We start from the raw sequence: 144,179 nt of genomic DNA on the forward strand, positions 1-144,179 counted from the left end.
GCAGCAGGAGAAAGCTAATGCAGGAGTAAGGGCATGAACAATAATCAATAAATTACTGCAAAATTTTAGTGAGAAGTGTTGATGGCATGGTCCAGGCAACTGCATGGAAGTGATTGATGAGAAGTGCTCAGATTTTGTAGATATTTCGAAAGCAGAGCCTACACAGTGTGCTGATGTGGTGTGTGGTTGGGCGGAGTCAAGGCTCGTTCCTAGGTTTTTGGTCTAAGCAATGAAAAGAATGGAGTTTGAACAATGGAGTGGGGATTGCCTGAGGGAGTTGGTGGGGGGCAAAGAGGGGGAAACTGGGACAACTGTAATAGCGTAATTAATACATTTAATTTTAAAAGAGAATGGCGCTTCCACTGAAACAGGACTACAGGAGGAGCAAGTTGCAAAGAGGAGTTCAGAGACACAAGTAGGGAACAAAGTACACAGAACATTCTACATTGCAGTGGGAATTGTGAACCTTATCTCAGAAATAAAGAATAACTACTGAAGACTTTTAAGCAGGCAAAGGTTAGAACCAGATTTGTATTTTTAAAAAGCACTCGGGAGCCCTCACAGAGGTGAAAGGGATGCAGGAAGGTGCATACGACCGGCCTAAGCAGGTGAGTGACACGTTCAGGAAGGCCAGCGAAGGCAGGGTCCCCCAGAGTGAGACCAGGGAGAGGCTCCTGGTTTGTTACCACAGAATTTCTCAAATGTAAGTATTAAGATGAGAGACTATTTCAAAAGAAAAAATCCTCATAGACACCTAGGATTTATGAAACTTATTTTAATGACAATATTACTTATATATGTAATAAACTAGGCATAAACAATGTATAATTATAGTTCTTATACTACTACTACAAAGACAAATCAATTTACAAATTAAACACTAGGAAAATATAACTCAAATTAGGATATTAATATATACTATTATAGGAGATGTTCTTTTGCAAAAACTAAATTGCCAAAGCTTGATTTAGTAGCTAATAGATGCAATCTCTTTCTATGTATTTATTTTTCCATTAACAATATAAATGCAAATGCCTGTTCTCAAATGTGTTGTAAAAAGTGATGTCATTAACACCAAAGCTTTAGTTCCTAGTTCAACATAATCGGATATCATATTAGTCAAATTTTGCCAACAGACAATCTTCAAATGGAATTTTCAATGAGGCACAGTTTGATAGTTCTGTAAAGTTTACTTACTGGCATCAAGCTGATACAGTATTGCAGCATTTAGAAATCTTCATTAACATGACATTTAATAGTTTTAATGAATGTTCTTCATTACACAGTTACTGCTTCACTCACTACCAATGAACTATTGCAAACAGATACAAATAACTGTGGAATTCGGTTGTGTGATACATTACTTGTAACAACACTGTTTCTTTTGAAGCATGGCTATATATGCAAAAAAGACAAGGAGAAAAAAGTAAAACTATAAGAATTAGAAGAAAGAAAACAAAATTATTTGCAAATGATGCTTTTATGCACAGACACTCTAAAAGAAGCTTCAGAAAATTAGTAGAAATAAGAATTTAACAAAATTGCTGGAAAAAAAAACAATCAAATATGCTGGCAGAGCCTGGCATCTGCCAGGAGGGGGCACCTTTTTTCTTTTTCACACAAAGGCCTCAACAGGCTTGAGTGGACAATTTGATACAGGGTGACAGATCTAGAAAATGCCCCTACCACACCAGAGGGTTGGCCTCAGGAGGCCATCACTGCACCGCCCTGAGCACAGCAACCTGCAGGGTGACAGCAAGGATGGGCTCTGCCCACGCCACGGGCATTCCTGTCACTGCTGCCAGAGAGAGACAGAGCATCCTCCAGGTCCCTGGATGGAGTGTGCTGGCCATACTTGGGTTACTTTTGGCTCTCCCTTCAAAGGAGTGGGGAAAACAAGTCCCCGACATACTCCTCTTTAACAATGAGCAGTGTCTGAGCTACCACTGTCCCCCACCTTCTGCCCCCAAGACTCAGAAGGTGAGGAATTCCCCAAGCACTGGAAGGGGGTCTGGAGGCTGGGCTGCTGAGGAGACTACCACACACTTACTTGTTGTTGCTGTTTCCGGTATTTGTTTCTTTATTGACCTTTCTGGCATTCTAAAGAACAGACAAATGAGATGCCTGAATGGGACAAATGACTATGGGAAATCAGTTGAAAGAGGTCAGCCCATGTACAAGTGAGGATCTTAACTGAAAATTTTTTTTTCTAATAATTGAACTGTCCTTCAGGCTACTGAGATTCATTCCATTTAAATGGATCATTATGTAACACGAGCAGATGCAGTAATTTAGGTGTCAGTTTAAAATGAAAGAGCTAGATGTGATTAAGTTTAACTTGATGTCTCATTTATTGAAGTTTGACCCTGTAATGTTATTTCTGTACACACTCACACAAGGATGGAGCGTGCTACATTATACATAGAGACGTAGGTGTAGCAGTGTGTGTGTGTGTGTGTAATAGTGTACGTGTAACATAAAACATAATACATAACATATATATGTATCCGTCTCTATGCTTGTGATCATTCTTGTAACTTCACTTCTATTTTCTCACTTCATCTTGTGTTTTACCTCTTCCTTCTCTCTTTCCCCAGCACTACTGATTCAACCTGACACCAAAGCATCATGTTTCTCAACCATCAGCCACATGTTTTTGATCCTGCTTCAGTGAATTCAATTGAATAAATATTTGTCTACAATGTGCAACATATACAGATGTTATTCAAAATTCAGCATGTGTCTCTTCTCTCTTTGTCTCCCTCCTCACAGCTCATAACAGAGCAAGCTGCCCCAGACAGATCCCCAATAAAAGCGAATGAGATGAATGGAGGGAGTATAGAAAAGAGACACAGAAAACTAATGAGTCCGTTATCCATGAAATATCAGTATATCAGTAAAATACTTCTCTTGGTCACCACTTTTCTGTTGTTATTCTTTAATATCTGAAAACACCTGATTTTAGCACAATCTTTGAAAAGCAAACTAAATACACTTAGAAGTTCACTATATAGAAGATAAAAACCTGTGATGGGTATACATTAGAGTAAGCTATTTTATGGTACTCCATACAAGAGAAAAACATCCAAGATGTCTATCTTATTTTCAGTTCTCTTTTCCAGTATTCAGTAAGTACATTCTTACAAATTAGTAAATGATATTATGAAATGCACATTTAAGATTAGGAAAAAATGTTCTGAGGCACTTGTACAAGAACTTAATTAGATGCAATTGTTACATACGCTGCCTCCAGCGGGAGCCCATCGACTGGTGACACTTGTGGAAGCCAGGTCCGGCTGCAATGCCTGTGCTCCGGGAAGGGAGGGCCCCCCCACCCCCCACCCCCCCACCCCCCGCAAACCTGGGGTGGGGGGCGGGGCAAGACTGAGTGACCCTGCAAAGCAGTGTGTGAGAAATCTATTTAAGAACCTAATAAGGACTCAGACAATTGTACTGCTTTTGATCTAAACATCTATCTTGCCCTTAACAGTCCCAAAGACATGGATTATCTATTACTACTACAATCACTGTGAACTGAAGGTCCTTCTACAGAAGGAGATGGTAGTTGGCGATGCTAAAAAGACAGCACAAACTAACGGATTCTGAAAGGAAAAGCGTTTGCTTTTTAGAAGCAAATATGTGACACGCCGGCCTCAGCTTAAAACCGAGGGCTGGGACTCGGATGTAGAGAGATGCGAGCCAAGAGTGGGACAGAGCTCTGCTCTTGATTGTGTGCTCCTGGTCCGTCCTTTTCCTCTTCCCCACAACTCCTGTTCCTAATCTTCCCCCTTCCTCTCAAGCTCCCTGCTCAATTCCACCCCCTTTTCTCAGCAAGTGACCTTGTCTTCCACCTTCCAGCGAGAACAGGAGGTCGAACCCTCCCAGAGTCCCAACTTCTGTGCTGATGCGGGTAGGCGTGTGATTGTTTGCTGAGTGTCCGCACACGTCCCCTGCTCAGTAGAAGCCCCGAGAGATCAGGGTCGGCACCTGTTCCCCAGTGTCCCTCCCCAGCACCCAGCACAGGGTCTACCAGGGGCTCCAGAGGACCTGTCCCATAAATGAATAAACATACTTCCTCCTCCTCATTTATACATTTTTGTTTTAAAAACAGGAGTTTTGTTTTTAATGTAATATATTATTATGGTAAAAACCCAAAACAGTACTGAATTACACTGAAGGAAATGTTCAAGTGGCCTTCCCCGGCCAATCCCACGCGTCCCCTCCTCACCTCTGCCTCGCCAGCCCCAGCTGGAAAGCAGCCTTTCCCAGAGGCCCAGGTTTCATTCTCTTGTGGTCTCTTCTAGGAGCCACTTTCCCTCCACGTGGACAACAAGTCAGGGAGAGGGGCTCGCTGGGGTGGTTACTTAGCGTGGCCAAGAGTTGCAACAGCTGAGGGTGAGGGCAGTAGCATGGCCGAGAACGGTGGCCGGGCGCCAGAGAGGCCACATGAGTCATCAGACCTGAAGGGCGAGAGCAGGCTGAAGAAACTAAGGGGCAAGTAAAAGGTGGCGGGAAGGCAGCAGGAGGTCAGCCATGGGCGTGCAGTGCAAGGCCCAGTGAGGGGTCCAGGGCCAAATGGATATAAAGCACTAACGGGACAGTCACTTAACAGGAAACATTTTCTGGAGAAATGTATACACTCCTTAAAATCTCTGTTAACAATATTTTAAAATATTGACATCAATAATAAAAGATTTTTAAAAAACCCTGCACTTCTCTAATCTCAAATAAATTTGTAATGTTTTACTATTTTTTAAAAATTCCAAAGCATACGAGATATTGGCATTTGTTTAAGTCGAGGGCCAGATACATGGGTGCTGACTATATGTCTCTGTATTTTTTGTGTGAATGCAGTATGTCATAATGAAACAACAAAAGCAGCAATGAAATATTCCAGGAAATAAAGCCTAAGTCAATAAAAAGTCAGGTCAGAAAATTAAATATCAGAAGTGGTTAAGGGAAAAAAAAAAGAATCAGAGGCATCGCTGAGGAGCCCCCTGGCCCCAGTGGGAAAAGTTTTAGGCTCAACCTAATAAGATGCACCCTGAAGGCAAGAAGTTGGCCAATATTGTTTGCCTTGGCTGCACATAAAAGTCACTAGTCTGGTTTAATGAATAGATATTATTCTTGTGAGATAGCATAAACAGAAGCTGTATTTAAAGTCTGGAAGCAGACTATGTATGTCTGAAACAAGAGTCGTGATCTACACGTGATCTCTAATCAGAAATCTCTTTGAAAAAGGGTGGTAATGAAACCATTGGCTCCTGCTACAACAACCTTCATCATCCCTTCCTGCCCACGAAGGGGAAGGGTGATTTTGGCAGGCTGCTTTAGCAAACCACTGACTGTAGCCCTTATATTAAGGGATGTATGGCTCAGTAATGAACCCATTTTCTCAAAGTACCTAAAGGGACACAAACTCCATTGCTTTGAGAAATCATCCTTGTATGGAGACATGGATGCAATTAGCACAAGAAAGGGGCATAGCTATAACTCACAACGGTGGTGCCATTTCAAAAGGGCATGGAGTGCTTCACCTAACCCTGATTTTTCTACTGTGCTGGGGGTCCCCAAGCCCACCTTGAGCCATCCTTTTGGACTCGTCCTTGTCCTGTTGCTCTAATGGTAAACAACCAGGTTCAGGGAAATGGCTAATGATATCCACCTCTCACAGGCTACCTGGTGTGGTGAAGAGGCAGTTGCTCTGTGAAGTGGTGAAGAAAGTGGTTCCCCCTCAGGGCTCATGGGCTTGGAGGAGAGAAGTTCTGTCATGAGGTGGTGGCTATGAAAGGTTTAATTTCTCCAAGTGTTTTTTATCTGGAGCAAGAACATATGCAAGCATCTAGCTGTTTTTCCCTTATTTGCTGTAGTTCCATTTTATTTTCACCAAGCTTTCCGTGAAGTCTGATTAACCCACGTAATTTGGTGTGGTGACTTGCAGAGGGAAAAGGATGGGCCAAACACGGGAGTGTTCATCCACCTCTTACAGTGGGTTGAACAGCGTCCTCCAGTAATTCATATCCACCTCAAACCTCAGACCGTGATCCCATTTGGAATAAGTCTCTGTAGATGTAATCTCCAGACGAGATTACCCCGACCCTGGGAGTGCCCCAAATTGAAAGACTAGTGTCCTTTATGAGGCAGAAGAGGGAGCACGCAGAGATGAAGAGGAAAGGCCAGGCAGAGACAGAGGTAGAGATCAGAGAGACCAGCAAGCCAAGGACCCAGGAGGATTGCCAGCAGCTACCAGGAGCTCGGACAGCAGCGCTGAAGGGACTCCATGCCCCCAGGAGGAGCCCTGCTGACTCCTGGATGTCGAACTTCCAGCCTCCGGAACTATGAGAGAATAAATATCTGTTGTTTTAATAAACAAACCTGGTTTGTTTGAATTTGCTACAGTAGCCATACAAACACTACCTCACCTCCGTGAAGGCCCTTGTGAAAGTGGCAGGGCTCCTGTGAGAGTTGCGGGAATCTGTGAATTAGGGGCTGTCAAGACCAGTGGCCAGGAGGAGTGGAGCGGAGGAGAGCAAAACAGGAAACCTGGAGGACCTGGAGCCCAGGAGACAGAAACCAACACCTCTCCGCTTTGCAACCATGCTCCAAGGAGGAAACCCAAAGGCAGGGGAGAAGCCTGAGGCACGGGGCCCACGAGACTGCAGCAGTGCCCCGGTAACCTGCCCCTTTCCCTCCTGTTCTAGGGCTGTCAGAATTCCACGTTCTGCAGAGCTGGACGTCTCGCCTGTGCCCTCATCCATCACGGTCTGAAGATTATAAGCAATTTGAGATAAAGCAAGCTTAAATTTGAATTAATGTCATAAAAAATTTCTTGAGTATTGTCAGAGAATGAGCTATCAAGTAAAGCAGTTTTTTTTACTTAAAAAATAGCTTTATCGAGATATAGTTCACATACCATACAATTCACTTATAGTGTATAATCTGATGGTTTTTAGTATACTCACGCACTTGTGAACAATCAGTTCTTTCCAGTTTTACTGATAAATCACCGACATGCATCACTGTGTGAGTTTAAGGGGTACAGCGTGGTGGTTTGATTTACATGTTGTGAAATGATTCCCAAATTAAGTTAAGCAGACATCCATCATCTCTTGGATACAATAAAAAGGAAAAGAAGAAGAGAAAGAAGAAATAAATATTCTCTTTGTGATGAGAACTCTTAGGATTTATTGTCAACAAGTTCCCTATGTTCCACACAGCAGTGCCAGCTGCAGTCCTCACACTGCATGTCTCACACTGCATGTTGCATCCTTAGTACTATGGATCACCCTCAGTACCATGTATCACCCTCAGTACTATGCATCTTATAGCCACAAGGTTGCAGCTTTTGACGAACCAGCTTCTTCCAATTCCCCCTCCCATCACCTTTTGTCTCTGGCCTGACCTCTTTCTATAAGTTTAAGCTTTCTTTTTAGATTCCACATATAAGTGAGATTGTAGAATATTTATCTTTTTCTGTCTGGCTTATTCCACTAAGAGTAATCCATCCATCCATCCATCATGGACACTTAGATTGTTTCCATGTCTTGGCTATTGCAAATAATGCTGTTATGAACATAAGGAGACAGATATCTTTCAAAGTTTCTTGTTTCCTTTGGACAGTTTCCCAGAAGCGGTATTGCTGGATTACATGGTAGTTCTTATTTTTAAGTTTTGAGGATCCTCCATGCTATTTTCCTATAGTGGTGCACCAATGTACAATCCCACCAACAACACATGAGGGTTCCCTTTCTCCACGTCCTCACTAGCATTTGCCTCTTGTCTTTTTGAGGATGGCCATTCTACCATGTGTGAAATTTTATCTTTGTGAACCCCTCAGTGTAGAGAACCATGAACATTCTTGGAGACGCATTGCATGAGCGCCTGTCCCTGATCATTCCAGAGGCCCAGAGACTGAGGTCTCAGGTGGTGCAAGGCTGCGGAGACCTCGCTGCACCCAGTGTGAGGCCAGGGAAGCAGAGCCAGCTCCTCCCATCTTCCCTTCCCTCTCCTACGTCTCTCCCTATATCCCCACTGTGCCCTGAGGGAGGGGAGGGCAACTTCTGTCCTGGAAGCAGGCTGGGGCCCTCAGCTTTCCCAAGTGAACATCTGAAGCCAGCTGATGACTTTCTGTCCAGCCCTCTCTCAACATTAAACAGATCTCAATTATTTTTTCGGAGTTGGGTCACTAACTACAGTTCTCACCTGTGAGGTAATAATGTGCATGCAGTGTTAACACAGTCCCTGTGACACTGAGATGGTAATATCAGATTCTGTATGTGTCTGTGTTTCCCAGAACAATAAAACAGTTTGCCAGAGAAGCACAATTTAATACTAAATATTAGCATTCTAAACACTTCTAATACACTTACCTTCTTTACTATCACATATAGAGGTAAAACATTTGCCTAACAGCAATGTTTGGCTCCAAGGTGGTCAGAGTGGTAGGTGTGTCCTTGGTAGCTGTCCTAAGCCTTATAGAAAACATGATTATTCTTTCTGAGAGAATAGCTCAGGCATGGGTTCAGCAGTTGGGAAACTCACCCTTCGGATTTATTGACTGCTAGTCCAGGAGCTGCCATGCCCCATCTCCTTTCTCTCCCCCCACCCCCAATTCATTTCCTGCACTATCGTGGCAGGAAAGGCTCTCAGGGCTGAGCCTAGAGGAGGAGGAGGAGGATGCAGAAGCCAGTGTGGTTTCTGCCTGCTGCCCAGAGACCCAGGATCAGAGGGGCCCCTTTGCCTCCCCATTGCCCCAGCCAATCCTGGCCCTGGTGGATGCCTGGGTACTCTGGAGACCATACTTTGTGTGTGGACTGGAACGTCCCTCTCTGAATTTTACGGAGAGGCTCCTTCGGCAACTGTGGTGGAGTAGGTACTGGAACAGGGGAGGAGGAGCAGGGTGGTGACTGCAGCTGACCATAGTGACTGGTGTGTGGGCATGTGTGAGGCGCCCCCTTCGGATGTACTGGGAAATGACTAGGAGCACTCTGCCAGGAAGAACCAGACCCCAGACCTCACATAACTTTGATGGGAGCTCGTGCGTGCGTGTGTGTGTGTGTGTGTGTGTGTGTGTGTGTGTAAATAACATAAATTTAATACTATGGGATGTTATATTATATGATGTCACACATTTTGTCAGATCATACGGTATTGTATTACCTTCCATTAGATTTAGGCTTACATAGGAATAGAACTTTGTATCTTAGAATAAACAGGCAATAAGTATTTATGACTGAAACAATATATACATTTTAGGACATTAAAGTTCTGTATAATGCCTTTATATACACAGACCTGCAGAGATAGCAGATGAATTTACCCTTTTGCCTAATTTCACATTTTAAAAATTTATTTGTCCCAACTCACATAACACAAATTAGTGGTACAATACCGTTGTTTTTTTTTTTTGAAAAAGCACCTCCATAATGGGATTGTTTTAACAAAAGTCTATTTCTGTCCTTCTTTTAGTTATGTACTCTCCTTTACATTCTTTTATTTCATTTCCTTTTGTTATTAAAATGGGCAAAAGTTACAAAATTAATTTTATCAACTATATAAAATGGTGCTTTTTGTAAGTGAAATAGGAATGAATGATTTTTTTGCAACTACTCAGGGTTCTATTTTCTAATAATCTTTTGCTTGTGGGACTGACACATCACGAGGAAATGAAAGAACAGAATGACTGCCCAGAGCCCAGTTGCAGGACCTTGCTCTATCCCAGCTGCTAGGAGGCCAGCCAGCCCCCTCTGCGCCTTAGTGTTAACGCAGCAGTGTCAGACACGCCCTTCCTCACCTTGAACTGCCCTTCCCTCAGAGTGGCCACTGCACTGCCACCTGCAGGGTCCATTTCAGCCCAGCTCAGAGAAGTCTTATGTTCAGGGACTCCATTTCTTGTCACTGGTGTACCCAGAGCCGACAGTGTGACCCTACATTGTTTCTTCCATCTCGATTCTTCCTTGGGGACCTTCCTTGGACTCCAGTGTCCTTGAAGAGACTGATGTCCTGCCTTCACTTCCCAGTGCCATAACCAAGGTCCCTCTGAGGCTCAGAAAACCCCACGACCCAAGTGCTTCCCGAATCTCCTACATGAGGGCCTCTCTTTGCCCTCCCTGCACCCCTCTCTAGCATTTCCTCAGCAGCCACTCCCCTCGCCTGGCCCCCTTGCACCTTCATATACGCTGAGTTATCACCGGGTCCTTTCGGTGCTGTATTTGGCCTGCTGGACCTGCCGCCCTCCCCACACACCCCTCAAATCTGTCTCCTCCATCAGGGAGCCTGGTATAGATGATTTCAGTCTTAGTGGGAGCAAGAGCCTCTTAAGGAATCTGTTCATGTGAATTCCTGCTCATTCCAGAGATTCTGAGCAGCACGCTGGAGTCGGCTTAGGGAGTTTTTCACAAGGACTCTGAGGAATTCTCAGTCAGGTGGCCATCCAGAGACCTTGCTTTGCAAAACATTGATTTGGTCCCAGGCCCAATGTCATTTCCCCCAACCCCCCACTGCCCCCTGTTGAAGTTCATGGACCAGGATTGTGGAGCAAGCAGCATCTATGCCATAAGTATGGACACTGAAATTCAAAGAACCCCATCTTTTTAGGGACCTAAGTCGTACTCTGGCATTAAGTGACGGTCCCAGGAAAGGGCGAGAGCTGGCCTTCCAAGCAGACGTGTCCCAACTTGGTGCGACTTCAGGCATTTTGAGAGACAGCACCGTAGTTTCCAAACTTGCTCACACATTAAAATGGCCTTGGGTATGTTGTTAAATACAGATTCAAAGTCACAGCCCAACATTACTGAGTCAGTTTCCCCAGAATGGAGTCTGGGTGTCTCTATTTTACTCCATGCTCCAGAGGAATCTGGTACAAACTGGTGTGTGGACCTGTTAGGGAGGAGGGGCTCTACGGGACACCATGGCGTATTTCTTCCTGGCACCCAAAATTCCACAATGAGAGATGCATCACTTTGGCCTAAAGGTTGTTTTATTATTCTGCTAATATTAAACATCTCTAGGAAAAAGGACTCCTTAAAATGTTAAAGAACAGCAATAATTAACATTAAACACTACTGAGTTCCTTTGAGGAGAATATTGAGATATGTTTCAACAATGTCCTAGCTGGAACCATGAGGCTGCTTATTCTACATATTTTCTTTCTTTTTTAAAGGTTTTATTTATTTATTTTTAGAGGGGAAAGGAGAGAGAAAGAGGGAGAGAAGCATCAACTGGTTGCCTCTTGCATACCCCCAACCGGGGACCTGGCCTGCAACCCAGGCATATGCCCTGACTGGGAATTGAACCAGCGACCTCTTGGTCCACAGGCTGGTGCTCAAGCCACTGAACCACACCAGCCAGGGTCATATTTTCGCACTTCGTGCTTCTCAGCACTGCCTTCTACCCCATCCCAACATTTACTCTCATTTAGAATAATTATTATTTACACATATACTCCCCACCACTAAACTCTAAATGGTTAAGAACAGAGAACGCCTGGTTTATCTCTGTATTTTAGACATTATCCAGCATGTGAATGTTCAATAAATTGTTGCTTAATGAACACAAGATAATACCTTCAATCCTTACACCTCAATGCCAGTGAGTTTATCAGGACTTTTCCTCTGAGTAGGTGTTGACATGGAGAACGGTGAGAATATGAGGACACTGGGACAGCACTGCCCCCCCATCCCCCACAAGTTCCCATGGGGCAGGAGAAAGCTGAAGACATGCTTGATGCATCAAATGGTTGTGCCTTGTGCTGAGGTCAGTTCTAGAAAGGGAGCCTCTCCTGTATCAGCTCACCGTGTACTGAGGCTGCCACAGCGGAGCTCTTTTAGGGCTCGTCTGCAAGCAGGAAGAGGGCGTACCTCTGTGGGCTTGGGTTTACATTGTACCTAAAGGCTTGCTCGCCCTAAATATTCAGTCTGCTGATATGTAAATAAAAACAAGCCTCTGGTAAAATGGAAAAAAGAAAAGACATTAAGCATGATAGGGTGTCCAGAGATTGGAACACTACAGCAGGGAGCAAAGCAGGAAGTTTGCCTTCCTGTATGGACAGAATGCTCTTTCTGGCCCTGTGCCAAAAAAAAAAAAGGAATAGTAAACATGCATGCTTTCCAGAGGACATTCAAAGGAGAAATAGGCCAGTGTGCCAAAGTCACATTCCATCCAATTTACTCTTCCACCTAACACTAACTTAAAATGCCTATGACATGGGATGATTTTAAAGTGAGAGCAAGCAAAATGCTAGGTTTATGAGCAGGAGGCTCTGTTTGACAAGGATATTTGCAAATCAAATGTTGTGATCATCTTAACAAACCTGTGCACTACCTTGTACCTTTGAATCAGGATAACCAAGTTTATCTGGTGGGATTTTCCCTTTATGCTATAAGTTAAACTGCTAGCATGAAAACTGGTTACGTTAAATAAAAAAAGAAGGAACAACCCAGAACCTGGGATTGAGGTGTGACTTTGTCCTTCGCACATTAAATATTGCAGAATATTGCGACACACGTTTCCTAACATACGACATGCTGCAATATGTCAACACAAGTTTAAGAAGAAATGAGGGGACTGACTGTAAATCCCAGTTTCAAATCGACTTTCCCACTTTTTTGTTTGTTTGTTTAAGGTTTAAAGGAACCTCTCTGGGTTTCATGTACCAGACACTCCTCAAAATGATGGTACTCATTGTCCCTGCACGAGAGACTCACTCTTCCCTGACTCACTCAGAGACTATTTCCAGTTAACAGTCTGGTTTATTATGAGAACCGGGCCCCTTTCCTTCTGAACTCTGTGTCAAATGAACCAGCAGATTCCTCCCTCCCCGGCCTTGCTTATCAGCAGAAGATCTGGTATCAAAAAAATTCTGTCAAACTAGATCATTCCTTCCAGACAGCAAAGGGAACAAACCTGACAACATTTTTAACGTTTTCCCTTTTTCCTCCCCACCCTCTTCTTTTCTCTTTCTACCCTCTCTGTTTACTTTTCCTCCCTCTGTTGCCCCCGCCCTCCCCTCCAGGGTGCACCTTTCAGAGAGGATGAGGGGACAGTAGGTGAAGACTGGGCACTCGAGCCAGTGCCCCTGAGATCACCTTGCTTACCTCAGCCCTGCAGGAGTCCACGAACTCGAAGTACAAGCGGAGCTTGGGTCCAAGGTGAACTCCAGGTCCTGGTCCAGTGCCGACGATGAGCTGAAACTGCCCAGGGACATGCTGTCAAAGTTTGAGCTGAGGTTCAAGTTGAGCACATCATCCCTGAACTCGTGATGGAGGCTAAGGAGCCCGCAGAAGAGGAGGCAGAGGAGGGGGAGGGGGTGCGTGTGGGGGGGTTCTATGGATGACGCTCAGTGCGATGTGACTGGCCTAAGGCAGGGCAGAAAAGGTCAAAAGCACTGTACTGGGGGTGGGATGGGATCCTCACTTATTCTTAAAAGATATGACAAAAGTGCGGGGGGCGGGGGGGCAGGTAACTCTGGTTGCGCCTAGACGAGTAGAGCCTACCTCTGCATGCCTATGGATTGACAGGGGACTGCGGAACACAAACCCGCCAGCCCATGGGTGCCACTCATGGGGATGGGGAAACAGAACTGGAGTCAGGTTCTGGTGTTTATCCCATCTGGAGAGAATGAGTAGAGAACACTGAGCAGGGTAGAGGCCTTGCTACCAAAGCAACCACTGCACCTGAGATGGACCCGCCCCTCCTACCATCTCAGGAACAACAGCCATGTCCTGACTCAGCTGCAGGCCTGGCCTCTCCATAGGCCTATAAATATGTTGAAGTCACTACTGTCTTGAGAAACAAAACTTTCCTCTCACTCAGTTTGAGAGCTTGTTTGGAGGTTCTAGCAGCGGAGCACAGCTACTCATATACCCTTGACCGAAGACTGGTCTTCTGGTGAGAAGGTCATCCTCTTTGACCGAGCTCGCAGCTTTGTCGGGGGACACACATGGGTCAGTGAGGGAGGAAGGGGACTCTGCCTAGCCAGCCAGATCTGCTGAATCAACCCTCGGTGATCACTGGGGTGACAGATGTCACAGCCAGATCACCCTCACATCCTCCTCTCCCTCATCTTCGAGAGTCATTTTCCAGGGAAGTCTTGGCCCAGGCCCAGTGCACAGTTCCTTCCCTGCAGTCTTTGTCATTTCCTGTTTATTAGCATCACTCTTTGATTAAAATATTTCCTTCTACCAAATTATAAGCTCCACAAGGATCATGTCTAGCCTTGCTGATGATTCTGTCGCTAGCACCTAGGCCTTGGGAGGTGGCCCCCAAATGTCTGTTAAACTAGAGGATGCACAAATGTGGACAGAACCGGGTTTTCTGGGGGAGGAGAGGGACTCATTAGATTTGAATAGGGGGCTGCCTGTGGCATTCAGAGTGTGGAAGGGAGAGATGTCTCAAATGAAGCAGCATCCACAAGGTGTCAGAGCCTTTCCTTGTGCAGTTAAATTGTCAGAATTTCAACTCTGAAGCTTCCACCTTGGATACCCTTCTGAGATGTGCCTCACTCTTTAGAACTTGGCAGATCTATATAATCTTGTATCTGTGGGTTTTTGAAGGCCGACCAAGCAGGATGGCATGAAAGAGAAGGGCCTGGATGCCCCTCTTTGCTGAGAGCCTCATTAATGAAGAGGCTGGAAGAGTCCTGGCCTTCCAGGTAGAGCAGAAGGGGGTGCTTCCCCTCGGTCAGTGCAGTTGCATAGAGTGGCACAGAAGACCCCAGGAAGACTCAGCTTCTCCAATGTCCCACTCAGGTTAAGAGGATGCCTCTCCAGACTGAAGTACAATTGGGCTTCCCATAAAACCAGTATCTTCTTCACAGTAGCATTTCGATCTGAAATGCTATTGTTTGATTAAATTCCATCCTTATCTTTAAGAAAATTTTTACTCAAGTTTTTCAACTTCTTGGAAACAGAAACATCAGAGAATGAATGAATGGGAAACTGATTTACCCATTCATTTATTCAGAAAATATATTTTGAAAAAACATCTACAGAACTTACAGTCTCAAGAGGAGCCATGCAAATAAGCTATTATACAGTGAGGGGGAAAGAAACAGCACCGCAGCTGTGGAACAGGAGATGCTTGGGGTGGATGGGGAGACAAGCACATAAGTCTGACCTCTCGCGCACACTGCCCATCTCCTAAAAGTTAAAAGTTTTCATGGAACTTGGCAAGTTTTGTTTTATTTTAGATTCACTCTTGAGAAAATTAGGGAATAGATTAATAATAGTTTCCTGTTTTCCACCTTTTCAGAATGCAAACAATAGGAAAATGGGGTTTGGGTGCAGTGACCAGGGAATAAAAGAAGCAAAAACTCAGAGGCTGTGGGACTGTAGGCGATCAGCCTCACACAGGACGCAGGATCCGATCACCTTCCCTCCTGCACAGAGTGAGGAAACAGACCCAGGGGAGTAGAATAAAGTTTGGGGGAGGGGTAATTACAAGAATTTATCACTGACAAGTAACGTGTTTCTAATCAGCAAACTCCATTTGGAAGAGGACACATGGTTTCAGTGCCTTAAGTTATTCATTTAATTTTTTAACAGCTCCATAAATAGGTGCAGTTGATATCCCAAATTACAGATGAGGAGACTGGGCATTGAGAGGTAATAATTTGCCTAATTACTGTATTACTAATGACCAGTTCTGAGCTAGTCACTGTCAGAGGTAGAATTCAAACCCAGGGAGACTGGTTCCGGAAGTCAGAAATGAAGTGTTTAACTTCACACACTACACCTGGACTATATACACAAATATATATATATTTAATGTGGTAATTCTCATTTAACTTGTCTAGTTTTGGTGATGCCCCCCAATTTTTTATTTTTCTAGATAAGGAAAATATGAAGTTAATATTAACAAGAATAAGTTTCTTACTCTCAGAGGAATGTCACAAAGGACACAATTTGCCTTTAGAGTATTCGGGTATTTTCTGAGCTGCCACGCTGTTGCATTACCTGGCAATCAGGCATCAATGTCAGTCTCTGTTCAAACACCAGTTGTGCAAAGCACATTGGAGGCTGCAGCCTGGCTGGCTCCACTGTGGATTGTCTCCCTGGGCACCAAAATGAGAACTAGCCACGCATGGTGCCTCTTAACCTTAGAGAAAAAACAATAGAGAGAAGATACAAAACATAAGAGATAAATCACAAGTAACTTTATTTAAGAAATATCTTAGGCAGAGAGGATTTGTTACAATATGCAAATCATAGGGGTATTCTTTCATTCATTCACTCACTCATTCAAAAAATGTCAGCAGAGTACCTAGGTGCCAAATGTTATGGCAAGTGCCAGGAATGCAGATAATAACTCAGAGAACTGGCTACTGAAGGGATGGCAGTCAAATGGGAACCAAAATACTGTAATATGATGTGCTCTGGAGCCCAAACCAGGGCGAGTCTAACAATGAGACAGAATGGAGAGAGCTTTGGAATCAAAGACACCTCAGTCCGGATTCTGATTCTGCCTCTTGCAAGTCACTTAACTCATCCCTGTTTGTTTTCTCATCTGCAAAGCAAGGATAAAAATACCCGCCTCACAGGGTAGTTGTAAGCACTGAATTCCACGCCCAATACCTGCTAGTTCTCTTTTTCACCCTTCTTCACATTTCTCCACCACTCCATGTCCCCAGCCTACCAAGAAAAAAAAAATAGCCGGAGCAGTTGGGGAAGGTTTCATTCACTTAAGTGGTGACATGTGAGCTGGGGCTTGAAAGATGAGCAAAAGGTGAGCTGACAGGCAGGGCTTCCAGGAATTGGGGACAGTGTGTTCAAAAGCAGTAAGGCATGGAAGATGGTGGCGTTGGGGAGCTGGAAATGGTGAGTGGTTTTAATTATGGGGTGTCTGAGGGGTGCAGCTGACTGATACTGCGAGCATCAAGATGGAAAGGAAAGGTGGATATGGCTGGTCAGCTGTCTGCATGTAGTGCCCTTTCCAGACCAGAGGAACAAAAGCTGACTTCTCTGCCCGGCTAGTGTGGCTCGGTTGGTTGGAGTGTCGTCTGGTAAACAAAGGGTAGTGGGTTCAATTCCCAGTCAGGGCACATACCTAGGTTGCGGGTTGGGTCTGTGGTCCAAATGCGTAAGATCCCTGGTACAGGCATGCATGGGAGGCAACCAGTCCACGCTTCTCTCTTGCATGAATGTTTCTGTCTCTCCCTTCCTCTGTCCTTTCTTCTCTGTCTAAAATGCAATGAAAAAATGCCTCAGGTGAGGATTTAAAACAAAATCTTAAAATAAATAAAATAAAATAAAATAAAACAAAACAAAAGAAAAAAGAAAAAGAAAAAGAAAAAGAAAAAGGAAAAGAAAAAGAAAACGGACCTCCCCAAGGCCAGGCGTTGCTTGGCGTTGTACAAGAGCCACATTCTCCTCTCTGGGCTGTAACTACATGCAGTGTGGGCCCTGCTCTCCCTTTTCACCTCCTGGAAGGGGCCTCGGAGTCTGAGCCCTGACATCTCAATCTTGGACACTACTGTTGGATCTTCTAAGATTGTAAATCTTGTTTGACATTTTTGTTTTGAGATCTGGTATCTGGTTATTACATCATGTGTGAAACTGAGATGGTGAGCGATCTATCCAAGTATCTCTTTGCTAGTGCCAGGACGAAATGGTAGTCCATTTAGAGCACATACGATAAAGAAACTCAATCATAATTATGTCATGCTGTTACTCAGTTTCTCACATAAATCAAGTTCAACTTCACAGAAAAGAAAATCGTTATACAGACATTGGAAGTGTATAGAGACTTATATAATTATGATAAATAATTACTTTTACAGTAATTCTCTTAAAAATCATAATCTTATAGCTAAGTATGTTATTTAAGGTTGGCTACATTGTAGGCAGAAAAAAAGTCATCAATCTTAGTAAAGAAAATGCTCAGAAGAAAAAAGAGTTATAGAAGGGCAGACACTGAGTTTGAAGTCAGGAGCCTGCCTCGTGCTCCAGTCCGCCCTTTATCGGCTCTTTGTCTTTGGAGACGTCACTTAACTGATCTGAACTTCACTTTCTTCTCCCACTGAAGAAAGAAAATAATAATACCTACGTGGTTACTGATTTTAGTATCAAGCAAAATAGTATTATGTTAAGAGTATCAAGCATAGTATTATGTTAAGATGCTCCATAACCTAAAGTTGTTTTACTAATTATAATAATTAATTGGAAAAATAACTCACGTTAAATGTCTATTATCAAAGAAAAAGTATTATACAAATGCCTTCGGAAATCACTACTGTCAAACTTTGCAATGATAACCCATAAACAAGGAACTTCACACACATGGTGTTGGAGTAATAATTGGTTCTGTTTCCTTTCTAAGGTGTTTGTTTACACTAAAATTAGTGATGGCTCCACATCATTAGACCTTAGAGATATTCCTTGAAAAGGGGCAGGATCACAGGGAGATACTGCATACTCTAACTCAACTTAGGCGGGTTAAAACCTCCAACGAATCCACAGTAACTTTTACTACAACATTTTCAAAACTTCTTGTTTTGCATTCTTTCAAGCCCCAGGTTAAAACAAACCCTTGGGGATTGTTGGGTAGATTCTGCATAGTCATTAATGGCTCAAGTTTTTTATTGTACCACTGAAGATAACAGATTCTCAGTTTTCTCATATCACCTAGACACTGCGTTGAGCTCTTCTAAAACTCGACTGATGTAGCTTCAAAAGGTGATGAATTTGAACTTTGCTCAGCACTCCATTGCTTTATGGATGAATGCAATTCATTTCACCTCACCCCAGAACCTGTTAATAATTAAAAAGAGCATATATAGACAAGTAACCCATAGTCCTCTGACAAATTAGGCAATAAACCCCTGTTTTTTATCTTTTTTGTGCCAGCTGAGATAGAGAGACCAAGAACTGATTAAATCAGCAATGCTTTTAAAATGCTCAACAGTTGCATAGTAAACTAGTATCTGTCTCAGAATTGCATTGATTCTATCTTCACTTGTGTTTTCTCTGGAAGGGCTTTTAGAAATCTTGGTTTTACTTTCACTGAATCTCAGGTTAGGCAGAGAGAAATATGTATCTGTCTTGATCTCCCATTGACCCTCTCCCAAGCCTACCAATTTTAACATTTTAGTAGCTTTATAAAAGGTGCTTATATTTATTAAATAAGATTCAATGGAGAAGTGTGATAGTGTAAAGATAATCTAGTTTCAATAAGTTTAAAGGACTTTCAAAATTGTTCTGATGTATTCTAATTCTATGAAATGGAAACATTAAGACAAACTGAAAAGTAGAGAAGGATACCATGTTTGGTCAGATGGGGGATAACCAGCTTTCATAAAACAAATATTTCTTATATATCCTTTTAAGAATTACTTGTTTTTAGGTTTCACAATGGTTACTCCAGTGAAAATATTTATTGCATCATCCTTCTGTTAAATTTACATTGTTGAATGGATTTAGCACAACTTGTATTTGTGTGTACTAGTCATTTTTTGTTGTTTTTTGATGAGAGAGAGAGAGAAAAAGAAAGAATATTGATTTATTGTTCCACTTATGTATGCAGTCATTGACTGATTCTTGTATGTGCCCTGACTAGGGATTGAACCCACAATCCTGAGTATTCGGATGATGCTCTAAACAACTGAGCTACCCAGCCAGGGCTCACTAGTAGGTGTTTAATGTTCCTTACTGTTATGCATTATCTGGATGGATTTTTGTTGTTATTACCCTGTTTCTTAAAATGCTAAGGTGCTGCTGGAATTTTAGTTAATGGGAATTGTAAAATGAGAGAGTGATAGGTATTCATTTTATGAACAAAAAATGAGACGCTTCTGAATAAAGTTAAATTCGACACGTGAGAATCCGGAAAATAATTTGGGTTGCCCAGTGAGTTTGCTAAACTGTGGGATTAGGCCTCCAGAGGAGAATATTTTTCCCCTAAAGAATGACAAATGAGTACTAAACAAACAGGAGATTGTGAACATATTTGTTAGGTATGGGCTTTCTCTGAACTACGAATTTTGCTTTACATCAGAAAATGGTTTTAATATAAACATTTTTTTCCTTGAAATGGTAGGTAGTGCCTTTAATAAACAGAATTCAAGTTGAAATGTCCTTTATTATATCCTAATTTCTTTTTCATATACATTGAGCATTATGCTTCCACTGGACTCCCAGGGGAAAGGAAACCACTCCTAGGAAAGCCTCCTATCCATGGTTAACCACTTCCCTCTTGCATAAGGTGACTTGAACTGTGAACGACAGGTTTTTCATTTGTACCCCTTCCCCATTTGTGTGTTTATTTGTTTTCTTTATGTTAAGTTCAGGTGTAACTCCCCCAAACCCAGAGGCATTTCGGTCACCTACCAGAAAGACTCTTGCACAGACTTCGAAATGAAGATCAACATGTATTTCCGCATAAAGGGCAGATCCGATAAATGCAACCCTCGCTAATAAACTTAATCGTCCAAACAAACAAACAAACAAAAACCCGGGTCACACAAAAACCTGTGTTTTGGGGAACCCAGCACAGGGAGCAGGGGGATTCGCAGCTCCGGGGCTTTGCTCCCGGGGAACGACGGACAGTTCTGCCCCACCTGGGAGGATGCTTTTGTTTATATCTCAGGTTGCTGCCCGACGATTGGTGGCCGGGCTGGAAGGGAGGGTCCACAGGAAACGCGACACTGGGGATGCTGCCCCCTATCACATGATGGAAATTTCCACTCTTAGGCGAAAAGAAAAGGAAGAAGGTTCTCTCATTCCACCCTTTCCCGATACTCCCCCTGGATCCCGACCCCACGAGGGCAGAAAAAAAGGCAGGTGAGTGGAAGTTTTTATAATTTCTGTTAGAGACTTGTCAATATGCAAACTCGTGGCTGGATCCTAGCTGGGGTGTGTGTGCGCGCGAGCGCGCGAGTGAAAACACGCGCGCGTGGAAACACGAACACGTGTACAGCCTATCTCTCAACCGTCTGGGGTTTAGGTTAGGCGTTCCGGCTCTTCATAACTTGTTGATAATCCCAAATTCTCCTTACTATTTTCTAAAGGGCCGCACTCTGGGTGGGTCGTTGCGGCTGATGACCGGACTGAATAGAAACGAAGTAACGAAGTAACGCGGAGGTGAAGGAGTCTCCCTGGGAAGGCTCCGGTAGCTCCCCTCCCTGCAAGGAGAGGCGGCAGCTCCACCGCAGCCTGTCCCCGGGGCGGGAAACGGGTGGCTGAAAGTCGGGTCGCCCCGGCTCCGGGATTCCCTTAGCGCTGGGATTTTGAGTCCCGTGGACCGTGGCGGTGCAGCCTGCCTATCGGGTGCTGGCTCCACATCAGCTCAGGATGGAGCTGGCAAGGTGCTACCCGAGCCGCGGGACCAGTGCCCGTGCCCTCAGCGCGAGGGCGCTGGGCGCAGGACTTTAAATAGACCCGACGTCCCTGAGAGCTGGGCCACCCGAAAGGCCAGCGGGGTTCCTCAGGCGGGGCGTCTCCGACCCCAGCAGTCCCGGGGGAGACTCCTTCAAGGGAGGAGGAAAGCCAGATCAGTGCTAGGTCGAGGGTCCTTGCCTGCGGCCGTGGGTGGGTGGTGTGGGGGGTGCAGTAGACTGAGCCCGCGTGCGCCGTGCGCCATCGGTTGGAAGCAGGGTGCGGTAGCGGTCGTGCTGGAAAGAAGGCAGGGGCGCAGAAACGCAAGCGATCGTGTAAAGTGAAGTCTTTGGAACCGAGAGAGGACGTCGGGGAAGAGTGGGGCAGTCCAGGGAGGAGGGGAGGAGGGGAGAAGGCAATAAGATAAGAGTCCAGATCCTAAGAGGGGGGAGTGGGAAGGAAAATGGAGAAAAAAGAATGAATGAAGAAAAGAGAGAAAGGACTTAGGGAGCTCCTGGAAGGATGAATTGGGAGCATCTCCAAGTCCGGGGACTAGAGAGGTGGGGACAGGGACCAGCCAGCTGTTCGCGGGGGACAGAGGGTGGGAGGGGCTGGCTCTTCACCGTCGTGTTTAGGCGGAGGTACAGGTGGGCTCTGTGACCTGCGTGAACGCCATACAGGGAGGGAGGCGCTGAGTGTGGTTGGGGGGCGGCGGCCCGCGAGTCCCCATGTTCTCTGTGCGTGCAGGGACCAGCCCAGGAGATGCACAGCGAGTTGCTGATTTGGTTAGAGGAAAGGGGACGAACTAAACTGGGGAAACCCAGGCCAGGGACACCTTGTCCCTGCCGTGCCAGGGCGTGTTCGGGGAAGTAATGGCGCAGTAGTTGGGGACCTTGAGATTCCTGGCGAGGACCCGGCGATCTCCAGCCGCAGTTCTCCCGGGAGGTTTTAGAAGCCTGAGGCTGGTTTTACCGGAAGGGGAAAGGTTGACTGCTGCTGTTTGTTCCTGAGTGAAAAGGTGCATCTCTACCTGTCTCAGGGGCATCTTGGATTCCGAGAATAGAGGTGAAGCGGCAGCTGCTGCCCTGGGGCTGTAAGCTGAACAGGCCTGGGCGCTTCCCAGGTCTGCATTCTTGGTTATCCACTTGGGAGAAGTGCAGCTTCTCACCTTAACTAAGGGAAGGGGAGAGTGGCCAGGCCTTCGCTGTAGAAGGCCTGTTTCCCAGGTTTCTGGTTTTTAAATTCATGTTTGGCTGCTTTCCTGCAGCACAATCATTGCGACTAAAATGGCTTATGTTGTAAAGAGAGCATCCTACACCTGGATCACAATCTCCAAGGTCACAATTTCCAAGGCCTGGTGGCCAGGGCTGTTGCTTGGGCCTGTTTCAGTTTTAGTTACAGCGTTTTGTAGACCTTAACTTTGGGGGCGAGGGGGTTGGAGTGGGGAAATAAGCCCATGGGGGTCCCCCTCCCCCCGCCCCTGCAAACAAATGTCTACAAGAGTCAGTGAGATTGATGGACTGTCTCACAAGGCACATGAGAGTGTGTGTGTGTGTGTGTGTGTGTGTGTGTGTGTGTGTGATGTCGCCTCTCAAATTCAAACAAATGAAGTTACAGAAAAATCTCTGATTTTGGTAGAAGTTTGTAAGGACAGAGACACTGAAGAAAACATCTGATCTTCCCAAGTTACTGAGTGCCATGTGTCAGACACAGGAAGCTTTTATTAAGCTGATTTTATCACAGACATCAAAAAGCAGGAAGACTGGCATCAGGGGATAAATAACCTTCCTGGCTGCAGGGGTAGGAAGCGAGCTGAGTGTGCAGCTCTCAGTGCTCTGGGGAGGCTGGGCTGTGCTAGATTAACGATCACAGGGATGTACACAGAGATACATATTTCCTTTGTATTACCAGGTGCTTCTTTTACGTTAACATTTACTCTCATAACCTTATGAGATACATTCCATTATTATATCTATTTTAAAGCTCAGGAAAGGGAGATACACAGTGTGGGAGCATAGAACATCTTTGGAAGTTCTGTTTGGACATGAATTTTTTATAACTATAAAGGAACAATTCTCTTATGCTTTGAATTGTACTTTATCATGGGCAGAACTAGATAGGTGACTTTTTAGGGACCCAAAGCTGACCTTTTGGTTCATTTTGGGCTAACCCTATCTTAAGAAAGTCAATGGCATAGTCATGCAGCTAAAGACTAAATCTTTGCAGCCCCAGGATTGTTGTTGTTTTTTTTTTAAACAGGTGATGTCTGAGAAATGCCTGGTATAACTATGGCTATCTATCAGCATAGCAAATGCTGAAACCAAGCATAATGAGCACAGCAGCTTGTGGACTCTGTTGTAAATCTTTTCCTTCATTTATGTTGTTGCCTTTGTTCATCTTCATCAGTGTTTTTCAGGCATCTATTCTTCTTTCCCCCTAACCTTCATACTGACTGACTGGTATTTTCTAACTGTTTTTAAAAACCTAAACCCCACTTAATCCACTTTTTATATATCCAATGCAATGATTTCTATAAAAATCAAAGATTTAATAAGGTTTAATGAGGGTTAATATATTTACTATATAATTATATTCAATATTTAATAAGGGTTAATATATTCTCATGTATATCAAAGTGATAATTTTAAAAAATGTGCTCCCATGTATTACCCGAAATGACCTCACATGCCACTACTGCCCTGATGACCTCTTGGAGGAAGGGTAAGGGACGGGCATGGGGAGGAGCAAAAGAAAGGAAAGGAGGGTTCTCTCCGTCAGCCTTTGAGCTAAGTCCTTCACATATGCGGATCATACTCAGTCCTCACACAGTCCTCCATGCTGTAGGTGCTGGTTATCGCCATGTAACGGAGGAGGATATTGACGTTCAGAGAAATTGAAGAGCCAAGGGTCACATAGCTAGCAAGTGACAGTGCTGGCATCAGAGCTATGTCTCTTTTATGTCAAAGTTCCTGCCTCCAGCAAAGGCAGCAGTAAGAGAAAGACGACCAGGAGAAGAGACACTTGAGGAAAGAAGAGGCTCAGAAAGGTGCTGCATGACAGAGCAGGATGTGAGACATGGGAGAATGGAAAAAGCAAATCACTGTCATATGGCTGCAAATCTTCCTCGGGTCTCCCTTCCACTATTTTTGTAAATGACCTAATTCCATTTATGTATTCCACAAATAAGCACTGAGTATCACTGTCTCTCAGAAACCGTATTAGGGAGTTTCCTTTATCCCTGTCTCCCTGATACCTACCACAGTCCTGGGCAGACACTAGGTGTGCAAGAAATGTTTGTTAACTAAATGAATCAGTCTGGAAGCGGGGGAAGCATAAATAAACAGTTACACTAACAGCAATGTTGAAGGCCAGGGAAAAATCAGATTTGAATGCACTGCCACTGAACCTGGCTTAGAAAAGGGGTCAGAGAACATTTCAAGACTAGGTGATGCTTGAGCTAGGTTTTGAAGCAGAAATAAAAGTTAGCTAGGCAAGGGAAGTAGGAGAGGATTCTCAACAGGAAGAGCAGTCTGCACAGAGAAAGGAGAAGGTGGGAGCCCCTCTGGGAACATGGCCGTTCAGTACCGAAAAGTGCAGGATGCGAGGGCGGCTGAAAGAAAGGTGCGATCTAGGAGGCCTTTGCACTCTGTCTCTGCAAGCATCCGTGCCCCTCCTCGAAGTTCTGAAGCGACTATGCTCCAGGGAACAAAATGACTGAATACAGTAGGTCCTCACTTAACATGGTGGACAGGTTCTGCAACTTTAAACAGAAGGACATATAACAAAATCGGTTTTACCACAGACTAACTGACATCAATAAGAGTTCAACTCCTCCAAAATGACATTGAATGAAAGGACATTATTTGAGGAATTAGTAATACATTTTATTATTTTATCACTTTTATGGCTCTGTAATAGAGAACTATAGTTATTTAGACTCCTTATAATGTCAGTGTTTTAAAACACATACACAAATGGAAAAACTAGACTTTGTTGCCCTCTGCTTGGAAAAAACAAGTTATTTCTCTGGTTCTTAAGGGGCTATTCTATTTTAGCATAGATATAATCCTCACAATCACAAAAAAAACCTCCAAACAGATGCTCTGTGTTTTTCTCGAGGGGTCACTGTGGGGAGACAAGGATTTCTCTCTTTATTTTAGTTTTTAGGGGCTTTATTTTTTATATCAGTGTATTATAGAGGAGTTGAGAAGTAAAAATGTATTTACAACATAAAGGGAGACAGGGGATGGAATAGCAGTAGGGAATAACAGTTAGATGTTTATGCCATTCGAGAGTCTGGCTTTTGATAACAGATTTTGAAAACTTAACTCCCAATGTCCTTTTTTTTTCCTTCAGGAATCTTTTATACCAATTTTTCATTCCAGGCTCAGCGGCCTGCTTGTCTTTCCACCTTTTCAAACTTTTAAAATACTGCTAGTCATATTCTTATTAGGAAGGATACTCAAAGGGTGAATGAAATCTACAAACAACCTAATTTCCATTAATAGATTAAAGCCTTCATTCTTTAGCATTATATCCTGGCTGTTATAGCCTAGTCGCTTAATCTTTCTGAGCTACAATCTCTTTATCTATAAAATTAAGATCATAATGGCATTTACCTCATAAAATGTGTGATAAGAATTCAATCAGTTGACATGTGTAAAAATGCTTAGAATAATGTCTGCTGTATAGTAAGCACTCAATATGTGATAGCTGTTACTACTTCTGTCACCCACAGCATTATTTTGAAATGTTAACATATGTCCATACTAGATGTTCTTTGATAATGTGTTTTCCTCTTACTATCATAACAAAAATGAAGGAAACAGAAGAGAGGAAATGAAAAAAGGGCTGCCCTGGCTGGTGTGGCTCAGTGGGTTGAGAGCTGACCTGAGAACTGAAAGGTTGCTGGTTCGATTCCTGGTCAGGGCACATGCACAGGCTGTTGGCCCCGTCCCCAGTTGGGGGCATGTGGGAGGCAACAGATGGATGTTTCTCTCCCTCTCTTTCTCCCTCCCTTCCCCTCTCTCTGAAAGTAAGTAAATAAAATCTTTAAAAAAAAAAGAAAAAAGGGCTACATAATGCATACATAGAGCAGTCCAACCCAGAATAATGGCATTTCCTATATAATAAGATGGAAATGTTCCCTTATTTCCTGTTGGCTATTTGCCCCTATTGCTCCTGATAAATCTAATGTATATCCATCATTAAAGTAAACATCATCTCCAATTTCCTTGTTTTCTTTTATTTTTGTCACTTTTGGCCACAGCTGTCACCCTGATGCCTCTCATAGTACCTGGCATAAACAGACCCTCAGACATTTGCTGAATGAATGAAGGAATGAAAATCTGCTTCATTTTTTCCCCTGACAGTATTTATTCTTTAACTAAACACTTTTTCCATTGGAATGTTTAAGGCCTTTGCAAAGTTGTGCCTCACAATGAATTTGTGCCCCGTTGATAGGCAATATACATATTTTTAAGTTAAATTCTTTATTCGGTGTACATTGTTGCACAGGATTAAGTGTGTAGTTTGGGAGTCCAGGTGTGTGGATATGAATCTGAGTGTCATTATAGAATTGGGCTTCCTGGATTCAGGAACCAGGAAGCTTCTTGGCTCTGGAACTTGGACTTCCTGTCATCACATTGTGGCTCTCCCACATTCTCTCTGAGTGACCCCCAGGCAAGTCACTTAACCTGACTGCTTCATTTTCTTCATTTGTAAAATGAGGATGAGAGAAGGGGAAGGGATTGGCCAAAGAACGTACATGCACGGACACAGACAACAGTGTGGTGACAACCAGAGGAAAGGGGGAGCAGGGGCTGGGGGGAGGGGGGAAAAGGGAGGGAAATAGGAACATCTGCAATGTGTCAACAATAAAAATAAAGAAAAAAATGAGGGGACTACTTTTTATTTCATAAACATTTTATAAGGATTAAGTGAGATATATAAAGCATTCAGATTAGTATTTGGCACTTTGTGAACATTAGAGGTATTTGCTAAATGAAAGTTTTTTTTAAAACTCTGGTTTTCAATTAGATGTAATAGTACCTGCCCTACAGAACTGGTTTGCTGATACTGCACGGCACAAAATAAACACTCCTATAATATTACCATTACTATTGCTATTATTATAAATTTTATTTGTATTTGCTGCTATGAGGAGTTGGGCCCCTGACCTGGCTATTCCATTTTTGGGTCCATTGAAAGTCTTATTGATTCTATCTTACCTTTCACACTTACTTTTGTCTACTTAGCTTGTGTTTGTCCTGCCATTTCGCCTTGCGTCATTGCCCCTTTTACATTGCATACTCCTCAGGACAAGGACTTTGCTCTTTGTTTTGGCGTACTTTTATAACATTGGGTACACTCACGGTACTATAAAAATGTTAAAGAAGGAAAAGGAAAAAGATGTAACTGACCAAGAGGCCAGGTTGGCCGACAGCTGGTCGGGCCTCTGCTCTGTTTGCAGTGTCGGTGCTCCTGCCCAGCAGCATCTCCGAGGTGGCTGGTGGCTCCTGGCTCTCCAGTGACACCTGTGTCCTGCATGGCCACTGGGCCACCCCAGTTGTGCTCAGGGCTCAGGGCTCAGGGAGCATGAGCTGGGTCGCGGTGGGAGCATGAGCTGGGTCATGGTGGGAGAGCCAGGAGGAACTCGGGAGGCCAGTGCCTGCAGGAACACAGCACTGCTCACAGGTTTGTCTGCTTTTGCTTGACTTTGCTGGAGAGACTAGGCGAGCGATTGAGAGGAGCCCAGAAGGAGAAGGAGCAGAGAACTGAAAAATGAGGGAAGAGGGAGAGATTCATTAGGGACTGTGTGGTCCTTTCTGTTTTAAGAAATGTTTCCTGCATGGTTACACAGGCTGTGGTCTTATCTTCTGGAATTTCTCCCTGTGGGAGGAATGTGATATATGGATGTGAATGTTCTTGTGAATTCTGTGATCAAACTGACCTTGATCGTTAGAGTGATGTAACTAAAAGAGCTTGTGTTTCAAGCCTTTGTGAATGCCTGAAATGCAATCAGATGGCTCAGAGCACTACATAAATGGGGCGATCATAGTCCTGAGAGCATGTTTCATCACTGTTTTATTCTTTTTTGTCTTTTGAAGCAGTTTTTTAGTAACAGTACACTTAAAAAATATATCAGACACTTTTTTGGCCAGTGATGCTATGGTATATTTATACTTGCTATACAGAGGTGTCTATACTATTGGTTGATATATGTATAATGTGTATGAGTGTATACACACACACACACACACACACATATATATATATATATATATATATATATATATATATATATATGGCCTTCTTATTTCGAAGTAATTATAGATTCATAGGAAGTTGCAAAGGTCACTCAAGGAGGCTCCAAATACCTTTCACCCAGTTTGTTCTAATGATTGCTTAGATATAATTTTCTTGCAATAACAAAACCAGGAAATTGGCTTTGGAACAATATGCATGTCTAGTTTTTATGTCATGTTATCACATACAGAGATCTGTGTAGCCACCAGCACACCTGAGACACAGAACTCCCAGTGCCAGGAAGACCTCCCCCCACCACTCCTCCCGTCACACCGCCTCCCTCTCCCAGGCCCCGGCACCCAGGTGTTCCCCTTCTCTACATTTTTAAATCATTTTGAGAATGTTACATAAAATGAATCACACTGTGCATGATCTTTTTGAGATTTTTTTTCCATTAAGCATAATGTTTTTGAAATCCATGCAAGTTGGATCAATAGCTGGGTCCTTTTTCTTGCTGAGTAGTATTCTGGTTGCTTGACTACACTTAATGGTATGATTTTTCTCTCAGCTGGTATACTTATTTAGAGCTTCATTTGAATTCTGCACTTCAATGAATTCACTTCATTTGGCGTGCAGAAGCTACCTGGCAATGAATTCACTTCATTTGAAGTGCAGAAGCTACCTGGCAAGGTAAAAAAGTGTGAGGACAAAGTTTGAATAACAAAAGTTTTTCTCTTCAAATAGAGTGTGATAGGGCAAAGGATGTATAAACTACACCTTCATCTAAAACAGATGCCACTGGAGGACTGGAAGGAAGAAGCAGGGTAGGACAGAGAAAAGTATGTATTTAACAATAAGGTATAAAATCTGGCACATTTAAAAATGTTCACACCCATATAATCTGTTCTGTGATTTTATCTTCAGATAACTCAGATTTCTTGAGGCTAATAAAAACAATGCCTCTGCTATAGGAAATTCCCTGCCTGTCTATGTTTGGTCACATAGATGGTAAGTCAGGGACCGAGGTGTGGCTGGAAGCGACAGCAAGTGGCTGTTCAGTTTGACACAGGTCATAGGGAGTCAAAGCAGCATCTTTAGCCCCAGAGCAACTATCAAGGGCCCAGAGATGGTCGGTGTTATGCTTTACTGTCCTTTCAGCCCACCTGCCAGTGGGAGAAGCTTTTCCCAGAGGTGGGTTTTAAAATGAGAATGTTAGTCTTTACCTGAATTCTCATAAGCATGGGGAACCTGGACACTGGTGGCTGGAACCAGCTACAGGAAGGGCATCACTTCTGAGCAGTACCTAGAACAATAAAGTGCAACCCCTCCCCTCAGCCAGCCCCCATTGGACAGCTCTCCCCACCACCACCCTGCCTTCCCAGCCGAGGAGAGAACAAAATATCTACTGCTATCTGGGAGTGTGAACCCCCTTTGAGTTTTTAAATTTCTCATTTTGGGCTCTCAGAGACAAGTTGTTAATTCATAGAATAACACAAGCTATCAGTCTGGAGCCCCGGTTGGACCCAAATCTAACTGAAGGCACTGCCCTAAGTCTTCACTATTAGTGATTTCTATTATTTGAAAAACAGCCCGTATCCCACCCGCTACCGGAGGATGGAGGGCAGGTAGGGGATGCTGGTTCCAAAGCTAAACACGTAAAAGACTGACACAACTCAAATAATTCAGAACTCGTTTCACTGGCAGATTTGCTCTTCTGAATCTTCTGAAATGGACTACGGTCGCATGTGCTGTCTTTACAATTTATTTCATGTTGTGTAGACATTAGGGACTTCCCATAACAAGTGCAGGCTGTTCTGGGTCCTACCCCCTGTGTGTGCACTGTAAGGTCCCACAGCATGTGGGAGGGGGGACGAATCAGCTGGGGAATCTTGAGGGAATGAACCCTTCGCTCTAAGCCAGAGACCAAACAAAAGCCCCACTGAGTTCGGTTCACCTCTCTGATGGGACGTGGTTTACCTGCTGGACTAACGGTGACAGTCAATGGGGGTGTGATAGGAAGTGTAAACACACAGACTGTGGTGCCCAGCACGGCAGACATTGTTTTTTTAAGGGGTGATGGAAAGGCTTGTTGGCTTTTTGAACTTTTTCTTTAAAGAGAAGAAATTGAGTTTTTGTGAAAGTAAAATAGAAATGCCTCATGTACTGTATCAAGGTAGACAAAAATGAAGTACTAACTTCACTTTCAAACAATTGTGTCATAGTATAGCAGTATCAACACTTGGAAGAATGAAACCAAACACAATGCTCTGCATTATTTTTTATACCAGAATTCCATAAAGTTTAAACTCCTTAACCTGGCAGTCAAGGTCAGCCTCAGCCAGACTCTCCACAAACATTCCATCCGAGCTAAAGTAAACTCTAGTTGTTTTGGGGCCAAACTTCTGATCCCATTTCTCCCGCCTGGAACCCTCTGCTCTCTTGCATCATTCTTTCTCCATAATACCTGCTGTATGTGCCCTAGCTCTCATGCTGAGCTCTCCAGTTCACTTCCATATGTCCTGAAGATGGTGATCCTGTTAGGAATAACACCCCACGCAAAGTGCGTTCCCAGTGGTAACGGAATGTCATGAGAAGCCGGACTCTGCAGTCAGACTTGGGGATGTGAGTTCCGACTCAGCCGTTCGTTCACCAGCTTGGGTCTTCCAATGAGTTACTCAATCTTTTTTAGTGTTAGTTGCCTCCCTTGTAACATGGGGATAATAATAATACCTACCCCAAAGCTGAGATATTACTGATTTGATACATGTGATATTGTTTGGCACAGTGCTGGGCTATCGTGAATATGATTATTACTAACAAGAACTTTAAAAACTGAGATTTCAGACTTTACAACATTCACAGAATTATGGTCTGAGTGGGGGATGCAGACCATAAATCTTAATGATTTAGGCTTCTCTGTGTCTCTCAACCCTAACTGCTGCCATAAGAAGGGGCATGGCACCTATCAGCAGTGAAGAGGGAATCTCCAGTTGCCCTCCTACTGAGATTGGACACAAACAGATTGAAACAGAATGATCCTTTCCTTCTTAGATCTAATAGAAATATGTGTATGGCTTGGCTGAGATTTTCTTGTGGCATGAGGTAATCAAATGATGAATGAATTTCTATAAAGAAGGGAACAGATGCTAGATAGTAGTTTCAAAGAGTAATTAAAATAGCCTCATGATGAGTCACCTGTCTTTGAAGTATTTACAAATACAACCTGTGGCCTGAGAAAAGTGAAAATTTCAACAAATGAACTGGTTGTTTGATCTACACATTCAAAATCTTTATGTTTTCTGATATTTCCCTATAAATTGGTGGATGTTGCACTGAAGCCTGGCTTCAGTCCAGTCAAGGACGTGACCATTCACGCTTGTTTTGGTCACACTGATGTCTAAACAAACCCCTTTTGTGTTTTGAATTACAGATCTAACAATGGTTGTTTAGACCACAGCATGCAATTATTGTTATTACGAACAGAACAATACTTTGAGTTAGCCGCAAGGTAGATTGGGCTTGGGACAAGGGATGGAGTCCCACGTGGATTCTGATTTCCTTCTGTCCAGAGGCCACACCTTAAATAACTATTCTTTGTTAGGTGGTTGGAGCTTTGTGTATGCAAGTGTTTCATAATTTCTGAAGATGTCATCAAAAGTTAGGTGTGGTACATGTGTGCACATGGACATGCATAAATTTCACAGCCACAGAAGAGGGAAATTTCTGCACAAAAGTCTCACTTGTCTAAGGGTATACTAAAACACTTTCTAACCTAATTAGGGAATGAATGTAGTATTCTGGTTAGGAAGAAATCATACCAGCCATAGACTGTTGATTTTCAAAGAATTAGAATATAGCCAGAGTGCTCAGCATTGTTAACTTCAACTATAATGGCAAAACTCATAATTGCTAGTTAATAGAAATTTCTGGCTGGTTGAAGTAATTTATAATATCTTTGATCTGCTTTCAAACTTTTGGAAGGAATATCAAGACATACATTGTAGTAGTTCCAAACTAAGAAGTTCAAACTTTTTTAATATGAGAAATTTCTAACATATTCCAAAGTAGAGAACAGTATAATGAAATTCCATCTTCACCCAGCTTCCACAATGTTCAATACTTGTCTGTCATTTTCATCTGTTCCCACATCTCTCTTCCCTCTATGCCTACCGCAATCATAACTAAATTATTTCTAAGCAAATCCAAGATTCAATATAATTTGATCCACATATAATTCAGTATGTATCTCAAAAAGATAAAGAAGTCTTTAAGAATAATTAAAATATTATAACACCTTAAATAAACCAACACTTCCTCAATGTTATTATGTTTCCACAGTTTTCAAATATCTCTGATCTTCTCTCACTTTTTGTTTCACCCTTAGTTTCTTTGAATCAGAACCTAAACAGGGTTCATACACTCATCAGTTGATATGTCTGTCTCTTAAGTCTGTCTTAATTTGTAGGTTCAACCACCCTCAATCTCTCTTTTTTTTCCTTTTACAATTTATTTGATGATGCAACCACATCATACGTCCTATAGAATTTCCCACATTCTGAATTTTGTTGATTTATACAACGTTTAAAATGTAATTTTGAAACATCAGTATTCTGCTTCTTCAATCTCATAAAATTGCTCTTTGTTAAAAAACAAGTTGCAACTTGTTGTCATTTCTTTGCCTGTGTCCTTGAGGATCTTCTGGCCTATGTTTTGCCCAAGTTTGCCCAAATATCCTTTTTTTCTAAGTAAATCTTCCATGATTTACCTAACACTTCTTCCTAATAGAACCTGACTGACCTGGAGTGGCCATTCAATCAGGTTTCAAAACATGTGCTTGTCTAATCACTGGGAGCTACCCCAGCTTTCTCAAGGATTACAAGATATCGCCAGCCATCAGTAGGGGATGTTTTGATTTTAACAGTTGTGACACATGACTACTTTTTAAAACATACTTTTCTGTTTTTGATATATACAAATATATTTACTAGAAAATTATATATTTGAGATTTGATTTAAAATAATGGGTGGGAGGGGTGGTAGTTTAAATATAATAAGGTTGGCCATGGTTGATAATTTTGAAGCTAGATAATGCACATGTGAGGTTTCACTATGTTATCCTATTTACATTTGTATGAATTTGAAATTTTCCATAATAAGAAATAAAAATGAAATTTACTATTCTATCTAAGCTATGTAATAAAACATTTCATTTGGAGGGTTTATATTGTAACACTTTTGCCAAGGATCATGAGAAAATCATGTCTAAGGTGGTGAACACACAATACAATATACAGATGATGTATTATAGAAATATATACCTGAAACCTATATAATTTTATTAACCATCACCCCAATAAATTCAATAAAAAAGAAAAAATAATGTCTAAGGAACAAAAAAGCACTTGCTTTTCTCATTCTACAAGTCTGGTTTGCCTTAAAAAAAAGTACCTAGGAATAAATTCAACCAAGGATGTAAAAGACCTGTACTGGGAAAACTATATAACACTGAAGAAAGAAATTGAGGAAGATACAAATAAATGGAAGCATATACCATGTTCATGGATTGGAAGAATTAATGTCATTAAAATTTGCATACTACACTAAGCAATCTGTAGATTCAACACAATCCCTATTAAAATACCAATGGCATACTTCACAGATCTTGAACAATATTCCAAAAATTTATATGGAACAAAAAAGACCTTGAGTAGCCACAGCAATCCTGAGAAAGAAGAACAAAGTTGGAGGTATCACAATACCTGATATCAAACTGTAATCAAGACAGTCTGGTGCTGTCATAAGAACAGACACCTGGATCCATGGAACAGAATAGAGAGCCCAGAAATAAACACATGCCTTTATGTTCAATTAATACTCGACAAAGGGGGCATGAATATACAATGGAGTAAAAACAGTCTCTTCAATAAATGGTGTTGGGAGAACTGGACTGGTACATGCAAAGAAAAAAGGAACTAGACCACCAACTTATACCATACACAAGAATAAACTCAAAATGAATAAAGAACTTAAATATAAGTCATGATGTCATAAAAGCTCTAGCAGAAAACACAGGCAGTAAAATTTCAGACATCCCACACAGCAATAATTTTGCCAATGTATCTCCCAGGGAAAGAGAAACAAAGGGAAAAAAAACCAAATGGGACTACATTAAATTAAAAAGTTTCCGCACAGCTAAAGAAACCATCATCAAAATGAAAAGGGAACTGACTGTGGAGAACATATTTGCCTCTGATACATCGGACAAGGTTTTAATCTCCAAAATATATAAAGAACTCAAACAACTCAACACCAGGAAGACAAGCAGCCTAATTAAAAAATGGGCAAAGGACCTGAATAGACACTTCTCCAAAGTTGACATACAGAGGGCCCAGAGACATATGAAACAATGCTCAGCATCACTAGCCATCAGAGAGATGCACCCCACACCTGTAAGAATGGCCATCATTAATAAATCAACAAGTGCTTGTGAGGATGTGGGGAAAGGCAAACCCTAATGCACTGTTGGTGGGAATGCACACTGGTGCAGCCACAGTGGAAAACAGTATGGAATTTTCTGAAAAAATTAAAAATGGAACTGCTTTATAACCCAGTGATTCCACTGCTGGGAATATACCCTAAGAATCCCAACACACCAATTCAAAAGAACTTTTGCACCCCTATGTTCACAGCAGCACTATTTACAATAGCTAAGTGTTGAAAACAGCCCAAGTGCTCATCAGTAAATGAGTGGATTGAAAAACTGTGGTACATTTACATAATGGAATACTGTGCAAGAGAAAGAAGGAATGCCTACCTTTTGTGACAGCATGGATGGAACCAAAGACTATTTTGTTAAGTGAAATAGGCCAGTTGGCGAAAGACAAATACCATATTACCTCACTTAGAGCTGGAATCTAATGAACAAAACAAACTAACAAGCATAAGAGAACCAGAGGCATGGAAACATAGAACAGGCTGACAGCTGTAGGAGGGGAGGAAAGGGGAGGGAAATGGTGGAAGGCTGGGGAAGGGACTAGTCAAAGAACATGTATGAATGACCCATGGACACAGACAATGGAGAAGGGATTGACTGTGTGGGAGAGGTGTGGGCTGGGTGGAGGGGAGCAAAAGGGGAAAAATATTGGGACAACTGTAATAGAATAAATAATAAAAATAAAGTAAAAATTCAGCATATCAATAATATTTTATATTAAGTATTTTTATTTTCATTATTTTATATTATTTTATTATATATTGAATATTTAACATTTGGGTAAATGGTTTGGAATGATGAAAAAATATGAGTCATGGAGAAGTGTGTCATTACTTTTGTGATTTATCTAAGCAGCATTTAAGGCTGTGGTGTGGCAAAGCTCATCGACAGGCCCCTGTAAGACATCTACTGATAGCTGACAAAAGCCTCCTAGAAGAGGAATGAACCCACACCATTTGTTTATCCCATAAGAAAAGACATTAGGAGGGGTTATGAAGGTCACACAAGCATTCCCTGGTACTATGCCAGATGAACATGCAGGCTCTATTTTCCAAGGTGAAGGACAATAGCAAACCTTTCCCAAAGCCTACCACCTTTTAACTGCAGTCTGAGTTCTCTTTATTCTGTTCAACTGTTGAAAAGATAGGAGAATTTAATGACTTATGCTTACACTAGATATATATACTGGAAAATTCTTTTTAAAGGGCCTTTAGCTTTATTAATACTTTTCTATTATTTTATTAGTATTATATTTAAGTAACTTATTTAATAAAATTAATTTTTAAGTGTAATTTGCTATGCACCAGCAAAATGTAAGACTCTGGGAACATTTTAATAAAAGGTGAAAAATTAAAATTTAGTTGTATTAATATGTAGCAATATGATTGGTAATATTTTTATTTCTTTGAGTGTACAAATATTTTACCAATCCACACAATCTCAGCCCCAACCATATAACCATATCATCCCCATAAGCTGTTAAATTACTCATCCTGTAATTCTCTTGTCATGGACTTTTCAGAAATTTAATGCTCTCATCTGGTGAGAGGTTATTCTGTGTCTTCAAATCCCTCTGAGCTGTCATTTCCTTCACAGTCGCTTTTTAAAAACTTTGATCAGAATTAAAATAAAAGGCTAATTGGTGCCTCTTTTTAATTTTTTCAATAAAACTAATATTCTATATGTATGTATTTTTTAATATCTAAATTTGTAAATATTTTAAGTTTTGCAAAAACTTTAGAGAAACAATGTGAAAAACCATGTGAGTACCTTTTTTTACTGCCTTATTCTCCACCAAAATTAAGTGAGGAAAATAAATTAAGGCAACAAATCTTTGAGTAGAGAAAGTAAGGAAATAGTCAAGTCAAGGAAATAGTCAAGGAAATAGTCAATTTGACGGATTTCAAATTTCGTGGGATTTAAGCCACCAAATATACCAAATATTGAGACCGAAAGAAGACCCAGTCATCAGCCCACCTGACAATAAAGCACAAACCATTTTCTCACTAAAAAGAAGAAATGTCTCATACTTGTTCTTTGAAATAGGTGTCTAGAGTGGTTTTGTTTCAGTTTCCTCAAAGTTCACTTTTAACGAACGTATTCAGAAAATATTAAGTAAAATAAAAATAAGGCATTATATTTACATATCATGTTTTTTATAAAATGATGGCCATTAACCCAAATTCTTACATTACTGTCTATGGTGGTGTATTCTTTGCCAGCATCACTATTACGCATACAAACACATCACACCTGTAAGACTCCTATTGTAAATAACCATAAGTACTTAGAAATGTTATTACCATATACATTTCTATTTGCAGAAACTCTAACTGTATTTTTACAACTGACATATTTCTGTACATTTGTTTTTAAAAAAAAAAGTCCTCCTTATCTTAGAAACATGTATATGCTTCACAGTGCAGTGGTTGCTAAGGCAAGTCTGTATGTTTTACTGAAGACCAGACCAGAGTAAACAGACGTCGCATCAGACTGAGGTCGTGCTGGAGGCATCAGACCTGTGTTGTTATTTCTGCTATAAATATGTATATTTTCAGGGTTCCCTATACATGAAACTTTAACTTCCTAACAAGTTAACACGAGGCAACAAATGCTAATGTTCGTGTGGATGAATATTTTAAGGGGCCGATAAAGAAAGCTGTATCTCCTGAGGATCTGTGAATACCACAAACAACAGAAGTTTGAGGACCATTCCTGGAATGTGTTTGCCCAGTAGGCCAAGGAATTAAATTTGCCATCTGGTTTTTGGCCAAGAATATGGAATTAAATTTTTGAATTGGGGTTTAGTTAATATATGATAATTGTTCTCCTGGATAAAAACTAATATACTGCTTAAGAGTAGATTATCATAAAAACAGTAAGTACCTGGGCTATTTTATGTGGTTCACTGATTTAAAAACATATGTACAACCAACGACAACAATTAATATTATTTAGTTCTTACTGTATCACAGGTCCTGTTCTAAGCTCTTTACATGTATTATCTGACTTGCAGAAAAGGAAATAAAGAATACACATGCCTCCTTTAACATGGTACTTTTCTGTACAAAATTAAGGAAAAAATGAAGGGAATGAGGGAGAAAAGAATAATGGAGTAAAAAATAAAAGGTCTTAATTTTTCAGTATAGTCAAGATACAAAATAAAATGCCCAAGATAGGTACCTTCTAACTACTTAGAATTCTTGAAAAATCATCTGCCCCCTACTGCCCATCCAAATCTGCTCAATATAGGCATGCTGTCATGTACATCTTGTGTCAGTTATTCCCAAGAAATCTCAGCGGTCACACAGAGAATGCCCAAGTGTGATTAGATAATGCAAAGCTTTGAAAGAAAGTTGTTTCTTAAATATTTTAGAGGAAAACTCATGTGCTACAAAGCCATGTGACCTCATCTATTTCTTCACATTGAAAATCAATCAATCAATCAATATATAAATACATACCTAATATTTCTTATGGGTATATCTAAACATTTGTGATAATGCACATGAGTACTTTTACTTGCTCAAATCCTAGGGGTAAAAAGAATAAACAGAGCCTCAAAATTTTCACTGTAGCTGGGGTGATTTAGTTTATTGAGGTAATCAGAAAGAGATTACTCTGTTGAGGTGACATCTAAAAATGTGTTTCATCTTTACTGCAACATATTTCTAAATCCTTATATTAGTGTGATACAAATAAGTTATAGTGTTAAATAAATATTTAAGGAATCTTTTCTGTGACCAAACCATGACCAGAAAACACTGAGTAAAATCCTCGGGGGACTTCGAACAGTTTGCTGAAGCTCATTTTCTCTACTTCTTACTGTAGTTCTTGCTCCTGTTGGTTCTCTTCATAACTGAGCATGGGAGTGATAAAAATCTTGTTTACTTCACAATTGCCCCTGGAAAACTAGTCTAGGTGATTGCACACTGGACAAGTAAAAGTTTATCAGACTAGTTATTACTGTCCTACCACAAAATAGTGCTACTGATTTTTTTAAACTACATTTGCCTTACAAAAATTAAACTGAGTTGTTGAGGCCATGAATCTTCCTACTCTGGGTAGGTACTAAGCCTTAAGACATCTATATTTATATAATAAATGTACTTCAATAGTATTCTGTTTAGGAGGAAACAGGCACTTACTCATGTCAGTATATTTACACTCACGTGAGAACAAGTCATTATGTCAGCAGTAGAAGACCAGCTGTGTGAAAGGGAAAGAGGTGGAAAGGATGTAAAATACTGGAGTGCACATCACCAGTTTCTATCAGCATTTTATTTATTTCCATTTGTAACTATACCACCCAGTAAGTAAATAAACTGGTATAGTTCTCAAATGGAATAAGATTATTTTAGAAGAACACTAAAGGTTTTTAATTAATGTTATTTTTAATATCAGTAAAGCTGCCTATTGGAAAACGCCTGCACATGTGTTTCCACATTTCTAAATTTTAAAGAGTGAATTGGGCTGGATCTAATAAAGGATTTAACACTGCAGACTTTCAGACACAAATTTTAAGCAAGCGTATCCAGGTTAACCTCAAATGAGTGAGAAGTAGCCCATATTCATGCCTGTGAGACTTCCTTGTATTTAAGAGATGTGAAAATGGAAGGTGCCCATTAATCATGCAGTCCTATTTGATCAACAAGCTACCTCAAAGAGAGCCAGTCTTTCATTTATATTTCCAGTTTATCCATGGACTAACTCATGATGATTAAAAGGGTCTTACATTTGAATCAATTATGATTAGATCAAAATTACGTGGCTGGCCAATTTAAAAAGGAGTACTAAAATGTTCAGCAGTATGAAATCCTAGAATGTAAGCATAATGTAGGTCACTTACTTTGGCATTTAGAAAATGTGCTTGGGTACACCTCTGACTCTTCATGTTTTGTCAATTTGACTGAAAAGAAAAATAACCCATAGAAAGTCGAACCAAATCCTCCCAAATCTACCAGTACATTTGCATGTTTAAACACTGGCTCTGAGGACAAGTTCAGGGGTAAATATGTACCATGGTGCTGCTCAACTTCACAGTTTGGTTAATGTTAAACAAACACATATTGCACTCAATGTCTCATTACGTAGTTGTTTTCTGAGATTCCATGGGTCAGGGTCAAAGTCTGTCGTTCTTCTAGCTTTCCTGCAGCACTAATCAATAGTTTAACAAGTGAAATAATGGTTTAATGAACAGTGACAATATACTTCCAAAGCAAAAGGCATTGAGACTAATTTAATCCTATGACCAATTTTGCTAATGTCATATTGCCCTTATGAATGAATGGTAATAAAAATACCTTTTATGTTTATCATGCTTACATACCCCTTATCTCTTTTAAACCTCAAAGTAATTTTGTATAATGGTTTATATTAGATCCAATTTGAAAGAGAAAACTGAGTTTCAGAATATTTACTTTACTTTACTGTCTCAACAAAGACTTACTGAATCTCTACCATAATTAGGTTTTGACATTAGAGACAATTCCCTAAATATACACGTCTAACAAATACTTACATCATGTTTACTATGTGCTAGACATTCTTCTAAGTGCTCTACAAATATTAGCTTAGTTAATCCTCATAATAGCAGTGTGAGGTGGGAACTATTATTATCTTCTTTTTACAGATGAGGAAACTGAGGCATGGAGATGGAAACAACTTGCCCCAAAACAGATAATAAGTGACCGGAATCAGGCTTAAGTAAGTCTAGGCACTTGAGCTCCAGGATCTATTACCAGTTGACCCTGTGCTATACTGAATAAGGCATGGTGTCTTTAGAATAATTGGGGAGATGAAACCAGTCAGATGAAGCAGAGCCAGGTATTTGGAGTAGAAGGGAAGTCTACAGACATGGAAACACTCGTGGCCATCCTTCTGGACACACAGTAGGTGTTCAGTGGTTGCTTGCTTAGTTGACCGAAACAGGAAAGGGAAAGAAAAAAAGACCAATGACATTTCAGTCCATTCACCTTTTAACTTTGGTGAACATTTCTATGAGGAAAATTAGTGAAATTGAAATATTTAGAATCATAATTTTATGACAACATATTAGAATTGTATGTCTAATGAGTCTCTATTGGACACTTTGCTGTTTCTTTGATTGCTATTAAGTTTAGATACCAATGATTTACATTTCTAGGTTTTATAGTCCAAACAGTGGCAAAAGAAGCTCCACCTGAAGAAGGAAATAACTATTTTGCCAGTTTGAACTCTATGGTGTTTATAGTGTATTTTTGGCACATTGTAGATACTGAATAAATGAATGAGTAAATTTCATTTCCTCCTCCCAATGGTCTTGTTATAGCCCAGGAATTGTGTGCTCTCTATACATGAGAAAATGAAGGCCCAGGGAGTTCACCCAGTTATTGAACTAAAGCAGTTTTTATTGCCTTTCTTGCCTTAACCCTTAACCATAAAGCCTGGCACATAGGGGTTCAATAATATTTACTGAATGAATAAATGAGGATGACTCCTTATTATGCTATACTAAAAATTGACTGTCTCACAACATTATGAAAAAATATTGAGGCTCTAAGTATACTTTAAAATCTCCATTTTCCTCAACCATATTTTGAGATCTATTAGAGTACCTCTTGCTGATGAGGAAAAAACAACGCATCCTTCCAGAACAAACTGGACATACACAATTTTATGTAGACTCTAAGTAGCTCATAAGTGCTCATTTAGAACTGAAGACGTTTTAAGAGAGTTGACTGTTCTGGTCCAGAGGCCCACAGCATTCTCACTAAAAATAGAGATGTAGCTAGTGGCTAACATCTTAGATTGATTAACAACTGTTATAAAACCTAAGAGAGGAACTCTTTGGTTTTATTGTTCTTGTTTTTTAATAACATTTATTGCTTTTCTCAGAAGGAAAGTAATTCATGCTTTTTAAAGCTTATTTGGCAAATATAGGTGAGAAAACATAAAAATTATCTGCATTTCCACAATCTGGAAATAACCACTATTCATATTTTGAGTTTTTCAGTTATTTTTCCTTTGCAAATGTTTTTATATATCATATGCATAATTAAAAAAACATGGGGATCATATTACTATTAGATTTTGTATCTTGTTTTGAAAACCTTACTATAATTATAATTTTGCCATGTCCTTATTATTCTTTGACTATTCTTTAAATACATGGTTGCTAATTACTGCTTAGTATCCCGGGAAGGCAGCCCTCTACAAAGGGACTGATGGCTCCTGCATGCACCACGAGCATTTACTTCACCATCTCACACTTGTCTCTGGGCATGAGAAAGAACTACTGCGTTGTAACATAAGGCAGGATCTACCAATCAGAATATTTATTAGAATGTTACTTGTTGCAACCCTTACATAAGTCCTAAAGAATTGTTTTGGAGGCACAGTACCTTTAATAAAAACTTTCATTTATTCAGAATTTATAGGGTACCTCCAATGAGCCAGTCATGGCCTACTGTTTAACCAGGGTAAACAGACAAAAGAGATTGTTCACCACTAATCTAAATTGGCTGTCTGGAATACTTGAGTCCACCCCAAACCTACTAAATATACCTTCTGCCTGAATGTGCCCCCTGCTCTTGTCCTCCTGAATGAGGTCAAGACATTTACTTTTTCTGAGTCAGTTTTCCTACCTTTAAAGAGAGAGTGGTGCTACCACCTTTTTACCCAGCCCTCCAGGAATTATAATTCCTAACTCATGCAACCCATAAAGAACAAGAAAAACTCAGTTAATCTAGTCATGCTGGCGATGCTAACTCTCGTAGCAAAGTGCCCTGTGGGAGCCCAGCCCTGGAGCTGCTCACAGCTCAGCTGGAGAGGGAAGTACCCCACACATTCACTGAGGAGACCTGACTCGGGAAATCCTTCTTTGCAGTCACCACAAAGTCCATTAGGAAATGTTAATGTCCATTTTATGTATATGAACTTTCTGTTACATATCTTGCTCTGCTCAAATTCCTTGAATTTAACCACACGCATTCCTTATTTCAACATGCTGAATAGGATACTGCACAGGCAGCCTAGCACATCCCCCATTACGAGGGACACGATTCTTTTGCAGCACAGATTTGCGTTATTGCCTTTTAGGAGAGCCCTCCCCATTACAGAGCCTGCTGGGTACCCTTCTCTCTCTCTTGTGCCCTGTCTCATCCCAGCCTAGCCACTCAGCCTGTTGGGTCACAGTTCAAGATACTGTGGGAGTCCGAATTCAAGGAAGATGACAGATTTACGAAGTGCAATCACTGATGAACTTACAAAAATCAAAATGCATAGACATTGTTCTGGAAGGGAATTTGTTTTTGAAGGAAAGGAATGGGTAGTACTATGAAAGAAAGCAGTGGAAATTAATGTGCTGTGGTCCCAAAAGAATGTAATTTTTTAAAAAATCATCAGTTGCTATTATGAATTAGAAAGGCAGTCAGCTCAACTTAGCACTGTATTAATATTGCATTTTATACAAAGAACTTAAATTAACGAGGTGAGTTAGCTGTTTAGGAATTGTTGTTATAGTAATCATTATAATCATGCATTTCCTAGCGGTGCTGTTTTCTCAAGTAGGCATTTTAAATGGTAGGAATCACTCTTTCGGTCAAACTTCTAAAAGCTCTAATTTATCATTTAGAGGAGTATGTTAGTTACTTTAGTGGCACTCAGTCATAAGCCTTACGGACTTTGGTTTCCTTCTTTACCATGACCTATCCGCTTAGCCAGGAATGAACTAGAGGTACTCTTTCCTCTGCATCCTTTCAATGTGGGATCAAGAAATGAAACTGACCACAAGGCTTTGAGTTGCTTGAAAAGGGAAAGGCAGAGAACAAACCTTCATCGACAACATGAGCTGTCCCCTGTTTTGTTTTGTTGTGTTTTCAGCTGAGGCTAAAAGGAATTTTCTATTTAGGTCTGTGGCAAAGTCAGTGGGTTTGTCAACTAGCACCAAACTTGTTTGCTAATTTTGCAACATAGTAATTGACTATTCAAACATTTCTCAAATGTACCATTGTATAACTGTAAAAGTGGTGTGGGCTGGGCTAAGGAGAGGGGGTTGCCATCCACTGAGGGCTCTGTCCTCAGCCCACCTGGGTCACTGCCTTTCTCTTAGGGAAGTTTTTAGAACAGAAAAACAGGGCCTCTCCCAGGGGCCTGGACAAGGAAGCCCTTTGGGGCCTCACATTTAGGAGGGTCCCAAATATAGACTTTTTGAAGTTATTATCCAATGAGGTTATTCATAAAGTCATTTATGTTGCGTGTGTGTTAAGGTGTTGTTTTGTTAAATGGAATCATTACAAATGTACTACAATGTAATAATCCTGTTTGGGATTTTTGATTATGTAAATGGAGGTTAATAATTAATAATCATGAAAAGAGATACCTGTCAGCATAGTTAAGCTTTCACCACTCGGTAGGTGATGTAGTAACACGAGTATGTAAGCACTCAATTCACTTTCAGAATAACATGGGATTCTGCTTTTTGAATGATTTATGAAGATTTCTGTAATATTTCTGTATGGATCTTCTCCTCCTCCTCCCCTTCTTCTCTTCCACTTCCTTCTCCTTTTTTGGGGGGGGGGCATGTATCCATATTAAGAGAGATAAAATAAAGGATTTGGAGTGCCAGAGCATGACGTCAAAAATGGTCACAAATTCTCTTCATCACTGGAAGCCTGAAGCCCAAAAGCCAAAGGGCAAACCCTACATTAAAAAGAAATAATTAAAATCTTGTTCTTCACTGCAGTTGTGCCAGTGTCTCTCGTCTTTAGGAATGGCTTGATAAGCCAGACAGGTGTTTACCTCCAGTACCATAAAAAAGAGTTGGATCAATGTAAATGCTTTTTATATTTGGAGGCGGTAATATCGACTGTAGGATGATGATAGGTATATAACCTTGGGACTTTGTTTACCTTATTAGATTCTGAGTTTACAACTCTGAGGCTGGAAATGATTAGGGCTAACTAACTCTTCTTGGGAAATAAGGCATCATAAAAACAGTGTAGTACAGAAAGGTTAAAAAGAAATAGAAAAAAGAAAAAATGTAGGTGACCAAAAGGGAATTTAAAGTGGGAGAGAGAGAGAGAAAAGCAAGTCAATGCAGGTACAAAAGCAATGTAAAATTATTAAAAATAAGATAATCTGGTTTCTCAGTTACCACTGTTTTCTTCTAATTTGGCTATAACCAGATTTCATTTCCAAGTATTATTTTGTCCTATGACTAAAATTAGAAATTTGGGGGCAGTCTTGATTAGAACAAGAGGTTATCGTTCCCAGTGTCCTTGCAAAAGGCCACAACGGTCTGGCTAAGGGATTTTTTTTTAAATTGTTGACCAATTTTGACTTGAATCCAGCTGGCACTTTCTCTTTGAGGACATCACTGAGGGTAGACATTTTAAACAAGACGATCAGTGATTTTTAAATATGGACATAAGTATGATCTGAATCACTTAATTTCTTTTGAGCCAACAATCTTGTGCATTCAGTAGGTAATATACTGGAACACACATTCTAGGACCTTCTCTGTACTATTGGAAAATGATAGCCACAGGTTGCTGAAAGGGGTGCTGGAGGGCATGAATTACCTACCACCATACATTCTTTCTATGTAAATAAAAATGAAGATTTTATTGCAAGTTTTGTTTCTCATTGAATGGAGCATATAACATTTTTTTAAAACTTTAAAAAAATTTTTAAAGATTTTTAAAAAGAGTTTATTTATTTATTTTTAGAGAGGGAAGGGAGGGAGAAAGAGAGAGAGAGAGAAACATCAATGTGTGGTTGCTGGGGGCTGTGGCCTGCAACCCAGGCATGTGCCCTGACCGGGAATCAAACCTACGATGCCTTGGTTTGCAGCCCACACTCAATCCACTGAGCTACGCCAGCCAGGAGCATATAACATTTTTTAATAGAATGTATTATTAGCTAGTGAAAGTGATAAATAGAAACAGTAGTACAAGAAAGAGTCAAACTATCACTGACCCCGAATCAAATCCTTTCCTTTGGCCTTTTCTTCTGCCATCTATTCTCAGACAGACAAATACCGCCAAAGCCAAACTATCAGAAAACCTCCTCGCTGTCCTTGTCCCGACCTCCATCTCTACCCCAGGATCCCAATTGTATTCCTTACCTACTGATGTTCTGATTTCCTTTAGAAGCTTTCCAGAGTTCCCCATCAGTAAAAATCTGGGTTTCCTAGTCTGAATGCCTTTTACAGTCTGGACGATTCCACTCTGCTCTATTTTGCCCCAGAAAGTCTCCACAGCAGCCAGGATGCTTCTCTGTGCTGCCAGAATATGTTTTTAGCATGTTTACATTTTCCCTCCAGGATTTCTCTCCATTTCCTCTCAACCTATTGGAATCTCACCTGGACTTCGAGGCTCTCCTCAAGGTACATGGGCTCCCTGAAGGCTTCCCGGATGGCCTCAGCTCCCTGGCACTCTTTTGAAGTCTTGGGGCACATTGTGCCATTCTGCTAACATTAATCATGTGGCAGTCTGAAAAGCTAGGTGTCCCTTCACATGGACCTCTCCTACGCTGGCCACCCCTCTGTGCCCTCCGTAGACCAAGTCTTATGTACCCCTTCTCAGTGGCACTTACAGGAATTCCTTATGTGAAGGATCAGTTAAAGGGTCACCTCATCACTCAGACTTCCTTACTCACTGCCCACGTATTTTTCATTTTGTGAAGTCAATACATATTCTGGTCCATTACCTTTCTATAGTGATACTTGAACCAAATCAGAGCCCCACTAAATATGTGGCATTTGCCATGTTTTAAACATCAAAAGAGTGTGTACCTATTACCAACAGTCTATGAAATCACATTCTGGTATGATTTTAAGAAACATTCTGAACACTAAACTATAATGTTTAAGTCCGTGCTTTCCTCATTCGAGGAAAGTTACTATGAGTGTTGTCAAGACCAGACCACACATTTCTTCATTAGTTTCGGCATGTCCGTACATGTCAAATATCTAGGGAAGACAGTCAAACAAAAGCAAGTTCCTAAACTATTTTAATTCAGCTGACTTTTGTCAAATTAGTTTTCATATGTGTATATCTGATTTTGGGGTCAACGTTAGGAAACTTGTATGGTAAGAATTTTGCAACTAGGGCAGGTTCAAAAGAAATATAAGACCCTTCATAGAAGTCTCTTATGTATGCTTCTTATTTTAATCCAACGTGTGAATTTACTGTGATTTTTAGTACACTTAAAGAATATCAGAATTATAAGGAATACAAAACTGTAAAATTTTAAAGAGGTAAAACTTTAGGTATTTATATGTTTATTATCTCTACCCTATTTTATATGAAGATATCATATTACAAAATTCATGTTTTGCAGTAGATTCATTCTTTTTCAGTTGACCCACTATCAGGTGGGATTTTATTAGGATACAGGTATTTAATTCTCTAACAATTATTTCAGGGTTTTGCTTGCTTAATCTTATACTCATCTGGTAACTCTGCAAACAGAACGAAATTGTAAATTGAAAAGATCACAATTAAATGACAAAAAAAATTTGTAAAGATATATTATTCAAGTTTCCCTGAAATTAAAATAGTATATTTATTGTTATTTTTCCTTAGACAATAATAATTTTCATTTGATAAAGGGAAAAAAAACACAGGCTAACTCTGAAAAACAAAGGACAAGTCTCTAAAATACAAATAAAAAAATGTATCATATTAAAGTTAATAGACCAAATGGGCACATTTGATAAGGAAAGGAAAAATGAGTAACTGAACATCTTATTTAATGTTTAATGTTTTTCATGAACTTAAGAATTTTTACTCCAAGAACAATGTTTAATTGGTTTTTCTAGAACCAGGGAATTAACACACTGCTATGATCTAGCATTTCTGCTGATAGCTTCCCATATTGCTCATTCATGTTAAAAAAGCTGATTTTCAGTATTTAAATTTTCAATTTTAAAAACTGAAAATGTATAGAAGATTTTAAAAATTTTTAATCTTTACCTGAGGATATGGTTTTTAAAAAATTGATTTGAGGGAGAGAGAGAAAGAGGAAAACACTGGTGTGAGAGAAACATTAACTGATTTCCCCCCCCACACACACCCCCAACTAAGGATCAAATCTGCAACCTAGGTAGGTGCCCCCACCGGGATTGAACCCACAACCTACTGGTGTATAGAACGATGCTCCACCCAACTGAGCCACCTGGCCAGGCGAAATATATAAAGGTTTTCCATAAAGAAAGATATACACATTTTAATTCTTTCTCTGATATGTGGAAAGCCAAGTAGATTTTTTTTTTTGAAAGGGGGAAAATATCTGTTTAAAAATTCCTTAAAACCTCCAAAAAGAGTTTTGCTTACTCAGCACACTTGCTCTCGCATGGCAGCCGTGTGACTGGGCTTATGACTTTGACCTCACAGCACCTGGAGCAACTTGGTACCATTTGGAAGTGCCTGTCCTTCTACAACATTTTCTCTAAATAAGTCAACAAGTCAAAAGAAAATAAATCTTCTGCTGTATAATTAATATTTTCTATGCATCCTGATTGTAATATTTCACTTAACAGTCTAACTCCATAGCTATTATTAGTGTGTTCTTTTACCCTGACTTCAGTTCATAAACCTGTGGGAATGTGTAGAGCCTTGATACAGAATGACACTGATCAAGGCAGAATGTTCAGTGAGTATTTTATTGAATAAAAGCCAAAATCCTAAGAGCAAATAGAAATTGGTGTAACTGATGTTTAATCCAAGTGAAAAACAGTCAACTGACTTAGCTTTTCTTTTTTCTGAAAGCTGACGCAAGTTGGACCAAGGGCGGTGTTGGGGCGAGGTGGTGGTGGTGATTGGCCTATCTCCTTCACGCCCACTGGCCTTTAAATCAATGTCTAGATGCCCAAAGGTTCACAGAAGTCAGCTCTGTTTCAGGGTTCTGTCATTCTAAACAATTCTGGAAAGACTCCCAGGACTGGATGAATAGTTAAGGTAAAGCTGTTTTTCCATGAATATGTGCAGTGTTAAAATAGCGTTTTTTTCTTGTTTTTATGGTGTTAATTGTTTATTTTTTATAAGTTAAAAAGTTTGAAAATAGTATCTGGGTAATTTTTTCTCATTAAAAAAAGGATCAGTTTAATATAATGTCAGACATTGAAATTGTTTACCCAGATCCTGATTGCAGTTTTCTTTCACTGATGATGTTAGGTTTGAGCCTAAAATCAGAACAGTGGATAACGGGAATGGAAATTACATTTTAAAACCAGCAGGTAACAAGGGTTCAGTTCTTTGTATCTCTCAGTTAATTGTTGAATAGAGTGAAGGGTTGATATAATTGGTCTTAGGGAAAAATATATAAAGTTTTAGAAGTACATTCTCAATTTATAACTTTGAAGATTTTCTTTAGCTTGAAAACAAAAAAAGTCGCCAAAGAAGGGACATCACAGGCAGCAGATGGGAAAGGCTAAGGGTTTGGGCGGTGTCACCGTCAGATAAAAAAGAGACAGTTGTGTCTCACCTTGTCTTCATGTGTGCCCGTGTTCGTGGGGCATTTTTAGAGCAAATTTACTTGAAGAAACTGATACATTGAATCGAATATAAGCATAGCTTTTGATTTTGAAGAACTGAAGGGAATTGTCTAAAATTAGAACTATACTCAAATGTATTCATTAAAAAGGGGGAGAACTGTCCGTGGATTTAGGTAGCCGTACATTGGGGGCATCTTCTGGAGCGTACACTGACAGTTTTAACTAAATGTCCAGGTGATAAAGCTGAGACTGTTCTCTAACTCAGCAGGAAAATATTTTAACTGATGATGTAGGTCATGCTCATGGATGGTTGGCTGAAAGTTTTGCTTTTGACAAACTAAAGAAATTTAGGTGTGTGTTCTAGAAAACACTGCTATTTTATGGGCCAACTTCTACCAGTTGTTCAGACTTATATTTGGTAATGTTTTGGTTATTTTCTTGAGAGTCTTTATACTCCTAAGAAGTATATCAGTAACATTTAAGTACTGAGATGTAATTTTGAGGGCTAAACTCTTGAGTTTTCTTTAACCACATTGTTTAATTTGTTTTCATAAAAATAAAAAAGATACCTCCAGTGACGGTTTGCTATTGATTATATAGAATGCAGACATTTTAGAATCTACTGTATCCACAGCTCATTCTAGCTTATTAAATACCATGCATTAACATGGGCAGCATAAAGAGTTCACTGTGTTAATATCACACATGTTACATATCCCTGTACGTTTTTGGAAACTACTGTTTGGGGAAATAGGAACTAAAATTTAAGCAGGAATTTCAGATGTTTCTTGATGTTTAAGATGACTAGAGAATCCTTGTCTTCTAAGAGCAGAGGTGGAAAGTCTGTAAGCAAAATAGCATATTCAGATTTTATGAATAGTTCTTTATACCTCCTCAGGTGTTTGCTTTAATTCTTATATGAACAAGTATGTAATCTTCTTAGCAAAGGGAAAAGACCTCACTATGGGGTGCCCCTCAACTGACTGTGGTGAGTGCTTTTATGAAAATCAGTATCTGTGAGAAATCATGTCGGAGACTAACAAACCATCCGACTATCAATGTGCTACTAGGATGACACTGTTTGGGAAATAGTTTAAGAGAATTTAATATAAAAATAATATGAGGTTGATTTCATCGTCAAAGCTATGTTTATTTATCTCAGATATGTTTTGTGTGTGAGTTTAAATCTCTTCCTTGGATCCAAGGTAGTTTGCCTGTTAGGAGTTGCATGACCAGCTACTTGCTGCTTGCTCAACCAAAAGATAATGGACACATGAAGCTATCTGCTACCCTCACCCAGGTTGCAGAGTGGATGTGCCGGAACTGGGTTGGTGTGAAAGAAAAACAGATAGGGATGGCAGGAAGCGCTCTGACGTGTTAGCTCCCTGTCTACCTCCACCTGTCACATATACCAAGTGTGGCAGTAGCTAACTAGGGAAGGTCACAGCTAACTAGGGAAGGTCATGACTTTTGCCTCTTGGCTCAAGGGCAGGTTTGCTTTCCAGATTTGATGTTCTTCTTTGAACATCCTAAGTAAGAAATTGAGAAATTTGCTTTTTTTCAGAGTCTTCTATCCCGAATTTCTTAGGTACTTATTCAAAGAACAAGGCATTCTAGTGTTTAAAAAACTAGAATTTGGGTGTTAGAAATCAGCCAGGTATGTTATTTAGGCATCTCTTAATAAATGTGATGAAACAAAGTCTCGTACTGCTAATAATATTCTAAGTACTTTTGTTTCACGTTTTGATTTTGTATCTTCATGAATGAGTGAATTCGAGCAACAGTGCAAAAGACAGCCGCACTGAGGCACCCAGTTTGTTTCTGCGAAACGCCTCCCTATCACAGAGCAGTTTAACTCCATGGGAAAGAAAGGCTAGACCACACGAAGTTCTGTCAAATCAAATCTGATTTTTATGTTAGGATAATTTTGAACATTCATTGTGCAACAAAACTGCTGTTTCTCTGGTAATAAGAAGAAAACTTTACATTTCATTTTGCAATGTTAACCTATCAGTGAATAACAAGGATGCATACTGGCATCTATAAAGAAAATCACATAAAGATGCATTGGGTTTAGTGGAATATAACACCAGGCACTGCGCTAGTCGCTGAGATTACATACGAGCCTACAAACTGGCCATCCGCTTCCACTTGCATGCAGCTTTCTGCCTAGTGGAAGAGACACTTCTTTATCAAATAAGCACAACTAAAAGTCTAAGTGCGAAGCGTGACAAGTACTGTGAGGCAGGGGAGAACAGGCTGTGAGAACGTGTAACGGGGGCGTCAGTTTTCAGGGTGGGGCCTCTCTGACCATGTGACATTTAAAAATGTTTAGGTTCTTTTGGTTGACTTTGGGGGACCCCCGAGTTGAGAATGTGAGGCAGAGCACTCCAGGCAGAGCGGACAGCGTGGTCCAAGGCCCTGACGGGGCCATGGGGAAATGAGAGGGGGCCAGCTACCCAGTGAGTGAGGGCAGGTGCGGCTCAGCCTGGGCCTCAGGGCTGTGTCTGGGTTAAAGCACGTGCAGCCTCACAGCATGTCAGGGGATTTGACTACACTGAAAAAAGTTGTGAGAAAATTATTTTAGGGCCTTGAGCAGGTGGTCATTTGGCAGAACAATAATGGTCATGGAGAAAGAAGTAAATGAATTTTAAATAAATACTGAAAAAGGACTGACAGGATTCAGAGACAGACTGGATCTGGGAAGAGGGGTTCCGGGTAGAGGGCGAGCGGCGTCAGCACTGGCAGCCAGGCTCCTCTCGTGAGCGGTGGGTGAGTGGACGTCTGTGCACTGAGACACAGGGAGCTGCAGAGGGATCTGTGCCTGTGGAAACCACGTTGTGCAATATGCTATACACAGTATCCTATTCTGTTATTGTGTTTTTCATTCTCAGTGTTTGCCAGCATCATTCTTTTCTCACCTCCCCATGCAGTGAATCATTGATTAGTTCAATAAGTATCTATTCAGAGAAAAAAGTCAAAGTGTAAATTATGTTGTAAAAGTTTGTTCAAAAATCCGTTTTCTCTACTAAACAGAGTTCATCCGGTGCAAGGATTCTGTCTTATTCATGCTTTATCTTTCATAGTGTCTGGTTCATGTTTCATTATCAATATGTATTGAATGAATGAATAGATACCACCTGTAAAATACTTCTCCACTGGAGAAGAATTCCGTGACTAATCATGAGATTAAGTTTTAGCAGTTATGATACAGTATAAATTCTTCAAAGTATGTGTTTTGAGCTGCAGGCAAATGGTTCAGAATATCTAGCTTCTCCTAATGTTCTATTATTTTAAATTGTGTTTTTAACTGTTGTTCCCTTAAAACAGATCAGTAATAGAATGTTACGAGATAAAAATATGAGCTCTGAAAATGTGTTCCAACTTTGTTGTCTCTTGACTGAGGCCAAAATTAGGATTAGGGGCCGAGGTCTTAAACCACTACATTTGGGCATATTGTTCTATTACACCACCTTAAAAGAGAGTGGAATAAATATTTTACAAATGACAAAGTAGCATAAGTTCAGGTCTCAATTTCCTTATTTGCAAAGAGGGTACCTACCTTTTTTCCCTATGTTTGTGTGGGGTTTGAGAACTGTGTAACTAATTGCCTCAGGTAAACTCTATGCATGCCTGCATATGCATGTAAAATGCTGGTTATTGGGAGAGCAAAAGGTATTTAAATTTATTAAGGGCCTACTACACGCCAAACTTTGACACACATAATATCTTCTAAACCCTCACAGCACTGCTTTGTGGTAAATGATATTTTCCTCATTTTTACATCTGGAAAGACAAATCAGTGTGAAGTTAGTTAATTTGGTCAGGATTTACCCCCGCTTTTACTCATCATCAAAGCCAGACTTCTGCTTCCCGCCTGGGCTTAGTTCCCTGCAGCAGAGACAGCAAGCCGTGCAGAGAGGGCATAGCACGGAGGCTACTTACCCTCTCCATGCCTCCACTTCCTCACCTGTGAGTCGAGGGCGGCTGGGTTGACATGATGCTCTTACCACAGTGTCTGGTGTGGAATACAGGCCACATGAGTGTTTGATATTCTTTTTTTCTAAAAAAAATTCTGGGATTAGCATGGTTTTAACACAAATGCAGTCAGTGAGTTTCCTATGAGTAAGTACAAAGTGAGAGAGGCTCCATTTGAAGTCCCCAGGACTGCCCACATGTACAGTGTGTAACTGCCTCAGGGGCTGGCTGAGTCATGTGGGGGAGGTGCAGGGGTAGCTCCAGGAAACAGGGCTGGAATGTGCAGATGGCCTGAGGTGGTATGGGACAAGGTGAGTTCCTGAAGGCTAGGCAGCTAGAACAATGAGGCAGGGAGGAGTGGAAGGAGATAAGACCAGAGAAGTAGGTGGACCACATAGAACCTTGCAGGCATGTTGAGAATTTTAGACTTTATCCTAAGAGTAAAGGGAAGACATTAAAGGGTTTTAAGCAAATGAGTGATCTAATTTTTGTTTAAAACACCACTCTGGCTGTTGTGTGAGAACTGAATAGGTGGGCAAGAGAGGATTCAAGGACATCAGTTAGGACTGTTACAGGTGATAATGTAAGAAATGATGGCAGCTTGGACAACAGTGATGGTGGAAGAAATGGAAGGAGACTAATCTAAGAGATACTTTAGTTACTTGTAAAACCAGCCAGACTTTGCAAAGGACTGGATGCTAGGGTCAAGAAAGAAAACATTGTAGCAGAAGATGGTACTTCAGGTTTGAGTAGCTGGATCAAGGGTGACAACATTCTTTGGATAGGAAACATTGGGAGAGGAAAGACCTGTCACAGTTAGATTCTGGACACATTTAATTTCAAGTGCCTTTGAGATGTGCACAGATGTGCATCCATTGGGCCACGGGACACATGGAACTGGACACCAGAGTAGAGGTCTGGGCTACAAATGAGCTTGGGGAGTCCTCGGTATATAAAGTCTTGGAAGTAGATTGGAAGAAAGGGGGCTTAGGACCTAGCCTGGAGGAATTCAGGCAATGAAACTTCAAACAAAATCACACTTTTTAAAAGAAAAGCAATTCTGAAAAATAAGAAACAGAAGTTGTAAATACTTCTGAGGAGCCAAAAAGCAGATAAAGCTGGAAAATCTGTGAAAGGGAGAAAGAACCAGGGTAAACCAGGTTATGTAGAGGGCGGACCCAGAGGGAGCCTGGGAGCAGCAGGTCAGTTTGGGCTGCCGCTTCTGCCCCTAGGATAAGGCTGTGACCTACTCTGTGAAGAAATTCTGAGAATAGATTCTAGAATGGGCATAAGGGCCTTCACAGCAGGCAAAGTGGGGTAACAAGCAGGACTAGAAGCTCTACCAAGAAGACAATGCATCACAGTGTTTTGCTGCCAGAGGAGCCTCTCTTTCCCAGAGTGCCAGCTGTGCCCAAAGAGTGGGCTCCCCGAAGGGTGCCCCACACAGAGACAATTGCAGAGAAGCCACTTCTACAGGACCTGCGAGGGAGCAACCCATCAGTGACATGAGCCTGTAAGTCTTCAGGGAAACCCTGAGCACTAGCTGTCTAAGTTAACCAATACACTCTTCATTCATAAATATGAATAGACAACCAAGGATCACTGAGAATTTAAGGAAAATCAGCAGCATGGAAGAGAAGGGCCAGAATGAACAAATAGAATAACTAACTCCATAAAAAATTACATAATTTGAGGAACAAAGGAACTCTTGAAAACTTCCAATCAATATTCTGAGAAAGAGTTGAGAAAATATTGCATCTGAAAAGAAAAGAAAACAAAACATAGGTAATATGAAAAAATAGGAAGTGGATAGGAACAAACTATTAGAAATTAAAAACCTGATTGTGAAAAATAATCAGTGAACTAGTTGAAAAATAAAATGGATACAGTTTAAACAATGTTTATCTACTCTACTCTCAATACTTCCTTCCAATGCCAAACGTGTGTGTTCTGTCCCACTCACCCATTTTCTGACACCAGCTGGGTGCCCTACGATTCAATTCAATTCTGACACTGTCTACCAGGAGTCAGTGTCAGACCCACAGGATAAGGGCTCTGTCCCACAAGACTTGCCCCACTTCAGATGCAACTGTAAGTCCTGACATCCTGTACTTTTGACCACCCAGCTATAAATCGAATTCAGAAATTTGCTAGAATTGTTCACAGAATGCCAGAAAAACAGTTTACTTATTAGATTACCAGTTTATTATAAAAAGACATAACTCAGGAACAGCCAGATGGCGGAGATGCACAGGGCAAGCTCTGAGGGAAGGGAGACAGAGCTTCCAGGCCTTCTCTGTGCTCCCTCCCAACAACTCCAGGCCTAACCCATCTGCTAGGATTTGTACAGAGGCTCCATTACTGAGGCGTGATTGATGGAATCATTGACCATTAGTGATTAACTCAACCTCCAGCCCCTTCCCTCGCCCAGGATGTTGTGGGGCATGGTGCTGACAGTTCCAACCCTCTAATCACATGGTTGATTTCCTGGGCAACCAGCCCCCATCCATAGGGGCTTTCCAAAAGTCACCTCATTAACTTGAAGTCAATAGGTTCAAAGGGGCTTGTTATGAATAACAAAAGACACTCCTTTCACCTTTGTTATTTCAGAATTATTTCAGGAACCAGGGAGAATAAGTAAATGTTAATGTATTGTATTGCATTAGGAGCTCTGTGCCTGGGAACCTGGGAAGAAGACCAAATACATATTTCTTACTATATCATGCAGCAGAAGATCAACTGCATTATTTTGTACATGGCATCATGGATATATCCCTGAACACTGAGTAGGAAGAGTAAGAGATAGAAAATAAAGAGGAGAATTTAGCTATATAGATCAAGAGGCTAATGTTAACTAATAAAGTTTTAGAAGGAGCAAATACAGAGGAAGAAAGTTTTAAAATAATAGAATGTTTTTCTCATTAGAAGAAAGATACAAGCCTCTGAATTGAATGGGCTCTCCATGTCCAGAATAAGATGAATTTTTAAAAATATTCACATCTAGTCGCACACTGGAGAAATTTAGGATAATAATGAGGAAAATTCTAAGGTCACACACATGGGAAAACCAAACACAGAAGAACCTGATGCATGGGTGGAAGCTAGAAGTCAAGAGACTGATGTCTTCAACATTAAGAAGGAAAATGATTTTGAATCTAGAATTCACTCGACCAAGTTTGAGGGCAAAGTAGAGACATTTTCCAACATGAAAAAGAAGTTTTGTTTACAAACATGGATATGTTGTGAGAAAAAAAAATGTTAAAGGTGGTATTTCACCACAATGCAAAATCAGCTGAAGAAAGAAGGTAGGATGGCAGTCAGGAAACACTGGCAGCTGAAGGAGACCCAAAGGGTGAAGGGGAAACCACTCAGAAAGTAAAAAATATGGCAAATTCACTTTCAAAATTTGAGTAATAACAGACTATATTTCATTTATTACGAGTCAAATATCCCACTCGGGGCTTTGGGGCATACTGTTCACGCAGTCACAGTGCCGCGAGTCCCGAGGACTGGTTTTTAGTGTGTAGAAACAATGTACAGAAAATCACGAGAGATTTGTTTTGCAGAATAGCATGAAAAGATGAATCTCAACTTTGTGAAAGGATTTCATTAACTAAAACAGAAATATGTGATAAGGAGAGATAGAAAGAAGTATGTAATTTCCTTATCTTTCATAGGTACCAGTCCAGAGTTGGTAAGCCAAGTCAGAGAGGTTTTAGTGAATAATTTAAACTTAGAATGACTAAATTTAAGTGAAGAACTAAAAACAGAAACTGCCATTAGTGGTTGCTGCTGAGACGTGAAGCTGGTCTGTGTGACTGGTGAGAGAAATCTTTGTACTCACTTAATGCAAGATTCTGTTGTTGTTGTTTTAAAATTTTAATTGTTCAAGTACAGTTTTCCACCTTTTACTCCCATCCCAGCCCACCCCCTCAGTGCTCCCCACCTCTCTCCCGTTTCCACCTCCCCCTAGCTTTTGTCCATGTGGCCTTTATACTTGTTCCTGCAAACCCTTCCCCTTTTCCCCTGAAATTCACTCCCCTCGCCCCTCTGTCAGCCTGTTCTCAATTTCAGGGTCTTGGGTTATATTTTTCAAGTGTAGTGTCTGTTCTCATCAGTTTAAGGTTCTGTTTTTATTCTTAACCATGTACATGTCTGACTACTATTCTTTCTGGTGGTTTTTAAGACTTTTCTCTTTATCTTTGATGTCTTACACTACCTCTAATGAATACCACTAATGAATATATTCATTTTTATTCCTCTTGCTTGAAGCACTGTGTACTTTTTTTTAAGCCCTAAAAGCCATCATCTTTTACTCAGTCCCAGACAATTCTTTGCCATTACGTCTTTCTATTTTGTCCCTCCCTAGTCTCACAATTCTCTCATATTAGAATAACGATTAGGGTATATTTAAACTTCTTATTCTTGTTTTCCCCCATGTCTCTTAACTTTATATTTTCCTTTATCTCCTTGTGATATAATTTGAGTGATTCCCACAGATCTATCTTCCAGTTCCATTATTCTCCCTTCAGCTGAGTTTTCTTTATGTCATGACTCTATTTTCTATTCTTAGTATTTGTTTTCTGTCTCTTTTTTAAAACCAGTCTGATCTTCTTTTATAATGTTCTTATTCTATAGATGCTATTTCTTATTTTAAATATGTTATTTTTATTATATTAATTTTAAAGTCACTTTTTAATTGTGTTGCTATCTGTAATTACTCAGGTGTGAGTCTTGCCATTTCTCATGCCTGTGGACACTCACGAAGATGAGTTCCCATAGGTGTTTCGTAACTTTTGTAATTTAGGTCATGAGTTGCCTTCCACAGACATGCTGCAGCAGCGTGGGATTGTGTAAGCATTTCCATGTACATGTGCTGGGGGATTTGTGGATATCACGAGTTCTAAAGCAATTTTTATGTTAGTTTCTCTGCTCAGGATTTCCTAACCAAATGGGCAGCACACATTCTAGAGTCACACGTTGCAAGAGTGATAGTATCTTCCCCAATATAATGGTTTAACATGAATCAAATGATTCTAATAGTAAAAATATCAGAAGAAATGATATCAACAACATGATAGGTTTGTAGTTTTTTTGTTCCCCACAATGCCCATCTGCCACTTTTCATTACAATCGAGGAAGTAAATAAGGGGCAAATAGTTAAATAGCTTGTGCTGAGATCGACTGAATTAAAGATAGAAGAGAATCTAAAAGCTGAATCCCTTTGTTGTTAAAATGTATTTTAATTTTATGTGGATGGTGACTGATGCTGACTCAAAGATAAACCTGTACCTTTTGTTGCTATTCTTAACTTTGGCTTTATGATCTAAGGCCCTGGAAGGTGGCTGCCTGAGCCTGATCCTACCCTGTGTCACATGTGGTTAAGCATCTTGGCGGTGTTAATTCTTTCATGCCCAATTAGCTGATTAAAGTGGTAATTTTTGTGTGTTAGTGCTAGTGGAGACACTGACACATGCAGATCTTCCTTTGTCAATAATTTACTTTTGTCTCCCTTTCTTTTACATCACACAATCTGCTAACAAATACCTAAAGCTTGTTGGAGGTAGAGGAGGGTAAAAGGGGGATAAGAGGTGATGGAAGGAGGCTTGATTTTGCGCTGAGAACACACAGCACAGTATATAGATGATGTATTATAGAATTGTACTCTTGAAACCTACATAATGTCATTAACCAATGTCATCCCAATAAATTCAATAAAAATTTTTAAAAACCAACTACCTAAGCTTCTTGAAGACTGTTGCTACCTCTTAAGGGTTTTTTTTTTTCCCTTCCCATGGTGACTAGTAAAGCACGTGCCCTGTACACATACATAGGCACTCTTATTATAAACATGTGCAGATTTGGCAATTTATTAATAATTTTTCATCCTACAATTCAATCATTCTGGACATATTTCTGTGAACTTTTCAGGAGTATACTTCCTTTCCATGTTTTTATAGAGAGGATACACAAAGTAGGTAATTCTTACTCATTTATCTCATGTAAAGGAAATCATAATGATTGTTTTGTGTTCTGTTTGCAGAACAGTGTGTACTGACCACCAACACAAAGCAGAAGAGCCTTCAGCTGAAGGTACAGTATACGGCTCACACTGAAGGAGCTCTCGTGTGGAACAGAAAGCGCTGACAGCTCAGATGGATCCCGTGGAGCTGAGTAATGTCAACATGGGGCCCGATGACGAGAGCAGCAGCAGCGGAGAAAGTGCTCAAGATAGCTACAGCGGGATGGGCACTCTAGAAAAGGCAGCGATGAGCAGGTATGAGGTTCAAAGTGACCAGACTCCGTGGAGAAAGTAGATGGGTTTATGGACAGGAAGAACAAGGGGCTTGTGAGGAAGAACTGGGCTGATTTGAGAGATAACAATGACATCGATATTAAACACATCAACTGCCTGATCCTGAAGTGTACACATCATACCATTTTTACATGCCAATCCTTTGTGTGACTAGTTTGCAGTTGAAATTACAGTGTTTCTACCCCTCATTAAGTAGATAGAATAACTTAAATTATATTAGGTTATCACTGCTTTTACCCATTGGATCATTCTATCTTAGATTCCTCTCCCTTTGACTACCCTTTAAAATTTGCTCCATCTCGAGTTCTGTAGGGATTCTTGTCTCCCTGAGAGTGTCCTGTCAGCAAGCTCATTCCTAGCTTTAGTGGTTTCACCCACTGGACATACACCATATAAATATATGGAAAGGCCACTGGGAGGAAGCACTATTCTTCTCTAAGGAGCCAGTGCAGTAAATTTTAGAGTTGTTGGACTAGAAAGGCTCTAGAGATGTAAATCCTGGTGTTTTCTAGAGCAGGAGAACAATGTGGTAAAACACGGGGCTTTGGAATCTGCAGAGCAGTTGCCTAATGCTGGAGAAGATATTTATCTTCTTTGAGCTTCATTGGAAAATGTGGAATAGCAAACCAGCACCCACTTTTTTGAGAATAAAATGAGTGCCTAGAATAGAGATGGTATTCAGTAAACCTCTGTTCTTTCTCCTCCACTTCATCACCCTTAGTAAATTGACCTAAATCTGAGAGCTCTTTTGTTTCTGAGAAGGATGCACACAGACACGAGCTCTGCAGAGGTGGCCATGCTGAAAGAGACACTGTACCAAGAAGAGTCCTATAGGGCCATTCCACTTGGTCCTCTGAAAACCACCATGGAAAGAGCAAGGAGGCTTTTGTTAAGGTTCATAACAACAGGCTCTGGAATGCTCCCGGGGCCTTACCTTTTCTCTTCTGACTCATGCGTGGGCCATCATTTCCCGATTGAACAATCACCTTAAAATGAGTTTTGTTTCTGTTTGCTTTGCATTGAGCCCTTACATGTACATTTTTGAGAAATTCAACATAGTGCATTTATTTGGAATCATTATACTTGTATTTTCAATACATGCTGGATTCATATTCAAAACATTTAAGACACTGGGGACATTTCTCATATATTTTATACAGTCTTGGCATGTTTTATGAGTACAACTCATCCCATGCCAAAATAAGAGCATGCAAATGCCTTGAAAAAGAAAATCTAATTACTTCCATATTCTAAATTTTAAAAACCACTTATGGACTAAAGGATTCTAGTTTATTGATTAAGGTAAAAAGTAGAATGTTGGATATTTCAGCATTGAACTCATTTTTGTTTGTATCCTTAGGCCCATTTTAGGCTCCATTTCATCTTGTCTCAGATTCCAGTTCTGAATATTATACACTAGTCTCCACATAGCAAGTATATTAACTGCAGACTCAGTAAGGCACCAAAGTGGGGGAGTGCAGAGGTGGAAGGAGGCAGAATCTGAGGGCATTATGCTTCCCACGAGAAGTAGAAGGAGAATGCCAGGAAATGCTCCTAACTTGTCCGTGCACTTGAGGTTCTTGAAAACCCACACCTTAGGTTGTAGAAAGCACGTAAAACCTTGTGATTTTGTCTGCTTGTTCTGTCACCTGATAATTGTTCTCCATTTTCAAAAAGTAACCTCATTGTCCCTCTTCATCACAAGATTATTTTCAGGATTCATTCCAATTATTAACTATAATTTGCACAGATCTCCCATAATAATCATTTTCCACTTTGCTGTTTCTAAGGGTTATTTTAACAAAATATTCTCCAATTATTTTATCTTACTATGTCATGGAATAAATGCCCTCCAAATTGCAACCTATCTAATTATAAAGCACTCTTCTAATTAAAATTATTCTTGTTATATAAACCATGTCTCTGATGACAAGGCTATGCATTACATTATACAAGAATAACATTAGGATAACCAAAAGCCCAGCACAATGGCAAATACTGATAATTTTCAACCATACCCATTCTCTGCTTCTACTTCATTTTTTATTTTTATTTTTTATCTTTATTGTATTTTTTCACCATCTAGTCCTCTTATACCCTCCTCCCCCAAGAAGTCACCACACTTTTGTCTATGTCCATGAGTCCTTTTTCCTTTTTGCTCGATCCCTCCACCTCCTACCTTCCCCACCACCCTCAGCTGTCATCCTCTCCATCTATGAGTCTGTCCCCATTGTCCTTGTTACTTCAGTTCATTAGATTTCACATATGAATGAAATTGTGGCATTTGTTTTTCTCTGACTGGCTTATTTCACTGGAGAATATTAGCATAATATTCTCCAGGTCCATCCATACTGTAGCACAGGGTAAAATTTTATTCTTTTTTATGGCTGAGTAGAATTCCATTGTGTAAATGTCTCACAGTTGTTTTATCCAGTCATCTACTGATGGGCGCTTGGGCTGCTCTCATATCTCAGTGATTATAAATAACACTGCAATGAACTTAGGGGAGCTTATGTTCTTTTGAATTAGTGTTTGGTTTCCTTCGGACATAGTCTCAGAAATGGGAAGCTGGGTCAACAGGCAGATCCATTTTTAATTTTTTGAGGTATCTCCAAACTGCTTCCCACAGTGACTGCATGAATCTGCATTCCCACCAATAGGGCAAAAGTGTTCCCTTTTTAACTAAGAAGCGTGCATAGTTGAGCATTTCATATCGCAGAAAGCAAGCCTGTATGATATTTTGCAATGTCAAAATACAATGGTGGCAGCCAGACTCATTAGTTAAGCCTTCTGGAAATGTGGCTGAGACTAGATTCATACCCTTGGAGCCCCTGGCATGTGACCACAGGAGCCGACCAGGACACTGAGGGGCGTGCAGCTTCCAGCCTGTGCCCAAGTAGACCACCATCATGATGTTCCATCAGGAGTGACGTTTTAATGCCCTGCTTCCTTCTCAACTCTCCTACTAATTCATTGGGTTTCTTCAATGTTTTTCTTAGTTACATCCATTGCCTAATAATCCAAGCATATTTTCAGAGTAATTAAAATACACAAACTCACATGATGAAAACAACCAAACACAACACCGAGCTACCACTGAACTACTTTCCAGCAAGGGCTACATGAATAAACAGGTGGAGTGAAAAAAGAGGAAAAAATCAACTGGATGCTGGACTTGGAGTCTGGGGGAGGGGGTTAGGCATGCCACTTCACTTATCTGAGCCACAGTCACTTCGTCCCTAGAGTAGGGGCACAAACAAACCCTCTCATAGGGACATTTGAGCATCAAATGAGATGAGGACCACAGTGCCTACACATTAATAAATGTTTATTGGATTAATTATCTGCTTATGTTGTGCTAGTAGTTGAGGAACGCCCATTACTACTCTTCATTCTTCCTTCCTTTAGGAAGGGCTCTAAGTGGGAACAAAAGTAGCTCTAATTATTCTCTTTCTTGCACAGTTAATGTGGGGAGAAGAAATGTGGTTTTAAAAATTCCAACTAAAACTAACATTTTCTTCCATCACAACTCCTTCCCTCACTCCCATAACTGGAGCTCAGTCATTGGTCTTGAAGGAACACTGGAAAAGAGACAGAAGAGTTCTAGGCGTCTTGTGTTTACTCCCCTAGTTAGTTACTGAGCTTGCCCGAAACATAAATATAATTCAGAGCATTGACTTAGATGTGTTTACTTTCTTATTTTCTTTTTTATATGTATGTTCAGTCAATTTGCTAATGGAGATGATGAAAGTCAAAAATTCCTAACAAATGGATTTTTGGGGAAAAAGAAGCTGGCAGATTACGATGATGAACATGTAAGTGAACCTCTGCTTTTGGGCAACAAACAGGACTTGAGGGTGTCTGATCTACCAGGTCTCTGCGGGGAAAACAGTGTGACTAAAATTTTCCAAGCCTTGATCAGCACATTCTCTGTTTATTCAGGCCCTTACTGAAATAAGGGCTTGTTTTTCCTGTTCGCCATATGGCTACATAAATCATTTATGAAATTTATTTGTTTTTTGGAAAAATCATTCTAACCCAAATGTAATCTGCAATCATACATGCTTTCCCTTCCTTATATTACTCAACCTGTATTTTCTGTTTTCATTGAGACCCTTGCTAAGGCTCAGCACAGCATTCCATTGAAAATTACATGGATTTTATTGAAGTTGAGTCAATGAAAAGCTTTCATTTGCTGTGATTTTATCCTAGTCTTGTATCTTAGACACTAATCTCCAGGAAAGATAATGTGAAAACACGAATAATCCAAAAGTAGCTCATCCTTGGAAAAATATTTGCTTATCATGCATCTCTTTTTCTTTAAGCATCCTGGAACCACCTCCTTTGGAATGTCTTCATTTAACCTGAGTAACGCCATCATGGGCAGTGGAATCTTGGGCCTGTCCTATGCCATGGCCAACACAGGGATCATACTTTTTATGTAAGTGAATGGGCATACCTGCATTTGGTTCGAACCTGGTGTTCTTTTAATTAACAAACTGTAGTTTGATCTTTGTGAACAGAAATAATCTGAGGAATTATCAGCATATCCCTCTTGCTTTTAGATAAAACAGCAACTTGAAGAATACTCAGAGCAGTCTAATCCTAGTACTTGTTCAACCAACCATTCCTAACCAAATGGCAGAAACTCTATGTGCTCAACCAAGCAAAGTGATGGAGAAGCTCCCCAACCCCAGTCTATAGGACCATTTGAAAAAGTAATTCATTATTTAGTGGATGCTTACAACAGTTTAGTGTTTAATAGTCAAAAGATTTTTCTCGGATACATATCAGACTTTATAACACACTTAGGAAAAAGACCCACACCAAACCAGGGCCCTGCACGCTCTGGTTCCACGTCCACCTCACCCCTCATGTCTCTGCACATCAGCTATGCCGGGCACACTGACCTTCTTTCTGTCCCATGAAGACGCCATGTTTTCTCTCACCACAGGGCCTTCGCACATGCTCTTGGAACCCTCTCCTTTTCCTTTTCATGTAGTTAACTCCTGATATATGAGCTCAGCCTCATCTCTGTGCTGGCTTCCCGGACCTCCATGAGTGTGTCAAACTACCTTATTATACCCTTACTCACCAGTTTTAACATTTAAGTGCAGTTGTATGATTCATTTGATTAATGTCTAGCTCCCTTGCTACACTATAATCTCCAGACAGTTGAGCTTATGTCTGTTTTTACTTATCACATGTCTGTATCCCGAAGACCGAGAACAGGCTTAGAACAGGGAATATTTGTAGAATGGCCCAAGTTTATTCCTAAACCTATGCACTTTAATCAAACATGGTCAAATGCTGCCTAAGATTAGTAATGCCACATAGCTGACCTGGAGGATGGATACTGCCTTGTCCGTGACGGACAGCCACAGATGTCTGTGTGCATTACGTACTGCCTGGTATTTTCCAAGACACAGTTGGCAGCATTGGAATTCTTCACAGGAATAAAGTCTAATGTTAGTCAGGCATCTGTGTGAATGCAGATCACAATCTCCAATGCAATGCAAGAGCATTAAATAACTGTCTAAGAATGCATCATTTGTATTATCCATACATGCCACTTATGTCCTGAGCATCACTTATGAGATAATCACACAGCTATTTGAGGGCTAAGAATCAGGCAGGACTATAAATATTTATATTGTGTTAGTGCTTTCATTGAAGTGTTTTAGTTATAATATTTTTTAGCTGAATAAGTTTTTATATTCAAAGTCAACTATACTTTTATAAGCCATGTTTGAAATAAACTCATTGTTTTCAATTTGCTGAACCTTAATAACTATAGATGTATTAATATATGTAGTTATATATTTTTTTCTCATTAATTACATATACTATCAAAATAATTAGGAAGTTAGCATAGATCACTGATGAAAAGAACAAGGAAGTATTTCTCCCAACACGAGAGCCACAGATCATTCTGATGGGAGGAGAATATTCTACTTTTAAAACCAAGAACCTCATTTCAGGCTTACAAACATGTAGCAGATTAATTTGGCCAGAGAAATTAAATTTCTAGACATTGTGGGTATGTTTTAGGTATCTAAGCAGCACAGACTAGATGCAGTTTTCTCTCCTAATTCACAGCAAGTAACACAGGATTTCATTGGTTTTACTCTTAGTATTTTCAGCCAAAGCAACCTTGAGTATAGAATACAGGGAATGTTCAGTATTTTTCCAAGAAACAAAATTATGTAATTTGAATTACATAATTCTTTAAAAACAGGTAAGTTCATAAGGCATACAGAAAAATATATGAACAAGTCATTGATTATTTAGTTCTGGTACAGCATAGTAGAGTAGTTGTAAAATTAATAGCTCATGGTCCAAATGTACAGTTGTGACACTGAGTTCAGCAGGAATTACCAAAGAATATGATCACTTGTGGGGAAAATGTTTAGTGTGCTCTTATCATGTCAAAACAGACAAAGAATACAATTTTTTTAAGGTCAGGTAAAGTTTATACTACTCCTTAAATTATTACATAACTGCCTCTATTCATCTTATTTTTGCTCTCCAATTCTTGGTCACTGTCTACATAAAGAGATCATATGTGCATGTGGACATGCGGAGGATCCCGAGGTGATTTTTTTCTGATTCTAGAAAAGGAATTTCTCTGCACCCCGTACTTACCTTTCTCTGTTTCTCTCTTACACAGGCAATTGCTTGACCCTCTGGGTCTCCCACTTGACCTCTAAGTGCCGGGTCAGTAGTGATGGAGCTCAGACTCTGCATGCTTTGGCTTCTCTGGTTTTAGATTTTAGATTAAGGTTTAGTCAGACTATTGAATAGCCCTCCAATTATAAATGTTGGTGCAACTATCATGCAAATATGATGTACATAGACCCATGGGCTGAGTAAGTAGATGTGGTATTTGCTAATTTTGCTATACATTTAGCATCTAAGTTAAGTTATGAACCAGATTTTACTACTGGGTAACATTAAAAAGAAATATGTCAGGAATTTCAGGTAGTAGGTTCTGGTACACAAGTAGCAAATTCCAGTTTTCTGACACTACAGAGTATGTGTGGAGCTCTGAAAAGAGTGTCTCAGCTTACCCCAAATCCACATACTTTTGAGTGTTAATGATTAAAAAGACCAATGTGAGAATTTACTATACTATCTGTTTTTATATCTTATTTATTTTCTGTTCTCTATTTGCCTCACAGAATCATGCTGCTTGCTGTGGCCATATTATCACTCTATTCAGTTCACCTCCTATTAAAGACTTCGAAAGAAGGAGGTACGCTACCCGTTCATCAAGTCTGAAATGTTCTATTTTGATTCTCATGAAAGGGTCTGTCAGTCTATAGCTCTGTAACTATAGGATGATTTGGGTCAATGCCGTGTTTCATTTTCTTCTGACCCCAGTGATGTGGTTTCTCAATGTTTTTAGTTATTGAGCAACTGAGAGGAATACAAGTCAACTGGCTCAAGTAGAAGCCAAATAGATAAAGAGGTTTTTGGTGAATAAGGCAAATAAGAGTTTCGGCTTGCTGTGTGGAGCTCACATGAATGAAGCCACTGCTTCTTACTGAGAATATTTTAACATATTTTGAATTGGTTTTTGAGATTGTGCTTTTTCAGTTTATACTTTCTACATGGTGCTTATTCACATGTGTGACGCCGGTGTAGAATTATATTACAAAAATATTTTAGTCATTAAAATGCTTTTTTAACAAGGTTATTTTATCTTTGATTGTAGGGTCTTTAATTTATGAAAAATTAGGGGAAAAAGCATTTGGATGGCCTGGGAAAATCGGAGCTTTTATTTCCATTATGATGCAGAACATTGGAGGTAAGGGGATGATGTAGCTTTCAATGGGCTACTTCAACTTTCTAAAGAATGATTGATATACAAGAAAACTCTTACAGCAATGTACAGCACTTTAAATACAGAAAAATGGTTGCCTTGTAGTTTTTAAATTAAAAAAATAAGTTTTAAAAAATAGACTCACTGTTCCTTTTTAATTAAAAATACAACATGTAAGGATGAAATACTATATAAAACCCTACCCACTGAATTCTAGAATTAACATATAGAGTAAAAGCTTCCTTGAAATCTGGGTGTCAGCTTAAACGTTTCCCTCTCTCTCTAACCCTGAACATCCAATCAAATGCCAAAGAGCTCCTTTTCATTCTGTCTCTTCCTTAACTTCTTCGGTCTTTCTGCTTATTCTGTCCTCACCTCCACAGTGGTCACCTGAGCCCGAGCTTCCCCTGCTCCCATCTCTAACTCATTCTCCAGATTAACTTTCTCAAATTTAAATCTACTTTTGCTCCTCCTCTGCAGAAGATGCTTCCTCCGCCTACCTTTCTGATACCTTTCTTACCCATCCTCATATCTACCTATCTATTAATATCTACCTCTTTCTCTGTCTACCCTCTATGTGTCCTGTGTCATACCATAACACACTACCTTCAGTTCCCGTTCCTGTAGTCCTCTATCCTAACACACAAACACACAACGACACAGATTCGTTGTCTCCCTCGCTGTCTTCCCGTGATCTAGCACTTCTCTAGGCTTTTATGATCTAGGGTTCCCTAGGTCCTCTGGGCTCCTTTAGCCTTCTTTGTAGGTATCTTGTCCATCACTATTTTTAAAAGGTGTTTTAAAACCCCTGCATAGATAACAGAATTGTGGATTCTGATGCATTGTGGATTCTGAATTTCAGTCTATTTTTGTCACTATTTGTGACCTTGGGAAAATCGTTTTACTCCTCCAAGTCTAATTCTCCATCTATGAAAATGAGAGCAATATTCTACCCTCACAAGGTCACTGTAAGGATGCGATAAGACAACATGAGGCACATGATATGGGTTCAGTACATGCTTCCTTCCTGCCTGGTTCTCAATTCAATATCCATGTGTCTGGAGCCCTTCTGATTATTTTTTAAATGAGCAGCAGTATAATTTTAAGACAAATAAATGCTAACTGTGAAAACTAAAACATTGCATAAAATATAAATGACAAAGAAATGTTAATGTAAGTCACCCTTAGAGATAACAACTCCAGGTTTTTCTCTGTGCCAAAGTTAACAAATACATTGTTTCTGTTAAAATTGGATCTTTTTATAATACTAGTTTGCAGTTTGCTTTTTCAATTTAACAATATGCCTCAAATATATTCACATATTATTCTTTTTAGTAACTTCTGAGTTTTCCATTGTGCAAATGCAGCATAATTAGTTTACTAAACCCTTTATTGACAAACAGTTGGATTGTTTCCAGTTTTTCACAATAACAACAATGCTGCAGCAAATACATTCACACAGAGATCTTGAAAATAGGTAACCTTTTTTGATAAGTAAAATCTCACTGGAGTCATCTAGGATTTCGGGAATGCAACAATTCGTTATAACCTTTGTCTAACTGTGCCTGCTCCTGATCGTGGACAGTTGTTAAGCAGAGCCAGGATAGTAGTTAAGCAGATACAATCCAAAGATATATTGATTTGTATTTGTGTCTTCTCATATTTTTATATATTAGGACTACAGTCTTGGGCAGCATTTGGCAATAATGCCAGGATTGCTCCATTTATTTTACTGGTTTGGGGTCATAAGCCTTTCAGCGCACCCACCCCCACCCCGCGTCACCTTCCTGTCTTCCACCAAATAGACTGCTCTACATTTGCTCAAATGTTCAGCCTTATCAAGATTTAAAGTACCAAGGATTTCATAGGATCACCTCATAGCTGATCTGTTTTACTTGTTTGGACAACTGAAATAACCATGCACATATTTAGCCCCGAATCTCACAGGCTGAGTGACAATAGTGTGGCCTGTTGCTCGAAGTACAGCTGCTATTGTGCTTCTAAATAATGGAATGAGCTGTAAAGTGGTCTCTTGAGCAAGCCACACACACGATAGGAAGTGTGGCTTTCAGGGAGTAAGATACAATTTTATATTGTCCCTGACAATGCTCTCACTTTGGTTACCCTATATGGTCAGTGGTTATTTTGCCTGAAGGGAAATCACTTGTATTTCTGTATTTAGCAACTCCACATTTAGAATGTTCAACTTTCTCAGTTCCCTGAAAATTAACATTTACCATAGATGTTTCAACACTGGCAGAATAATGTTGACATTACCCAGACAGGTCTGGATCATTCTGAATTTTTAAAGCCCAAACACATTAACAGTGGTAACATCACTGAAAGTCAGCAATAATAGCTGTCTAAAATTGCACGGTACCTCATGGAGCCAGTTAATCAGAAATATCTCCTCTGTTTACACTCTGTAAGATTTAGTTGTAGCCCAGGTCTTTGTAAAGATTAACCAAATAATGTTTGCAGAAGATACACCAGGTATTGTAAGAATCATCCCACTTCCCAATAGAGAGGAAGCCACTAGCTCAAAATCAGGAAACTCACATTTTGCATGTGGACTGTCATTTTCAAGCTATGTGATCTTGGACATGTCACATAAGCTTTCTACCCTCAGCTGTGGAATGAAGATAATAACATATATCTTGCTGTTTAAATGGAGTAATGTGCAGAACTGAACAATGTGGGGAATTAGTATCACTGTTACTACTTTTGTTTGAGGTTAAGGAAATAGCTTAATATTATGAATATTAATAGTTCAACCTACAACTGAAGGTTTGCTTTAAAACGTCTTTTAGCAAAACCTCACCAGAGGGATGCAGTGTACAGTTAATGCTACCTATGTAAAACCTCTCCGTTTATTCTTAATTGAATCTTTTGACTGTGTGTCAAATACCAAATCAGTATTAACTTCACTGAGTAGGTGGACTTGAGAAAGAGATGTTGCAGAAATCCCTACAATGCTGGCAAAATTGTCTATTGTGCATTATTTATACATACACGTATTTCCAGGGTTTGGGTTTACAGAGTTCATCAGGTTTTCAGAAGAGTACATGATCACACATATATCACTTACTTAGATGCTCAAGAAAGGTTCCCATTTTGTATAACTTCTTATATGGCCAAAGGGAAACCAGGATGTAGAGGAGGAAAAAGCTCCACTGAGAAAGCGGGGAGAAGCTGTCCTCTCCTGTATTCTCACCAGCCCCGTAGGACTCCGGTTTAGATCATCATGGCCCAAGACTTTGTGGGCCCCTTAGGGAAGATAGAGACCTAGATTGGCACCCAGCTGGGGACAGCCAGAGTGACCTGGAGTCAACCCTGCTGCATTCTGCCATTCTGGCTCCCTCTCCTGGCCCATGCCTTTTGTTGCCAGCCCCCTCCTCAGACTGTACAGACACTGGAATAGGCACACTCAGTATAGTCCGTGATGACTTAGAATGAATGAGGGGGAAACATTCCCGGTGCAGCTTCACTGAAAACCTCAGAGCAGAATTTAACACAGAATCATCATTGATACCATTAGTGAAGTTCCACTTGCAAGAGCCAGAGGGCCAAATGTGTATTTTTGAAAAGAACTTGGAAGCAGTACAACATACACAGTGGGTGACTTTTCATGCAGTTTGGTGGATTAAATGCTCATCTTACTGGAAGAATATATTTCCCAAGTGCAAGGATTTCTCACAACTCACCCGTGACTTCAGTGCTGTGCACCCTACTGAGTTGTCATGTTTTTCATTTCAGCAATGTCAAGCTACCTCTTTATCATTAAATATGAACTACCTGAAGTGATCAGAGCATTCATGGGACTTGAAGAAAATACTGGGTATGTCTTAGATTCTCTCTGTAACGTCCAGTAACTCATTTACTTGGTCTTTTCCAATTTCAATATTCTGGCTGGTCTTTCTCTTCCAGAGAATGGTACCTCAATGGCAACTACCTCGTCATATTTGTGTCTATTGGGATTATTCTTCCACTTTCTCTCCTTAAAAATTTAGGTAAAGTCATTTTTTAAATTTTATTTTTATTTTACACTGTAATAGCAAGCTGATTGTAGATGCCATATTAACCTTCCAGAATTTCTCTGCTAACTCCCAGGTTACCTTGGCTACACCAGTGGATTTTCTCTTAGCTGCATGGTGTTTTTTGTCAGTGTGGTAAGTGATTTCTTGACGTGATTCTTGTAGCTTGGGGAGTGTGAGATGCATTTAGTGCCTGAATTAGCGTTCTCTTTTTTGTTCAAGCAACTCACTAGCATGAAAGAGTTCTTGCATCACAAGCAATTTTTTTTTGTATTCTAATTTGGGATGAGAAAAGAACAGTCATGAATCTAAAAACAGTTGAGTTAGAATGTCAAGACCATTGCTAATAGTATGTTTTAGGCTCACAATATATATTTGGACAAAAATAACACTTCAAGCAGGAACATGACAATAACCCAGCATTTAGCAAGGTGGAGAAAGAAGATGATACGAGCCCCAGAAGAGAAATGAGTAGGCTACAGAATCAGCCACATCCACATGAATCAGCTGTCTTCTCTTACACATTCTTCCAAAGGAGAGGGCACCCCCAGTGGGATTAAGACAGAAACCTCTCCCCACCTCCCTCCAATCCCCATCAAAAGAGAATTTCTCGTAATATCATGGCTGCCAAATTTTATACAGCATTTCTCCAAAGAGATAAAGGAGAAGAGGAGAATTTTTAATAACCTGTATTATTGTTAGTTTGAGGAAATAAAAGATGTGAAATAGAGCAAGGCAATGATGGTCTTTCTCACGGAAGAGTATGCCTGAGGCTTAGGATGATTCATGCAAAATACTGTCCTGTGACTCAAAGAGGAGGGCTGCCAACTGCAGTTCCAGCTCCCCTCAGGACAGAGGCTGGGGCGGGTCTCCACTGTCCATTAGTCTAAATGGAATCCTCAGCAAAGGCTCCCCATTGTCATCCTGCAAGGCGCACATATGGATTTTCATTTCATTGTTTTCCTCAAAAGGCTAACTTTTTTAAATGACTGTGTCTAGGTGATTTACAAGAAATTTCAAATACCCTGCCCTCTGCCTGTTCTGGATCACAATGTTGGAAATCTGACATTCAATAATACACTTCCAATGCACATGGCCATGTTCCCCAACAACTCGGAGAGTAGTGGTGTGAACTTCATGATGGATTACACCCACCAGAATCCTACAGGGCTAGATGACCACCAGGCCAAGGGCTCCCTTCATGGCAGTGGAGTAGAGTATGAAGCCCACGGTGACAAGTGTCAACCCAAATACTTTGTTTTCAACTCCCGGGTAAGTGCGAGGCCTGGGCCTCTAATGAGCCCAGCAGTGTGGCCCCTGAGTCTTTCTTTCATTAGCTGAGATGGTCTGGGATTGCCATCTGCGCCAGAATGCTAAACATGCGGTGTTGGCTTTGTTTTGCAGACGGCCTATGCAATTCCTATCCTCGCATTTGCTTTTGTATGCCACCCCGAGGTCCTTCCCATCTACAGTGAACTGAAAGAGTAAGACAGCCATCTTTTTAGCGTTCTCATTTGCTTTGAAAATGGGCTTCTATGTGCAAAGGTGCTTTATCCAGAAGCATGGTTTCTAGCTTTCTCTTCAGAGAAAGTTTGTTACAACCACTCTTCAGTAATGTGCTTTAACCAAAAAGGTGTGAATTAGACCCCTCACTGCACTACCCTGTCTTCTTCCTTCTCTTCTCTTCCTCCATCCTAACAGTCCAGGGGAGGTGGGTAGGAGCCAATGGCTGTAAGGATTTGGACGGGCAAGGAGAATTTGAATTTTGATGGGAAGAAGTTATGTCACCTGAACTGGAAATTACCACACTCATGAAGACCAAAAATTATGACTAGGTGACTTTAATAAGTCACTGATGTCACCTGTGGTCAGTCCCTAACCCTTGTCTAAAAGACACTCACCACAAAGATGTGCCAATATCTGACCTTCATGGTCTTGTCTGGACAATGGAGACACTGGCTAGGCAATCTTGTTTCTCTCAGCTGACATTTCATGAATCGCTGATATCCTCTGAGGGTGTTGGCAGCTACTATAGGGGGAGTTGGGTCTGAGCCCACTATAGCAGCTTCCCTCTTTACCTTTAAGGGACAAGGTCATATAATAATTTTCAACTTCTTTATCCCAGACAACAACAATCCCAGTCTTTGTTTTCACCAAATAGCAGTAACTTTCCCCATAAATTCTGATTTACCTCATAAGAAATTTTTGGAATTTTCAAGTACTTTGATGTCTTTGATTTACTTGGAAAATCACATGTAGCAGTTACCTTAGAGGCCTGACGATGGAATTTTAGCCACTGGGTGCCTTCTAGAATGGTTTCTAGAAGTTGTCCCAGTAAAAATTTCAAGCATCCTGGTGATAATATCAGAACTCCTGGAAGCAGGGCTTTGCTGGTTCCAGCAGGTACTTGTCCTCATTTAACCCACCTCACTATGAAAATGAAGATTTTCATGTTTATCACATTCCTAAATACTCAGTAGACAAGCTTACTTATCAACACAAAATAAACCGGTGTTCTTCTTAGAAAGTGGAAGACTGAAGGAGTAATGTTTTGGAAAAATGGAAACAAATCCTTCACAACTCCCTAAGATAAATTTAAATAAGCTGTGTTTCTGTACCAGAAATGAGGTTTTATAATGAATAGCACAAACATATATTCTTTCATTATTTCCTTACTTTACTTGTGAAAAGCAATCTGTTCATAAATTTTAAAAAAACCACAAACTCAGTGTTCTTTTTCTTTTCAGTCGGTCTCGGAGGAAGATGCAAACGGTGTCAAATATTTCCATCACGGGGATGCTCGTCATGTACCTGCTTGCTGCCCTCTTTGGTTACCTAACTTTTTATGGTAGGTCACTTTGTCCAGGTTATTTTCTTTCTGCAAATCCTAGTTGGACTGATCATTAACCCGGGAAGGTATTGCTCTTTTAATTACCCTCCCAAGCAGAATGGACTATAGATACAAGTACTCAATTAACATGGTATCTTAACCATGCCACTTGAGCTAAGAAAATGGGATTTGAACTAGTTTGGCTAACAGGTTACAACAATCTGAAAATCCATATATATTGTATTTAAAAGATTCTTCAAATTTAATTATTTTTCTGCTGGGATAGATAGTATTTCTTTGGCTTGACACCCTAGTCCATCTTAGGCTAGAAGCAATGAGAGTAAATCTAATGGCATGTTGAAAACTATCAAGCAAATGGCAGAAAAACTACAACATTACTGAGTTGGAGCCTGCTTCTTAGTTACCAGTCAAGTTGAATTTGAGGGCTTGGATCATTAGGCATTTTTTTTTTTTTTTGCTCATCCCATTCTATTTTGTTATAGTGAATGGTTTTCTAAAGAAAGAAAATTACATGACAGAATTCCCTTCAATCTGGGAATGTACTATCGAAACAAAATGTGACTACGGCCACATTAGATAATGCCTAACACATTTCCTCTATGGCATCTCAGCAGGACACAAAAGGGAGTAGGACTGTTGTTCCCATCCAGGAAGCACGGCCTCCTAGACAAACTCCAGGGGGTCAAACATGGAGCTGCTGGCATTCGTTCACACTAATCAATGTGACCAACATATATATACTTTCTTGTATAAACTTAACTTTTTGTGTTCTTCTGAATGACTTGAAAAATTAAATTGATTGCAAGACAAGTTGGGGAGGAAAAGACTAGGGGAGAGGGATCATCCTGTGATTGAATTTTATTCTACTTGACTAATATTTTGGCTGTTAATATAACCAAGTACTTGCTTTACACTGGGCATTAGCTCCTTGCTGGTTATGAGTTAGTGAAAGTCAGGTCAATACCACTGAAGGAATTTTTTTATCCATCTTTGTCTGATTTTGAGGGGAGTAGTGGGAAAATCAGACTACTTTTGATTCTATCAGCATCTCTTTGTGCCTGAAATTCTGAATGAATGTGTTTTCCAGGAGGGCAGCATCTTAGTCTTAAAGCAATATTCATTGGGAGACTGTAAAAATCATACTAACTCATCCTTGCATGTTACTTATACTGACTCTGAGTTTCATAAGACAAGCAAGGACTTGAAAAGGCCCAACTGTACCTGTGTGTCAGTGTTGTCATGGAGTCACAGCTGCTGAGCTTGAAAAAATGCTAGAGATCATCTGTCCTAGGGTGTTTCCCTACTGGGTTAGGAGAAGCTGCCTCAAGGCTGGCCGGGCAGGTAGGGGCAGAAGGGGAGTGACCGGATGTGAGGGACAACTGGTGGGGCTCAGCCTTTTCATGCCCTTCAGCCAGAGCACCTCAGTCTATCGTCTGTTTTGTGATGCTTCTGTAGAGCAGAGATAGAGTCATCGCCATGCAAATGAGCTAGCGAAGCCTCTCGGCAATTTCACTTTAGCTTCTGCAGCTTACAAGCTTCAGGACCCCTTTGTTCAATGGTCACACAGCTAATAAGCTCAAAGACATAGTAAAAACAGAAGTGTCTGGATTCCCAGACATGGGTTTTTTCTACTGCACTATGTTTGTTCCCTCTATAGAATATTGACACAAGTAATTGGAATTGACTTGACAGCACCAAGCAAACCCTTTCTATTCTTCCTCTTTGTAGGGGAAGTTGAAGATGAACTACTTCATGCTTATATCAACGTGTATACCTTTGACACCCCTCTCCTCATGGTTCGCCTGGCAGTCCTTGTGGCAGTAACGCTAACTGTGCCCATCGTCCTGTTCCCAGTAAGTACATGGAGCTCTGAGGAAAGAATCCTGCTTGACTCTGTAGATGAGCACATATGTTCTGACTGACTTGATATGGACTCAATTATAATGTGAGTTTGCAATTGCAATGCCTGAGGACATTATTATTTTTATATAGCATTTTAGAGCCACTTAAAATGGACTATTTAATATGTAAATAGAGCAAATATTTTTTTGTTGTTAAGTATTTTTGAAGTGTAGGGAAAAATTATGAAACTTATTTTTATTTATTTTCCAGCCTTATTGAGACAGAAATTTATTTTTAAATTCAAATTCAAAACACAGATCTTGAGCTTCTATTTTGTGGATTAGTAGAAATGAGTGGGAGTTCATATAACTTCTTGAAAGCCAAAACCACAATAACTTGCGAGTCATATTACGTTTTCACTATAGTTTTGAAGGCATTCCATCTTTCCCCCAGCTTACTGTGCAACAATAACGTCCAAAAGTCACCTATTTAACTCCTTGAAGACTAATGAAAAGGGGATTCATGTTAAGTAAATTACATTCTAAAACCAAATTTCTTGAAAACGTGAAATTATCCATCATATATCTCTTCTCCTGCTCCCCAGACTGACACGTGTCCTCAATGCATGGCCCCTTCTTGGCATCTGCCATTGACGTCAGTTTCTCTGGGATCACAGAGCAGGGCTGGTTGTGGGGATTTGGGCTGTGTGAGCTATAACCACCACCTATGGATAAACATAGGTCTGCGCTCTCCTGCCAACTCTTCTCCTTTCATAAACACTGAATTTACTCCTTCATTTTAGGGGAAGAAATAAACGACACAGTAACCAGCACTGTCCTGTACAGAATGTTCCATACAGGGCCAAGCATATGAGGACTACTTATATAATGACTCTGTGGTCACTTTAAATGCAGTCTGTGTCCTGAAATATTTTTTGGCACATTCCTTCTTCATGACTGCATGGAATCAGATCCTTATTACTCTGTTGGCTAATATTTACTGTTAAATAATGTCTTGCCTCTCATGTATCTCAAAGTATTTTAAATGACATGCACGCAGCTTTAGCCTACAGTCAGCTCCTTGGTGGGTGCAAGGCAGAAGACAGCTGGAGACAGAAAGTGTATTCCAGGGGCACATTTCTAAGCAAACGACGTCACTGGGGAAAGAATACTAGAGCCCTCCTTTTTGTGTGTAAAGATAGCGCTAACTAAATTTGGGGGAATGGTGGATACATCATTGTTCAATCAAAGAATTTTATCAAAGAAGGCTGGTATGTGCTTCTGTATTGCTTTATTCCTAAATGCCAGCTGTAGTGCTTTCAAGTCGTGGTCTCGGGAGATTAATGGGCTTGGCTGTGCTCACACAACTAGTTGGCAGCAGTTGCACTAATGCGGTGCTCCAGGCGTGACACCGAGGGCTGGATCATGACAATGGAAAGTACAAGTCAGCCTTTCACTCACTGACGACCTTTTCACCTCTACATTAACAACCCTGACATCCCCATAGGCTTTCTTCCCCTGTGTTGTAGGTAAGGCACTGGCATAAATCTGATCATCAGGAGCTGTAGTAGGCTGGAAATACTCCCATTCGATGTCCATTAGAAACAAAATAGACCATTACAAACAAAGTTCAGAAAAATAATTGACTACTGTCCTTCATTACCCAACCTTAGCTTTTATGAAACAGTGTGCATGTAACTCAGTTTTGCCCTCACGGTGTCACATTGAGATGATCTGTTTACTTTTCCACGTTTCCCTGGGCAGTAAGTCCCTGGAGGTTAGGGATGTACATGGAGACTGGTGTAAGGGTAGACTCAGCAAAGTTCACTAAGAAAAATGGTCTCCAAATGAATCCTGCCTTTGCTGGAAATGTACAAACTCCCCTTTCCAGCAACAGCATAGACCATTCTCCGTGCTGACATTCACCATGAATCCCAGCTTGAATGAGAGTCTGGGCTGCATAAACAGACCAGACCCTCTGTGGATGTGATGGATAGATGACATGGAAGCCGGGCCAGCCTCCTTGTCCCAGTCAGTACCTCAAGGCCACATTCCCCCAAAGGGACAGAAAAGTTGTTAGTGGTGTTTTTGTTTGTTTCTTACAGTCTCAGAGCCAAAATTTTCTAGGTGTCAAGGGCTGAGTCACAGCATGGTTCTCCTGACAGGTTTCTTTGTATCAAGAGACTCTTGACCTGTGAGAAGTTTATTTACTTTATCTTGATATCCCCATACTAATAATAAAACAAACAAGCAAGTAAAACCTAATCTTGATTAAAATATGTCTATTTTGTGTGTGGGGGGGTGGTATTATCCTCCTTTCAATATATAACTGGGATCTCTTTCTTAGAAGCCCAGGGAGCTAGAAGAAGGGCTTTGTTGCTGTGGGTTGGTTGAATGGTTTTTCTTTTGATTAATCCATTTATCATATTTTTTTCTCCCATCAGGTTAGTTTTTTCCTTCTTAGTAAAAGGCCCATAGTGACAGCTTGAAATGTTGGTTGAACACATGAATAAATGAAGTGAATTAAGACTCTGCATTTTCACTAGTGATCCAGCATTTCTTTTCTCTTCCTTAGTAGGGGAAGGGAGATGATACAAGGCAGCCGTGTGTCCTATCAGACCTACCTCCTCCCCGAGCTCTAACAGTGCCATGTTAGCTAAGGTTCCCTGTACGAAGTAACTTCACACAGCACCATGAAAAACAGAGAGATAAGTAATCCTAACAGGTTTATTAAGAACAGAAGCTCAAGTTCCACCTGCCACAGCTCACAGAAAAGAGATCATGTCTCAGATTCTCTGGCTGCTTTTATTTTATTTGACCATAGTACAGTTATTCTTTCCAGGTATATTGCCTTCAGATCTCCTGTTCTGAAGTGTCTGTAGTTATAGGCATAGAATTATGGCAGACGTTGCTAGGAAAGCTGGAATCCAATCATGATCCATAGGGATTGTCCTAAGTAATGCTGCGATTTATTCCCTTTTGGTAGAATTCAGACCTAAGGCTCTGCCTTTCTCCCCTCCCACTGCATTTCTCACTTTGCCATTAGGTCCCCACATTGCAACATCGCACCTCCGAAGAGGCTCTTGTTCAGAACACTCTCTCGGCTGCAGAGAACTTTTCTGGAATCCTTCTGAGTCAAAAGCCGTGGCTATTGCTGGGGACTCTCCCCAACCCCACAGCATCTGACCTATATTTCCAGGTTTTTATCAGTTTGTGTCTGTGGAGGAAAGGGCACTGAGATAAGTCGAATAGCAGGCAGTGCTTTGTGGGTAATTGGCCAGAGTGACATCTATCCTGACATAGGTAAACAGAATTGCTGAGATCTTTTGATCCCAGGTTCACTTCTCCAGGTTGCATTTTAACATGGAATGACCAGCAAGTTTCCTTCTGTTTTTTCCACCACCGCCTCTCCCATCACCAGCTGCCTGCTGTCTCCCTGTTTGCCTGGTTGCCTTCTTCAGGAAGGCACTGGCTGCTCTCTATGCCCTCAGTTCTGCTCGGGGTTTTGTTACTCCTTATTCACTAGGAGGAGCAGGCGCCCACCATTTACTCCGACCATTATTCCTGTAAATTTTGTGTCCTACCGCATTGGCCTAAACCTTCATGTTTCTGGAAGCCATATGACCGTTAGAAACCTCTGTGTAGAATCCTAATGCAGAATCCTATATTCTACATATAGGATTGCCTCTAACTCAGCTTACTGAGTTAAAGGCATTATTTTAATGAACAACTGAAAATCACATAGCGGTGACCTCTGCCTGAAAATAACCTGTATTCTAGTTGTTTATTCTAGAAACTTAGCACTTTCAGACAAATAAATCCTTAAGCACTATGTATGCACCATAGAAAGCTTATTTTTTTATTTTAATCATTGTTCAAGTACAGTTTTCTCCCTTTTACTCCCATTCCAGCCCACCCACCCAACCCTCCCCACTTCCCTCCCATTACCAACCTCCCCCTAGTTTTTGTCTATGTGTCCTTTATACTTGTTCCTGTAAACCCTTCCCTTTTCCCCTGAAATTCCCTCTTCTCTTCCCCTCTGGTCACTGTCAGCCTGTCCTCTATTTCAGTGTCTTTGGTTATATTTTGCTTGAGAAAGCTTATTTTAACCCTACTAATTAGAGCAGTTGGACATTATTAAGCAAGCACTAGCTATAGGACATAATGTAGAATTTATAGTCTGCTCGGAAAACAAACCAAGGCATTTGCCTTCCTCGGTCCTTTCCACAATAGCTTTCATAATTTTTGCTAATCCAATTTTTGAAATCTGTTACAAAGTCTCCCTTAAACCATTTCCAGAGACTATCTGGTTTGCCATTCTGGAAATGAAATTGCCTTTTAAATCTGAACAGATGGCTTTAATTTTTGGTGGAGTGGAATGAACGGAATTTCACATTAGAAACTGCAAGCAATTCAGTTTGAAGTTTTTGTCATTCATACATGTGTTTCAAAATACTAGATTTTACATTTTCACTCTTTTAAGTAAATTCCCATCTCCATGCCACAAGAGACTTCAGAAGTAAAATTTTAAAGTGAAAATGAATCCCAGCACTTCTAAAAGTGTGAAGTCCCAGCTTAACTGAAGTGCTCACTTACTGAAAAGCCAATAGACTAATTCCACTAAGTCAAAAGTGTCTTCTAAACAATCCCAAAGATAAGATTTTGTTCAGCTTTGTTAAGCTGTTCAGACAGGACTGGCCCTCCCTCCCTCCACCCACAAGGACCTTTTTATCCAGTTACATCAGAGTAACTTGAGCGGCTGCTGCTGCGAAAGCAGACTCTCTTGACCCTTCACCTACTTATTTTGGTGGTTAAAATAGGGCTGAAATCTCTCAAGGATTGTGAAGGGAGGGGAAAGATACATTCTGCTTAATTTAATTCAACATGTATTGAGTGCCTGCTGTGTGCAAGACTCTAAGCTAGAAACTCGGATAAATGTTAACGTTATTAGTTCCTTGTTTTCGCGCATTTATAATCTATAAATGGGGGTGGGGTGATAAAAGAAGAGAGAGAAAAGGAGTAAACACAAAGAGTATTATATTTAAAAATACATATCACGTGGAAAAAAGTATAATGCAAAATTAAGGAAAACCCAGGTTTGTAAAAATTCCATTTACATTTCCAAGCCAATCAATTCAGTGCTCACTCCTTAATATGTGATCGAGTCTGATGAGACATAATTAGAAATCGATAAGGGTTTTACTATATCTCTGAATTATACCTCTTATATGATATTTCATCTTTTTCTGACTGAGATTATTTTTAAGAAAAAAATTCTCAAAGCTGAGGAAGTGAGCACAAGATAAATATATCAAGGAAAAATAGCACATCAAAAATCAGCATCAAAGTTGCACAACAATATGAATTTACTTAATACCACTGGACTGTGCACTTAAAAATGGTTAAGATGGTGAATTGTATGTGTATTTTACCACAATAAAAAAATTCTAAAAAAAATCAGCATCAAGATCTTATCTGGGGAAAACAAAGAAAATGCTGAACAGATTATTATGCTGAGTGAAACAAGCCAGTTGGAGAAAGACAAATACTGTATGATCTTACTCGTATGTGAAATCTAATGAACAAAATAATCTGACAAACGAGTAGGAACAGAGGCATGGACACATGAAACAGACTGACAGTGGTCAGAGGCGGGTAGGGGACTGGATGAAAAAAGGTGAAAGGATTAACAAAATATATATATATACAACACAAAGACACTGACAATAGGGTGGTAATAGCCAGAGGGAAAGGGGGGCAGGGTGGCGGGGGACTGAGAAGGGGGGCACAGAATGAGGGCAGAAAGAGACTTTGCTCAGGGCGATGGGCGCACCGTGTGCAGACGATGTTTTGTTGAGCTGTACACTTAAAACCTGTATGGCTTTGTGAACCAATGTCACCCCAATAAATTCAATCTTAAAAAAAAAGAAAATGCTCCAGAGCAATGAGAATACTTGAAATAATAAAGTTGAAAACATAGCTGTGACCTTGCCTTTGAACTTTCTTGTTGCAGATTCGTACCTCAGTGACCACATTGTTATTTCCCAGAAGACCCTTCAGCTGGATAAGACACTTCCTGATTGCAGCCGTTCTTCTTGCACTTAATAATGTTTTGGTCATCCTTGTGCCAACTATAAAATACATCTTTGGATTCATAGGTAAGTTTCAGAAAGGCTGTGTTTTTCTATGGTTTTTAAGTTTTATTTTTGAATTACAGGTTACATTCAATATTATGTTGCATTAATTTCAGGTGTATGGCATAGTGGTTGGACAATCACATACTTTACAAAGTGGTTCCCCAGTATTTCCAGTACCCACCTGGCACTGTATACAGTTATTACAATTTTACTGACTATATTACTATGTTGTATTTTACATCCCTGTGACTTTTTGTAACTACCAATTTGCACTTCTTAATCCCTTCATCTTTTTATTTAGTTGACCCGAGCTCCTTAAATAGCACAGAGGGAGCCTCTGCTGGGAAGTCAAGGACCTCCATCTGTCTCAGGCTCACAGGATTCCTAGGAGTCCAGTGGGACTCCAGCTGTCACCTTCCTTCCCTTCCAGGTGACACTGGAAGTTATTCACAGGATCAGAAAATGTCAGTGCCAAAAGCTACCATATTGGTCATCTAGTCCTTTTCTGACAGACGAGGAAACTGAGCCTATGGAAGTCAAATCACATACCTTAGACCCAGGATTTGCATTTAGGTCTTAACTCTGCATCAGAAAGTAAGGAAGAGAGATTTTACCTATGGGATGCTCTCCCGGTCTGTGAGTATTAGCTGAGCAGTAAGGATATCTTGGGAGGAGGAAAAGATTGATATTTTGTAAAGCATATTATTTCCCTTCACTGTGTGGCCTATTAACTTAATTTCTTTATTCTGTTGATTTGAAGGATTGTTCCAATTTAAAATTCAGTACCATATAAAACTTCTAAACATTGGGTGTAAACCAATTGAAAAGTTAGAAGGAGACAGAAGGGCGTGTGATGAGTTCCACCTCCTTCATAGGCGTTTACAGCATTACTAGTTTCCTGTACAGGTGACAACCAGCTGTTTTATTATCAATTATAGCTTATGCATACTTCATATGCAGCTACGATGTTAGGTACATTTTAATCTTCTTTATGAACCTATCTATCTCCTTTAAATAAGCAACCAAGAGGATCATATGGTGCTTTCAGCGCTAAGATGAGGGTAGCTGTGGACGTGGTGTGTCCAGAGTGCTTGCCCTTGGTCTCTGCCGTGCTGTGCCAGACCTTCACCGTAAGCCACTGACCTGCCCTGTGTTTCTCTCCACAGGTGCTTCTTCTGCCACTATGCTGATTTTCATTCTCCCAGCAGCTTTTTATCTTAAACTCGTCAAGAAAGAACCTCTTCGGTCACCCCAAAAGGTTGGGGTAAGTAAGGCTTGCAATTTCCCCCACTATAAGTTATTGTTTCGAGACTTAGAGTAAGCCAGAAAATACACATGGTTCAAGAAAATGAATTGATGAACAAGAGTGAAAAATTAAAGATGAGCTGGAGAGAAAATGGGGTACCCAGAAGATTCCTGGATTTCTTCTGTTCAAATGTCAAATACCTTGTGTTGAGTTCTCCCCACCTGTGAAAGGCTAATGGAGTTTTCCCACCGGCAGCATGCACACCGGTTTCCACCACTCAGCTATTGCTGCACTATCTACAGTGAATTGTGCAGGAAGGAATTAGTCTCCCCAGAAGTGCTATGAAGTAATTTAAACACTTCGGCCATATTCATTATGTCTGTAAGGCCAAAAGAAAAGATGTTGCTTTTGTTCCCTTCCACAGTTACCTGTTGTCCTCTGGTGTGGACGGAGGTCCAGAAAGGAAATGTTTGTTTTCCAGTTAACCTCTTTAGATATACAATATAGTTTCATTGAACTAGAGAGTATGTATTTCTTTTCCATAATAAAACTATAGAAAAATACACTAGAAATCATTGTTTTTCCGATAATTGAATATTATCAGTGACTACTTAATGAAGTCTTATATTAAGGCATGGAAAGAATATCTTTGACTGAATTACCCCGAATTTTGCCCGGGAGTCATCCACCTCTCTGGCTGCTTAGGCGCTGTGAACAGTTTGGCATCAAAAGCTCCCCCCTTCAGCTCCCCCCCAGATTTCCACTCACTGTGGTCCATCCTTCTTGCACTTTTATAACAATGTGACCTTGGCAAGTTACTTATCCTGTTTGAGATACCCATTTTCAGTTTTATCAGATGTAAAAGAGAGTAAATTATATCCTAGGTTCTTTCTACTGAAAAAAAATTAGTGGCCACTTCCCTCATATATAGAATTAGGAGGTTGATCTGTGCAGCACTATATAAGGCTGCTTCTACTGTTAAAATTCTTAAACATTGTATTCTACACACACATACACACACACTTTGTTTTCCCCCCAAGGAATATGCAACATGTATTTGGATTTTATTTTTTTGGATTGCTTTATAAATTTTGATTATATCATACATGCTACTCTTTCATGACCTGCCTTTTTCACCTAAAACATTGTGAGCTCTCCCCAGGTCATTAAATTGTTTTCTTACTTGATTTTTAACGTAACAGGAAAAAGGTAACCCAGGGTATCCCATCCTTTTTCTGAACCACATCAATGAACCATTACTATATTTTGAACACTTGAGTTCAATCTGTCCAATGTGTTCATCCTCTCTCCCCAACTAGGGTTCTAAACTGACTGAACTGCTAGGCATGGATATCTGACCTGTAAGAATAATACCATTGACTGGGCAAATCAGAGCACTGTTTGGTAAGCAATGTGCTGTTTTGGTGCTCCCTAACAAGTTCTCTTTGCCTCGCAGGCTCTGATTTTCCTGGTGGTTGGCATCATCTTCATGAGTGGAAGCATGGCGCTCATTATACTCGACTGGATTTACAATCCCCCAACTTCCAAGCATCACTAACCCAAAGGAAAATATACCTTCTTTTTCTACTGGAAGTGATTGCATATTATGCTCCAAAAGACATGTGAGTTATTTTGCCCCAAGGATTGGGATATTATTCACAGGAAATAACAAGAAGATTCCGAAGACATTTACTAGCAATATCACCAGGCACCTTCAGAAGAGGAAATCATCATTTTTGTCAAGAATGGCTGTTTATGTGTTTAAAATCTGTGGTGTGCATTTCTACCCAGGTTTTGCAAGAGGTGAATAAGATGATGTATTTTTGTTGCTGTATAAGCAGAAGAATACGGGTAGCTGAGTGTCAAGGTCATTGGATAATTCCCTCCCCCATCCCCTCCTCCTTCCCAAAGTACCAAATACTTGTATTCTCAGAACATCAAACAAAATGCCCTGGTGGCAAAGCTATCACCAGTTAATGCCTTTCCCTAATCTTGCACCAAATACTCTGGGTCTATTTAACAACAGAGGTGAAAAGTATGTCTTGTGAACTGTCCCAGTAAGGCACACGAATGATCAGACACCAGGCTAGAATCTCTTATCATCAACAGTAAAAGAATATTTTGCCCATTCTGTTTGTGACATTGGATTAGTGACTTCTTCATTTAGATATTTTTGTAAACATTAAGAGAGGGGTTTTATTTAAATTACAGAGGAACAACAAAAATAATGCTTATACCTAAACTGTCTGTTCTGGAGGCATTTGCTTTTTAATGTTATTCTGAGTCCTCTTGTCGTACTTTTATCATTGAACAATGCTCTCCCTCTCGTCTTCCATTCTCATTCAGAATTTTTAGAAGACCACAATTCACGTGGAGGTGTACTACCCAGTATTGATACATTTTTATTTGATAAACATTCAGTGCAGGAAACTGTGATTGCTATGTGTTTATGTATATAATCTTATTCTGTAGTCTTCAGAATTTTAGTGTATGGTGCATTTGATTTTTATTTTTTACATGTGTAGTTTTTCTCTCATTACAGTCAACACATTTATATTATTTGGGGTGGGGGCAGGGAATTAAGTTGATGGACTCAAACATCCATTTGTATGTATCTGTCTATTGAGGATATTTTAAATTTGAAACCCAAGTTATATATAGTTCAGTAATGCTCTTCAATGTTTACAATAGCATCATAATCATTTACAAGAAAGTAAGCTCTTATTTGCAAATCATTATTAATACTAATGTTCATTTAATTTAGCATGTCTAAAATAGCATCTAGTTCATTCCATCTTACACAGGTATTTGCTGACATCCATTTGCCATTTAATATAACGTTGAGTGGTTCTCCGTGAAAGTGGAAGTGCTGACACTACGCTGAGGAGCAAACTGTTGTCCTTGTTCACTTCCACAACACACAGGACGTGGAGCTTGCTACTTTTTATTCAAATCAGGAGCAAGAACATTTGTTATATATTTTATATGTTAGTGAAGTCAAGTACAAAATATAAGTATCTTATAAGCATGATAATATTAAATCACATTTCAATTATTTCCCTGCAATGTGCTTTAAGAAACTATGTATTTGTTTTATGTATTATTTTCTAGGCGCGCAATATGTAAAATGGTGCACTTTTTATGAAAATTGAGCATTACTAGAAACTATCATAACTTTTAAGTTACTATTATCAGAAAAAAATTGCCAAATAGCATCTTAAGGTATATCTTCCTTCATCTAAAGAGACAGCAAGTAGAAAAGGTACTTCCTGAGTGTCAAAAAATATTTAATCTGAATATATTTAAATGTAAATATCAAAGATTAATCCAAAAAAATGGAAAACTGTAACATCTGTATATATGTTGAATGTTTCACATTTAAAATGACTAACTTGAAAATGTCAACATGTGTAATTATACAAGCACTCAGGAGAAGTACCACAGTGCCAAACAGCAGAGCACCGCTGCTTTCTCGTGGCCATTTCCGGGGGAATTCACACAGACTGCAGGGCAGGCGTACACATCTATCTTGTACTAGTTAATTTAACCCCATTTATAAACAGATGAAAATTTTATTTTCTTATTTCATTTGTAAGACGGTTCAATGTATTGGGAGGCTTTTTTTTATTACATAAAGTGTATATTAGTATGTAATAAATGAACTTTTCAAATGACTGTGAGGTGATTTTCTTTCTATTGTTGAAGAATATGAATTATACAAGAAAACACTTTAAATCTACATATTGTCTTTCTTAAATGGGTGTAGGTTCTATTTTCATTGTTGTTCTCGACATATAACTAACATCTATAGCTGTCAAAAACAGTTGCCCTCTTAATTAGGCAAAATACACGGCTAATCTTCAATCACCTTCATGTCATCAAATATATACCTCCTAGAATAAATGTGGAAGAAATGTCTTTATGATTAATTAGAGAGAATTTATTTGAGGTGGAAAGAGGGATTCTTTTCACTAAAAGAATCATGAGAATAGTAAAATAAAGATGTGGAAGATTTGGGAGAAAGGAAAGCAACATGAGAGTGCTGAGGATTGGATTGAAATGGACAATCAGTGGGAATGACGGGTCATATGGTGAGTGTGTGCTTAACTCTCTGAGATGTTTCCACACAGCGCTCCACAGTGACTCCCCCATTTTCACTTCCCCAGCGGCATAAACACGTTCCAGCTGCTCCACATGCGGCCTTGTATTTTATACTTTATAGCCTTTCAAGTGAGTGTGAAATGGTATCTCACTGTGATTCTCATTTTTATTCCCCTGATAGCTAGTGTTGGCAACATCCTTGTGTTTCATGCCCACTCATGTCTCCTTTTATAAAGTGTGTTTGAATATTTTGTTTATTTTTAAAATTAGGTTGTCTTTTTATTGTGGAGTTGCCAGAGTTCTTTATATATTCTGGATATATGTCCTTTGTCAGATTGCAAATCTGTTTTCTCAGTATATGGCACACCTACTCATTTTTCTGAGGGTGTCTTAGTCACATCTATCTGGGGCTCGGTCTTCATGGCTTGAAGTGCTGCCATTTCTGTTTTCCTAGAATAAGATTAATCGGAATGGTATTGTCATAATTAGTGCTTAGATTTTCAAATTTGGAGGTAAGAGTCTTCTTCTTCTTCTTTTTTTTTGGTTGGTTTGGGGTTTCTTTGGCCTTGTAGTTAGCTTATTAATGTATGCTAATCTAGCTCTTGTTTTATACAGATATTTGATTTAAAATAACTTCTTCTAAATCACTTTGAGTCTTGGTTGAGACCCAGTGCTACACAGACAGACCTGGGATATCAAAAACCCATATCGGCTACTCATCATCCACTTTGCTAGTTTTCACAGCCCTTGTACAAACACATAATAAGTGAAACAGGAGCAATGGCTTCGTTTGATTCTTATTTACCACACTGGGCATTCTGGGGTCTTCACTTGACTCTGCCTTTTTCTTCATGTGCAGAAGCAGGACATACAGCCTTTGCTTCAGCAGCATGCACACTCGTGACTCTCTTTTCCCAATACAAGTTTTGCATTAATTATTTAATGGATAGTATTTAAGAAACTGATTGAAAAGGGAAATAAGTTTAGAGTCTTTCTTCACATCACACATCAAAATGAAAAACTTCAATGTGAGAGTCAAAACATAACCTGTGGACATCCTGGGAAGAACTACTAGATAGCTGTCTCGGAAAGCAAACACAATGGAGAGAATCCCCAAAGTGGTGATGAATGCCCATAACTGCACAACAGCAATAAACAATGCTGAGCCTTAAAGAATAAGTAATTTTTAAAAACTAGCTACTACAAAGAAGAACAATACATCTTTAACGTATGAAGAGATAATAAAAATCAGTAAGGGAAATACTGAGAATCCAATAGCAGATTGGGTAATGGACATGAAATCAGAAGAAAACTGACTGGTTAATGAGTATTTTCAAAGCTTGACCTCACTATGAGTCAAAGACACCCAAGTGGGTGTGGGCACTGAGCGCTCCCACTCCACACTGGTGGCAGAAATCTTGGCTCAGCGTATCTGGACGGTATTCCTGCGACACTTACAAAGGTTCCTAAAAACGTCTGTAGCAGGCAGAGTACCCTCACCCCACGAGGATGTTCATACCAGAATCCCTAGAACCTGAGAATGTTACCTTACATAGGAAATTGGACTTCACCAATACAATTGAAGAACAAATCTTAAAATAGGGGGGTTATCCTGAATAATCTGAGAATTTTCTTCAGCTGACTTTAGAAAGATTAAAGCCTGAAAGGAACTCCACCTGCCATTACTTTCTTGAGGATGGCAGAGACTACATGGAAACTGTGAGAGGGAAATGAATTTTGCCAACAAGTTAAATGAGCCATGATGATTCTCCTCCTGAGCCTCCAAATAGGAGCCCAGGGTACTCACACCCTCATTTATGGTTTGAGAAACCTAAGCAGGTTAATAGTGAGGTACAGCCAGTACCCTAAGCAGAGCACTGGCTGCTGAGCCAGTTGGCCTTCTGACCAACAGATCTGTGAGATAGTGAATAAGTGCTGTTTTAAGTGCTAGCAATAGGAAACTATGAAATATAATGTTCATGCTCTTTGACCTACTAGTTTCTTTCCTGAGACTCTAGTCTTAGGAAATAATCAGAAAAGTGATTTGACTTTTATGTACTAATGCATTCTTTCAACATATAACAGGTTACAACTTGGAAATACTGCAAATATCCAAACTTGTGGAATGATTAAATCAATTCTAGTATCTTCATTTGCTGGAATAAAATGTTTTTGAATAACCACTAATGAAATAAAAAACTATGGTATAATATCAGGTGAAAAAAGAATAAATGTTTTCTTATTTCATTTCACATATTAAAAATGCATGGAATAGAAAAACAGGAATAGGAAAAAAGGAAATAGATCTAAAGTGTTAAAAGTAGACGCCAGTTTTTTCTTTATATTGTATCTTTATGAGGGGATGGATGTTAGTTGAGCCTATTGTGGTAATCATTTCACAATATATGTCAATCAAATCATTTTGCTGTACACTTTGAGTGTATACAGTGATGTATGTCAGTTATCTCCCAATAAAACTGAAAGGGGAAGGAGGTACTTATAGATGGCAAAACAATGAGTGATATTAGTTTTCATCTTCATACATTTCTGTTACTTTCTAGATTTTCTACAAAATTCCTTTTACAGCTAGAAAAAACTTTTAAGAAGGGGAAATTTCTGTCTGCCAATTTGTATTTTCTGGAAAAAGACATAGAGCATGCTGCCAATTCCTATATATTTTTATATTTTCAGCTGGGTCTAAAGGCAGAGCTGGATGCAAGTACAATTCACAATTAGAGAACAGTCACCAATGACTGAAGCAGAGGGTGAAAGGCTGGGGCAGACCCTAGCCAGAGGGGCGGCTGGAGAGAGAAAGGAACGACTTGTTTAAAACCCAGTGTGGCACAGCCAGTAGATGAGGATTTGAGTCTCAGATCCATGACATGAGCAAGTCATTGAATTTTATTGAGCTTTAGAATGAAGCTCAATAGAATTGTATTGAGATTGAAGAATCATTTTTGTTGGGATAATTTTCGTGTAATGCAACTACTAAGACCATTTAGCTCTGGATCATTGGAAATATCAGAAGGTCTTATAGCAGTCATATCTCTAGTACAAATGCTTAGCAATAGTCGTAAATAAGGGATCATCGAGAGCTACAAAGAATACCTTGCAGTACTGATTTTTGTAGCTTGGTCCTTGAAAGTGAGTAGATAAGTCAAATGCTTCTGAGGAATACTCTGCCTTGCCACTCAGACTGAATACTTTGATAGATAAACATTTATTCAGTAAAATCCATCTGCCAGGTACTTCCTTAGGCACAAGAACAGAGTAGTCCTTTCACAATCCTGAGGATGGGTCACATATATACAGAGAGTCACAATATAAAATGGCAAATGCTACATTATGTACCCAGGACTCAATAGAGCATCTAAAGGGAGTGCCCAGGTCAGCTCTGGGGAGAGATGAGTAGTCAGAGATTTCTGGCAGCAGATGCCCCCCAAAATGAATCCTTAACGACACAGTGGAGTTATCGGGCAAAGAGAGGGAGGAGCCCAGTGAGCAGCATGCACAGAAACATGACTGTTCTTATTGCCCTCCTACCCCACACATATTCTCAAATACCTATATGCATATACCTTCCACGAACTCTATATTGGATTCCTTTCTCTGCTACAACAAATGACCACACACTTGGGGGCTTAAAAGAACACATTTTACTGTCCTACAATTAGCACCAGCAAGGATCAACAGAAGCCCCAGCAGAGCCATATAAACCAAACAGACCAAGTAAAACAACAGATTCTTAAAATTAAACTGTGATTTAATTCTACAGCCACAAAGTAGACCAGGACCTATGTGCCAAGCCTAGACAGAGTGACAGCTTGCTATAATAAAATATTTAAATAGAATGTCTGACACAATAGAAAATTACCCATCATACCAAGAACCAAGGAAATTACAACTGGAATGAGAAAAGATAATTGGTTGATGTCAACACTTAGACAAATCAGATATTCAAATTAACTGATAAGGATTTTAAAGCAGCCATAATAAAAAGGCTTCAATGACCAATTGCAAATATTCTTTAAACAAATAAAAAAAAATACACCAGGTCAGCAAGAAACCTAGTTTTAGAAAAGATCCAACTGAAAATTTAAAGAAAAACTCAGTGGATGTCCTCAGTAGTAAAATGGAGATGACAGAGTAGCATCCATGAACTTGAGTAAATATCAATAGAATTCACTCAATTTGAACAACAGAGAGGAGAGATACTAAAGGAGAGAAAGGGCAGGGGAAAGGGAAAGGGGAGAAAAAGGGCTGTGGGCCTGTGGGACAAAAAGTAAAAAGTCACAGTCCCGTAAGGACAAGAAAACAAGATTAGAACTAAAAGGCAATTTGATGAAATAATGGCTGAAAACTTTCAACATTAGTGAAAGTCACCAAGCTACATATTTAAAGAACTTAGCGAATCTTAAATAAAATAAATCCAAAGGAATCTACACCAAGTGTGGGAGGCCACTCTGCGTGGTGTGAGCCCAGCTCCCACTCAGAGATACACAGGACCCACGCCCACGGATAGGTTTTCCCGTGGGAAATCAGGCCTGCAATGTACTTAGGCCGCTATGAGTCTTGCTTTTTGCTAAAATTCCCTCACCCTGAATTGAAGACACTTACTGCAAAGCAACTTCCTAAAAACCATGCTACACCTTCCAAGGATGAGTGTAACTGGTCCAACTACTTTTGCCTTTTCATTTGCAAATATCCCTCTTCTGTGATGTGCTTACCAGCATCCTCTCCTTTGTTTTCTGTGTAAGGTAACCACCTAAAACAAGCCTGTGCATAGTTAATGAGGACCTTCTTGTAATGTGCCCAGTAAGACAATAAAAGCTTATTGGAGCAAGGGCCAAGGCTTTAGCTCCCCTTGAGAGAAAAGCCATGCTGTCCCTTTTTCTCCACTGGATTCAGTAATCTGTGTGAATGTCTCATTTTCATCCATAATGACATGGACCCCACAAGCCGGGGTCCACATCAACCAAGTAATAATCAAACATCTGAAAACTAAAGACATGGAAAACTCTTGAAAGCATCCTAAGAGAAACAACACATTGCCTGTAGGGGAACACTAATTTGAATGTCAGAGGATTTCTTAGCAAAACATGTGGAGATGAGAAGAAAGTGGCACATTTTTCAAGTGATGACAGAACAGAATTGTCAACTGAAAATGTATATCCAACAAACCTCTTCTTTAGGAATAAAGGGGAAATAACATTTCTAGAAAAAGAAAAACTAGAATTGTTGCAGACCTATCCTTAAACATTGACTAAAGAAAAATCTTTGAACAGATAGTAAATGATAAAAGAACAAATATTGGTACATTTACACAATGGGATTCTATGCAGCAGAGAGAAAGAAAGAGCTTCTATCCTTTGCGACAGCATGGATGGAACTGGAGAGCATTACACTAAGTGAAATAAGCCAGGTGGTGAGAGACAAATACCATACATTCTCACCTTTAACTGGAACATGATCAACAAAAGAAAAAATCAAACAAAATCTAACCAGGGACATTGAAATTAAGAACAATCTAACAATAGCCAGGAGGGGGAAGGGGACAGTGGGGGAAGGGTTTTCAGGAATTACAATAAAGGACACATGGACAAAACCAAGGGAGAGGGTGGAAGCAAGGGAGAGAGGTGAATTTGGCTGGGGCGGGGAGTGGTGGGGAGAAAATGCAGACAACTGTAATGGAGCAATAATAAAGTAATTTATTTTTTAAAAAAGAACAAATATTGAAGCATCAAGAAAGAAGAAACAAACAAAAAGTCCAGAAATATGGATGCATATAATAGACTATCATTTCCTTCATGAGCTTTATAAACACATTTCATGACTGAAACAAATGTTAGAATGCCATTTGATACTCAAGGCAACATTTTTTTTATGTGAGGAAGATAAAAACGACCTAAACAAAAATGAGGTTTTCACAATTTGCTCAAGGTGGCAAAACATTGGTAGCAATAGACTAAATCACTTATATGTGCTATAATACTCAGAGTAGCCACTATAAAAACTTATGTACAGACACAAACTTAAAACACTTTATATAAATCAAGATGAATTTCTCAAAACTGTTTAAGTAACCCACTGGAAGCTGAGAAATGAAAACCAGAAAAAATAAAGAGAAAATAAATAACAGAATGGCAGATTTAAGCAATAACACATCAATAATTACTTTGATATAAAAGTGTAAGTACACCAGTTAAAAAATGGAGGTTGGAAAATGAACAAAAATCATGACCCAACTATACACTGACTGCAAGAACTCACTTCAAATTCAATGACATAGGTAGTTTGAAAGTAAAAGGGTGGAAAAGACATACTTGAAAAAAGTAATAATAGAAAAACAGGAGTGGTTGTATTCATATCTGATAAAGTAGACTTCAGAGAAAAAATTATTAGAGACAAAGATGTGTCCTTATGTACACAACAATAAAAGGATCAATCCAGCAGAAAGACATACTAATGTTAAGTGTACATGCACCAAACAGCACCACCTCAAAATACATGAAGCAAAAACTGACAGAGCTGAAGGAGAAAGATGAATCCACAATTATACTTGCAGACTTCCACGCTCATCTCTCAGAAACTGGCAGAATTACTAGACAGAAAATCAGCAAAAACATGGAATATGTGAGCAACATAATCAACAGATTCTAACTGATATATATATATATTTATATAGAATACTCTACCACCAGCAGAACACACAGTTTTTCAAGCACCCATAGAACATTCACCAAGATGGACTACATTCTGGACCATAAAACAAACCTCAACAAATTGAAGAGAATTGAAATCTTACAGAGTATGTTTTCTGACTATAATGGAATCAAGTAGAAATCAGTAGCAGAAAGACATGGAATTCAAACAACATACCTCTATATATTCTATGAGTCACAGAAAAAGGATAAAAAGAACTAGCAAAGAAAATTTTAAACACATAGAGCTGGATAAATATGGGGGAAAACATATCACAATATGTAGGGCGCAGTTAATGTAGTGTTGACAGGTAAATTTATAGCACCAAATGCTTACATTAGAAAAGAGGAAAGGTCTCAGATCAATAATAAACTCCTATATTAAGTAACTAGGAAAAAAAAAAAAGCCCCGACCAGTGTGGCTCCATTGGCTGGGCATCATCCCACAAAGCAAAAGGTCACTGGTTTGATTCCTGGTCAGGACAGATGCCTGGGTTGCAGCTTTGGTCCCAGTCGGGGCACATACAAAAGGTAACTGATTAATGTTTCTCTCTCATGTTGATGTTTCTCTCTCTCTTTCTTCCTCTCTTCCTCTTTCTTTAAAAATAAATAAGATATTTTAAAAAAAAAGAAACTAGAAAAAGAAGAACAAAGTATACCCAAAGCAAGCAGAAGAAAAAGCTAATAAAGATAAGAACATATATCAATGAAACAGAAAATGGGAAAACAATAGAAAAAATCGATAAAGTAATAGCTGGCTCTTTGGAAAACTTAATAAAATTTATAAACTTCTAGCAAGACTGACACAAATAAAAAGAGGAAAGAAAGCATTGTGTCTCATTTTAATTAGCAGCAGTTTTCCTCTTCTAGAGATATATAACATAGTGGCTTATCTTACAATAAAACAATCTTATATCCAATAAAATATGCTTTTGTAAAAAAAAAGACCCTAGCCTTCTATGGTCAAAAGAACATGGGGCTCGTGTTTTCTAGGGTTCTGTGCACAGTAGTACTAAGTGGCATGGTAACCACCACCCTGTGCCGCTCTGAGTCTAGGATGGAAGTGTGTGTGTGTGTGAGTGTGTGTGTGTGGCCAGACCAGACCAAAGGAGGATTACAGAAGGTAACCAAATAAAACATGAACTCTCTGCAATCTAATTTTTTTCCAAATTCGTCTGACTTTAGTTTAATTGATTAGCATAGTAGACCCACAGGAGGAAAATATTACATTCATTTTACTGAAGGCACATAGAGGCCCCAGGAACAGAGGAGTAACAGCGAGATTTCACCACACTGCAGTTGGCCCCCTGGTCTCTGAAGCTCCGAGCCTGGCCAGGGCTGTGTGCAGCTCTAGCAATAGGTTCCTGGGCATCAATCTGTACTCTCAGACTGACATTAAGTTTAAGTGTCGCTAAGCTGGGGTTTTTCCACCAGCCCTGTGGGGAGAAAAACAGAAACCCGATTCTTCTCTGCTGAGCCTAACCCAGCTTCACCCAGCACAAGGTCACAGAGCATTTTATGCTCCAGGATTATTTGTGAATAAGTTACTTGAGATTGATTACTTTACAGCCCGCTTCCTGGTATTATTGTCTCAGAGGAAAACTTGACTGTTGGCCATAAAGTGATGGGCATATTTCTTCTATCATCGTCAGCTTTTTAACTTAAAATTTTGGAAACTCACCAACCTTTCCTTGGTGAATAAGAGGTTATCTAAACCTGGTGTGAAGCCCAAACCTCTGTTCCCAGAAGTATAATCAGCGTTTCTTCCAGCTTACGCAAACTCAGCAATTTAAAGAGGGACAAAAATAGTTGCCATTTTGCTTTGCTCTCTTTTTCTAAAGGTACAAAACTTGGTCCTCCACTGGCAGGTTGTTGGAAAGTGGACAGCTGTTAAGACAACAGCAGCCCACACCATGCTGTGCAAGAAAGTGAGAGGATAAGACAGACAACGTCATCAAAAACTATTTACCTATAAGGGATGCTTATCACATGAATAATTTCCTATTTAATAATGTTATGAAATGAAGTACTGTTTAGCAGAGGTTTACTTAAGGATTTGGACTACTTATTTAGAATAAGAGTCAACTAAATTAAATTATTTTACTTCCAACTCCAGCGCTACTGATGGCAGAGTTAAAGTTTGAGAACTGAGACTTGGAGGCCCGAAGGCAATCCCTGCCAGGCGATCTGGGAAAGGCCCTCCCTGTATCATAGCCGACCCACAGAAAACACAAATGAACTGAACTGGACCTTCCCTAGGGGCCCTCTGAATCTACAAAGGCGCCTTCAGCTAGAGGAAAATTTATGAAGTGAAAGTTGGAAAATTGCTGGGTTCTTGTGATATTATTAAAATCTCCCTGAAAGACAGACCGGCCCACAGTTTGGACAGAATCTTGTGTTACAGTCGAGAGCCAGGATGAACCTTCCTGGTTTGTACAACTCTTCACACCTCAGTCCCAGGTTTCTCTGATCAGTATCACACACACAGACTGCTGTGGACTGAATGTTTGTATTACTGCCAAATTCATATGTTGAAACGCTAACTCTCAACTTGATGATATTTGGAGGTAAAACCTTTGGGAGGTAATTAGGTTTAGATAACGTCTTTTGTATTGGTCTCAGCCTAGCAAAACCAAAGCAGTGGCTGGACCAGCCTTTGTGCTTCTAATTAGGATTGCAAGATGTCCTTCAGCAACAACGATCAGGAAACTTTGAAGAAAATAAAAGTTTATCACTCACAGGACCTGGGAATTACATAGCACACCTGGGGCCACACAGCGAGGTGGGAGGGTGGAGGGAGAGAGATAGTGATAGAGAGACAGAGAAAGAACATGGGCCTGAGGTTCTGCTTTTATTGAGGTCAAAGGTGGAGGAGTGAGGTTTTGTGAGGTCACTCTCTATTGGTGAATTCAAATGTAAGAGTGAGAATTTAAAGTGTCAGAAGAGGGAAAAAAGTACTCCACCTGGCCACTTACTGAAATCAAACAAGATCTCTAAAACAAAGGATTTTCAGTGGGGGGAGGCGGCCTGGCTCTTGTGCGTCTGGCTGTGTGTTTAGTTGAGATAGCTGTCTTAGAAGTGGATACCTCTTTGAAATAGATGCCTCTGCAATCATAGTTTTAAGTCAGCCACTTGTAATACAAAATAGAAATAAATAAAATAATTGTCAGGGCTTACACTACAGGAGGTCATGAGGATGATCTCATATATCATAAAGAGATTAGTCTCCTTATAGGAGAAGAAAGAGACAACTTCCTAAATCCTCTCAAACATGCAACAGCTGGCCTCAGTGAGCCCCAGGCTCAGCACTAGCAGCAGCCAGCTTAGTTTCATAGATTGGCTTCCCCTGGGAATCTCCAAGCCCAGCACAAGTAGCAGCCATCTCAGATTGCTTTATAGCTCAGGCAGGGTGGCCCTGGGAAAAACACAAGTGGGGACTCACCTTGGCCTGCACCACCTGGGAAACCCCAAAGCCAGTGCATCCAGTGGACAGCTGTAGACCACATCAGAGTACCACAACCCTGCCCCTGCACAGCTGATCCTCCATGGAGCACAAAGGGTGGTGGTCAGTGGTCACAGCCCATCCTTAGAGCTGACCGGCCTGGGTGAATCCCTCCTATTGATCTTCCAACAGCAACCAAGGCTCAACTACAAGAGAAGGGTGTACTCAGCCCACATGAAGGGCACACCTCAAGTACCTAAGCATGGGTGATATGGAGGCTGTGCCACTGAATCCTACAATGACACCTACTACATTAGGCCACACTACTAAGATATGGAGTCAAAGAAGCTCCCCCTAATACATAGAAGCAAACACAGGGAGGCTGCCAAAACGAGGAGACAAAGAAACAATGCCATGAAAGAGCAGATCAAAACTCCAGAGAAAGAGCTAAATGAAATGGAGATAAGCAATCTATCAGACGCAGAGTTCAAAACACTGGTTATAAGGATGATCAAGGAACTTAGTGAGGACCTCAGCAGCATAAAAAAGATCCAGTCAGAACAAAAGATATGCTAACTGAAATAAAGAACAATTTACAGGGAAACAACAATAGAGCAGATGAAGCCATGGATCAAATCAATGAGTTGAAACATAAGGAAGCAAAAAACAACAAATCAGAATAAGAAGAAAGAAGCCAAAAAAAATGAGGATGGTGTGAGCAGCCTCTGGGACTTTAATAGGTCCAACATTCACATCATAGGGGTGCCAGAAGAAGAGAAAGAGCAAGAAACTGGAAATCTATTTGAAAAAATAATTGAAGAAAACTTCCCTAATTTGGTGAGGGAAATAGACATGCAAGTCCAGGAAGCACAGAGAGTCCCAGACAAGATGGATGCAAAGAGGCCCACTCCAAGACTCATCATAATTAAAATGCCAAAAGTAAAAGATAAAGAGAGAATCTTAAAAGCAGCAAGAGAAGCTAGTTAACTACAGGGGAGTTCTCATAAGACTGTCAGCTGATATCTCAAAAGAAACTTTGCAGACCAGAAGAGGTTGGCAAGAAGTATTCGAAGTTATGAAAAGCAGAGACCTACAGCCAAGATCACTCTACCCAGCAAAGCTATCATTTAGAATTTAAGGGCAGATAAAGAGTTTCCCAGGCAAGAAAAAACTAAAGCAGTTCACCATCACCAAACCATTATTATATGAAATGTTAAAGGGACTTATTTAAGAAAAAGACGATCAAAACTATGAACAATAGAATGGCAAAAATACATATCTATCAATAGTTCAATCTAAAAAACAAACTAAGCAAACAAGAAAAGAAACAGAATCATGGATACAGAGAGCATTTTGATAGTTGCCATATGGGAGGGAGCTGTGGGGGAAAGGGTGAAGAGGTGAGGGGATTAAGAAGTATAAATAGGTGGTTACAGAATAGCCCTGGGGATGTAAAGTACAGCACAGGAAAGGGACTAGCCAAAGAACTTACACACATGACCCAGGGACATGAACAATGGTGGGATTGCCTGAGGAAGTAGGGGGTTCTGGGTGGAGGGGAGAAAAGGGGGAAAGTCAGGACAACTGTAATAGCATAATCAATAAAACATAATTTTAAAAAAAGAGGAGAAAGAGAGCAGGGCTCTTTCTTTTTCTCTTACATGTGAGGACCCAGCAAGAAGGCAGGCAGCCTGCTGCAAGCCAAGAAGAGGGCCCTTACCAGATACCAAATTTGCAGGCACCTTGACTTCCCAACTTCCAGAAATGGTGATAAATACATGTCTACTGTTTCAGCCACCCAGTCAATGGTATTTTGTTTAGTCAGCTAGAGGCAAGACAGACAGACACACACACACACACACACACACACACACACACACACACACACACCCTTACCTTACTGTACTATGTACATATATACTTACCACACAACACCCAAACATACACTTGCACACATGCTACTTCCCCCTGACCCACACATACATACCACTCAGTACCATGGCCTTGACTCACACTGATCTTCTGGAATTCTCCGAGTGTGCCATGTCCTCTTTCACCTTTGAGGCCATGGCACATGCTGTTCCCTCTATATGAAACATTTCTCTGCAACCCTGTTCATCTGGCTTATTCTTCTTCATCCCTTCAGTTCTCATCTTCGAAGGATCTACCTCCAGAAAGCCTTTCTGACATCTGACATCCCCCTCCTCCTCCTACCCCATCTGGTTTAGACCCAGTGGAGCAGTGCAGTTGTCTTGTACTGGCTTTCAAGATCTGCCAATCAATACAGACCACCTCTTTATAACTCCATCAGTAACATCATGTTGAGAACTTGAAATTGATTGGAGTTTTCAGACTGTGGAAATTGACAAGCACTACAAATGGGGGAGAGGGGTATTCATTTTGTTTTGTCTTTTGGGTTAACACTTACCAGCACACCACTGTTTAGATCCCTCTGTGGTCTTCCCATAGCACCTTATAACTTCCCTTTATTTGTACTTAACACATACTACTCTTGTTGTTTACTACTCTATATATCCCATGAGACTATAAGCTCTGGGAGGGTAGACCCTGCCTGCCCTGTTCACTTCTGGTACACCCAGGTCTTGTATGGTATCCAGCTACATTGACCTCAACATGTGTGTTTGAATAGATGCCTAAATGACTTCTTGTTGTCCCTCTCTTATTTGACATCTGACACGACCAATAACTAACAGTGCCCAGAAAGCCATGGGAAAGTGGTTACAGGACACTTCTGTTTCAGGTAACCATGGACACCTGTCAGAAGCTCAGAGTCAAGCTCTGGGCAGCATCTGTGACTGGAGAACTCAGTCCCTCCAGGGTGATATTACCCTTTTATCCCCAGCCAGCTTTTAAGAAGGTGGATGGGGTGAAGCACTTAGAAAACCATGAAGTGTGACTCTAAAGCAAAATTCTGAAAAAGCGCTCTTCCCTCTTCATAATGCCTGAACTTGCCTTAAGAGAGATAAATCATTTCTTGTCACAATCTGAGAGAGATATAAAATGTAAATGTTCCATTAAAAGGGCTTATCTTGTTTCAAGTTCACAATTCAAGTAAAAGAATCCTGTAAAATCTTTTTAAAAGCTAACTTTGATGCAGATAAATGGGAGATAAAGGAGCCAAGAGCTGGAGGATGTTAACTGCTTAAAACAGGGAAAAGAGAGTAGGTAGGTCATCTCTAAAGATGGTCACCGTAATCCCACCACCACTACCACCACCCATGACCTTGCCATGCCTCCCACCACGAGGGAAGCCCCCTCGAATCTGGGCTGGCCTGGAGACTTTCTTGGACTTTGAATGTAGTTGCAATGACCCAGTGGCCGTTGGGTCACAATGACTTCAGAGACCTGGAAGCTTCTTCTTGCATTTTCTGTGTATTCTTCCAGACCTTTTTCTATATTTTTATATTAGAAATAAAAATATAACAATGTTTTGTGTCATATTTAAATGTAAGTTTATATGGTACCCTATAACTTTGTTTTTCTCAATATAATTTTTGAGATCTATTTTTGTTCATTCATATAATATTTCATTTATTGCTTTAACTATGGTAGTCCCATTGTATGACTATATTACATTTTCTTTAACTACTCAAGTAACAGTCATTTATTGTTTCTGATGTCTTCATTATTACAAAAATGCTGCAGTGACTTATGCAGACCATAATCCATATCCTCCTATATACCAATACAAATGTTTTTCTAGCTGTGTCATACAGTCTGCACATCTTTAATTTAATTGAAACTGCCACATTACTCTCTAAAATTATGGCAAAAATTTATTCTCTCACCAGTAGTATATGAGAGAGCACTCATTTTCCTACAATTTGATAACTCCTTGATAGCCTCATTATTTGATAATTGCCTCTATGTGAGGAAATACAGAATTTCATTATTTTAATGAGCATGAATCTGACTATATATCTAGTAATATGTTAATAACAACTGCTTCATCATTGGAAAGTTGTTTGCTTATATTCTTTGCTCATTTTTCTGTTAGAATGTTTCCTTTTTCCACATTAATATGTATTATTATCAGTTTCTTATAGACATTGTGCTAACATGAATTCTAAATGACCCGGACAAAGTCTTCTGATATCAGATATCTCAGTACAGGAAGTAATTTAGTCGCCTGATTTGATTAGAAGGGACAATATATTTATAAAGCAAATATTCATAGTAATGAAAATATAGGGCAGAAAAATCACATCAGCAAGACCCTTTTGAAATAAAATGTTACTTTTTGAATAGTTTGTTCTGAAGTATTTAAAACTGTTAATGTTTTGGAAGGATAGTTCGGCCACCAGCTTAAAAATTTGAGTGTTTTGTTTTTTAATAATCTTCCATCAAATGATAACATTAATACTTCCTAATTTTCATACATTAGTTAGTTTATTTGGAGTTTTGGTATTTTGGTATTCTATAACTTCTCCTTACTGCTTAGTGTGATGTTATTGTAATGAATAAAGCTATCCAGCAATACTGAGGTTTTTTTGTTTTTTTTTTTTTAATTTGGCTTTTAGCAAGTTAGGTGACTGGTAATATAAAAAGGAGAAGTAGGTCAAAACAATGTCTTGTTGCTGATTTCATCACGATCAGTAGCAACCTTGTGTATTTTCAGCTCTTCACAGCACATTCACATATACAATATAACCAGAAAAGGAAGCTCCTAGCTTCATGAACTACATATAAAATTCCCTGGGAAATTCATTTTTCCAAACATTCTTTGACTCCTTGAAAGAATTTTGCAGGAACATGATCTGCCAATCAAACTTGTATAGCTGAGGCCCTAAACGTGCCCCTCACCATCGAGACACCAACTTTTTGTCTAACCCTCTGGCACCACGTTGTGCAGTCCCTAGCCCCTTCAGGAGCCCCGGAGATTTGAGTCCTCCACTGTCCTTCCTCCTCTGAAAATCTGTTCAAATAGAACCTGACCCCAGTCATTTTAGTGACAGTTGAATTTAAGCCCATTGTTTCCCTCTTCCTGAAGTATTTACACACAAAGCTTCTCTCAAACTAAGATTTAAAGCTCTGGCTTTTTTTTTATCGTGGTAGAAAAAAACATAACATAGAAAGTACCACCTAAATCATGTTTAAGTGTACAGCATTAACTCAAAGTACCTTCTTGTGAAACAGGTCTCTAGAACTCCATCATCATGCAAAACTGAAACTCTGTACACATTGAACAACTCCTCCCCATGCCCCCCCCGCCCCCACCCCACCACCCACCACACACCGTCCCTGGCAACCACCATTCTACTTTCTGCTGGTAAGAGTCTGAGTACTTTAGATACTTCACGTAAGTAGAAGCATGCAGTTTTTGTCTTCTTGTGACTGGCTTACTTCACTTAGCATAGTGTCCTTGAGGTTTATCCACACTGTGACATATGACAGGATATCCTTTAACATGAATTAATCAGGAAAAAATGTTAAATTATAAAACTAGAGACACAGTTAGAAGCCAATACGTAGAAGCATGTAGTAAGAGTTGTTTATGGTTATCTTTATTGGCTATAAAGTCCACATGGTTCAAATTGGACAAAACTTCTCTGGGATTAGAATAGTTGGTGAATTGATGTGCTTTAAAGCTCAAAATGGATGAACTACTTATTGCTTTGACCTAAATGTCACAGAAAAAAAAGAAATCAAATTCTTAGAAACACCAGGCAACCAAAAAGCTGGCATTCCAGACCAGAATATTATGAATTTCTTTTTTACTTTTTACTGAATTTATTGGAGTGATACTGGTTAACATAATTATACAGGTTTTAGGTGCACAAAAGCACAACCCATCATCTGCACACTGCACTGTCTCTGGACACTGCAAGTCTCTGTCCATCACCTTTTATCCCCCCCATACCCTCCTCCACCTCTCTCCACAGTCATCACCACACTGCTGTCCCTGTCCGTGAGGAATTTCTGTATGACGTAAAGCAGAAGGGCTAAACCTGGATGTTGGCAAAACCCAACAGATTCTGGGAATCTGCTTTCCAGGCAACTGCCTATAGCATTTGCCCCCAGCCACAAGTTCTAAGAATACCTCTCCAAATAACAGAGTTTACTTGTAGGGAATGCCAGCACGAGCCCTGGGGCCGGAGATGTAAGGAGGGTAATATCCCAGGTCACTTCCGGTTTCCCTGTGGACATGGATCTCCATACGCACACGAGAGGCTTCTCCCGCCTTCAGAAGAAGCCCACCCATCACACAGGCCCACCTACTATAGAGCCCGGTCCCAATATTTGAGAAAAAAAAGAATGGAATAGAGGAATTATTTTCATGGGAAGCACAATTAATGGAAGAAATGAAATAAATCCTAAAAAATTATTTAAAGAAATGTCTTCTGAGAAAATCCTGTCTATCAAATAAGAAAATAGTATGAAATTCAAGCATGAGAACAGTAAACAATTCCTGAAAGTTAAACATTGGGTTGCTGAAGTGAAAATTCAGTAGAAGGACTGAACAGGAGAATGGAAAGGACTAGAGGCACACTTAGCAACCTGGAAGTTTAAGATGAGGCCTTTTCCAAGAACATAGAAGAAGGGGGTGGGGAGAGAACTATGAGAGAAAAGTTAATAAACATGGAGCTATAAGCAGAAATCTAATATTTACCCAATAAAATGAGAGAACAGAGAGCATGGAGGAAAAAGTAAAATCAAAGAAAAAAGGAGGAAATTTCCATATGCTGAAGAAAGACATGTGTACTCAGATTAAAAGGGCTCATCATGGGTTTTATGCAAATATTAAGAAACAATGCATTTTGAGGATTTTTATGGCTTCCAAGGATAAAAGAAAATGCCACAAATTTTCAAAAACAGAGAGAGTGAAAGAAAAGGAAAATTAGAAGCTGGAATGAATTTGGCACCAGACTTCTGGCTGGCAAGCAGAGAGGCTAGAAAGCTTTGGAGAAATAGCCTAAATATTCTAGGGGGAAAAGCATTTGGAAACTTTTCCCAGTCAAATTACTATTCAAGTAGGAAAGCAAAATGAAGATAATTTCAAACATGCAAGCAATTTAGAAATTTTGCCACCCACAGAACCTTCTGAAAATATTACTCAAAATAAAAATGTAATCCAAGAAATGGAATAATATGGGATACAAGAAATAGAACAAGAGTAGAAGAAATAGAACAAGTAACCAGTAAAGCATATAATTAAGATACATAACTTCTTATCATGAAGCTGTAAAATGCATTCCAACTGCTGAGCGAAAATTCCTAAAATAGAGAATGCAATTTAAAAACAGTCTGGAGCAATTGTTTAAGAAGGAGAAGGAAGAGGAGAGGGAGGAGAAATAAAGGTGAGGAGTGGGAAAGGAGCAAAATGATGCCAGTGGTCTTGTTTTGTATAATTTTAACACAAGGCTGGAGGGAGGGTACAGTGCTCAGTGGAGTACAGATTGGTGGAAAGGATGCCATCCACACCATGTCCCTGGAATTTCCATTAAGTTCTTAATAAGCAGAAATCACAATTTATCAGAACTCCAGAAATCCTATAGGACAAAAGGGGATGCTACATATCCCAATGTGACTTTTTCCTGACCTCCTGTTTATTTATAAATATGGTAAGTTGTCCAGTTGTCCATTAAGTTTAGTATACAAATTTGGACGTGCTTGAGAGTGAATGGGGCTAACTGGATGGATGCAGGAACAATATCCATAAGCCAGGACTGTCCTAGAAAATGGGGATATATGGTCATCTTACCTGTAAAGCAGTCATCTGTCAGTCACACTTACTATGCCGGACAGAACCCTGTCAGGTTGGAGGAAACAGCTGGATCCTTTCTTGGCCACAAATCACTTACGGGTTTTCATCAGCATTGCTGAAGAATTTACATCCCAAAATATGTACTTCCATGTAAAAGGGTCGTTTGCAACCTTCAGGACCTCTAAGTTCTTGACTTAAACTCTGCTAAAGGCTATTCTTGATGAGATCACCCACTCTGCCATCCTGTTTACTCCGGAAGGGGTTAAATCTAACAAACAAGGTGAGAAATTTGAGGTCTATTGCAACCCTTGTTTAAAATGGTCATTTCCTCACACTCAAAAGCTGAGAGGCAGAGGTTGTAAAATGCTCCTTTGAAGGAATTTAAGAGGTAAATTGCTATCTCAGAGGCTGAGAGCCCTGCACATAATACCCATATGGGCTGGTCATAACTCAGGAAAACATAAGGAAGCATGTGTAGATGAAAAGACTGTCAAACACATTTATTAAACACAACTGTGCTTGAAGTGCAGGAAAACAAAGCAGCTAATAGTTGCGAGGGCCCTGGTCAGCTGGAGTCAGGTCTCCCACTCAGAACCTCTGTCTCCACATCCTGCAAGTCTTTTATTTTATTTTAATCATTGTTCAAGTACAGTTTTCTCCCTTTTACTCCCATTCCAGCTCACCCACCCAACCCTCCCCACTTCCCTCCCATTACCTCCCTCCCCTAGTTTTTGTCCATGTGTCCTTTAAATTTGTTCCTGTAAACCCTTCCCATTCTCCCCTGAAATTCCCTCTTCTCTCCCCTCTGCTGGTCACTGTCAGCCTGTCCTCTCTTTCAGTGTCTTTGACTATATTTTGCTTGTTTCTTTGTTTCATTGTTTAGGTCTTAAACATCTTTACAGGCGAGGCTTTCTGAGGATGAGCTTCCCGGGATGTGGGACCTGAATGCATGTTCTGGTACATTCTCTCTGACTCGGGAGTGTTCATTCTCTCTGTACTACTTTTTTACTGTCTTTAAGGTACTTTAAAAAGAAACCCACACCTAGGTTATAATTAAATTGTCCCAAATAAATTATGCATGTGATAAATAGGTGTGTAGTTCCTTTTCAATTTTTCCTGAATTTTTCTGGAAAACCAGTATCCAGCCGTGTTAAGCAGAAGTACAAGTGTTAAAAGAAATGCAGAATTGAGCATCTAAAACAACTGGGTTATTATTTTAAACTTTATTTAATCTTTATTGTCTTTTTTTACATTACCTTTTAGTCCCCTTACATATCCCTCCCCACTAGAAATCACCACACTGTTGTCCATGTCCACGAGTCTTTTGCCTTTTTGCTCAATCCCTCCCTGCATTCTCCCCCAACCCCAGAACTGTCATCTTGCTCTCCACCTATGAGTCTGTCCCATTTTTCCTTGTTAGTTCAGTTTGTTCACTAGATTCCACATATGAGTGAAATGATGGTATTTGTCTCTGTCATTTGTCATTTGGCTTATTTCACTTAGCATAATGTTCTCCAGGCCCACCCATATGGTCGCAAATGGTAAAATTGTCTTCTTTTTTTACGGTGGGGTAGTATTTCATTGTGTAAATGTCCTATAGTTGCTTTGTCCACTTATCTATTGATGGGCACTTGGGTCACTTCCGTATCTTGGCAATTGTAAGTAATGCTGCTTATGTTCTTTCAATTTAGTGTTTTGGGTTCCTTAGGATATATTCCTATAAGTGGGACCACTGAGTCAAAAGGTAGATCCATTTTTAATTATTCAAGGTATCTCCACACTGATTTCCGCAGTGGCTGCACCAGTGTGCATTCCCACCAACAGTGCAAAAAGATTTCCCTTTCCCCACATCCTCACCACTTCTTTATTGTTTTTTGATTTATTGATGACAGCCATTCCAGCAGGTATGAGATATCTCATTGTGGTTTTAATTTGCATTTCTCTGATGATTAGTGACATTGAGCATCTTGTCATATGTGTAGTGCCATCTGTATGTCTTCTTAGTAGAAGTGTCTATTCCAGTCCTTTGCCTATTTTTTAATTGGGTTGTTTGGTGCTTCGGTGTTGAGTTTGTTAAGTACTTTATAAATTAGATATTAATCCCTTATCAGATGTATTAGCAAATGTGTTCTCCAATTCTGTGGTCTGTCTTTTTATTTTGTTGATGATATCCTTTGTTGTTTAAAATTTTTTAGTTTGATGTGGTCCCATTTGTTTATTTTTTCCTTTTGTTTCCTTTGCCTAGGGAGACATTACCCATAAAATATTGCTTCATGCAGTGTCCAAGATGTTGCTGCCTATGTTTTCTTCTATGACTTTTATGGTTTCAGGTCTAACACTTAAGTCTTTGATCCATTTTCAATTTATTCTTATGTGTGGTGTAAGAAGGTGGTCTAGTTTTATTTTTCTGCATGTATCTGTCCAATTTTCCCAACATCATTTATTGAATAAACTATCTTTAGCCCATTGTATGTGCTTGCTTCCTCTGTGGAATATTAATTAACTATAAAGGTGTGGGTTTATTTCTGGGCCCTCTATTCTGTTTCATTGATCTATGTGTCTGTTTTTATTCCATGTTGTTTTGATTACTATGGCCTTATGGTATAGTTTGATACTAGGTAGTGCGATTGCTCCCACTTTGTTCTTTTTCAGATTTCTGTGACTATTCAGGGTCTTTTGTGGTTTTATATAAATTTTTAAAATATTCTAGTTCTGTGAAATATGTCATTGGAGTCTTGATAGGAATTGTGTTGATTCTATAAATTGCTTTGGGTAGTGTGGACATTTTAATAATGTTAATTGTTCCTATCCATGAACACAGTACGCACTTCCACTTATTTGTATCTCTATCTGTTTCTTCAGTGTCTTATAATTTTCTGAGTACAGGTCTTTAACATCCTTGGTTAGATTTATTTCTAGGTATTTTATTCCTTTTGAAGCAATTGTGAATGGGATTGTTTTCTTAGTTTCCCTTTCTGTTAGTTCATTATTGGCATATAAAAATGCAACTGGTTTCCGGATATTAATTTTGTATCCTTCCACTTTGCTGAATTCATTTATCAGTTCTGGTACTTTCTTGGTCAAACCTTGGGGGTTCTCTATGTACAGTATCAAGTCATCTGCAAATAAAGACAGTTTTACTACTTCCTTTCCAATTTGGACGCCTTTTACTTCTTTGTCTTGTCTGATTGCTGTGTCTAGGACTTCCAGTACTATGTTGAATAAGAGAGGTAAAAGCAGACAAGCCTGTCTTGTTCCTGACCTTAAGGGGAACACTTGTAGTTTTTGTCCATTGAGTATAATGCTGGCAATGGGATTGTCATATATGGCCTTTATTATGGTTAGGTATGTTCCCTCTATTCCCACTTTGTTGAGGGTTTTATCATAAATGAGTGATGGATTTTATCAAATACTTTTTCTGCATCTATTGATGTGATCATGTGGTTTTTGTCCATCATTCAGGGGTGTCCAACCTGTGCCCCACAGGCTGCATGCAACTCAGGGTGGCTATGAATGTGGCCCAACACAAAATCGTAAATTTACTTAAAACATTATGAGTTTTTTTATATTTATGTGTCATAATGTATTTAATGCATGGCCCAAGACAACTCTTCTTCTTGTGGTGTGGCACAGAGATGCCAAAAGGTTGGATGCCACGGTACATGGTAAATCACATTTATTTATTTGCAAGTGTTGTACCAATGTTGCATTCCCAGAATAAATCCCACTTGATCACAGTGTATGATTTTTTTGATGCATTGCTATATTCATTTTGCTAATATTTTGTTGAGTATTTTGGCATTTATGTTCATCAAAGATATTGGCCTATAATTTTCTTTCTTTGTAGTGTCTTTACCTGGTTTTGAAGTTAGGATAATGCTGGTCTCATAAAATGAGTTTGGGAGACTTCCCTACTCTTGAATTTTATGAAATAGTTTGAAAAGCACAGGTGTTAGTTCTCAGAATGTTTGGTAAAATTCCCCTGTAAAGCCATCCAGTCCAGAGCTTATAGAGGGGGGTGATTTTTTGATAACTGCTTCAATTTCACTAGGTGAAATCTGTCTGTTCAGATTATCTGATTCTTCCTTATTTAGTTTTGGAATTTATCCATTTTGTCCAGGTTGTCCAGTTTGTTGGCATATAGTTATTCATATTTTCTTACAATCCTTTGTATTTCTTTGGTGTCATTTGTGATTTCTCCTCTTTCATTTCTGATTTTATTTATTTGGGTCCTCTCTCTTTTTTTCTTGATGAGTCTGGTTAAAGGTTTGCCAATCTTGTTTATCCTTTCAAAGAACCAGCTCTTGGATTCATTGACCTTTTGTTTTGTCTTTTCAGACTCTATTTCATTTACTTCTGCCCTGATCTTCATTATATTCTTACTTCTATTCACTTTTTCAAGTTCCTTTAAGTGTAAAGTTAGATTGCTTATTTGAGCTTTGTATGTTTTTTGTTTGTTTGTGTTTGTTTTGTTTTTGAGATAGGCCTGTAATGCTATGAATTTCCTTTTTAGGATTGCTTTCCCTGTTTCCCACAGATTTTGGATTCTTGTGTCCTCATTTTCATTTGTTTCAAGATATTTCTTGATTTCCTTCTTGATCTCATTTTGATCTGTTTATTATAATGACATGTTGTTTAGCTTCTGTGTCTTTGTGTGTTTTTCAGTGTTCTTGTGATTTCTAGTTTCATAGCATTGTGGTCAGAGAAGATGCTTGATGCGATTTCAATCTTCTTAAATGTATTGAGACTTGTTTTGTGTCCTAACATGTGATCTATCCTAGAAAATATTCCCTGTGTACTTGAAAAGTATGTATATTCTGCTGCTTTGGGGTGAAAAGCTCTGAAGATATCTATTGAATCCATTTGACCTTGTGTGCCATTTAAGGCTGCTCTCTCCTTGTTGATTTTCTGTCTGGAAGATCTATCCATTGAAGTCAATGGGGTGTTAAAATCCCTGACTATGATTGTATTTCTGTCAGTCTCTCCCTTTATGTCCATCAAGATTCGCTTCACACATTTAGGTTTTCCTATGTTGGGTATATAAATGTTTGCTAGAGTTACATCCTCTGTTGGGTTGATCCCTTTAACATAATGTAATGTTTTTCTCTGTCTTTTATTATGGCCTTTATTTGGAAGTCTAATTTTGTCTGATACAAGTACTGCGACCCCAGCTTTTTTCATTTCTGTTTTCATGAATCTTTTTCCATCCCTTTACTTTTAGTCTGTGTATATCTTTTGATCTGAGATGGGTGTCTTGGAGGCAGCATATACATGGGTCTTATTTTCTTATCCGTTCGTCTACCCTAAGTCTTTTGGTTCTCTATTTAAGTCTTTTGCATATAAAATGATTATTGGCAGCTATGTATGTAGTGCCATTTTTATTGTTAGACTGTTTTCCACTGTTTTTTTCTTTCTCTTTTTCTTCTCCTCCTCCTCTTCATCCTTCTTCTTTCAAGCAAGCCCTTTAACATTTGTTGAGGTACTGATTTGGTGTTAATAAACTCCATTAGCTTTTTCTTGTCTGGGAAGCTCCTTATTTCTCCTTTGATTTTTAAATGATAGCCTTGCTGGGTAAAGTAGCCTTGCTTTTAGGTCCTTGCTTTTCATCACCTTGAATATTTCACACCACTCCCTTCTGGCCTGAAATGTTTCTGTTGAGTAATCCAATGAAGTCTAATTGGTGCTCCCTTGTAGGTAACCACCTGCTTTTCTCCTGTGGCTTTTAGAATTTTCTCCTTGTCTTTAAGCCTTGTCATTTCAATTATAATGTGTCTCAGTGCAGGCCTCTTGGGCCCAACTTATTTGGGACTCTCTGAGCTTCCTGGACTTGTGTGTCTTTTTCCTTCACCAGATTAGGGAAGTTTTCAGTTATTATTTCTTCAAACAGATTCTCTATCCCTTGCTCACTCTCTTCTCCTTCTGTTATCCCCATGATGCAGACGCTGTTATACTTCATGTTGTCCAAAATGTTTCTTAAGTTCTCCTCATTTTTTAAATTTCTTTTTTCTTTTTGCTGCTCTGCTTGGGTGTTATTGGGTTTTTTTTTCTACCTTACCTTCCAAATCACTAATGCAATCCTCTGCTTCATCTAACCTACTGTTTATTCCTTCCAGTGTATTATTTATTTCAGATGTTGCATTCTTCATTTCTGGCTCATTTTTTATAATGGCTTCTGTGTATTTTTTCCTGCTTTTGAGTATCCTTATAATCATTACTCTAAACTCCCTATCTGATAAATAATTGCTTGCCTCCATTTCATCTAGTTCTTCTTCTGGAGTGTTCTCTTGTTCTTTTATTTGAGGTCTGTTTCTTTGTCTTCCCATTTTGGCTGCTTGTTTGTATTCTCCACTTTAACTGTTAAACTAATCAGCTACTAAAATGATCAGTTGTTAAGCTAATCAAGCTGTGATTAGTAGCCTGGCATAAGCTCCACAGGGTGGGACAGAGTAACTCCTCTGGGCAGGGCTGTTGCTTCCCCAGAGGGTGATACCACTTGGAGAGGAGTGCTCTGCCTGAGAAAAATGGCTTGTGTGGTATGGGGAATGACTCGGCACAGGGACCTTGGTGGCTGTTCGTTCAATTCTCTCCCCAGAGCCACCAAACCAAGACTTTCCAGAAGTGTCTTAGTCCACTTTGCCCTCCCTCTGCCAGAGTCCAGCATAAGTAGCTACAAAAAAAATTTTGTGCACTAGCCCTTTAAGAAGCTCTGTGCATCTCCAGTCATCTCTCCCTGGCCAATAGAAACCCCGCTGCTTTTCACAGGTGGTTGTTACCTGAGTTCCTTTCTGGCTTTGGTGCTGTAAGGTTGGGGAGCCCATCTTGGAATTTAGACCCCACAATTCTCATAGGGAACCCCCCAGCCTCTGAAATATTCCTCCAGATCTTCAGCTGCCACTCCTGGGAGCCCAGCCAGCCCTCTCATGTCTCCCCACTCCCTACCAGACACGTTGTGGTAGTTTCTTCTGTCTGTCCTTAGTCATAAGGCTTCTCTCCAGCGAGTGTTCAGTTGGTTATTCATGATGCTTTCTCTACAATTTAGTTGAAATTCCAGATTGGTCCTGAGATGAGGTTAGTGTAGCTTCCACCTACTCCTCTGCCACCTTGGATCTCCCTTAACTGGGTTACTTTAATGCATATTTAAGTTTAATCACATGAAATTAGACCTCATGTTCACCATCAGTTTATTCTCCCTGCAATATATCAGCTACAGCGTGAATGGTGTTTAAGATCTTTGTCGTGACAGCACTAAAATCACCCTCTAATGCTTTTCACTCAAGAGCAAGATTTAGTATAAAATAAGCCCATTTTTCAACATTTGCAACAACATGGATGAATTTCTAGAGCATTATGCTAAGTGAAGTAAGTCAGAGAAAGACAAAGACTGCATGATTTTATTTATGTGTATAATCTAAAAAACAGAACTCATAGATACTGAGATCATATTGGTGGTTGCCAGAGGCAGGGAGGAGGGGGTGGGCAAAATGGGTGAAGGTGGGCAAAAGGCAAGAACTTGCAGTTACATGCATTATAAATAAGTTCTGAAGATGTAATGTACATCATGGTGACTATAGTTAATTATACTGCATTGCATATTTGAAAATTGCTAAGAGGGTAGATCTTAAAAGCTCTCATCACAAGAAAAATTTTGTAACTATGTGAGGTGATACATGTTGATGAAAATTGTGATATTTTGCAATATATACACATGAAATCACTATGTTGTACACCTTAAACCAATACAATGTATATACGTCAATTATATCTTAATAAAACTGGGAGGAACTATGTCTATCTTGGATCCCATCCAGAGTGGTTTAATTCCTGAAGGCTTTTTTTTTTTAACCACTGTGAAGCAAGTGGGGCCCCAGAGTATGCCTAAGTATGTCCATATTCTTAAATTAATAAATAAATAAAAATGAACATCAAACAATGCTTACTATGTGTCTGGAACTATTTTTACTGCTTTACAAATAGTAACTTGTTATAATGAAGTCATTGAGCTTTACTCTAGAAAAGAATAATATAAATGGTTTCTAATAATATAAAAACCCTATTCTTAAGGCAGAAAAGGGAGACAGAGGAAAGGAAAGGGAAGGGAAGGGGAGGGGAGGGGCGAGGAAGGAAGGGGAAGGGCAAGAGAGAGAAGAAAGACCAGGGAACTGAGAAACAGAAAGACAGGCCCTGGCTGGTGTAGCTCAGTGGACTGAGTCCTGGCCTACAAACCAAAGGATCACTGGTTTGACTCCCAGTCAGGGCACATGCCTGAGTTGAAGGCTAGGTCCCCAGTAGGGGACACTCAAGAGGCAACCACACATTGATGTTTCTCTCCCTCTTTTTCTCCCTCCCTTTGCCTCTCTCTAAAAATAAATAAATAAAAATCTTTTTTAAAAAAGAAAGAGAAAGATAGAAAAGGAGAGACAGACAGTGGAATTTCTTTCAGTAGGGGGGATCATTGATAATGAGAGGTAATGATAAAGAGAGGTAATGATGAATGAGAGACAGTATGAAAAGTTACTCATCAAAAACTAACTCCCTTCCAGCATTGATATTTGGAGAATGCCTTGTATTAAGAGCATCACACTGGTAGCAAAAAGAAAACAATGTGAGGATTTAGTATATAGATGAGGCATTTCTGCTAAATGAAAGCTAAATGATGTCATTGCATACCTTGTAAGAAAAGTTTCTTGTATTTTGAATGAAGAAGATACGGGAGACTAGAGCAATCCCCTGACGCAAGAGAGTCTAGGTAGGGCAATCTCAGAAGACCCAGCAACACCACATTCACATTTCAAATTGTAATTTAGCCAAGGGAAACAATTTTCCAACACAATGAAATAATATTGTTAATTTTGAATATCTTGGGTTTTACAGCATTGTTGATTTTTAGCATATTAATTAATTTTGTTGCCATGTTTGCCAAATTATGGGTTATAGGAATTTATACATAATTTTTCTTTTTTATATATGAGACATTAAAATAAAAATAATTTCAATTCCCCCTAACAAACCTTTACGTGCATACACACATACAATCCAGGTTCATTGTTTTCACTGTGAACTCCTCTAAACACTAAAGAAGAAATAATAATACTTTCCTACAAACTCTTCCAGAGAAGAAAATATAAGCCTTCCTAACTTATTTTTTAGGTCAGTATAACTTTCACACCAAAGACTGTCAAGAGTATTACAATAAAAGAAAACTGTAAATTAATCTCTCTCACAAACACAAAATAGTCACAAATTGTATAAAAGGAGACATTTCACCAATTTATGAATTATTAATATACCAAGGCAGATATTTATATTAGAACAACACTATGTAGCATTTGTTCATTATTAACATTGTGCATTTAAGGAGGAAAGACTTGTTTTAAAAGTCAACAGCAGCTTTAAAAAAAATTTTTTTTAGTGAGAGAATTATTTTTTTATTGGACAAAACACCTTGATAGGCCATGGTTCTAGAAGGTGGAAGTCTGACACAAAGAGGAATTTAATGGCTGTGAATATATTTTTTTAAGGGTGGAGTTTCTTTGGCAGCCCAGGAAAGAGGATATGAGGAGACAAGGCTGAGAAGGAAGAGAGATGGAGCAGTCGAAGCTGAGAGAGAGGGGAGGAGGCTCATAACTTGGCTCTGTGAGGCAAAGCAGGGGCCAGGGGCCATGCCTGGCAGTGGGAAGATGCAGTGGACTTCCAACAACACAGGCATGCTGAGGTATTCCACAGTAAGTTGCAGCATGTGGCATAAGCTGCTGCTCTACTACTCTCTAAAGCCTTGCATAAAATGCTTCTAGCTTGCCTTGTGATGCAGATACTTTGGGGAAATCCAGGACAAGAAACTGTGGTCTGCATTTGGACCAACAAGGTAGGACAACAGAGAACAAGCAGAGGACACGAGAAACAAGTGGAAGAGCGGAGTGAGCAAGTGCCGCTGCACTCCCCAGAGAGGTGCGCAAGTCTGGGGGCGGGTGCTGTACACAGGTCCTGCCCATTTTCCTTTTAATATCAAGAGCAAGATGGTTCTTTGAGATGACAACACTTGGGTTAAATATGTATGAAAATAACACCAATACTTATTGAGTTTTTAATATGCACCAGGCAGTTTTCCCAAGCCCTTTAATGTATTAACCTATTTAATTCTTACAACCACCATATAACTAAGTAAAATGATTATTTCCACTTTACAGGTGATGGTTAGGTAGCTTGTTGAAGACCACACAACTCTAACTAACATGGTAGAGTTGGGATTTGAACCCAGGGAGCTGATTTGCCAGCACCTGTGGCTTTACCTGACAAAGCATACTGTCTCTTAAAAATGATACATCTGCATTTTTTTCTCTTTTAAGGATTCAGTCATACATAAGGGCAAACAAATAAAAACAAACAAAAAACTACCCCCCAAAATTCACCTTCCTGTTGATGTCATAAAGTCCTGAGTCGTATCTCAACTAATTCTGCCTAAGACCACATCCTTACCCTCTGCAGAGCCTGCTCTCCTGGCTCACCCCCTTCTTCCAGCTGTGGCTCCCTTAGCTCTCCTCACACTGATTACCCTGCGTCAGCGATGTCCAACGGACAGACCATGGCAGGCTCACCGGTGTGCCACGAGAATTTCCAAAATGTGCAATACCTGACTGTTTAGTCAGGGGCACTGACCTCTTTTCCCTTAGCTTGTCATTTTTTTTTTAAAAAATGACAACAGCCAACATAACAATAACCACCCAGTGTGAATGAATCAAAATCATACTTCATTTTTTTGTCAGATTGGCAAAAAATATATTTTTGGGTATGCTGCAGAATTTCAGTAACTACTTATGTGTGTCAAGAGAAGAAAAAAGTTGAAAATCACTGCTCCAAGTATATTGTTTTCCACAGGGATTAGTTTAAAACACACATTGCGTGGGTCAGTATTTGGCCTGGGTAGACACTACTGTCCATCTCAGGCAGGACTTTGGTGATGCAAGTACTCAGCACACATTACAGAGAGTCTCATATCTGTGGGTGCCATGCTCCGCTCTCCCCGCAGCAGCCAGGCAGCTCACACTGCCAGGGAAATTCACACTATTCTGCCAATTCTCGTTCTCCAGGCTCCGATGAGCCCTCAGCTCCACCCTTCACTGTCTGTTACCTTTGGTCAGCCTCTGCTCTGCAGTCAGTTACCACTGTAAACCTCCACCATCCCCAAGGCCCTGACACACTACTGCTCCTCTCATTGGTAGCAGGTGACACTGCTTCCTACTTCACCCAGAAAGATGGAGAAGACAGCTTTATGCTGCTACAGCATCGACATCATCTTTTCCTCGTCTCTCCTGCTGATCCTAAGTTCTATATTGCAGGTGGTGACAACACTGTCCACCCAAGTCACCAAGCCTACAGAAAGGGAATCATCTTGCTCCCTCAACAGTCCTCAATCATCGATGCTTTTCCAACCCCTCAAATACCTCCCCAACTTGCCTCATCATTGCTGCTAACACTGACCTATACTGTCCTTATCATCTTTCAGAAAACAACTGCAATAGTTTCTCTGGATCACCCTGCATCAGTTTTTTTTTCTCCCTCCAAATACAGGCTTTTTGATTTCAAATCAGATGTCTACCACCACTGCTTTGATGGCCCTGTGTTCTGATGCACAGAGTAAAATGTAAACTAGGCTCCTTCTTTCCTCCCCACCAGTACTTCATGGTGATTAGACCATTGAGCTTAGGTAATCTAATGCCATGTCTGTTTTTCAGCCATTTGGAATCAGGACAAAATAAAGAGGGCTGGCATCATGAAACTCGTTTGTAGTGCCTAATGGCTGGAACTATCTTTTTTTTTTTTTTTTTGGTCAAGAAGAGCTGGAAGACTCACATTACTGTATTTTTTTGGACCATAAGATGCACCTAGGTTTTAGAGGAGAAAAAAAGGGAAAAAATTTTGAAGCAAAATGTGGTAAAATATTAAATAACATAATATTTCTCCAATGTAAAGTTAACAGAACTCAACAGCAGCATTAACAACTGTTATTCCTCCCAAATTTGGTGGGGGGAGTGCATCTTATAGTCCAAAAAATACAGGTAATTGATTTCAGAACCTAGTACAAAGCTACAGTGATTAAAGCAGTGTAGTAGTAGCATAAATAGATATATAAATCAATGCAATAGAAATGAGAGTCCAGAAATGAACCTATACATCTACAATCAATTGATTTTTTATTTTAAAACTTCAATTATGGTAGATCGCAGCATGGGAATATAGTCAATAATATCAGAATAACTGCCTATGGGGCCAGAGGGGTACCTGAAGCAATGGGGAGACTGCTCTATAAAGTACATGATTTTCTAACCACTTTGCTATACATCTGAAACTAACACAGAATAATATTGAATGTAAACTGTAATTAAAACATAAAAAAATAAAATAGGTTATCTTTATGGCTCTCAGCCCTCTGCTCCACAATGAGAGAGGAAAATCAGGAATTAAAGAAGAAAGTTTTTTTTCATTTTTGGGTTTTATGGTTTTATTTTATTTCATTTTCTGGAACTCAAGATCCAACAGTGGTGGAGTAGGCACAGTGCCTTGGGGTCCTTCTCTAATTACTTACACACCTGGCACACAACACACAAGGGCTAATTGGACACATTTAAGTAAAAACATGGCATATGATAAAAGAGAGTGACCAAACAAATTATTTCCTTTTGCAGGAGCCATGTAATGTTCAAGTAAAGCTGCTTTTGTGGTATGTTAATGTATTTTGGCGCTTCTGGGTTGGGATGTCTCTTTGTTCCTGCGCTGGTCCGCACACGCCCGTACCATCGCAGGCCGTGCTGGGTGCACGCTACTGGAGCGAACACCGCATATTTGGGGGACTCGTCACGTCTGAAAGCAGGAGCTTCCTTTCCTGGTGGACCAAGGCAGGTACTTGCTTGTTTCAACTCACTTCTTTCTTCCCAAAAGACTTAGCAACTCAAGGGAACTGACAGCTCATTATTCTGAACTTGGAAGAAGTGTTGGAGTTGGCAAGCGTGAGCCTGTCTGCCTCATGGAGCCTGCCTCCCTGATCCTCACTCAATTCAGTGTCATTTAATCACACAAATATTTCTTAGATAAGTTAGGTACAACAGACTAGGCTGGACGCCCAAGGAAGGAAAAGGAGCATGACACAATTTCTGCTATCAAAATTCTTATTATAGGGGGTATTACACAACACAAATACCCATGCTGTCAGGCTTGGTCGGGTTTCCTGAGGGATGTGCAAAGTGCCGTGTGAGAGCAACAAGAGAAAGACGGGACATGCCTGGGGCCCATGGTGCCGCAGGGCACAGCTGCAGTCAGAACAGCCCTGCCCTTTGTTTGCTAGCTGAGCACGGAACTCACCTCAGGCCCATTTCTTATCTGTCCTATGCCAAAGGGTTAGATTGAGGGCTAACTAAAAGATCTTATTTTAATGTCCTTGGTGCAGCACTCAAAAGCTAGTAGGAACTTAGCAAATGTTCATTTCTTTTGCTTTGATGGAATCCTTGAGATGAACTCTCCCTAAAAACAGGTGTGAGATTTATAGGCAGAGATGGAGCATTGAGAGGAGCATTTCCAGCAGAGAAAAAAATCATGGAAGAACGCAGAGAATGGATTTTGCTCAGAAAAGAGCAAGTGCTCCAGTTTTGTCCCAGGAAAGTAAAGAGATGGACTTGGAAAGGTAAATTGGGACTGAGCGGAAGAGGTGGCAGGCCCTGGAAGGGAAAGGTGGTACAGTGGTTAGGCATGGGCTTTGGAGCCAAATTATTTAGGTGCCATTCCTGGTTCTGCCATACCTATTCATGGTGTGACTCAGAGCAGGACACTAACTGCCCGTGCCTCTGTTCCTTCATCTACAAAACAGAGTTAATGCAAGGGCCTTTGCTATACAGTAGTCCTCTTCTGTGGATTAAAAGGGTTAAATTTTGTAAAGCAATTAGAACTATGCCTGCACTTCCTGGAAATCCAATAAACACTAACTTGTTCTTATAAGCAGGCTGACATGCCCATCATGAAGTGTCACAGCCAGAAGGCATGCTCAAATGCTGATCCTGTAGAGGCAATTTGATCTGCCTTTAGAAAGCAATGAGTCTTTCTGATCTGAGAAAGGGCTCTGCCTTGTTACCTGACTGAGATAATATGGAGTTTTCTTAGCAAATGATAAAGAACAGGTGAACTCTTCCCTTAGACTTCCTGTACTTCGGGTGATAGCTGTACACCCTTCATCTCCATGAGGTTCCCCAGCTCTGTCCCAGTAGGGAGACTGCCAGTCCCACCCTAGAACCTCTGGCCAATAGCAGGCACCACTCCTTCTTGCTTGCTGATGATGGGAGGATCAGTTGTATCGTGATGGACAGAAGAAGACTAACTGGCCAGAGACCAGCTTGAGAAATAGTAGCTCAGGTTTTCGAGAACTAAAAGCCTCGCCTTTCCAAAGAAACTACCAGAGCCCTTGGGTTCACAGATTAAAATCTGCCTAGACAAGAACCAGTCCCTGATCCCTGCTTGGCTGCATTCCAGAGGCTGAGTGGCTGGAAGAACCGCCCAAAGAGGAACGCTCTGGAGGCCCAGGGAGGCCCCTGAGCCTCCGTCCCCCAGACCTTATCTTCGGCTGGCAGGAATACTTATGGGTTAACATTGCGTTAAGAACATGTATCACCCCTTGAGTAACAGTATTAATACTTCTGCTTTCAGAAAACCCATTAAGTAAAAAATTCAGTCCACATGGTTTGAAGAAGAAAAATTACATCCAATGCTGACACTTGGGCGTAAGCCCTCAGCAAAGAGAAGAAATCAGAAGGGGAACTGTGTGTATGCATGCTTGTGTAGCTCTGTGGTGACGCGGACAAAGATGGATTCCACAACTTCAGAACAGGCATCGGGTGCATCAGGATCGTACTGGGGAAACTGAGTGATCTGAGGTTTGATGACCCCTGCTCTCCATATGGTATATGCTGGAAAGTGGACTTTTTAGTGGAGGAGACGATCACTTTTGCACTCAGGTATTGAGCCAATTGAACTTCAGGGTTTGTTGATCCCGGGAATAGTGACAAACACTAGCTGCCCAGGACCTGGAGACCTTGAGGGCCTATGGGACTTAGCAGCCCCTCCTGTTGTGGGAAAGAAGGCAGCAGACCAGAGGCCACCTCGTCTTTGACAAGCTGGGTTCAGGTGCAGCCCCTCCCACTAGGAAAGTGGGACTGCCAGTCCCAGCCAGCTTGTTGTTAACAATCCACAGAGAGCTCCTGGGTGACTCCGCAAGCCTCATCCCTGAGGAACCCCAAGTTTTGCTTGGGGAGCACAGTCTGAGCTGTGTGCTCACGCCAACAGCAATGGCAGGGTGGACTGAGGAGGAAGAGCCTGGGGCCATCCCAGCAGCATTCAGATATTCCCGTAACCGGCACCCATTTCACTCTGGATATTCAAGAAGAAAAAGGGTACGAAAACCACATCCTCAGAAAGCAGTTAAAAATACTTTACAATGTTTAGCTTACAGGAAGACTAGACTCAAGTGTAATAGTAGTACAGAAGCAAAGTGGACTTATTCAGTATAATTGCAGACAGCAGACCTGAAAACAATGAGGTAAAAAAATTTTACCTCAACATAAAAGCACATGAAAACACAGGTAGAGCCACCCAGCAATGGGTGAAGTGGTATCCTTCAAAAGAGTGAGTTCCCTGTCACCGAAGGTATTGAAGCAGAGGCTGGGGGCCGTCTGTCAACTGTTGTGTGGGTGGGATTTCTGCACTGGGAGGTGGCTGAAGTACACAAAGGAGGCTTACCCTTGACCCACAGTTACCAAGGCTGTTTTTGCTCTTTCAACGACGCAACTCAGACGCTGCTTTAATTTTGCTTCATAGACCCAGAGTGTTCAAGAGGTTTGCTTTGGGTTTTTAGGTTCTGTAAAGGACCTTAGGGATCATATAAATCAACTTCACCTCATTTTACTGACGGAGAGACTGAGGGGCCACTGTTAGGTGGCTTCTAAGTTTACATGGTCGGTAAGTGATAGAACAGGGATCTGAACTCATGACCGGGAATACACTAGGCTCCCCTTATCCATGGGGGATACATTCCAAGATCCCCTGTGGATACCTTAAACTGCGAATAGTACCAAACCCTGTAAACACTGTTTTTTTCCTGTACACACACATCTTAACAAAGTTTAATTTATAAATTAGACACAGTAGGAGGTTAACAATAATACTAGTAAATAGAAAAATTGTAACAATATACTATAATAAAAGTTATGTGACCAATAGCTTTGGGACCATAATTGAGTAAAATTAGGGTCACTTGGACATAAGCACTGCGATACCAAGACAGTTGATCTGACAACCGAGATGGCTACTCAGTGACTAACAGGCAGGCAGCTCACGCAGTGTGGACGCTTCAGACAATGGGCTGATTCCCGCCAGGGTGGGACAGAGCCGACAATGTGAGATTTTGTCATGCTACTAAGAATAGCAAGCCACTGAAAACTTCTACATGGTTTGTTTTTTGAAATATCCATTTTACACTTGTGGACCACTGTTGACATTAGGTAACTGGAGCCATGGAAAGCGAAGCCATGGGCGAGGGGGATGCTGTACTGTGCAGGCTTCCCAGCTGGTCTCCTCCCAGCAAGTATTGCCCAGTCCTGCTGACCCTACCCACACGCCACATTCATACACCTAAAACACAGCTCTGACTGTGACATTGCTGTATTTAAACTATTTCAAAAGCTCACTCCACTTTTTAAAAATATACTTTTATTTTATATTCTTTATTATGGCATTTAAAATTCAACCTTCTTGGTTTTCTCTCTGATTCCAACCCCTCAACCCAGTTTATTTTACACACCAAGATGGTAAGTTGAATGTGCTTTGAATACAATTGGTTGTAGAAATAACGATTTCATTTTTTTCAGACTATCTCTTGCCATATTCTTCCTTGGAGGCATTTGCTGATCATCTGGTTATTGACCAGCGTGGGACAAACCCCAGAATCTCAAAAACAAAGTGCTGTTCTTCAGGAAACTTAACACAAAACACCACAGAGCATGATCTGACCAACATCACACTAAGAGAACCTCACATGAAAGCATGATATATGGGAGGAAAAAAACTTAGTCATAGCCCACTTCCAGGAGTTTTCACCATAAAATTAATCAGAGCTTTTAAAATGTGCCTCTCAGATAACAGTTTTCATAAGTCATTCTGCACTTATGTGAGGGTGTGTGCCCTCAACACCAGCATTCTTATTATTCTAAGAGAAAAGATCAAGACCCTGAATGCATTTAAAAGTCAGGTAGAAAACTCCTCCAGAAACATCTAAGACATCTGAAATTCTAGACTTTAATAGGAATAACAATATAAAAGGTATTGAATCATAAATTAATTGAAATGTATGACAATGATACCTTTGATTCTTAACCACTTTTATAAGCCATAATTTCCACTAATAATTGCCTATCTCTACTCTCCAACTTCCATACCAACTGAGCCCAGATCCTACTCTTTTGAGAATAAAAAAGAATGACTTGGGATGGGTCTGTTATTTGTCAGGGTGAATAGTTAGCTTTTGCTGCCTAACAACTTACTACCCAAACTTAGCAGCTTGAAATGACATCTACTGGATTGTCGGAGAGTGACAAACCATCACTCAGTATTTCAAGCAAACAAACAAAACACAAGGCTGAATTTATTGCTGACATGATAGGGGAGAACTATGCTGACTGGCATAGTCTCTCCAAGCAGAACAGACTGCTGATCTGACAGAAGGCCTGAGGGATTCATGGAGCTCAAGACTACTGGATTTTCAGAGTCATAAGTAAGTGGACATTATCTGTTGAATTACAGTTACTTGGGTGAGACTTTTGTTGATTAGTTGGTACACTCAGAGCTGTGCTTATTTGAGTGAATTCTTTCCTGATTGATTATTTACAACAGTGAGAGGCTGATACTGATTGGTTGGGCTTACAAAAAGCATGTTTAATGAGGCAAGTTGGAGTTGATCTATTAAATGGGTTAAAATTGGTATGGTGACTATTCATTTCCGTGGCTATAGAAAATTTATCTTTTTATAAGAATATGGGAATCAGGAAACATCAAAGATGACTTCCAATGGTCCCTGCCTCCTACTATCATGCCCTTGTACAATTTCCTCCCTGGAATGTGGGCTGCATTTAGTGACTCGCTATTAACAAATACAATGTGGCAGAAGTAATGAAATGTCACCTCCAAGATTAGGTTATAAAAAGACTGTGGCTTCTGCTTTGGGGGTCTTTTTTCACTTGGATCTCTCACTCTGGAGGAAGTAAGCTGTCATAGTGTGAGCAGCTTTAATAAGAGGCCCATGTGACAAGAAACTGATACCTTCAGCTGACAACCAGTGAGGTCCTGAGGTTTGCCAATAGACATTTGAGTGAGTGGATCCTTCCCTAGTCAAGTTTGGAGATGACTGCAGTCTCAGCCAACACTTTGACCTAAGTTTTGTGAAAGGCCTCAAGTCAGAGGCACGCAGTTAAACTGCACCTGGACTTCTGGCCTGCAAAAACTGTGAGCTAATACATGTTTGTTGTGTTAGGCTGCTAAATTTGAGGATGGTTTAATTCACAGCAATAGGAAAAGCTATACAGTGTGGGGACTTTATTTAATTCTCATTATTTAGCTTATGATCTTCAAGCCAGCTGGATCATTCTTTGGGACTGGACAAGTTCATCTATTCTTTTCTGTGCTTTGCCATGCATCTGTGGTAAGTCGGTGCATTTGATGGTGAATGCATGATGTTGGGTGCCCTCACTCACATCTAATGGTTGGCAGGACATTGGCTACCAATCCCAATTTCTCTTTGGTCTTCTATCATTGTTAGTTCTGGCTGTTCACCTGGTGGTCTGTCTCAAGGTTCTAAGCCCAACAAAAACACAAACCCCAGTATGAAACTATTTTTCAAGTCTCTATTTACATTAGGTTTGCTGATATTTCACTGGACAAAGCAAGTCACGTGGCTAACCCATATTCAAAGGATGAGGATATAGACTAGCCCCTTAAAGGGAGGACCTGTAATGTCACATATTACAAGGGGAGAATTTACACTTATTTTAATAAAAAACATGATTAAAAATAATAATTAATGGCCTTCCCTTTTCCTCTTCTATTTCCCAAAAGAAGAGTTGAACAAACCAGGCATTACTAAGCATTTATAAATAAACTGAAAAGAGTTCATAGAAGAGAAAGTTTAGGAATTAGATGGCTGCTTTAAAGAGGAAGTTTACATGTGGAAAAATAAATCATTTGAATAAGAAACAATAAATGTAGTTCCTATAAGTGTCAGTAAAAACCATATTTGCCAAAATAAGAGAGCATATACAAACATGATCCTGAAATCACAAAAGTAAATTTGGCCTGAACATTGAGAAACCTGTCCTCCAGAGGAATTTGGAATCTCTCTCCCATTAATAAACTTTGGAAGTTTAATTGCATTGCAGTCACCCTCATTTCAGAAATACATGGAAAGTTTTCTTGATTCAAGACGAAATATGTGTCACCTCCACATTTAGGGCCTAAGACTATAGAAAGGATTCCAGAACATCACCTTTTAGTATATTTATCTAATCTATCGATACATTTAGGTTCCCCTAGTTGATCATATAACTTTAGTGATGCTGTAATTGCACAAGGAACTCTGCCCAGGGATCCAGATGCACGGGCCCATCATAAAGTATAATCTGAGTCATACCTGTTTTCTCAAGTTGTCATTGAGGCTCTCACATGTTTTAGAGCCTTGTTTATCTGTTTTGTTTCCTTGATTCTTGCACAATCAATTGTTCATACTAGTTCTTAACAAACCACATTAACCACTATCCATCTGACCACCCAGTGCCCACTCTAACATAATGGCTTTTCCACGTGCACTGTATACTCATCACTGTGGAGACAACTGATATACTTCAAATAGTTTATCAAAGCCAGAAAGACAGCATTTCTATAGCAAACTAGAATTACAAAGGATTTTCTCAATTTTTCTTCACAAAAGCCATACAACATTTTACAAAACAAAACAAAACAAAAAACATTTTATAGAGGAAAGGTCTCATTATCAGAGGGGTATGGTGTGCCCAGAATCACTCAGCCAGTGAAGGGAATAATCAGACCACACTCAGTTCTTCTGGCTCCAAACATATTCTTTCCATTTCATCACATATCTATGTTTACCCATTAATCTCCCATAACCATTTCCCACATACAAAAGACATTGAATATATTCTATGAGAGCAGATATGAGAAACACAATTTCTGTGAGTATTCTCTGTCCCTTAGCAATTAGAGTTCCCAGTGGGCCTTCAGTTTAATTAGTTGTTAATTAGTTATACCAATAGGCATTTTGAGCATATGAAAAATTACAAATACTCTAAAAATGCATCATATTTGTTCATCCAAGCCAAAACAATAAGCAGGAAATTCCCTGGGTGTGGGAGAAAGAAATTTTGCATACTTTTCTGTTTTAAATTTGGTATAAAGATGTGCATACATCTGTTTATATTTTCTTGACTATTCTCAGCAAACCTTCATGTTTTAAAAAATATTGTAATGATATGAAGAGACCCTTGCATTTTTGGAGTGCCTTATAGTTTATAAGGCACTTTCAAACACATTCTTTAATTCTCCCACCAAGTCAGCAGATAGCAATGGGCCCCATTGCATAGAAATAAAACTAAAACTCAGAAAGGTTTAGACACCCTTGAGTTTGGACAACTCTTAGGTACAGGAGGCAGCTCACCTCAGAACATTAGAATTGGAAGGGCCTTCCTTAGATATTGTATCATTTCCTAGCATGTGCTCTGTGCCACATTGATCTTGTGAGATACTCTATAAAAAGTGGTTCAACCCAGCAATTGCACTTCTGGGAATTTATCTGAAGAAACCCTAAACACCAATTCAAAAGAATATGTGCACCCCTATGTTCATTGCAGCATTATTTATAAAAGCCAAGATTTGGAAGCAGCCCAAGTGTCCATGAGTGGATAAAACAACTATGGGACATTTACATGATGGCATTCTACTCGACTGTAAAAAAGAAGAAAGTTTTACCCTTTGTGACAGTATTCATGGATCTGGAGAACATTATGCTAAGTGAAATAAGTCAGTCAGAGAAAGACAAATACCATATGATTTCACTCGTATGTGGAATCTAATGAACAAACTGAACTAACAAGCAAAATAGAGACAGACTCATAGAGAACAGGCTGACAACTCTGGTGGGAGCTGAGGGGTGGAGAGATTGAGCAAAAAAGAAAAAGGACTCATGGACATGGACAACAGGGTGGTGATTGTAGAGGTGGGGGGTGGGGCATGGAGGTGGAAGAGGATATAAGGGAGATAAATGGTAATAGAAAAAATACAGTACAATAAAAAAGATTTTCAAAAAGTGGTTCAGTGTCCCAGTAAGTTTAACTAACATTACATATTACATTCCCTAAATGAGAGTTATAACATATATTATTATAGGTAGTTTCTGAGAAGTATTAGAGTGTTTATTTAAGGTTAATTTAGTTTAACTTGCTTTAGTTAATTTAGTTTCCCAAATTGACTTAATCAAGGAACCCTGTTGGAAAATGCTGACCTAAGTCAGGGGCGTCAAACTCATTTTCACCGGAGACACATCAGCCTCGTGGTTGCCTTCAAAGGGCTGAAATAATTTTAGGCCTGTATAAATGTAACTACTCCTTAACTGTTAAAAGGTTGAAATTACATTCAGCCCTTTGCAGGCAACTCCAAGGCTGATATGGCCCCCGGTGAAAATGAGTTTGACACCCCTGACCTAAGGTAACCCCCACATTATGGAGATGAGAGAACTGATGTTCAAAAATATAAAATACTTATTTAAGATTACATTATTTACATTAGAGTTACAGATGGAACTCAAATCTCCAAATCCAGATACAACGTTCTTCCTAATATCCCACATAGCTTCTCTATACTCAAATGTTTTTTCTCTATCCCAGGAAAAATAATTTGGTTGGTCCTTATATTAAAAGTTAGAGGCACATGTTGAATAAAAATCTTGTAAAAATAAAAAAGATCATCCTTGGATCATTATTAATTCACTTTTATGTTATCAAAATAATCTTTTAAAAAAGATTTTATTAATTTATTTTTAGAGAGAAGGGAAAGGAGAGAGACAGAGAAGGAGAGAAACATTGATGTGTGAGAGAAACATTGATAGGTTGCCTCTCACATGCACCCAGTTGGGGACCTGACCCACACAACCCAGGCATGTGCCCTGACTGGGAATTGAACTGGCGACCTTTTGGTTTGCAGGCCTGTGCTCAGTCCACTGAGTCACACCAGCCAGAGCCAAAATAATCTTGATAATCATAGCTGCCATTCTGTAAACCAAGACTGTAAGTAATTGTTAAAGCTTTTAACAAACTTGCAAGTCAAATGTTTTTACAGGTGAAGACACTAAGAAATAAAATAACTTGAGAAAGGTCATCTATTTGTTACAAGGAAGAGCCATGATTTAAGCTCAAGTCTATTTGACTGAGAAACCATTCAAAAGTAGCATCGTAAGGGTCCCATTTCTTTTGGAAAAAATCGATGAAACCTGACAATTCTTTCTCTCAGGCATAGGCTACTGCACAGATTTTAAAGAACAAACAAATCATACAGGGAGAAACAGGACAGTAAAACCTGCACAGAGACTAAGCGGGCTGGGAACAAACAGAATGTATGAGGGAAGGAAAAATAGGTATAATGGCAGTAGAGATCATATGCATTCTCTTTTCAATGGCTTCAGTTCTGGAGTATTTTGAAATACAAAACCAAATTCCGGAAGCTCTTTTTAACTTTCTTTATTATATAAAGCAAAGTAGCAATCATTGGCACATTAATGAGGTTTGTCAGAGGATCAGAATTTCAGGTCTAATGGAGCCTTACAGGCTCTTGGACAATTAACCAAGACTTGAATTCCACATCCCAAGAGCTGGTCATCCAGCCTCTCCTTAAACACCTCAGTGATGTAAAGGTGTTTTAACACTTCTGGAGGAAGGACAATTCTAACTGTGCAACTCTAACTGTACAGAGTTCTCTGACTTGACTGTGTGCTACTTAAAAGCAGGGTGCATTTTTGTCTTGCTCAAACTCTATCCCTAGTGTTTATCAAGAGAGAATCCATCACTAAGTAATTTTTGAATGACTGGATGGTACTAACATGAAACATTTCTTCTTGTAATATTTATCTTCTTATTCTAATTCTTTTCTTTGAGCAAAAGTTAAATGATTTACTCAGAGACTATCCAACTGGGAAAGGTGCTCAGGAGGCAAAGAAAAATCTAAGCAAGTGTTTAAAAAAATGGAAATATAATTTTAAAACCACAAAATTCTTTTAACGTGTACAATTCACTGGTTTTGAGACTACTCACAGAGTGGTAAGACCACCACTATCTAACTCCAGAACATATTAATCACCCCCTCAAAAACTCCCTAGCAGAGATTCCTCTTGCCCCTTCCCCTCCAACCCAACAACCACTTTCTGCTCTGTGATTTTGCCTGTTTTGAACATTCCATACAAATGAAGTCATATGTTATGTGGCCTTTTGTGACTGGCTTCTTCACTTAGCATAATGTTTTGAAAGCTCATCCATGTTGTAGCCTGTGTCAGTGCCTCATTCCACTTGTGGCCAAATAATTCATCACATGGATTTACCACATTTTGTTTATTCATTTATCGTGAGCATTTAGGTTGCCTCCACTTTTTGGCTATTATGAATAATGCTGATATGAACACTTTATATGTACACATTTTATATGAAATTATGTTTTCCTTTTTAAGTGTATTTTATTGATTATGCTATTACAGTTGTTCCATTCTTTTTTCTCCCCTTTATCCCCCTCTGTCCGGTATCCCCCATTCCTTCAGCATCCTCCCCTCCTTAGTTTATGTCCATGGGTCGTAAATATAAGTTCTTTGGCTTCTACATTTTCTATACTATTCTTAATGTCCCCCTGTCTATTTTGTGACTACCATTTATGCTTCTTATTCCCTGTGGTTTGTCCCCCATTTTACCCCCTCCCCCTCCTCACTGATAACCCTCCATGTGATCTCCATTTCTGTGATTCTGTTCCTGTTCTAGTTGTTTGCTTGGTTTGTTTTGCTTTTAGGTTCAGTTGTTGATAACTGTTAGTTTGTTGTCATTTTACTGTTCACAATTTTTTATCATCTTCTTTTTCTCAGATAAATCCCTTTAACATTTCATATATTAAGTGCTTGGTGATGATGAACTCCTTTAATCTGACATTATTTGGGATGTACTTTATCTGCCCTTCCATTCTAAATGACAGCTTTGCTGGATAGAGTAATCTTAGATGTAGGTCCTTGCCTTTCATGACTTCAAATACTTCTTCTTTCCAGACCCTTCTTGCTTGTTAGGTTTCTTTTGAGAAATCAGCTGATAGTCTCATGGGAACTCTTTTGTGGGTAACTGCCTCCTTTTCTCTTGATGCTTTTAAGATTCTCTCCTTATCTTTAATCTTGGGTGATGTAATTATGATGTGCCTTGATGCATGCTTCCTTCGGTCCAACTTCTTTGGGGCTCTCTGAGCTTCTGGACTTCCTCAGGGTGGCTATGAATGTGACCCAACACAAAATCGTAATTTACTTAAAACATTATGAGACTTTTTGTGTGTGATTACATGTCACAGTGTATTTAACGTGTGGCCCAAGACAACTCTTCTTCTTCCAATGTGGCCCAGAGATGTCAAAAGGATGGACACCCCTGCCAGACAAATCCTAATTTCAAATATTCTTCCCATTGTCTCCTTGTACTTTGAAATGTCCTGCAGCTCCCAACATTTTAAAGTTCGACTATATCTCCTAGACTGTGTCTTAAACAATGTGTGGTTAAGTCATATCTCTTGTTCCTCTATTTAGAAAATAGTCACCCATTTTATTCAGATAACTTATTTTCCACCTTGTGGGAAAATATTGATTCTGCTTTTATTCATTTTTAACCTATGTTACAGAAAAGGCTTGAAAATATGTAAATAAAATAAAGGAAATCATAATAGAATATAAGAGAAAACCATCTAAACTCACCAGAAACAATTTTATTTCCTTCACACCTAGTTACAAGATATGGAATTTATAAGAAATTATGTCAGAAAATGGAATATGACTGAACACTTATCAATATTGGGAGGAAGCTGTTCTCAGACTTTTTCTCATCTCAACTCAGACTCAGTGAATATGAAACACTTTCATGACCATAGAAACTGATGTCAGTGTTCCTGAGCTGGGTCTGAACATGATGCACATTCTCCTCCATTGCCTGCCAGACATCGCAGCTGAGAGCATCACATTTCTGTGTCCAACATCAGCCTGAGCACGGTTGCAAAGTGAAGGGAGGAAGGGATGAGAGGCTACGAAGATTTACTGTAAGCCTAGTACGTGTTAGGCTTTTTACATGTTACCCCAATTAAATTCAAACTTCTGTAACTTATAATCACCATTAATTATAAAAGAGCTAAATAGTTTGTGTGCTAGGTTGAGTCCAGGATAATGAATATAACATTGATTCACAATAAGAAGCATAGATAAATGAAATGCAAATTTCGCTTAACAGTTGAGTTCTGATTTCCACCAAAGGACTTCTCTCTGGTACCATCTTTACAACTTTGTTATAGTTTTTGTTTGCTTGTTTTACTTTTTTATACTGAAATACTTTAAAATTTACAGAAAAATTTTCAGAACTATTACAAAGAACTCTTTGATACTCATCACCCGGTTTGCCCACCTGTGTGTGACCACATGTCTTTCTTCTTTTACCATCCCCTTCTTCTCCGTGCCCCTAAGCACTTCAGAGTGTACTTTCTAAGAACATCAGAAAGTGTAACACAGTGTAATACTATTTTCTAATTTAGTCTTTATTTAATTTTTTCTAATTGTCCCAATAATTTCCTTTTTATAGAAATATTTTTCTTGGTCCAAGATCTACTTCAGGATACACTGTGCGTTTAGCTCTCACATCACCTTAGCCTCTTTTAAAGTGGAAGGAATCATTAGCTTGTCTTTGTCTTTCATAACATTTATATTTTTATCCTCCTTTTTTGAAGAGACAAGAAAGATGAAAATGTTTAGTCTTCAGTAAACATTTAAGATTGATTGATTCAACTGCTTTATCAAGTGCTTTATATTCCTCAGGTCTCATATCTACTGTACAAAACAGTATCAAACAAAGCAAATGTTTTAAAACTGGTTACATTTATCAATTCTTTTTAAAAAAGTCTGGTGGTTTTAAAGAATCAGGTTTACAAAAGGCTCTGCCTCTGGCTGAATTGATGGTGTTTTTGCTGTTGTTGCCTGGAGACTAAACTTACCAATCTAGTTTTCATTGTTTTATATTTAATGCAGAAGAGGGATGCAACCAAGGAAGTAGGAATAAAATACAGCATGAGCTCAGAGCATCCAGATTTCAAGGTCATTTGTCACTAAATACCGATTACAGAGAGAACTTATAGGACTAAGAGGAAAAACCCATCTTGCCTTATTAAAATATTTTAAAGAAGCTAAAAGAAGGTGAAAATATTGAGCTAGCTTCTTGATTTAATAGTAGGTACTCAACATAAATATTTATTAGATGAATAAAAGAATGATGAAAACAATTCAGACAGTGAGATGAGCCTAAGCACTCTAAGTTAGATAAAGTATGTATTATATTTTAAAAGATAAAATAGACAAGATATGGAAGAAACCTAGATAGCCATTAATAGGTGAATGGGTAAAGAATATTTAATGTTACTCAGCAATAAAAAGAACAAAAATCACGCCACTAGTGATGACAGGAATGGGCACAGAGGGTATTGTGCTAAGTAAGCCAGACAGAGAAAGGCAAATACAATATGATTTCACTTACTTGTGGAATCTAAAAAAGTGAAAGAAATGAATAAACAAAACAAAACAGAAACGGACCCCAACATACAGAGAACAAGCTAATGGTTGACAGAGAGAAGAGGAGTGGGAAAGATGGTCAAGAAAAAAGTATAAAATTTATTGAAAGAATTTAAAGAAGATATGAACTGAGGGACAACACATATGCACGGATAGGATCACTCACTACAGTAATCATGTCAATGATCCAATAACTGAGCTACATATTCAATACAATTTTAATCAAAATTTCAATAGGATTTTTAAAAGGCCTTGACAAGTGTGTTCTAAAATGTGAAGGGAGGAGCAAATAGCCAAGTGAGAGAGGCCAAGGCAGGCTTAAGGAAGAACTAGGCTGGGGGAATTGCTCTATCAAGTAGCAAGACTTAGTCATTGTGTGATTTAATATTTAAACATGGGGACAGAAAAATAGACTAATGAAAAAGAATAGAGATCCCATAATCAGATCCATCCCTTTATGGAAACTTGATATATGACAGAGCTGGCATTGTAGATATGTAGGGAAACTACAGATTATTTTAAAATGCTGCCAGAACAACTGATCATCAAAAAAAAAAATGGAAATAGATATCAGCTCCCACCATTTAAAAAAATCTCAAATAAATTTTTTAAGTGATTTACAAGAGTTGAACTCTAAAATGTACAGTTTTAGGAATATCTTAAGTAATTTATTTTGTTTATATACTCCTTTTAATATAAGCATGAGAGGGATATATGATAAAATTCTCAGTAAATAATACTTAAAGAGCTCTTTTAACAAGCATCAATTTAAAATTCTGAATGATAAAAAGCATATGGCATAGTTTAATTGGCAGGGTTTTTTCCCCCTTCACTAAGGGGGAAAATAATGGTGCATTTTACAATCAACAACTTCTAAAATCAGATGAAATATATTATGAAGGTGATCGCTTATAAATTTAAATTATCCACTCAGAAGTGTTTGAACACAATGAAATTATGGAGTTGGTGCAAACATAAGGAAATGTCTGGGCAGTGGACATGTACGTGTGCAGTTGAGTCAATGTTAGCCATAGATAGTATAAGCCCAGCAAGTTTTCGTTTGCATGGTGATTAAGCAAAATGACAAGCAAAAATCCAACAAAGAGAAAAGGAGTTTAGAAAATGGCTTGCATGCAAGCTGTATATCTGCTTTGTTTTTTTCATTTCAAGTTAGCCTTGGGAATGGATCACCTCAAGTCCACCAATGTGGGCCAACTACAAGTACTAGTTATGAGAATCAACCAAATATCTGTATGAGATCTGTCCAGAAAAAGCCCAGCCATTGTTAATATAACAAGAAAGGTTAGCATAACATTGACATAATCTTTCAGCCAAGGAGAGTGGACTGGAATGCACATGTATAAACAATGATGACTTCACTGTACTAATTGGTGGCAGCAGTAGACACCACTGAGTTACCATGTGTACTGTGTGGCCATCACATTCAAAATGACTGAGCGAGTAGAGCAATAAATCTGCATCAAATTTTGCATTAAGCTTGAACATTCCTCCATGGAAACTATTCGGATGATTCAGAAATCCACAGCTATAATTGGTGATTGGCAGCTTCATCACAACAATGCACCTGCTCATGCATCATATCTTGTGCAGAGTTTTTTGATGAAACATCAAATCACTCAGGTGACTCAGCCCCCCTACAGCCCAGATTTGGTGCCCTGTGGCTTCTGGCTTTTCACAAAACTAAAATCAGCCTTGAAAAGGGAGAAATTTCAGACCATCGATGAGATTCAGGAAAATACAATGGGGCAGCTGATGGTGATTAGGAGAACTATGTGAGGTCCCAAGGTGCCTACTTTATAGGGTACTGACCTCAGTACTCATTGTCCTATGTACAATGTTTCTTGTATATTGTATCTTCTTTAATAAATGACTCTATTTCCATATTTCATGGCTGCATACCTTCTGGACAAATTTCATATATGTCTAACTCCCATTTTACTTTGTTTCTATGTTTTTTTGCATTTGTGCTATCTCCCCTTTAAGCCACTAAGGGCAGGGATAATAATATTTCTTTTGCATCTTATATAGCACCCAGTGAGTATTGAAAATATAATAGTCAGTCAGCAAATGTCTCCTGAGCAAATACTTCTGTACTGTAAACCCTAATTCAAACAAATATGATTCAAGCAGCTTTTGACAAAGATGTCAAGAAGAACCTCAATAGCTCCTAATTTTAATTCACCTTTATTGATCCTAAGTATCACAATTACTTTCCTGTAATACATAGCTGGAACCTATCTTCTCAGTTTATAGGTATGGCGGGAGGCAAAGTTGTAGTTTTAGTTCATATTTTGCAGACTCTTGGCCTCAACTGCTAATAGAGGACTTCTGGTTTTTTACAAAATCTCTACCACCACTCAAGTATTTCTGGGCATCTCCAGTAGGGGGCTCACCTATGCTTCACAACAAATCTAGTCCTGACTGCTACTGCCTCTCTCGTGCCTCCCCACAGAGAGACAAAGAATTGCAATTCAGGACACAGGGTCTAAATGCAAACCATATGGAAGTCCAGAAAAACAAAGAGAAAAACTCTTTTACAGACTCAGAAGGAACTATTGCAGACGAAGAGTCCATTGGAAGAAAGCAAAAGTTCAAAGTATAGTGACTTCCCGTTTTGTCAGTAGTGTGGATTGGGTAACTTGTGCGTGAGAGTTCCCTCTCCTAGTCTCCCCACTCCATTTTAAATGAGGTGTCTGTTTATGAATTTTCATGTGGGAACTCCTCTCCTCTCAGAGGAGGGATACCTATGTTTCAGAGTGTTCACTTGGGAATTATGCAGATTATCTGTCTCCTTTGGGGTCATATTGCATTAAAAAACTATTCAGGCCAAAGTGCAAGTGCACTAATGTCTTATAATGTAGAGAAATGGCCCTTTCCATCTTTACTCTGTCCCCTTCCCTCAATAGTATGTAGATATTCGTCCTCTGGGGGCTGGGCTTAGAGACAGATCCCAAAAATGCACTTGGTGATGTCATGAAAATTGCCTCTTCTTTGAACTTGATGGACCCTAGAAAGAAGTCTCTTTGGAACCTTTCAACAAAGGCTTTCTTTGGTGCCACCAAACCATCACCTAAATTAGTTGAACCAGTAGCCCTTAAATGTACAGGTAAAGACTGACTCAGAGCTTAATCAGTCAATCACCAGCTCCTCTTTTATGGCACTTCTGGCATTTCCTTAACCTTCTGCTGCGCACAGCCAGACTCCTTTATTTCAGAGCAGTCTGGGCATAAACACAAGGCTACAGGACACGCAGACGCAGAAACCTCAACACCACATTGCTCCTCAAGCCAGCATATCCAGCAGGACGCCTATTCAAAAATGCTCCTCTTCTAATCCCTCTCAAATCACTGCCAAATGTTCCAGCTTTGACTAGTTGTCCTGTGTATGGTTTCTTTATTTCCAAAAGATTTTCTAAAAAAAGATTAGGTTATATGATATACAACTAAACTAATAAGATTAACCTTCTAAGGTAGCTAATTGGATTTAGCTCTTATTACTTCCTAGTCACAGTCTCTCATCTTCTTGGCACCAGCTGATTAGCAAAGGCACACTTTTCTCACGATGGTGGCAAAGGTACAAGAGAGCAAATGGAAACATCTAACATCCCTTGAAGCACACACTCAGAACTGGCGCACTGTCGTAGCTGCCTCGTTCTGTTAACCAAAAACAAGTTACGTGACTGAATCCAAAATCAAGGGAGAGAGAGATAATACTCTTTTTTTCAGTAGGAGGAACTAACTGTACAGTCATGTGAGGGGTGAGGAATTGATGAGAACCACCACAAAGTTAAAAGAGAAAAATAGTATTATCACCTCAATAAGTGCAAAATATATATTTGAAGGAAAAAATCCATCTCCTTTAGAAAGCTAATTTAATAGTGATAGTTTTCCCATAATGATAAAGGATGTCTACCTTGATTTTAGTCAGTATCATACATGATTCTAAGACACCAGGTCATCACATTTTTATTAAATTAAAAAACAATATAGAATATAAATTGTCACTTATTCAACCCTGAAAATTCTAGCCAACTCAATATAAAAAAGTAAAAGAGAAGTAGATAGGAATATAGTCCACATTCCTTTTTTGGCTCTGGGGTTGAATATACTCCAGAATTTAGAAGTTTTCACATTTTAGAAAAGTTAATTTACTGTGTATCATGTAACAAGAGAAACTGATGCAGATTTCTGTAACAAACACTATTTCTACACTAAAACGTATAAATATAGATGAAGTGAAAACATACAGATATGAACAGTGTCACATCCACCCACGTCAGATTTCAGTGCCAAACTTGTGAACTTTCCATTTTCAAACTGAATTTCAGATAAGAGATTGTGAATAAAGGAGAGTCCAAATTGTGATTACCAGTAGATTAGACAAAAATAAAACCCAGAGACTTAACTAGAAAATTACATAGGAATTTACAAAGGTGATCACTTATCAAAGAAATAAAGTAGTGCTTTCCTACATGCCAATAAAACTTAGAATACATAGTGGAAAAGATGGTTTTCATAATAGAAGACCTTACACAGCAATTAGCTTAATGGAAGTGTGTAAGTTTTTAAATCAAACTTCAAAATTTTACCAAAGAACATAAAATAAACTAAAAATAATTGTAAGTAAATCCCATTTAACTTGTTTGGAAGATATTTTATTCTAAGTTATCAATTATTTCATATTAAAATTATTAAAATGTGTGTTTAATGATATTCTATTTAATTTCCTAATAAGGATTTTAAACAATTTGATAAGTGTAGTTATAAGTTTCATCTGGAAAAAAGCAAGAATAAGTAACTACATTTTAAAAAGGAAACAATAATGGAATGACTACCATTGTCCTATAATCGTGCACTGAAATATATACTACAAAATAATAAAAACAATGGTAATAATGTAGAAATAAAGAGATAGAAAGATATTTCCTTTGTTGCTCTTAATAAAGTCACTTGGGGAATGCTCAAAAGCCATTCCAAATGTAACAAATAAATTTGAGGATAGCTTTTATTTTGTGATTTTTGCCAAGAATATTTTGCTTTGTAGATCTAAGTTACTTACTACAAGTTGTTGGTTCCTTCAACCTACAGTTCTTATCTTTCTTTAATCTCACTCAAGCACTACCATCGTTTCCCAATTCCTCTTTATTTTTTATCCTGAGAAATTTTCAATTTTATATTTTCAGGAAATATTTGAGCTGATATCTAGATAACAAAATGGTAAACTGTCGCAGTTTCATTCTAGATGCACGATTCTGAAAAGTTGCTGGTAATAATGAATAATACAGAAAAGAAAATATCACCCTACACAAGATGTGTTTTGTGATAGATTTGCTTCCATAGTTAAAAAAAAATGTTTTCTGAACATCTAGCCCCATTCTGGAACAACTGACTGGTCCTTAGTTGTCACCATGTGCCTACTCTGAGGCTTGGGTAATTCGAACATTTGTCAATGGTTAAACCTCCATTGTAGCTAATGTTTGTTATCCATGCTCACTCTACCTTTTAAGGATGTCTCTCTTATTATGAAGTCATCATTGATCTACTAGAAAACGTCATCACTTTGTGTTGCAGATCGGTCAAAGCCCCATTTCCATCCTTGTTCCAAATAGTTGAAAAATCAGAAAAACTCACGGTGGGATGGGACATTGGCAAGACTTTTAGGAATTTCGCCTCTCCTTTGAGATGCCAAGTTTTCTACACTCAACATCTTGCTGCAAGTTGAAATCGAGCTGAAAAATTGCTGCGGACTGATCTGCCAGGAAACAGAGGGCGACAAGGGGGCCCTATGGGCAGTCTGCTCTCTGTGAAGGTGGTGCAGCATTCCCACAACTTTAAAAACAATGCGCACCCCAATCTCCATCTGTGCCACAAAACATCATTTGCATAATGAAAATAAGTGACATCATGCAAAAAAATGTGAAGCAAAGTAATCTTCTTGCAAGTAGGTTTTGTTTGTCTTAAAATGAGAATTCAAAATGTCCTTATAATTTTGAACAATGGATCGATCTCATCAAAGCAACTGAATAAGATAAATGCTGGAAAACAGGACTAAAAACTGTGCTAGCACAGGGCAGGGAAGAGGTGTTTATGAGCAGTAACGTGGGTTGAAAACTCAGACGGCAGGGCCTGAGCCAGTGGTCACTTCGGCATGAGTCATCAGCAACATGACCTTACTCTGGCTGAAGAATTGTGGTCTGACCCCACCAGGGAAATTGTCTTAAGGCTCGAAGGTCCCTTATGAAGGGCAAGAAAGATCAACTCAAGCATATGCAAAAGAAATTAAGCAGGATGAAAATCTGACCAAACTATATGAGAAAAAAATATCAAGTAAACAAATAATCTAGTACAGAAGTTCAAATGGGAACATGCATAGTATCTTCCAATACATGCAGGCGCTGTTATACATGCCGTGAAGGCTGAAAGTGATACCGACATTGACTCAGTACAAGGAAGAACTTAATATTCAAAACAGACCAGTGATGGAAATGTTGCCTTAGGAGCACCAGCATGGCCAGGGCAGTGGGCAACTTGCCAAGGTTTTTGCAGGAATCAACAGGGACTTTGGAATTCAGTGATTCCTTCATTTTAAAACAAGTATTTAAAAGCAGCCAAATGTGAGAGCATACTTGATATCTTAATTCCATTAAGTCCCTCTAATTAATGGAAATTCTCAGTTGACCACTGCATGACATGGCATGGACTGAAAGCTAGCCTGCAGTGAAGCTAGATAGAGTATTCTCACCACTCCAGATCACATTTCCCCCATCTATGCATTCTGGCCACTTTGAACTTGAAGTGTGAGTTCAGGGCCTTTGCACTTGCTGCTCCCTCTGCCTGGAATGTTCTTTACCCAGATATGCATCCATATGGTTCACTCCCTCACCTCACTCAGGACTCTGCTCAAGGCACCTTCACTGCACATTCTCTGTAAAAGAGCACTCTCCTTCATTACTCTTTACCTCTTACCTTGCTTAATTGTTTTCTTAACATGTACCATTACCTGACCTAATATATTAACATATATTTTTATTTGATGTCTCCCTTTCCATTAGAATACAAATCCATGAAAGCAGTAACCACGTTTGCTTCACTCACTGCTGTTATCCCAACTTGAAGAACAATACCCAGAACATGATGGACATGCAATAAATATTTGTTGAATGAATGAATGAATGAATGGCCTTGAACAAGACACATAATCCCACTTGTGTTGCAATCTGTAAAATGAGGAGGTTGGACTAGAAAATCTTTACTATCTCTTCATGGTCTAACATTCAATAATTCTTTAGTTTCCTAAGTTAGTTCTTAACCATAATACTAGAAAAAGAAAAGAAAATATTTCTTAAGCAATCACATGCTTCTGAGAGATCAAAATTTCTAAGTAAGTCTGGCATTATCATCACTAGCATTTAAGGTGTTGCTTACAGGAAAAAAAAATCTGCTCCCATTTAGTCTCTTAAATGTACCCCTCAAAAGATATCAGATATCTGGACACCAACCTTTTTTCTGGGAAAGAAACAGAATTTTTCCATTGCTTTGGTGGCAACTCTTTGACATCCAATTTTAGAATCAAAAACCAGCTTTTTAAATAAAATTTTATCAATTACATTTGACATATAATATATGGAAAACAGTATGACGGTTCTTCAAAAAATTGAAAACAGAACTACCATATGACCTAGCAATCCCACTTTTGTGTATATTTATCTGAAGAAATCCAAGGAACTTAACTGAAAAGACATATGCACCCCTATGTTCATTGAAGCATTGCTTACAATATAGCCAAGATATGGAATCACAAACCATCTTTATTTTGGAGACTCTGATGATATTCCAGAGTTTGTAGTATGTCTTAGTCCATGCAGGCTGCATTAACAAAAATACCATAGACTGGGATGCTCATAAACAACAGAAATTTAGTTTGCACAGCTCTGGAGACTGAAGTCCAAGATGAAGGCACTAGCAGATCTGGTGTCTGGTGAAAGTCTGCATCCTGGTTCACAGGTGGCCATCTTCTCACTGTGTCCTCACATGAAGGAAGGGGCAAGGGAGTTCTCTGGGGTCTCTCTAAGAAGATCATTAATTTCATTTACCTCTGGAACCTACTATTTATGTCCTAAAGGGTCCACCTCCTGATACTGTAACCCTAGAGGATCAGAGTAGTTCAACATGAACTTGGTGGGAGAGGGGGAGGCAGACACACATTCAGCCTATATAAGGTAAGGGAAGAAACAACTTATTCTTTTAACGTCAAAAAAATAATTCAGGGCTTGGCTAACCAAAGTATGTGATGATGCATATCCTTATATCTGCAGACAGCCAGTCCAAAAGAGGGATCTAAAAATTGTGGACCAGTCAGATTGCCCTCAGCCTGCAAAATGTGCTTTGCCTTCAGTCACCATTGTTGCCATTTTGCCTACAATTACCATATTACCTTCATTCCCTAATATGCTGAATAACTTTAAGCATTTGCCTTCCACGAATGTTTAAGGGTACACCCACTGCTATTTCAGAAATGACAAAACAGAGGATCAGCAAGAAAAAAAAAACTTGACCAAGAATATTTTCTCTCATACAAAATTGTATCTCTAGGTCCTAGAACGTGGTAGGCACTCAATACATATTCAGTGAGTAGATGAAGTTAGGATTCAAAGCTGGGTGTACTGTGTCCAAAACCAGTTCCTTTTCTTCTCTACCCTGCGGCCTCCCAGTACTCACACAGTCAGGAAGGTCAGGGGCAACTGAAGGGAGGCAGAATACACCAGTCTTCTAAAGGTTCCTTACCTGACGGCCTCTGTGCTTCATTTCTAGTTAGGAAATGCCTATCTTCTTAGAATGGCGAGTGGTCGCGTACCGTTAAAACATAAAACAAAAATGGCAGGACAAATGCTCAGGAAATCTAGTTTCAAACTGTGCCTCTGACTCTTACAACATGCCACCTAGGCTCTCTGAACCTCAGCTTTTTAAATCTGTATGACAGAGTTGCCGGTCTCTTACTCAGAGGGTTACTGAGAGGGCATACTTACCTAGCCCTTGGTAGGCCTTCAGATTCTGTGTTCGTTATAAGCCCAATGCCTGACAGTGACTAGAGGGGAGGAGGAGGGGGACAACAGGGAAAGGAAGGGGAAGGGTGAAGTCAAGGAACATGTGTAAAGGACCCACAGACAAAGACAATGGAGGGAGGATTGGAAGTGGAAGGGGAGGGAGGACAGGGCAGGGGAGAGTAATAGGGGGGAAATGGGGACAACTGTAATTGAACGATAAAAAAAAAAAAAGACCAGTGAAAAGACCACATTCTCTATGGATCTCACATAGATTTGCTGTGCCAGCTCGTTCATGAATGATACCACTAGGGGACACTGAACTAGCAGGAAACTTAAAACTAGACTGAAGGAGACTAAGATACCAGTGTCTGAGCTAGTGACTTCGCCCTAATGGATGAACTGTTGAACTGCAATTGTCCTCAGGCTCATCTGTGGGGGAGCCCTTGAGAGAACAGACGTCCTCTGAGGATTACTAAGCAGTGAGAAAAGAGTTCTATTTCAGTGCTGTGGTTAGGTGGTTAGGTGGCGGCATCAGCATTTACAAGTGGCTCATCATCCTTGCAACAGCCACAGACGGATAACACTGTCCTCCTGAATTTTCTAATGATACTGGGTTCTAGGTTTTAACCACAATGATCAGAAATCTCTCTCAGAGTTTTCACTAATCTCCTGACATGGAAACTCCTGGCAGCCTCACTGGGTAACTTTAGCAGGAAAATAAAAGTAAGCTTTTTTTTGCCTTGCTCATGTAAAAGATATTTACATACATGAATATCATATAAGTCATATAAAGGCTTATCCCCTGTTCTTTTCCTGGCCCTTGTACAAAGGAAGGTGAAATCTCTTAGAAATGCAGGCCAGACATTACCAGGAAAGGAAGTCAGAAATGAGAACTTGAGGTCACCCACAGTACGTGTCCTTGACAAAAGACAGAAGTTTATTCACTCTCCCTCCAACTGAATACTACTAGAATTTTCTGTTTGATATTGCAAAATCTTTAACAGTGCAGATGGGATTCTACAATCTAATACTTAATTCAATAAAGGTCCCATTTCCAAAGGCTGGTCCTGGTTAGCATTAGTGTGACCATGTAATTTATTATACAAACTGAGACATTTTTGAGAGTGAAAGGGGTGTTAATAATAATTATGACAGACAACAGGCATGAACTGATGAGTGTGTGATCACTTTGTGTTTGTGTTTAGAAATTACCCAACTAAAACATTTAACCTGGAAAAAAAAGACTCCTTAGGCAATTTCTTTACATAAAAATTATTTGTGTTTATTTTATATAAACAATACTACCTTGGTTCCCAGGGCAGGTTGGTATCTGCCTCTCAAAAATAGGTGGAGTCAGTTTGTCTGCCTCCCTCTCCCCTTCCCTCCCCTCCACCCTCCCTCTCCCCTTCCCTCCCTTTCACCCTCCCACACGGAGCAGTCCCGGGAGCCCTTTGTTCAAGGAAGATCTCTAGGGAGGCTACATTTCTTTCTTAAGGCTTCCCCCTGTAACCCCTCCCTTCCCCCACCCCAGGCAAACTACACAACTATACTTATCTTCTGTCTACAACTGCTTTAAAATTTTTCTATGTTAGTCATTTCCAAAAACAAAACAAAACAAAACAAACAAAAAAACCCCACTGTTTTTTATTAGTTCCTATTCTAAACAACACTTATAACCTATTTTTGGAAGAATGAAAATGACATACCAATTAGACAATTAATGTCCCCTAAAAAGGAAAATGTTTCCTTTGCTTATTTAGTATGAATATAGAAACAGACACAGAGATAGTCTGTTGAATAGGTAGATCTGGCTGCTGGAGACGGGAGCAGATGCCCCTGGTTAGAGATGTATGTAAAGTCACGTAAGAGCTCCCCACCCGTTGGGTAATTTCCTGTGAACAATATGGTCAGTATACTTACTGGAATTCGCCACTGAAAGGAAAAGGCATTATGAGCACGCTTGAATGTTACAGGCTGACATTCTAATGACTACGGGAGGAAGTAGAAGAGAAGTAATGGGGCAAACAGGGGGCAGATAAGAGCAACCACAAGGGCTGTGCTGCATTCTCTCTGCTTCCTGGGCACGTAGTACACAGAGATTAGGATATCTGTTATGCAAAATTGTCTTCCTTCTCCCAACTCCTCCCTGATCCCTTCAGGTGGGGGGTGATATAGATATATAACAAAAGGTAAAAAATAAAAGCAAAGGCTTCCTGTGCTTTAAAAAAAAGTGTTTTAAGATTTCCTAAGCTATGTCTTCTTTCTTTTGAGCCAGGCATATTTCTACTTTTGTTCTCCCTTGCCCATTTGTTCAAAATAGGTTATAACACAACAACAACTTTTAAAAATGGTCCTCCAGGGTCACTCGCTCAGAGATAAAAAGAGCTTCCATTGGGTGGTAGCTGTGCTGTGTGTTGTGTGTTGGATGTTGGGTGGCAGCCTGCAACGAGCATTCAGAAGGAGTCCAGC

The 144,179-nt window shown here is 39.7% G+C and overlaps 1 protein-coding gene across 4 annotated transcripts; it reads left to right on the top strand.

Moving 5' to 3' along the window:
• Positions 1–20,651: 20,651 nt before the first annotated feature.
• SLC38A4 (solute carrier family 38 member 4) lies at positions 20,652–87,431 on the top strand. 4 transcript variants are annotated; one of them, XM_045829606.1, is made up of 17 exons: positions 48,932–48,992; positions 54,904–55,019; positions 59,550–59,783; positions 63,547–63,637; positions 64,148–64,263; positions 67,004–67,077; positions 67,540–67,632; positions 71,404–71,485; positions 71,575–71,657; positions 71,758–71,816; positions 72,681–72,953; positions 73,086–73,165; positions 74,429–74,529; positions 76,261–76,385; positions 82,387–82,531; positions 83,677–83,774; positions 85,213–87,431. In XM_045829606.1, the coding sequence occupies exons 3-17, from the start codon at positions 59,662–59,664 to the stop codon at positions 85,312–85,314; spliced, it is 1,644 nt and encodes a 547-aa protein (XP_045685562.1). In that variant the 5' UTR covers positions 48,932–48,992; positions 54,904–55,019; positions 59,550–59,661; the 3' UTR covers positions 85,315–87,431. The 4 variants fall into 4 exon arrangements, with proteins under 4 accessions (XP_045685563.1, XP_045685560.1, XP_045685561.1 ...); XM_045829607.1 differs by lacking the exons at positions 48,932–48,992; positions 54,904–55,019 and adding an exon at positions 20,652–20,774; XM_045829604.1 differs by lacking the exons at positions 48,932–48,992; positions 54,904–55,019 and adding an exon at positions 27,733–28,004.
• The last annotated feature ends 56,748 nt before the right edge of the window (positions 87,432–144,179 follow it).

The sequence above is a fragment of the Phyllostomus hastatus genome, unplaced genomic scaffold (assembly GCF_019186645.2).
Source record: "Phyllostomus hastatus isolate PE091 unplaced genomic scaffold, TTU_PhHast_1.1 phas_scaffold_93, whole genome shotgun sequence".
In the NCBI taxonomy this organism is placed as follows: Eukaryota; Metazoa; Chordata; class Mammalia; order Chiroptera; family Phyllostomidae; genus Phyllostomus; species Phyllostomus hastatus.

What these genes read in the sequence shown, in the direction of transcription:
- SLC38A4 (XM_045829607.1), top strand. Translation starts at nt 59,662, where the DNA reads ATGGATCCCGTGGAGCTGAGTAATGTCAACATGGGGCCCGATGACGAG. An exon ending in TGGTTACCTAACTTTTTATG is followed by an intron (nt 74,530 to 76,260) that starts GTAGGTCACTTT and finishes TCCTCTTTGTAG; the next exon opens with GGGAAGTTGAAGATGAACTA. An exon ending in ATACATCTTTGGATTCATAG is followed by an intron (nt 82,532 to 83,676) that starts GTAAGTTTCAGA and finishes TTCTCTCCACAG; the next exon opens with GTGCTTCTTCTGCCACTATG.